The sequence below is a fragment of the Melospiza melodia genome, chromosome 12, assembly GCF_035770615.1.
Source record: "Melospiza melodia melodia isolate bMelMel2 chromosome 12, bMelMel2.pri, whole genome shotgun sequence".
In the NCBI taxonomy this organism is placed as follows: Eukaryota; Metazoa; Chordata; class Aves; order Passeriformes; family Passerellidae; genus Melospiza; species Melospiza melodia.
In genome coordinates, this window is record NC_086205.1 from 16470738 (window position 1) to 16610378 (window position 139641).

The 139641-nt window shown below is 48.4% G+C and overlaps 6 protein-coding genes across 10 annotated transcripts; 5 read left to right on the forward strand and 1 right to left on the reverse strand.

Moving 5' to 3' along the window:
- The first annotated feature begins 568 nt into the window (after window positions 1-568).
- On the forward strand, window positions 569-55042 carry ATP13A3 (ATPase 13A3). Of its 3 annotated transcripts, XM_063166994.1 has the most exons (34): window positions 569-607; window positions 1802-1855; window positions 20226-20319; window positions 22044-22217; window positions 22738-22908; window positions 23226-23296; window positions 26445-26525; window positions 26788-26857; window positions 27662-27796; window positions 28593-28665; window positions 29436-29567; window positions 30551-30730; window positions 32433-32590; window positions 33247-33435; window positions 34325-34386; window positions 34961-35111; window positions 35199-35315; window positions 36265-36282; window positions 36374-36527; window positions 36612-36732; window positions 37901-38025; window positions 38894-39072; window positions 39529-39651; window positions 39735-39814; window positions 40494-40536; window positions 40634-40743; window positions 41566-41662; window positions 42546-42618; window positions 43393-43570; window positions 44230-44417; window positions 44850-44938; window positions 45133-45213; window positions 48928-49017; window positions 50474-55042. In XM_063166994.1, the coding sequence occupies exons 3-34, from the start codon at window positions 20269-20271 to the stop codon at window positions 50669-50671; spliced, it is 3762 nt and encodes a 1253-aa protein (XP_063023064.1). In that variant the 5' UTR covers window positions 569-607; window positions 1802-1855; window positions 20226-20268; the 3' UTR covers window positions 50672-55042. The 3 variants fall into 3 exon arrangements, with proteins under 3 accessions (XP_063023064.1, XP_063023062.1, XP_063023063.1); XM_063166992.1 differs by lacking the exons at window positions 569-607; window positions 1802-1855 and adding an exon at window positions 15660-15679; XM_063166993.1 differs by lacking the exons at window positions 569-607; window positions 1802-1855; window positions 48928-49017 and adding an exon at window positions 15660-15679.
- A 147-nt stretch (window positions 55043-55189) lies between these two features.
- On the forward strand, window positions 55190-61615 carry GP5 (glycoprotein V platelet). 3 transcript variants are annotated; one of them, XM_063166995.1, is made up of 2 exons: window positions 55190-56281; window positions 58673-61615. In XM_063166995.1, the coding sequence occupies exon 2, from the start codon at window positions 58699-58701 to the stop codon at window positions 60613-60615; it is 1917 nt and encodes a 638-aa protein (XP_063023065.1). In that variant the 5' UTR covers window positions 55190-56281; window positions 58673-58698; the 3' UTR covers window positions 60616-61615. The 3 variants fall into 3 exon arrangements, with proteins under 3 accessions (XP_063023065.1, XP_063023068.1, XP_063023066.1); XM_063166998.1 differs by having other exon boundaries at window positions 58897-61615; XM_063166996.1 differs by having other exon boundaries at window positions 55190-55721.
- Window positions 61616-67517: 5902 nt separating this feature from the next.
- Window positions 67518-73423, forward strand: LOC134423706 (leucine-rich repeat-containing protein 15-like). Its single transcript, XM_063166999.1, has 3 exons — window positions 67518-67657; window positions 68410-68647; window positions 70181-73423. Exon 3 carries the CDS (start codon window positions 70186-70188, stop codon window positions 71932-71934), a length of 1749 nt encoding a protein of 582 aa, XP_063023069.1. The 5' UTR covers window positions 67518-67657; window positions 68410-68647; window positions 70181-70185; the 3' UTR covers window positions 71935-73423.
- Window positions 73424-73871: 448 nt separating this feature from the next.
- LOC134423443 (carboxypeptidase N subunit 2-like) lies at window positions 73872-78138 on the forward strand. The gene is made up of 2 exons (XM_063166414.1): window positions 73872-74571; window positions 75455-78138. The coding sequence occupies exons 1-2, from the start codon at window positions 74557-74559 to the stop codon at window positions 77078-77080; spliced, it is 1641 nt and encodes a 546-aa protein (XP_063022484.1). The 5' UTR covers window positions 73872-74556; the 3' UTR covers window positions 77081-78138.
- A 51-nt stretch (window positions 78139-78189) lies between these two features.
- LOC134423444 (vasorin-like) lies at window positions 78190-83195 on the forward strand. Its single transcript, XM_063166416.1, has 2 exons — window positions 78190-79028; window positions 80512-83195. Exons 1-2 carry the CDS (start codon window positions 78985-78987, stop codon window positions 83168-83170), a joined length of 2703 nt encoding a protein of 900 aa, XP_063022486.1. The 5' UTR covers window positions 78190-78984; the 3' UTR covers window positions 83171-83195.
- Window positions 83196-112831: 29636 nt separating this feature from the next.
- Window positions 112832-114834, reverse strand: HES1 (hes family bHLH transcription factor 1). The gene is made up of 4 exons (XM_063166417.1): window positions 114642-114834; window positions 114457-114552; window positions 114288-114375; window positions 112832-113558 (listed from the first exon to the last, which is right to left on the reverse strand). The coding sequence occupies exons 1-4, from the start codon at window positions 114747-114749 to the stop codon at window positions 113074-113076; spliced, it is 777 nt and encodes a 258-aa protein (XP_063022487.1). The 5' UTR covers window positions 114750-114834; the 3' UTR covers window positions 112832-113073.
- Window positions 114835-139641: the final 24807 nt, after the last annotated feature.

Sequence of the window (139641 nt, forward strand, 5' to 3'; positions counted from 1 at the left end):
CCACATCCACGTCCCCCCATATCCATGTCCCCCCATATCCATGTCCCACATCCATGTCCCCCCATATCCATGTCCCCCCATATCCATGTCCCACATCCATGTCCCCCCACATCCATGTCCCCCCATATCCATGTCCCCCCATATCCATATCCCCCCATATCCATGTCCCCCCATATCCATGTCCCACATCCATGTCCCCCCATATCCATGTCCCCCCATATCCATGTCCCACATCCATGTCCCCCCATATCCATGTCCCCCCATATCCATATCCCCCCATAACCACGTCTCCGCACCCGTCTCCCCACGTGCTCCCTTGCCCCGCCCACTGCACCGCCCCTCCCACCGATGCCCCGCCCCCCGGGCCCCGCGCGACACCCTCTCTTCCGGCGCCGAGCGGCGCTGGCGCGTGCCGCGCCGCCGTCACTTCCGTGCCCGCCCCGCCCCGCCCCGCTCAGCGCGCCCGGCGCGTGCAGCCGGTTGGCGGCCGATCCGCTCGCGCCTCGCGAGGCAGCCGCGCGCGGCGGGCGGGGTGGGGGGGGGAGCGCCGGTCCCGCGCCGGTCCCGCGCCCGCCCCGCCGGCGATGGGGCTGCGCTGAGGCCGCCGGTGAGTGGGGCCGTGGGACCGCGGGCGCGGCACGGCACGGCCCGGCAAGTGAGGGAGGGTCCGCGGGCCTCCGGTGACGCCCGCAATCTCCGCCGTGCCGGGCGCGGCACGGCCGCCCGTAGCGTCCTTCAGCCGCTACGCCCGCTGCTCCGGCCGCGGCAGTCCCCACGGCCCGCGGGCCGGCCCGGCGCGGGCGCGGGGGGTTGTGGCGGGGCCGGTGCCGTGGAGCGGGGCCCGGGGCCGGGGCGCGCGGGGCCGGGAGCGCGGGGCCCGGCGTGTGGCGGCCGCCGGTGTCCAGACACGTGCGGCGCCGGCCCGGAGGCCAGGCCGCCCTCCGCCTTGCCCAGGGGCCAGCCCGGGCTGTCGGGGCCCCTCGGGCAGCTCTCCCGTGCCGCTCCGTCCGCCCTCTCAGCCCGGCCCGCGGCTCTGCCGGCGGCCCCGGTTCCCGAAGAGCGCGCGTTCCGCCGCCCGGGCACACGTCAGCGTGTTCTGCAGTGGCGGGGTCGGTGGCGAGTGCTGCTGGTCGAGTACCAAAGAGAAACTTTCGCAGCTCGAGATGAGGACTCAATGCGTCTCATCCTTTTTTCAGCACATGAGTCAGTGCATGCTGCTGCTGCTGCCAGAGGTTCCAGAGCACGGTCCCTCAGCTGAGCCGTGGAGCCGGGGATCCCGCACTGCCAGCACCTCTGACAGCCACTGCGCCATCCCTGAGGGCAGGCCTGTTTGTGCCTGTGCAGGGATAAACAGCTGCTAGGTGAATTAAACACTGAGAACCTTCACAGAATTGATACTGAAGGTGAAGATTAACTTGAGTATCGACAGCACTGGCTCTGAAAGCCTGCTGCTACTGCCATCAGTGCTCTGGCTTGCCCGCTGGGATCAGTGCATCCCTGCAGGTGCTGCAGTTGGAAGAGACATTTGGAGCCCCTCAGGGAGCTGAGGTAGCATTGCCTCCAGCAGTGGGAGATGTTAACTCTCAACTGTTCTAACATGAGTGCTGATAGTTGTCTGGCCACGCTGGCTGGCTGCTTCCTCCTCTGAGGTTGCTGAGTTAGAATTCGTTAATGTGTTTTCTTTTTCGTTGCAGTTTGCACTCACTGCAATTGTATGGTGTTTTCTTAGCAGGGGCAATCAAGATTATGTTTCATTTAGCCTATTCATTACTCTAACTGTTTTTTGTTTTTTTTTTTGTAGGTGACTCAGCTGTTGTATGTAGGAGATTTGTCCACACACTGGCTCTTCAGACAGGTTAGCCATATTTTTCAGCCATCAATTCCAACATGTTTGAAAGAATTCCTATTTTTACCTTGTCTTAACTTTTTGTACACCGTTACATCCTGTAGAATATTGATTTTCATGATCTTGTGAGAAGCAGGTTTTTTGGCATTATTTAAATTTACTCTGTTGTGGTCCTTACTCTGTAAGTGTGGTCCTCATAAACTTAATGTCCCTGTATCAGTGTCATGAGTGACAGCAGTGTATCTTTATTGCACATCTACTGAGGAAATGTTTGTCTTGGTGTTTGGCATGACTATGTACTGCTGCTTTTGTTAGCTGCTTTTTCTGGTTAATTACAAGTACAGTTTCACAAAGTTTAAAGAAAGTATGCTGTGTAAACTTTGACCTGTACAATTGACTTGGAAATTGTTTGGTACTGATCTAACCCTCCTGACTTCTAAGAAGCATATCATTAACATGATTTAGTGAAACAAAAATGTCATCTCCTGTTGGTGTAGTCACCTGTGGGAAAGAGCACTGGCTTCTGGCTACATGGAGTGTTCCAGTGTGAGCACCTAGGTCAGCTGTGAAAAACTGGTGTGCTCCAAGGTTATCAGTTTTTAAAGTGCTTCAGAAAATGAGCAAGAGACATTTTTTGTTAACTGGTTTTGACTAAGGCTGGCTGTCTGTGACTCAGGGAGGTGTGAGCAGTTCTGCAGACTCCAGCAGAGCTGCTGGGCAGCAGCTGCTGCTTTCCCAAACAGCTCCCAGGAGCAGTGGGGCTGTTCCAAGCAAGCTTGGTGTCTTTCTGTAGTGCTGTCTAGACTTTGAGCTTGTTTTGCTCTCCCCACTTAATTTTTTGGTAGTTGTCTTCTAGGATCAGGCATCTGTTCCTGTATTTGTTTTTCATTTGCTGCTGGTCTGTGGAGGACCTGATGGCATTGGGAGGCACTAATTCATGCCTAACCTGGAGAGGTCCCAGCTGCCTGGTCAGGAAGCTGCAGTGCCTCCAGGGGAGCGTGGGGGCTGCCTAGCAGGAAGGGAAGTTGCATCATGAGGTCTGAGTGATTGAGAAACTTTGTGATTCAGTCCTCTTCTGCTCCTCTGCCATGTGACAGGCATGGCACAGCAGACAAGCTGTTTTGCTGTGTTCCTAATAAATTATTTAAAAAGAAGGAAATAAATTTCTGTGTTGACATGGAACCCTAAGATTATATTTTCTCATTTGCCTTAAAGAGGTAGTATCCTATTGTTTTCTGTGTGGAGTATAAAACAACCAACAGGACATTGATTTTCTGTGAGATGAAGACAAATTCAATTTATTCTGTGGAAGTAAAATACCTTTATATTGTAAAAGCCAGGTCCAAGTGGAGTGTCCAGGTCATAGAGGAAATCAGTAATAGAGCTGGGAGCTGACATGGAAAGGTCAGGTTTTCATCAAGCATTTTGACCATTGCACCCTTGTTCCTTATTCTGGAAACATTCAGATAGCGTTTGCTTTATTTCTGTAAACAGCAGAAATCTGCAGCAGGGGATTACTTTGTCTTAGCTTGTCCCAGGTCTGGTGTAGGAATGATTACTTCTCTTGTGATAAATGTCTCTATTGAGTGCTGTGCTCAGGCATCTTCAACTGCAGAGCAGGGACCAGAGTTGTAACACCTTCCTTATTTAGTGTCTGTGTGGTAGGCACATGATGGATGCCAGCATCATAAAGTCAGCCCAGGACACAACCTGATGGCAGCTGGCATGGAGAGAAGATGTGTCATTCTTTTATTGTCTTGTCCTTTAGTTTAATCTTCTAAAGCTCTTGAGTTTTGGAAATTAGAAAAAAAGGGTTTCCTGAGACTGAATTTACTCAGTGCCCAAACCTTATCAATGGAATGTGAACATAAGTGTTCTGCCATTCCTGGCTCATGTTCAGGCTCATCTCTTCAATGTCTGCAAGAACTGCCTTGGAGAAAGAGCTTGGATTTAAGTGCAGGCTTTTTTGGTCTCCACAGCTTGGCATCTCCTATGGTCAAACCTGCTGTGGGTCTGGAGTGGTGCTGTTGTGCAGATAAGTAATTTTTGTGGGCTTTCAGTGGTGAAAAACCTGCCAACATTCTGACTAGTGCTTGGATATGCTTTTGATTAGCATGAGAAAGTTCATACAAGACAAATCCTAGTTCAAAAATCTTAATTTTACAAGAAGACATTGAAAAAAGTGTTTTAAATAACAGTAATGCTAAAATGTTTCCCTTTCACTGTTACACAATGAGCTAAAAATAGTTTTCATTCATAAAAAAGCTGCTTCCTTTGTTAAAATAGCAGAGAACAAAAGTTCATTTTGTAGTAAACTGTAGCTGTGTTATAGCTCCAAATGTGACACCTTTATTCCTGATTGAAATAAGACTGTAAACTTTAATTTTTGGTAGCTGAAAAGCAGGCTTAAATAAAAAAAGGATGGGTGTTCACAATTTCTGTTCAGGAGCTATGGATGTGATCTGCACAGAAAGCTGAAGTTTTATGTCTTGCAGCTCCTTTTCTAAAATGCATAATTTCTGCACCATCTTTGTGGAGCACTGTGCAGGGGTTGGGATTTTCATTTTTTCATTGTGTGTTTTTCATTTCAAAGAATTTGGCCCTTTTTTAAATGGTTCTGCTTTATTAGAATTGTGTCATTGCATTGTTCATCTTAAAACATCTCTTTGGATGTGGTAGTAGAACTGGTGGCAAGTCCATTATTTTTTAGTTGGATTGAGATTTTTTATGTGGTATTTAAGACTAAAAGATCATCCTTCAAAATCAAAATACACAACTCTCTTTTTTTGACCTTTAGCAAAGTTAGATGGCAGAGATATTTTCAGTTTAGAGGGTACATGCAGTAACAAAAATGGCAGCTCCTTCAGATTTTATTCTAGCTAGAAGATGTCAAAATGGAAGGTGATAAATGGCAATGGCTGTGAAATCACAGCTGATTCTTTTAAAGGATAGGAGAACAGAGTAATGAGAAGGGTTTTGAGAAACATGAGTAAGCAGCTTAACTGGCTTGGGGTGAAGGAAGAAAATATCTGTAGAATGTGAAATTGAGTCACATTGTGAAGAACATCTGAAAAAGGTAAGTAGGGGCAGATATCACAAAGGGTGCAATGCAAATGGAATGGCAAGTAGCAAGAGACATAAAAGTCTCAAGCTACCTGTGAAAGTATCTTAGTAGTAGTAAGATTGGGAAATGCTGACTTGATTTGGTGGGGAGAGCACAGGCTGCAGGAGCTGCAGAACATCTGAAGGGTTTAGTGCCTATTTTGCTTGTCTTTCACATAGTGTCATGCAGGTGCTCAATCTTGTGAATATTTGTGACAAAGTAATATTTTACACTAGATCATACTTCCACTGGATGTTTGTGTCAGCTGGCCCTGATAAGTTTCACTGTACAATTCTTAAAACTGCTCAAAAATATTATGTAGGACTACTCAGCAGTACTAGAAGGCTGGCAAAGGATGAGTCTTCAGACAGTTACAAAGGAGAAGAGCTGAGGAAGGTGAGTTACAGTCTGACAGTTCAGTTTGTCCCAGTTTTTTCCATCAGTTGAGATTAATAAGCAAACATTCTGTTTTCAAGTGCTTGGAAGATACAGCAGCATGAACTGATTTGTGGGAAAGGTGATTGTGTCTGGAGTCTTGATACCTTTTTACTGCAGAGCAGAAGGCTCAGTGCCTATAGCAGAAGCAGTGGAGGTTTAGTCTCCTGAACTGATTGATTGATAAAGGTTTTCCTCATTTTAATGGCCTCATAAGTAAATGGAGGCATGATCTGGGGGCAGATGATCCTATCTGGAGAACTGTAATTAACAATTCTGTGTTAAAATGAGAAGTTATGTTGAAGGATTCTGTCCTGGGTCCTGGCCTTTAATGAAAATATTAGTCAGCTGGCTGATTAAATGTGCTTATTAAATTCTCAGGGACTGTGTTGGAGGACATGATGAGAGTTCAAAATAACCTGAAAAAAATCACACAACATTCAGTAGGGACAAATGCAGGTAGTGCACTTAGGCAGGAATTGCCAGCTGTTGAAATGCAGGGTGAACAATAACTGGTTAGCTACTAGAAAAGGGACCTGGGGGTGTACTGGATCACAAGCTGAACATGAGTCAGTGTCATGCTGTTTTGCAGAAAAGGCAAATATCTCACTGGGATGTTTTAACAGGAGTATTGTCTGAGAGATGTAAAGTTTGATTCCATTGGCTTTATTTGCTGTTGATGTACAGTCTGTGCAGACAGCATCTGTTTTGGGTGCCAAGATTCAAGAAGAATTTGGACCACTTGGAAGGAGTTCAGAGTAGAGAAATGAGAGTAATCAGAGTTTGAGGAAGCAACTTCATAAATGTGGAAGAAAATCCAAGTTATTTTGGCAAGAGATGAGGAGTTTAGGGGGAATGTAAGAGATTTCAAGTATTTAAAAGGTTTGTAAGAAGGAAATGCTATTTTCAGTGACCATGATGGGCACATTGAAGTGGGATTAACTTTCATCAGAGAAAACACCAATTAAGTTTTCAACATTTCTCACAGTAAATGTAGAACTTTAAGAAGTCTTTACTTGTGGCATGAAGAACAAGTTTGTGTTCTTATAATGTTATGATCTTATAATGTTTCTCATCCATAGTTAAAAGGTCCACCTTTGGCTTTGAGGATCTCTTTGCAGTTCCCATACTGTGGTAAATTCACCACTGCAGGGTTCCTCACTAAGTGAGGATGGACACATTGCAAAGTGGAATGTCCAGCTGTGAGTTCAGCCATGCTATTTTATATATCATTGTTTTTATGCACTGTTATCATCATTTTTGATTGTTTGCAGTAGTCTGTGTGGCAAAACAAAGGATCCAGATAATCCTTCTATTTCAGCAATTGATTTATAATGTAACTGCAATGTGTGAGAACACTTCAATTAATCCTGTGCATTTTGCTGCCATATCATGTCTCCAAATCATTGAAGAAAAGTACAGTTACCCTCATGAACTCTGCCCTTAAGATCTGCTATGATGTTTCACATCAACAATAGCAAGAGCTTGTTTTCTGGAGGCTGCATTTAGTGCAGCAGCAGATAGCAGTAGCTGAAAGGTCAATGACAGGGATAATGGTTGGCCTCTGGTGGGGAGATTGTACAGTTGAGTTGCATTACCTGCCCGACTTTACCTTTACCCTGTAATATTTACTGAACTGTTTAACTTTTGGGTGCAGATTAATTTCCTGAAAAGCCCTATTACTTGGCTAGAGATTTTTTTTCTCTGGGGGAGAGTAGTTTTTCTTACCTCTGTTTCTCAAACAGGGATCTATTTTTATCATACAGGCATGGAGGGTTCTTAACATATCTGCTGTTGTCACCAAGTTGTGAGAGCTGGATCCAACGTGCAGTGAATTCTGAGGGTTGTTCCACTGGCTTGAGTGGCCTTTGGCTGAGGGTGCTGCTGTCAGAGAGTGGTGCCTCTGTCACTAGAGCAGTACTCCAGATCTGACAAGCCAGCAAAATGTTCTTTTCAGACCAACTGGTAATTCAAATGGAAACATAAAAGGGCTGTTAAATGTGCAGTCTTGCAGAGTGCATTCTTTAGATTAACCCTGTCTTCAGTTCAGCCATTTAGTGAGGACCTCAAAACCTTAAGTAGTGCTTTGAGAGAGGGTCCTGACATTATTTTCCTGCATCATAGCCATGCTTTATTGCTAGAGGCAGCCTACTAAGCCTTAATGCTGGCAATATTGAAGACTTGTGTTTGGTATAATGGTGTTGAGTCCAGTTCAGACAGCCAGAGTTTAAATGCCAGCAGTGTATGGGTGGAACACAGCTTCTGCTGTGTTAAAGTTGTACTGTTGCGATGGCCTTCAACTGCTTGGGTGAGATCAACCTGTGGTGGAGGGCTTGTGTCTGGAGCAGAGGCAGATGTAATGTGTCTGAGTGAACTGGAGCACTTGGAAAACCATTGTTGTGCAGTCTGAGTAGGTTGAAAGTCTACTTGTGCTCCTAACTTCTTAATTTTCCTTAGTTCATCTACAAATTTGAATTTTTGATAGCAATATAATTTGCATTTGTTTATGAACTTGTCTTCTCTAGCAGAAATAACTTCAGTAATGAACAGGCAAAAATAAGAACACACAAATTTCACGACACAAATTGCATGCCTTTTGTAGGGTGAGAGCACAATGGAAAATAACTTAGGGTCTTGTCACCCTGACAGAGTCCTTACTCAGTAGTGTGCAGATGGATCTGTCCTTATAGCACTCTTCCTTCTGCCACCCTTTCCATTACCCAGCAAAATCCCTTCCCCAGAGTGATACAGGTTTTTTAAGTGGGGAGACTGTTGGCATGATTGCATTCTGAGCATGTGTTATGGAGGACTTGTATGCCTTAAGCTGGCACTGCCATGCTGGTAGCATTTGTAACCCCAGTTCTTACCCTGTGGTCATTTCAGTACTGACTGTCTGGTGTCAGAAATAGTGGCTGTCTCTGCTGGAGATGCTGTTGCACATAAGTCCATTGCTGGAACAGGTCATAGAAGTCCTTGGGACTGGTTTCAGAGCAGAGTATATTGAATTAATGCAGTCTGCCCCTTGCATTTAGAACAAAGGTGTAGTCTCAGTTTCCTGAGAGTCCTCCTCTGCTGGCATAAATGTCAATATAGTATCTTAAATGCCAGAATTGTCTGTGTGGCTGAAGTCTGATAACACTTGTCTGTACCATGGATGGGTGTGGTGGCAGAACTTGTGCAGCCTTGTAGTCGAGTCAGTATTGCTGGTTGGTGAGGTACTGTCAACAGAACAGTGTATTGGATTGAGAATATTTTGGTGTGCACTCTCAGAAAATACTTTTTGTTGGCCTAGCTTAATGGAAGTAGTTCACCTTTTGTGAAGGTCACTTATTTTGGAGGCTAATTTTTGGTAGTGCAGACATTGTGCTATGTGCAGACAGTTTGCTAAGTTTATGGGACAGTATCTTATGGTGAATCATCTGTGTGGCATTTTGCTCTATCCTCCCATCTTACCTTTGCTGGATGTCTGAAGAGTGTGTTTTGTATCTGTGTGTCCCTCTATCAGAGAACATCCTCATTCTTTGATTACTAATCTTGATTTTAGCTAGGTTAACATTTTTCAATTTTGAAAGTGTGGTAGTATATACAGCTATGAAAAAGAGCTTGGTACCTGTAACATCAGCCTGAAAGATAGTAAAAACATAGTAACTGGTGATTGATTCCTCTCTTAGTGTCCCAAAGAAAGGAGATATGTTAGAGCTTTAGTCTTTTTCAAACATTTTTGATTATTTTGCTTCTATTCAGATAAAGTAGTTTGGCAGTTTGCTTTTCCAAATGCTGTAGGCAAGGAGAAACCAGGGTGCATGTTCATAAAGCTAATAGATTGAGGGTCGGAATAAGGGCAAAATGAATCCTCTGTGAATTTAGGAGTTCTTTGCAGGATGATGGCAAACATAAAATGTACCACAAAATAATTTCTAAAACCCCAGGAAAAATGCACTTAGTAATAAATAAGATGATTGGGTATTTGGCTCATGAAACTCTTGAACTGCAAGTCCCTGGGACTGGAGATGGTGCACTGGGGAGCATCATTATGTCACTCTCTCTGTGCTGTCTCCTTGACTGCAGGGGAAATGCACATTTAATCTGACCTTTCTGGCCCATTGTTTGTTGCTCTATTAGCCTTTCTGTTCTTCCATGCCACTGATACAGAGTATGGAGTTAAATGCCCCAGTAGCTTTAGTAGAAGTGAAATTGTGGCAGTCCTCAGTGGTACTTTAGGAAGCTGACCTCTGTTTTTACCTAACATTTATGAAAAAGCAAGGCTGAAGGGGAAAGCTGGGTCAAGCATCTCGACTAGAGCTGTCTGGGAAGAGGCTGCTTCTGAATATTTGGCTAGACAGTGGTGATATTTCAGTTAGTGAGGTCAATGCTTGAGGAAAAAGCACTCCTTGATACACTTCATGTACTTGAAACATTTCAGTCTTGCTCAAGGAAACTTTCCTCCTCAGGGGGGAGAACATGGATACAGTTACACCTCTTAATTCCATAATAACAATGTTAATAGCTAGGAAAGAAAGAAAAGTTCTAAAAAAGGTATTTCAAACAGAGATTAAAATGTTGCTCTAGGCACGATATGTTAAAGCAGAATTTCTCCTTTAAGATAAATGTGCAGGATAAAAGTTAACTATAAATGGATTGATAAGCAAAAGCTATTACTTATAGTAGAAGTAATATTCAAGACCTTTGCTGATGGTCATTAGGACTGAGAAGATTGCAGCAGTTGAAGGGATATCTCTTGTCAGATTTTTGCAGTCTGTTTCCCTTATACAGGAGGGGTCTCCCACTGCTGATGCTGTGGAAGTCATTCCCAAGGGGCGCAGAAGCACTGAATAGTGTCATTTAAACAGAGCTATTTAAGGCAGTGATGAAATGTATTGTAGTAGGATGTGGGGAGTTAATTTAATTTCATGGATTGTAGAAGCCCTGCTCTGAAATACAACTGTTTACTAAATCTCTGAAGCTCTTCTGAGTTTGTAGGACTGTTCTGAATGACTGGCACATAGTAGCTAGGTGGATGTGGGCCAGGGTTTACATTGCAGGCATGGAGTTAAATGTTACAGTCCTGTATGTCTGTTCTCTTCTTGTCTTTGTCAAACTTCTTTTCATGGAAACAGAGTGTGCAACTTTTCCCCCTTGATTTTTCTTCTTGCCTCATATGGTAGTTGTGAGTGTAAATTAATCAATTTCAGGAGTTAAACTGTCAGGTTCTGTAAATTCCCGTGCATAAAAAATTGTCCTGTACAGCAGTTCAATCTTGTGATGAAACTAATTTGCAGATTTTTGTGTTAATTATTTCAATTACTGTAATTTGAGATCAAAACAAATAAATTGTCATATGTGATGTCTTTTAAATTGAACCTATACAGTCTTTTAACATTAATATTTAGTGTTGTTATATGATATTTAGAGTTTTAACAGTATCTGTCATGCACAGTATTTCTATCGACTGACAAGTTTGCACACAAGAGCTTTTTCCTTGAAGTGTTTCTGATCTAAGTTAAGTGACTGTATCAGATACACTGTGGTACATTCAAACTTTGTGTCAATTTATTATGACTAGTTTAAAAAATTGTGCTTTCAGTAAACAGTAGCACCCACTGGTTTAATGTATACATTTTCTTACAGAATACATTTTTAGAAAATAGTACAATTTGGTGTATAATTAGTACAATCTGTTATTCAGGAATATATTCTTGTGTTGTGTACTTTTAGTAGTTACATAGTTGAACTTTGGAATATCTAAGTTTTGCATTTTGGCTTCAGGAAATTGAAGAAATACTGCTGCTTTGTCTGAGAATGCTTTGCTGAAAGCAGTGAAAGGTATTAAGTCATAATTAGGATGGGAAGGGATGATGTGAAAGCCAATTGCTTGCTTACAATGAGTGTGACTGCTGTAGTCATAGCTGTGTGCCACTATATGTGCTTCTGAGGAGGCAAAAGTTAAATGTCTGAACTTCTGAGGAAAGTTCATCTCTTGATTAGTCTAGTGGTGCTTGATGATCTCCTTGCAGACAAAGAGAAATTTGATTCAAATGTTCTTATGTTAACCTCAAAAATATTTTCCAAGAATTTAAGAGGAAGAGGAAAAAAAGTCATTGCCTCCTTTTATTGAGCATCCATACTACAAAAGCAAATATATCCCAGGAAGCAGATACTCTACATTGCACAATGAGGCCGCAGCCACACAGGAAAGGTTGGGCTCTTGGCACAGCCCCTGAGGGGAAATGCTTCCTTGAAAGGACCCATTGTTGCTGGGTCTGGGTCTTCAGACTCCCAGTTCTCCACTGGAGTGGCTGCCCCTCTCTTGGTGCTGGGATGGGGCATCTTTGCCATCCCCATTATCGAACCAGAATAGTCTTGGGTATTTAATCACATAGAAGGGCTGAGTAAAGTTCACACCTCATGTGGGAAAAAAACATTTCTTTGGAAGCAGCCTCAGTGCTCAGCTTAAAGGCTCATGCTGGGTGTAATGGCACCATGCCTTACACAAGATACTTGGAACAGTTGAATTTTCTCTTCCAAGAACAAACAAAACATACTCTGTGAATTCTAACCCAAATGTCTGGTATACTCTTCCAAGAGACAAAAGAACTAATAAGCATCCAGAATAAATGTAGGCTTGGTTGGATTCCCTGACTATGGGACAAGTCTTCTTTCTCTCATGTCAGTTAGGTAAGAGGTCCAGAAATCTGAAAAGAAATGGGTAAAGACTCTGTTTCTACGAGCCTGAGAGTGGGAACAAGCTTTGGGTGATTGTGAGTTTTGGTGCTTGGTTTCCAGTTGAAATTTTTCATTAATGTGAATAGCTGCTGCTTGAAGTAAGATAAATGAGATGGTGGGAAAGTCAGGTGATAAAATGCTTGACTAATTGTCCGTGAGATGACCAACAGCTTTCCTCAATTCTCTTCCAACATATCTTCTTCATTGCTCCTATATTAATAACTAATTTCTAAGTGATCTGAAAATAATGATCTGAAGACTGGTTACAAAGTAAGTTTTGAGTGTAGTATTGGCTATAGTACTTTGTTATCATGATGAATTGACATACTGAGTTTATTGTTAGATGTAGAATTATCTTTCCTTAATGTAGCCCTTACTCTACTATAAACATTGCAATTGCTCTTACAGCCTGCAAAAAGTATACTTTACAAAGAATACACTCTACAAATGTAAATACAATTTTGGTTTGGTGATTGTTGGATACAATGGTCTTCCTTAAGCCTAAACACAGAAACAAAAGCTTGTATTATAACAGAAAGCCTAAGATGGGAAGTGATAAAATAGGTATTGAGTGGAGGGCTTTGTTAAAATTTAGCTCGTGTACTTGTAAAATTTCCATGTATTCATTAAACTATTATGTCATTCTTATTGTTAGAGCTTGGTTAGTTGACTAAAGTGTTAAGCTTTGTTTGTAGTACAAATTATAACCTTAACTCCTTTCAAAATGCAGTTGAAGGATTTTTGATCTTCTATAGTTATTTTAGTTTGTATGTCTTACCCAAGCATCTGTTGTACATTATGTGGATAAGTTGGTATTTAAGGGTTCAGCTGCAAGGTATGCAGAGCTGTAAACTGCATCAGCTCCCATTTCTGTAAGGTGCATTTCTTCTGTGAGGCTGCCTCTCAAGCAGAGCTGTCTTGTGTTTGTAAACCACATGCTTGTAAAAATACAGATATATTCAAATAATACTGAATGCTTTACAAGTGCATTACGTGTGTAAGCTCATGGTAATGCATATTGAAGCAAAAGTCATAACCTTTTAAAATCACAAAAATGTGATAGCCCCAGGCCTTTGAGTGGGATGAGTTTTGTGTTTTGGGGACAGGCAAAGAGGCTCTCTCATGTGGGATCAGGCTTGCCAGGTGCTGTAAGATGTCTCTGGCATTGTGCTGCTGCTCAGACATGGATCCTTCCAAGTCCAGGGTGTGGCAAAGTCCATCTGGCACACACCATGGCTCCTGTCCTGGCTACCTGCAACAGTGAGGCAGAATCAGAGAAGCAGAAATGTAGAGTGCAGGTACACCTGTGTACAGAAGCTCCTTGGAGACTGAGAATACAAAAAGAACAACTCAGAAACTCTTTCCTTAAAGGATGCACAGAGACTAATGATGGATCCTGATTCCAGACTGTTCGGTGATAAGAGGTCATGAGGTGCATTTTAGCAGGACTTTCTTATAGCTGTTTGAATAGATTTCAAGATCTTTAATTGCAAATGTATTAAAGTGTCCTTCTTTCATTCTCAGTGGCTGCAGATTCTGCCTGTCTTGTTTCAAAAGCTGCCAGTGGAGAAATTTTAGGAAATAATGTATTATTTTTATAGATGCTAAAGTAGGATATCTTATGTAAAAGAGAAGGACTGGAAAGTAAATACAGGACTTACGTCCAAGACACGGTGGGCAGAAATCTTGATTCCATCCCTTGCAAGCTGGAAATGTTGTGTCCAAATTTGCTTTTTTGGTGATTGATTTTTAGCATGTGCAGCATATTATGAAATATGTTTTGAGAAGAACGTCCTTGTAAGCATTTTATAATCTTTTTTCTTAGCCTTGTGTCAAGGAAAATATTTGTTTCCTCATGGCAAGGAAAATGAATGGCCATCACTTTCTCCTAATGGTCAACTGTCGCCCAGGCTGAGTTTTCATCTTTCCTGAGAAGTCAGATGTCTTTTCAGATGAAATATTTTCTTAGAAGATACATTCATTCCTCTTCCTGGCCCCTTACAGTTTGAGCATTTCTTCAGTTTTTATTTCATTACTGCTGTATGGCAGTGATTGAGCATTAGCTGGTGTTTTGTGTATGTGTAGCAATTCTTTTACCTCCATTTTGGGCCCATTGCCTGAATCCCAAAAACTTTCACTACAATGTTTGGGAAAAATGGACTTTTTGGTAAATTATCTCAGTGTGTGTGAATCTCATGGTACTGGAACAAGAATAAGCCCTAGTGGTAAACATTGCCTTTGTAAGGTCTATTCCCTTGTAGAATTGTTTTCTTCTTGGAGTAAATTGCTAAAAGTATGACTCTAAAGTGCAGAATTTTTGAATTTCTGAGTTACTAAATAATGTTTGGCTTTCAAGTTGCAAAAAACCTCCTTTTTTTCCCCTTGTGTTTTGGCAGCTAGTTGGGATACAGTTCAAGATGATGACTTTCAAGGTGTTTCTTATTCAGAAATATGAAAGGCTTTTCATGACATTGAGCTATTTAGAAACTTAATTTTTAATAACAGAGGTGTAAGGTGGCTCTTAGTGGAGGATGTACATGTAGTAAATAAGTTCTGAAAGAGGAGTATTAGTCCTTTAGTAGCCTGTTTGGACCTAGGAGAGCACAGCGAGTCACTTACTAGGACAGTAGCTCGGATGTCAGGAATGGGAATTGTGTTTGATTGTTTTCTAGACAGGTCAGTCAGGTTTTTTTGTTATTAATTTTCTTCCTCTGTTAGTTTACTTTGTTTGATTTATTTATTGAGAGTAATTACGTAGGGTGCTGAGGAAGATTTACTTGTATTAATCTTTGCACAGAGGTGAATTTGAAGTTTGACTTCTCATGTGTCTCTTGCTTTTATTGTCTGCCTTGCTACATCTCTTGGTTTGCCTTTTGTATTCTTAGCAAAGCAGAGCTGGTTGAGCCTTGCCTTGTACAGAAAACGACCTTGTTTCTGTGATGTTCAGGTAGTGACAAAGTTCACTTTCTTAGCTTTACAGCACTCAGTCTCTAAAGGTCGTCTGCTCTGGTGTGTGTGATTGCTTCATTATGCTGTGTGCTAAAGTGCAAAATGCTGAGAGTGAGAAACCCGTGCGTTTCTGCCCCGCTGCCTTTAGTCCTCAACATGAACGTTGTTGTCTTCACTCCCGGGGCTGTAAATACAAGGAAGGGTTTGGTCAGGAGCATAGATGCTTTTGGCTGGGCAGATAGTATCAGGGCTTGTGCACAGCCCTGCGAGTGTCTGCAGGCTCCCGGGGAGGCATTTGTTGTTTGAATAGAAGGAGCTGGACCGGGCGGCCGATGCCTGGAAGCGCAGCCTCCGCGCCAGCCCGGCCACAGTCTTGCAATTGTTCGGCCACTCTGGAGGGAAGAGGAAAAAAAAAAGCATTCCAAGCAGTGCCAAATTTTCTTTGATATGTTAATCTTTTGATAACAGTTTGAAAAGCCCTTGGAGACTTTTTTTAGATTTTAGACAAAATAGTTCATTTGTCAGGACTTCCCTTGTAGATAGGGTCTCCGTTATTAAGAACTGCCTCGCTAACTCATGGTAACAAAAGCAAGTGCAGAGGACAGCTGCTGGACTGCTCATTGGTAAGAGAAACTATTAGTTATCACAGGACTTTTTACAAAAATCTGAAAATAATAAAGTAGGGAGCATTTAAAATACAAATGTGGAAGTTTACTCATGTATTTTAAGAAGACAGATGATAAGACCATAAGCAAAATTAATAACTCCATAATTTTTTTATAGGTATCCATACATGGATTTTATTAAAAACTTCAGCTTTAAAAAATAAATTTTAATTTGAGAAATTGGGAGTGTAAATTACCCTGTGGTTGCAGGAGTTACCAAAAGTTTCTTCTTTTGGAGCTGTAATTTGTCCAGACTTTAAAAATTTTCTCTTGAAGCTATGAAACTGCCACTTATATTGAAAAACTGAAAGAATAAACAACGTGTTTATTATTTGTTTATTATATGGCAACAACATGTGTATTATTTAGTTTTTAAGGATTGTGGAATTGAGACAAATGTTGAAGGCAACAGAGCGAAGATTGTCTTTGCTTTCCACCCCAAACATCAAACTCCAAGGGTAAAATTTGCACTGAAGTAGTTTACTAATTATGCCAGCTGTTAGAAAACTACCTTGAGGTAAGCCAGTAGTCCTTTGAATGTGTGGCTTGCAGAAATCTTCAGGTGTACTGATGGAGACTTGCTGTGGTGCTTTTAGAACAATTTCCTTAATAAACACTCCATAACTTCACTTGCACCTCTTATACTGTTGCTACAAATGTTTGTTACTTTCAAATATTTTGGTACAATTACTTGTTATTCTGGTTTAGTCAGGATAGATGGACAAATATGGAGTGGTGTAGTAATTGAGAAAAAGTGCAGCATTTTCTTCATTGTGAGGGATGCATGTAGTTTTAAGCTCTGTACACTGCTGTAATTTCTTTAGTGATCCAATTTGTGATTTCTTTTAGCTCCAAAATAAGTATCTTATTCAGACTTAAGTATCAACTTAGGTCTGAGGCTGCAGGTGCTGCTGTCCTGCTCACAGCTGCATACTCTTCAGGACAGTTACAAATTAGAAATGCTGTTCAACTTAATTTTTATATACTGTGTTTTGCAGAGTTGGAGATTTACTGTTTAAGCTTGTGACTCAAATGCATGCTCTTAGAAGTACTTAGAGTTCAGACACTGTTCAGCTGATCTCTAGGCCATTTGTTAAATTTATACCTACATTGTTACACAATGTTGCAAGAGATTTCATTCTCTGAATCTCAGTGGCAAGCTGCCTTTTCTTTACAGACCTTTTTGATATTTCCTACTACTCTGGCTCTAGAATGTGCTTAGCTATACAGTAGCAATGCAATAAGTAAATATTGAGTGGAGTGATAGTAACTTTCAGCATTTCCATTGGTTGTAAGTCTTCTTTCTTGAAAAGGTTGCTATTTTCAATTTGTTAAAAGGGCAGAGGATTTCTCTGGCTATTCACTCCTGGGCCAGAGAGAGGCTGAGTGGCAGCCTGTAATGTGCATCAGAGCGCATTATATTTGGCTGTTCCCATGTTCATGTTGCTTATTGCAAGTAGATTTCCACCTCACTTCAATTTGAGTACTAGTAAAATGTCATACTCTCTTACTCGGTCTGGAAAGACCAAGGTTTATATTTAAATCTTTAATTAAAAGTTTAACTTTTAATGTTTAATTCCATCGTGTTGTAGAAGGAAGGAAGTAAAACTCAAATGCAGATTGCTAAAGTCTCTCTGAATTGGTAAGGTTTTTTCAGTCTGTCCCAGCAGCCTGAAGTCACCCAAGGAGGCAGCACCATGTAGTGGTGTTCAGCTCCAGCTTTCAGCAGGACATGGGACACAAACCACAGAACTTACCCATCTGAACTCGTGGCGACATGCTTGGGCTGATGGTGTGCCAGAAGAGATATGATAGGAGAGAGAGTGCAGTTCTTTCTTGTGGAATAGGAATCATTTTCATGACCCATCAACGAAGAAAATATTTCTGTAATGCTTTTTAAGTTTAGAAATTTGAATTGGACTTTAATATGGAAAATTACCAGCAGTATGTGCCATGTTGAGAGCATGTGTTAGTTGAAGGTTGTTCAGTAAATGAGTCTGTATAAAATAATGCAGATGGAGCTAATGATGCGAGTCAGAAATAGCCTCCTAATTCTCCTCATGTATTCCCTGTCTGATTCTACCCAGCTGTTCAAAGAGCTTACTGAATCACAGGAATTATTGCTAGTGCTGAGATTTCCTTTCATGCTTTTTCAGACCCACAACTTGATGTTCCTTCCCATTGCCTAAATGAAGGCAATTGCACTTCTCTCTCACACTGCCGTGGTGTCCCATAAGGTCCCATACTGGCCAAATGGAAATCTCAGTTGAGATCCATTGATCTGAAAGCTATTTGCATTTATTTTTCTGCCTGGTGCTTTCCTGTATCAAGTTCTTTCTTGATATGTCCATCAAGGTTGGAGAGTTGCCTGCAGGACCCTTTTTGATGTTACTGTACATCACAGCAGGGAAGTGTGTGCTGGTTTAAGAGCAGAGTAGCTCAAGTATGCTTAACCTAATAATTCTTTCCTGGACCTGTGAACTCTATTAGGAGTATAATTCTGTAAATACACAGAACATTTTCTGACTGCATGACTTCTTGGTTGAAAATGTGATTTGTATGGTGTACATAAAGTTGTTTGATGTAATTAATTCAAAGATTGTCCTCAGGAGCTTTCTTAGCAGTCCTGTGTAGATTTAGGACAGATTTTAACTGGTTCTATGTATATCTTATCTTTCCCAGGATAGAAAGCTCCTTAGTTAAGAAAGTGGCAATTTAAATGAAAGTGTGGTTTAGAACTTTAATGACTTGTGTGGCTTAATTTCCAAGTAAATCTGCAGTAAAATTATAGCGTAGCAATAGAAAATTTTCAGCTTAACAAGACAAGGAAAGTGTGAGCTGATGTTCCAATCCAATGTTGGCAAGTTCTCTCCATTCAGAACAAAATGAAAACTGTATCAATTTATGAAGTACTGAGCTTCTCACCTGAGACTCAGCTTTGTGCTGTGATGCAGTTCTCTCCTTTGTGTGTTTCTTCTACTAGGACCTTATTCAGCAGTGGGAATAGATTTCTGAGGAGATCCAGTTTTGGGTAGCAAAAGAAACCTTTGCTGTTGGGTTCCTGCTTCATTGATTGGGTTAAGTGGGAAGGAGATGGTGGGTGGCAGAAAGCACGAGTGGCTGTGATGCTGTAGATAAGCTGCAGGAGATGGGAGGAGGGACCCTTTGAAGCTGGCATTGCTGGTGGATGTGAGTGCACGGATCCAGGGGCTGGCTTTGAGAGCATCTGACTTGTAGTCTGGAGATTTGGTTTGTGAAAATGTTGGGGAGTTAATGGCAGAGAAATTGGTAGTGATTGTACTAATTAACATTACTTATTAATAATATGTACTCATTAATAATAACAGCCTGAAAAAGGACAATTAGAGTAGCTACTTGTGCTGTGACTTAATACTTGAGGATTGGTTAGAAGCTGTGGTAGTAAGTGTCTTCTGAGAGATTTATGTATGTGCAGTAAATATAATTGAAAGCTGTACCATGTCAGTGCAGAGAATTATAATTAATCTATGTCTTGGCAGGTGAGCACTGGCTGTTTAGTGATTTTAATTGTGGTAGTTTTTTGTTCCTGTGCATTAATTATAAATTGTATACAATTAAAATATACAGGGGTGCCCAAATGAGGTTAGATGCAGTTTGATTTTCAAAAATTTGGTGGTTTGACATGGTAGTTTTGATTTTTCTTGCTTATGCAATGAGGAAAGTTCTGATAAGCCTCACTGTATTTAGCCTTAGTTTGTAGCTCTCCCCTTTTGGAGTAGGGATCTGTATGCACTGCATCCATCTTGTAGACAGTGCCATATTTTTTTCATGCCTTTTCTTATTCATGAAAATTGTGATCGTAATCTGTCCTCAAAGCACCTCTCAAGATTAGCAACTGTGAGAGATTTTGATGCAAATTGAGTAGGAGAGGAATTGGAAAGAAGGGGAAAGACTGACCAAAAAGCATGTCTTGATTTAGAAATAATGAACTGGGGACTAAATGTTTTTGAGCAAGTATTTATTCTGCTCAGATGAGAAGTGTAGATCTCAGGGGTACTGTGTCTTTCTTCTTGAAGGATAGCCTGACTTGTGAAAGCATCTGATTGGAGCTATTACATATAGAGTGATACAAATGTCTAATACTAACCTACTTCTTTTAACCTTTTTTTTTTTTTTTCTAAATTTACATTTCCATCATGAAGCTTGTAGAATGTACCAAAAACTGCTTGCTGCATGTAGAATGTAGCTGAGTAAAATTGGTACAAGCTGCTTCTTCCTCTTTTAATGCCTGGTGTTTATGCAGTATTTCACTTGTATTTATCTGATGTTCCATCATAAAGTTTTATAGAACTCCTTAGATAGTTACTTCTAGAAACTAGTAACAGTGCAAATTGAAGATAAATATTAACTTTTGGTCAGTGTTGTGTTTTATATATGAACTTACCGAAAGTATCTTGAAACAACATAAAACTTAGGTGTCAAATCAGTAATGTTGTTTTCATTTTTAATTCTTGTCTTGTTGAAGGTCTTCCATATCTCAAGTTGAGAAGTTTCATATCATACTAAACATGGAGAAAGAAGAAAAGAAATATGTCAATAAAGCAGAGGAAGATGAGATGGTAATGAATTCTGTTAATTGTTTTTTTTTTACTATAGAAGAAACACATTTTCAGGGTTTTCTGCTTAAAGGGGGCATATTGCATTGGTAAGTGGATTGTCTCTGTTTAAATCAATTTAGCAATTTTATGAGATTATCCTTGGCAATATTTTTTGGTCTTAAGAAATTAGTCTTTGGATAGGAAAGGTTTTTATTAAGGTCAGTAGTCCAATAGATGACACATTTTGGTGCTTAACATTTCCACTTTTACAGATGAAAATTGAAACAAAGTGAGTTGTGTTTTGTTTTTTTTTTTTATTATTACCAGTATTTTGTTGTTCTTTGGTTAGTTGGGGTTTCTTCTGTCCAAGTCCTGGAGATTTTTTGTTGTATTTTAAAACAGGTTAATGCTTCATAATGTGATTCAAAGCAGGAAGCTTTGACAGGAAAGTACTAGCAGCTACTCTTTCAATTTCTGGCTCACTTGGGGTTCACAGGAATTTTTCTAGTCCATTTGGTATATATAGGGATTTTTGTTTCCAAAAATGATAGGTTTCTGTGACTGTTCTGTTTCCTTGTCCACACTGCAAGGAAAAGTAGTTCTTCACTAGATAGCTCTAATACAGAAAGTAAGTAAATGCATCTTAGAACAGGAGATGCTTATGGCCTGATCACTAAAGTTATATTTTTTATTTTAGGAAATGATTTTATTTTCTCCTGAAAAGAAGAATTTTTCTCACCATCTTTCACTCACTTATTTTTATTGCTGAAGAGAAAATAGGCTTTACTTTTGCTTTTTGTCATCAGAGAAGGTGATAAACCAAACTTTTGAAAAGCATTTTCTTAGGAAAGGAGTTTAAACAATTTCTAACACTGTTTAATGAAAAGTTGAAAAAAAAATCCCAGAAGTTCATGTCAGTATGAACAATGGGTGGGACTCAATGGGAAACTGCATTACCGTTTTACAGCAGGAAATATAATCTAATGATGTAATGTGAAACTCAGGAATGTAAAACAGTGTCCAGTAAATCACTAAATCATTTTCTGTTCCTGGCTGTCATCAAGTTAACTTGGTGCTTGCACACTGAATACTTGGGGGTTTTTTCATGGGAAAAGGATTTTTCTAACTGGTGCAAGTTACAGTACCTTAGAGTGTAGCCTGGAGTTTGTAAAGTAGTGTTTCTTGTTAAATAGCAGGCAAACTAAGCAAAATTCTCTACTAGAAAGTGATGTTTGATACATTTAGGGGCTTTTTTAGAATGTATAAAATTCAGCCTGCGGTAGTAATTCAAAACTGAATGCTAGCTAATTAAGTGCTATGTCATAAAATCAGCATTTGACAAAACCACACACTTCTTAAATGTTCAGTTGACTTGTGCTGTGTCATGGTCAAAAATGTAGTTGTTCACTGAGAGTTAAGGCAGGTTGTGTTGCAGCCTCAGTCCTTAGGGAGCAGTGCAGAGAGGAGAGTCTTGCAACGAAATGTTTTACACAGTGTGGATGATCTGCCTCTGTCAGGCTTTTATTGATGTTTATATTTCTGACTAAGCAAAACAGTGTTCCTTTTTGCTTCCACTCCACCATGTATTAAATGTTCCAAATCTTTCCTTCCCCCAGAAAAGAAAAAAGAGGAAATGGCTTTGAAATTTGATTTGCTTTAAATACTGCACATTATGAAAAATTAATGTTGACATCTCAGGCACAGTAATTAAGAGAGTCATCATTACTTGTTTTACTGCCATGCAGGAGATCTATGGCTATGATCTGTGTCGCTGGAAGCTGGTGCTGGTTACTGTGGGAGTGATCTGTTCTGGTGGATTTCTTCTCCTCCTCCTCTACTGGATGCCCCAGTGGCGTGTGAAAGCGACGTGCAGAAGGGCTGCTCTGAAGGACTGCCAGGTGGTTCTGCTGAGAACGACTGTAAGTGTGCAGGGGATGTGCTTCTCCCTGTTTGCAGCTCCTTCTGGCTGCTGGAGTGCAGCAGTCCCTGCCTGCAGTGTAGACATGACTGTGCCTTACAGCAGTGCAGAACAGTGCTCCTGGGGAATGACTGTGTGGGAAGGCTGGCAGCTGTTTGCAGTGGGCATTCCGAGTAGTCAGTCTGTCTTGCAGTTTAATCAAATGCAGCAATGGTGTTGTCATCAGCAGTTACAGAGCAAATACCTTGTTCCTATAAGCTGAAACATGGTTTCCCCTCCCTTGTTCAGGAAAGGTAACATTTGTTGAAGTAAGGTGTAACTGCTGACCCAAGTGCAAAAATGTGCTTTTAGAATTGTGGAGAGAAAATTATTCCTAAGGTAGCTGATGTTAACATGAAGCTATGTTCTGCAATTCTGTATGGACTCTGCTAATCTATGATCTGTGATTTTGCTACAGCTGTTTTAGTAAAATGCCGTTCAAATGCTCTTTCAGCTAACTCATTTTCCCTCCTCTTTTTAAGGATGAATTCAAGATATGGTTTTGTGCAAAGGTCCGCATTATGCCTTCCTTGGGAGCCAATCCTTTACAGAATCCTAACCCCATTGTGCACAAGGTTTCAAATGGCCATGCTGTTCATTTCTCTGAATCTGCTGCAGAAGAGAATAAAAACGATTCGAGAAAACATTTGCCTGTAAGTAAACTTGCAATACTGTGCTACTGTGCTGGCTGATTCTCAGATACTATTGAGAATAAACACACACAGTCCAGTACATGTGAGCTGCTGCTTTTGTTTAAAAGGCTAACTCATTTTTGAGTGGAACAGAAATCTCCTCAATAACCTGTTACTGAAAATTGTGGAAAGCTTGAAAGATTATGTTGAAAGAAAAGTATTCATTTTTCAGTGAAGCTTTTCTAAATTCAGTTTCTGTCACCTCTCAGAACAAAGCCAGTCAGAAGAGATGTGTTAAGTGGTACCAGTTTGACATCTATGTTTTTTTGCCCTTACAGATTCGTTACTTCACACATCACAGTGTGAAGTATTTTTGGAATGATTCAGTTCAAAGTTTTGATGTTGTACGGTAAGAACACTTTTTTCTTATGTGTTGTGCTTCAAACTGTATTTAAAAAAAATAAAATAGCATGCCTAAGAACATGCTGAAAATTGGTGTTATTTTCTGACCAGCTGTTTTAGCTCATTTAGTCTTTGTTTGAACCATAGTGAAGGCAGGAGAATTTGGAAGGAAGGTGTTTGTTTAATCTGCCTTTATCACGTGTGATTTGTGTAGGGTGACAGCTGCATGCTTCTGCAGGCTTTTTTGCCTGTTCTTGGAGTTACTTCAGAATCAGAGCACCTGTTCGTAGACAGTAGTCCTTCTATAAACACTGAAAAACTTTGATTATGATGGAATAATTTAGTTTTTTGTGTTGCTGAGCTAGACCCAAAAGGAGTATCTAGGAAGAGGAGGAATTCACCAAATACCTTTTTTGCTCATGTTTGTGTATGTCTGTTTCTATGTTTTAGTGCAGTTGGGCTGGATCTGAGCCATCTCTTGTTACTCTTTAGTAACAAAAACAGGTCTATTGCACTGATAAAAAATGTCTTTTAGTGTGCAGCACTAGCTTGTGATGCACTGTATTTTCTTTTATCCAGCAACACTGTTGCATGATGTTAGGGTTGAAGAAGAAAGTTTTTCTTTCTTTGATAAGGCCATCTCATAGTGCCATAAGTTAAATGAGCACAGGCTTCTCCATTTTTGGCAACTGCCCATTGAAACAATAAATTCAGATCACCAATAAAATCTGTTTTAAGCCTGAATTAGTAGTGTTCACTGCATTGAACCACCATGTGGAGATGGGTTTTTTTCCCAAAAAGATGTGTGCAAATAATATGGAAAATTATCAGCAATGAAAACAATTTCTTTAAATTGCTGTAACACAAGCAGTTACAAAACTGAGCAGTCCTCATCTGGGAGGGTGGAAATGTCTCAGTTCTCAGGAGTAAGTAATTAAATGTTTTGTATGCATTTTTTGTGTTAAGTCTCCCATGAAATACAGTCATGCAGGTAGTGGCAGTCATCATTTTGCATTGCAGGCTCCTGTTTTCATGCCTACAGTGCCCCTAATGTAAACTGTTCAAAGGGAATGGTTCCCACAGATGAGATTAAGAAACTGTACTTGTATGTTAAAAACAGGTATTGGAAAAAAATCATATGACCCCATGTGTTTAGAAAAAAATGTTGTTCCTTAGCATTAAAGCAGTGACTTGAAACTTGGCATTTGTGGCTCTTTGACTGTGCCTTTTGATGTTCTTGTGATAACTCAGCCAATTTATAAGCCCTGGAAAAATCTCAGATATGCCTGTGAAGTTATGGGAGCATTTATTCAATCACATTCTTGCTGATAAGCCAAACTTTACTTTGTTTGATGTATTAGCCATGACTGAGCCTGGCCACTTGTTTAGTCAGGTACAGTAGCTGAGCTGGACATGATTCTTTAGCTATTGAATAATAAAGAGGAGAAAGAAGTGGATCTGAGACATACTGGATACTGTTAGAGCACTAAGTCACTTTTCCACAAGGTCAGATAAAATTCCAGTTTGTTACAACTTTCCTCTAAAGTATATGGTTGTGTAGTGAAGTACTAGATACCATGTGCAAAATAATATCTGAGCTTGTGAATGATAAAATTCTGAAAAGAAGTCTTGAAAAATTTGTCCTTCTCTAAGATACGTCTTGTTGTTCTGCCCTTCAGTTTATATGCATAAACCAAAAATTGATATTACCTAATAATATGGTAGAACATCAAGTTAATATTTATAAAGAGAGAATCTGTGAGACAGAGGTCTGTATAGTAAAAGCCTTAAAGCAGGCAGCACGTTTGTAGTTGTGATCTAAGCACAACCCTGCATCATGAGGAGCATTCACTGTGGGCTGCAGTTAATCCAGCACTCAGAGACAGAACAGTTTGATCACATCATGAAAGGCTTAACACAACACAGAAGGGGGGGCAAATTAAGATTTCTTGGGCAACTAATTCAGTTATGAGAGCTTGAGTTTCATATCATTGTTCTTTTTATATTACCATAATATTAAGATCACTGTTTTAAACACAGGAAATGCAAGTGTAATTGTTCTTGGACTAAGTCAGACTTGGTCACATAGCCAAAGAGGATGCAACTCTGACCTTGGATGTCTGTTTTGTTTTAGCTACTGTCAACTGAATTTCTGAGTGGGTTGATGAGTGCTTTTTATAATAAACTCTGCACACAGGGATTTTAGTGCCCTGGGAATTCAGTCTGTAGCAGTAGTGTAAAAAGCAGAGAACATTGGGCTAGAAGCTCTGTCCTTGCATGGACATGGCACACATAGGTATGCATATTTGCATATAGAGCACTTAAATTTAGGCACTTTCCTTAACTCCACTATTACATTTCTTTTCCTACAGAAAAAGAAAAGTTGTTCATGGTAGAGTGGGAGGAAAGACACAGCTATTAACAGAGTTTTGTGTATTTTTAAATTTAAAATAGTGTTATTAAAATCCTTGAACTTAAAAAGGTTTTGAGAAACCTGGTAAACCCAGGGCCAGGTTAACACATAATTTTCATCTTCTGTTCTTGTACAAGCAGTTGGTGGAAATGTGATCCTAGGCTTTGCAGTAGTGAGGATATGTAAAGCTTTCCCTGTGTTCTAGAGAATGGAAGTAATTGTTACAAAATATGCACAAATGTAGGATGCATTTGTCCTCATTATGGATAACACTGTGATAGTAAGATGCTGTAAAATAGCTGTGGTATAGATTTATTTAATGAATTGATTAATAATTATTTCTAAAAAAATTATATTACTAGTTAGAGCCAAATGAAGATAATTTGAATAAATATTGATTCACATTGATTTCATATAATGTTTTATAAAACTTGCTCACGTTTTAGAAGCCTTTGAATACTAGTTATGCTAGTATTGTACTTCATTTTTGAAGTGTCTCCATTTTGATTGGAATAGGTGTGACTGTCCTACAGAGTAAGATATATCAAGAAGATTGCTTTTAATGTGTCACTGGTATCTGCAGTTGTGACAAAACCAGCTAAGAATACATTTGTCCATAGATCTTGTTGTTTTATAAAATGGTGTATACCTCGTGGCAAAGACCTAGCTCTTTTGAGTCACTGAAGACTTAATTTTAAATATCAGATTTTTTAAATAACTCATTGACTTTTCCTTTATTTAGAGGCCTAGATGAATCTACCTTCTGCTCTGCAATTCATAATGAACACAGCACAGGACTGACAAAGGGAATGCATGATTACAGGTAATATTGCAGTAGTACTTGAGGGAAGAGTTGTCGGTGTTTCATTACCTGTGCTCAGAGTGTTAAAAAGCCCAGAAGACAATTGAGTGATCAGTGTCTGATTTATTTTTTTTTAAATGAGACCTTCATACAGGTTGAAATATGGGAGCATCTGCTTGCTTATCAATTAATCTTCTGGCAATCTGTGTCTAAAATAAAAGCCTCAATAAGACTCCTAAAAAATCTTAACTTTTTTTTTTTTGTATTTTTCTTTTTAATACAGAAAAGCATTCTATGGAGTAAATGAAATTGCTGTGAAAGTGCCTTCCATTTTTAAGCTTCTGGTTAAGGAGGTAAAATCTTTTCTGTAACAAATCAAAGTAAAAAGGTATATAATTGAAAGTTGTTTCATGTGCAATGACTATTGACTATTGACTGTTGGAAACCTTCCCCTAGAGCCCAACTTTCTAAAACAAAATGGTATGGACAATTTTTTTGAGCTCTCCAGCTCTCCTTAGAGCTAAAGATGCCTCAGCTATAAGCTCTCCAGAGTTCACAGGCCTGGTGCCTTAGTAAGGACATTAGAAAACATATCAGAATTCTTTGAAAGGGTCAGCATCTTATTTATTTTTTGTAGTTAATTTAAAACATAAAATGACTTATGTTCTCCATGAGAAGGCCAGGGATGATATATTACAGCATATTTATTTTAATGAACAAATGGAATGTAGTATTGTTGGATTTGTTTCGTTTTCCTTGTATCAGGTGGATTTGAATAACTGCTTTGTTATTTTGTGTTGTAATAATGAACAGTAGAACTTCTGAACAAAGAAAGTCTCCAACCTGATCTAACAGAGTAAGAACTTGAGGTATCAGGGCATTTATTAAAAATAAATAGAAAATAACATTTTAGGGGAAAATAACATTAGGGGAAAATGTATCAGTCTTTGAAGTCTGTATTTGTGTACGTTTGAGTGAGAACTGTGCTTTTGAGGGGCTGAGGAGGTAGTAAAAGAAAGGATCATTTTGGCAAATCAAAAAGTATGTATGAAGAACTGAAATTGTCTTCTCCCTGGAGAAGGATAATTTCAGCTTTGTTTTGATGGAGAACCCATGTGACCTTTTGGTGTAACTTGAATGTTCTGTCACTCTTCTAGGTTCTCAACCCTTTTTACATTTTCCAGTTGTTCAGTGTGATATTATGGATCACTGATGAGTATCACTACTATGCATTAGCAATTGTGATTATGTCTGTAATATCCATTGTTAGCTCACTCTACACCATTAGAAAGGTAAGTTCAAGGAAAATGGATGCATCTTTTTGGCTTTTTACTCATTGCCTTATTTTTGTTATGAAATTGCCTACAAATCTTTTAAGAATTTTTCAGAGTTGTACAGATAGAATATTGCTATGCATTTTCTCTCTTTGAGCTGAAAGAATTTGGATTTATAGTTTTATTTGAGACCTTTGCAGCCTTTCCACGCTGATGAATTAATAGGTTGGCCTCAGACAACAGAAACACTCCCTTGCTTAAATAAAACCCAACACAAGTTTATGGACCAAGTTTTATTGACAGTAGTGGATTCCATCTTGTATTGTTTCCTTGTTTGAAAAGGCCCTGCAGAACTGAGCCCCAGTGAAGCATATAGATTGTTAAACTGGTGATTCAGTTTGCTTTGTAGACTTAGCTGATGGGAATCAAAGTAGTAATTATCCTTAAATTGCAATCTCTGAATTCAGGCCAGGGACAAAAACACCCCAAACAACTTGTACCTTAATTCAAGTTCATACAACTACAACTACTGCAGCTGTTACTTTTGTAAATGACCAAATGATTTTATAAGATTTTTACAGGACAGTGTATGTTTGCTTCCAGAATGCTGTTAAAATAGGAGTCTGTACAGGTTGATGTGCTCAAACTTTATTTGCCCATAAGTTTTCTAAACTATGTTCAAGAGAATGTTTTGAGTAGCATTTTGTTGTTAAAGAATGTTAGAGAATCTCATCACTTCTACTGTAGAATGTGCATTTTTTAGAAGAAGACAAGCTGTGCTTTTGAATAATGATTTTTTTTCTCCCCTTTGCAGCAATATGTTATGTTACATGACATGGTAGCAGCTCACAGCATTGTAAGGGTTTCTGTCTGCAGAGGAAACCAAGGTAAATTTCACAGGTGGCTTGGAAGGTTGAATTTAAATTGCTCATGAAGTGTGACTGTAAAGTGGGTCTGCATCTGTTCTTTCTTTAATCAGCTGGAAATGCTTGCATTCCTTAGCAAAATTGCATGTGAAAAGAAGGTTAAAGTGGAATTTAGATAGGGTAATGTGTTCAGGGTTAACCTTCTAGATGCAATTTTCAGTGAGTATCAGGTTTGTTCTAGATTAGGTGCTTGTTCTATTGCTCTTTCTCATTTTCTATCATTCCACTTATGTAATAGTCATTCTGGTTTCTTTCCTAATTTAAAGATGTGCATGTGTTGGGTCTCCATTACAATTTATTACCCAACAAAGGCTGCAAGATAATTTCTGAACTTCCCCTCATTTGGATATCACAGCAGTTAAAGGTGTGGTATCCAAAAGGTGTGATGCATGAGTTTGTTTTTAAGACATACATTGGTGTTGGATTCATGTCTTTATACTGAAGTTAAACTGTAGCTAATCATTAATATCTTTTTATAAGCTCAATTCCTTTCATTTGTCATGATGCACTCTATCCATGTGCTCTGGAGTTTAATCTGTGGTGGAATTGGGGTTTATCAATGGCCTTTTCTTTATATTTTTAAAATCTCTTCATGCCATTAATTAAATCAAGTTGTACATTTTATTCATAGTTGTATTTGTCACCACCTGGATCTTGAGTGTGAGGATCTTTATCAGGTTTTATAGGTGGTGGCTCTTTTCAAGTAAACTTGTTTGTGTTCTAATACTCAGAAATAGAAGAAATCCTTTCCACTGACCTCGTGCCTGGAGATACCATGTTGATTCCATCCAACGGGACGATTATGCCGTGTGATGCAGTGCTGCTCAGTGGTACTTGCATTGTAAATGAAAGTATGCTAACAGGTAAAGAAATTTGATACACAGTGCTGCAGGGCTAAAGGTATTAGCTTATACCTGTGTGCATGCTTACTTGCAGTATGTTTTAGCAAAACTGAATATGTTTATTTTGTTTGAAATGTGTACGTTCTTACAATTACACATGTTCTGAGGCACTTAGGTACTTGTGTCAAGCTACCTAATACTGCTTGGAAACTCCAAAAATGAATGGATGTTTCTTGTTAAAAAATTTTCTTCTTGATAGTTTGTCTTCCTGCCTCTTAACTTGATGTACTCAGTGCAGATCAGAAGGCTGTTTCTTCAGAAATATTTTTCCCAAACTTTTAGCTTCTTCCAAAAATGAAGTAGTGAGTAGAATGTTCTACTGTATTTAAAACCACAAATTATTATCTCAAATTGTGCCTGCATACTCTGAAATCAGATGTCTGATGTATTTAAAGGACAGCTTCAGTGACTAGGATGGACTTTTTGTTATTCCTAGGATAATCTGTCCAAACTGACAGCCTTTAGGAAATTTTAGTTCAGAGATTGTATATTCTATCGTGTTCAGTTTTTCTGAATATACTTGATCCTCTTGCTGTTGCTAGCAACTGATAAAAATTGTTTGCTCCCCTAGCTTGAGTGCACTTGGTCACCAAAGGAGCTGAGAATAATTTTCTTCAGCTTCTAGCTTTTCTGAGTAAAGATGGGGGTGATGATTTTCAGCGAGAGAAGGAAGCTTGTCCTGTTTTTTATTCTAATGAACTGTGTTTTATATCACTGTCATTTGAAGTAAAGGGCATAGAAGCTCTATAACGAAGTTAAAGGACTATAAGGAGTTAAATATCATTTGGGTAAGGTGAGAGACTACCTAATATGCTAAAAGGAAGATGACTTCCATAAGTCTGCCTGTGCTGCTGAAGTGAAATTATATTATTCTACTTGTAGTTGTGAATGAAAAAAAAGTCTTTTCTTTTCTGATCTTGCTTAGAGACTTTCTTTCCTTTAAGGTGAAAGTGTTCCTGTCACAAAGATCAATCTGCCAAATCCTTCAGAGTATCCAAAAGCAGTGGGAGATGAGATCTACAGTCCCGAGGTGCACAAGCGGCACACGCTGTTCTGTGGGACCAATGTCATCCAGACCCGCTTCTACACTGGGGAGTTGGTCAAAGCTCTGGTGGTGAGGACAGGTACTGATGGTTGCCTTTATCCCTTGTTAATGTACTACTCCTTTCTGTAGGTGTGTGTCAACTGGCTGATACTGCTAAACTTGGTAAAGGAATGTACCCCAAATAGCTTGATAAAAGTCTTAAAACTGATAAAACTAGAGGATGGTCTGAAGATTAACAGTTGGCAAGGAAAAAAGTTTTTAGCATCAATTTAAAACTTATTTGAATGTGTTTTCTTGTCCTTTAGAGATTTCTTTGTAGTGTGTTGGTTGAACTGCATGTGCCTCTTGGAGAAGGTTTGGCTGGATAGTGGGGAGCAGCTGATTGGATGGGTAGTGGGGAACAGCTGCTTTTAGCAGAGTCATTCACAATGCCAAATGTTTTTCCTTACCTATAGTTATTTCAAAGTGCATAGCATTTACTTAAAAAATTAGTTTGATCTATCTACACAAATGCTAATCCATCTGTTAGAGATCTGGTGTTAAATGTCTATGAAAACCAATTGCACAAGCTAGTATAATTGTGGGATTCTGCTTTACAAAGATTATCTTAACAAAATTACCACAAAATAAATTAATGCAAGCTATAATCCAAGGTACAATAAAACAAGTTAGAAGAAATTGGCCTGCATTAACTAGACTGCTACTTAAAGCAAGATTTCCAACTAATAACTTCATCCTAATTAGCTGTTTCTTACTCTGGTGTATTCTTTTCACCTTCTATTAGTCTGCTGTAGCAGTAAAAGTTCTGATTTTTTGTTTTATTCTCTTTCTTGAGGCTTTTATTAGTCTTTTCTTTCAGATAGATATTTTCCTTCTGTTGAACACATCTGCCCTTTAATAATATATATCTGAACTTGTTTTGTTTCTTAAATCAATTTCATGTGCCCGGCAGGTGTGCATGTACAGCAGGGTGAGCCCAAACAGCAACAGAAATGAACTGCTGAAGGCAATGCCCTGAGCAAGGGCTCAGCCTTTGCTGTGGTGGCTTGCACACTGAAAAGCTGTCAGGGAGCTGTCACTAATGCCAGAAGAGCTGGCATTGACATTGAGGTTGTAATAATAGACTTTGAAGTGTAAGCAGATGAAAAATGTTTTGGGCACACAAAATTGGGCATTAATGTTGGCCTCTTTAAACGTCGAGGCAAAAGTTCAAGGAGCGCCTTGGGATATCTGTTGGTTGTTCAACTGAGACCTTCAGAGGTTAGTCTTCTAGTTAATTGTCAAAATGCCATCAGGAGGTGCCCTTCTCAGAAGATGACGCCCTGCACTGCAGTTTTTTCTGAGTTTTTCATTCCGGCTCTCAAAGGAACTTAAGTAGACCTGCCATTTAAGTATTTGATGTTGGACTCTGAATATCCTAATTTTCTTTTCTGCAAGGTCTGGCTTAATTAGACAATAAATATACCCACTAGCTCTGCACTGTGAGGGACAAAATGCAGTACAGCAAACTCTGCCATGCCAAACCATGTGAGGATTTGCTGCTGCTGCAGAGGAGGGGTTTGTTTGCATCAGCTGCATGTCCTTGGCGTAGGAGAGAAGCCCTTAGTATGATGTGCATATATAAGCACCTTAATTACAGTATTGCAAAACATCTGCTGTGGATATTGAGAAACAGCTGTAATGAAATTAGTAGCTTAAGGGTTTTATTGAGGTTTTTAATGTATTTTAATAGCTTTGCTTTTGTTTGTATTTTTAAGAACTTACTCCTTTTTTATTTCTAGGCTTTAGTACTGCTAAAGGACAGCTTGTTCGTTCCATACTGTATCCAAAGCCAACTGATTTTAAGCTCTACAGAGATGCCTATTTGTTTCTCCTGTCTCTGGTGGTGGTAGCAGGCTTTGGATTTCTTTACACAATTGTCAATAGCATCTTAAATGAGGTATGTTTCCATTTCTGCTCCAGAACTGCCTTACTTTAGAAAAGTGGTGACCATGACTTCCATCACACTTCAGATGATGAGAAACTATTTGATTTAAAGTGAAAATTTTCTTGTTCTATTTTATATCAATGAAATGAGACAAGGTTACTGAGTCTGAAATTCAGCACAGAAGCAGAAGTTTAATATCTTACAGAGAAATTTGAGTTTTCCTTGGTTTCTCTTGACCCAATTACTAGATTTTTATCTTTGTTATATGTAACTATCTGACTTATAGTTGGAAGAAATAGGATACAGCCCATCTAAACATGCTGCAGGCAAAAAAGTCCTTATCAAGGAATAAACTGATAACTGTTAAGTTTTTTGGTTTGTTTTATTTATTTTTTCTCTCAAAAAATTTTGCATTATTCAGCTTATGTTTTAAAGTAATACATTGCCAGGGAGAAAAGTGCAAATTTGAAGTTATGGGTTGTGGATAATTTATGACTGGATTATTGTGGTTGCTGATGGTAGGTGAAGATTATGCTAAATTTCTGGGCAATCCAGAACACACTGTACTGGGGAAAACAACGTGTGGCTTTTGCTCTTGGTAGCACATCAGTGGGATGGTGAATGTGTAAGCAGTGAATGCTGCTCGTTAACTCTGACCTCTGCTGCAGGTTCCAGCTCGTACCATCATCATCGAGTCCCTTGACATTATCACCATCACGGTGCCTCCAGCACTCCCTGCTGCTATGACTGCTGGCATCGTTTATGCACAAAGAAGGTTGAAAAAAATTGGCATCTTCTGCATCAGCCCACAAAGGATAAATATTTGTGGCCAGCTGAATCTTGTGTGTTTTGATAAGGTTAGGTGAATTTTGAAACCTTGCTACCTGAAGGAGCATTGTCTTAGAAAGGGAGTTTGTATAGATAAAAAGGGAAAACTCATTATTTTTCATATAAGTTAGATGATTTGTGATCTGGTAGCTTCCAGGTATTCAGTGTTTACCATCTGCCAATTCTCCTAATTTAATCTGCTCTAAGAAGTTGTTGTAATTGAGCTGCTTTCTTATCTCAAAACTCCCAGCTTACTACTGGCACCTCAGAAATGTGAGAGTTAAGGCTTACTAAGGACTTTATTTAGCACACAAGCTTCTGAAAAACTCAGGTGTGAAGTCAGACTTGTTCTCATTTTCATTAATATCAATGAAAAGCTAAGTGAGTGTATTTTGTTATTATTTGTTAAACAAACATGAATGAAAGACAGTAATGCTGCTAGCCAGAATTCTTTGCTTTTGGCTATTTCCTAGATAAAATTTATTTTCCTCTTTTGATTTTATCTCAAATAATAAGTATAATACTAACTGTATTATTTCAAATGTAAGTACATTTCAGTTACTCTTTTAACTATATAAGATAGTACTAATGGTTTAGTGCCCATATTCCAGTGTCCTTAGTCTCTGAATATTGAGATGATGTGCTATCAGCTTTGGATTTTAAAGGTCTATTTCATTTGTCCTGTCTCCAGTGAGGAGCATGACTGCTTTGAATGTTTTTGAAAGTTATTTACCAGGTTTGGAACTTAATTACTAGCAAAAAGCAAGGGGAGATACTGTATTTTCTGTCCTGAAGTCTTGCTTTGTATGTGAAAACAAAAGAAAATTTTCTTAAATAGCTGCTAATTTTTGCTTTGCTGGAAGATAGTTTGTTTCTGAAGGCTTTTTCTACATGCCATGCCCTTGGTCTCTTTTGCAGACTGGCACACTTACTGAGGATGGCTTGGATCTTTGGGGAATTCAGCGGGTGGAAAATGCTCGGTAAGGATGAGCTCGGGGCTGATAGCAAACATGATACTCATGTTGTACTGTAACAGCTTCAGCAGAATAGAATAGAAAATTCAGTGTGAGCTCATGTATGTTTACATTTTTGTAATGTGCTGTAGGAATGCCACTTGAACTGTGGCTTAGGTCTAGTGGAAGTTTAAACTCCACAGCCAAGCTGAGGCAGAATTTTATTTGTTAGTCTGAGATCTCATCATGGTCATACTGCAAAACAATTGCATATTTCTTTAATCCTGTCCTCCTAAGCAATGACTTTTTGGGCTGCTAAAATGAATTACCTTAGCTAATTAAGTACTAAGTGATAAGAGGGCTTTGTATGAGAGATCAAACTAGACAAGGAAGGAATGAACACTGAGTGTTTGAAGGAGGAAAAAGTTGTGATAGTTTCTGAAGATTCCAGCCCAGTCTTAATTTGTTTTCCGTGATGTGTGAAAACACAAGTGAAGGGACTTGTGCAGTCAATTTTCTTCTGTTAATCTAAACAAACCTTTTGAAGTAGCTCATAATAAATAATTATAGTGCTAAGTATATTATTACTTCATTGTTTCAGTTTCCTTTTGCCGGAAGAGAGGGCTTGCAGTGAGAGCTTGCTGAAGTCAGAGTTTGTTGCTTGCATGGCAACTTGTCATTCCCTTACAAAAATTGAAGGGGTGCTTTCTGGGGATCCACTTGATTTGAAGATGTTTGAAGCAATAGGATGGGTAAGTGCCTTTTGTCTCCTGAATATTGGATTATGAGCAAGTCCAAGTTAATGAATGTATAAATTAGTTGACTCTTTTTTAATACAGATTTTAGAAGAAGCAACTGAAGAGGAAACAGCCCTTCATAATAGAATCATGCCAACAGTGGTTCGACCTTCAAAACAACTTTCCCCAGAATCCAAGCAAGCAACAGATCAAGAAATGGTATAAAAACTCAAAACAATTGATATGAGTTAAAGAAACACATTTTACTATATGATAAAATTGAAATTGGTCAGAACTGTGAGGGTTTTGATGGCAAGGATACAACAAACCTTTACAACATTTAAAAATGTTTAAACCATTGTTGAAGGTAGTGATTCAGTATATGCCCATTGCAAGGTGAGCAAAGTGAGTGTCAGCATTATTGCCTTTACTGATTAGTTAAAAAGTACAGTAATGCTTTTTGAGCTTATGCCTTTTAATATTTGTATGTTACCAAATTCTTGTTTTAATGAAATGCTTAGGTGTGCTCACCTTGCAGTTTCAGTTAAGACAATAATTTGTTAATGTCACTAAGTGCTGAGTAAAAAAACAAAATGTACTTAGCAAATGTTTCTTCTAGCTGTATTTTGAAGTATTTTTAAATATTTCACAAAGGGAAATTTTAAGCATGTGAGTGTATATCCAGATTATCACAGAGTAGGACAGTGGGAGGGTGTAACAAGTCCGTACATTTGTATGAGTTGTATTTTGTAGTAGATAGAACTGCCTTTTGTTCAGGGTTCAGTGTACGTGCACAGCAGTAATTTCTGTGCAGTAGTTGATATCTGAACATTCTTGCAACTTAGTGCATTATTTTTTGGAGGAATATACTTAATAATAATGTGGCCTCATTCTGAAACACCATAGTACTTTAGTCATTTACAAAGGCTAAACAGTTTGGATGTGAAAGGTCTTGGTAATTCTAATCAAGCAATCAAGCTCTACAGTTCTACTGTGTCTCACTTAAAGTAAAGGATACTAAACAGATGCAGTATATTTATATTCAGCTTTTATGAAATCCATTGAAAATACAGTATGACTTCATACGGATTCGTGTTGAAATAATTTGTAGCTGAAGAAATACTCAAAATTGATATTTAGAGTGACTGTATATTTTTTTGTTTTTCAGGAGTTGTTTGAGCTGTCGGTAAGTATACTTTTTCATTTGGCACATACCTATTTTTCTGAAGATGCATGTGGATGTAACCCTTTTGTTCCTTCCTTCCTGTCTGGCACAGACTGGGTATGAAATTGGAATCGTGCGCCAGTTTCCATTTTCCTCAGTGTTGCAGCGCATGTGTGTCATAGCCAGGGTTCTAGGGGAAAAGAGAATGGATGCTTACATGAAAGGTGCCCCAGAGGTGATTGCCAGCTTGTGTAAGCAGGAAACAGGTAAAGGAGCAAATTTTTCTATTTCTTCTATAGCTCAGCTGAAATATGAATATTTTAATAACCCAAAACTTGATTTTTCTAAAGTTCCTGTTGACTTTGAGCGTGTCCTGGAAGACTACACTAAGCAGGGCTTCCGAGTTATTGCTCTTGCTCACAGAAAACTGGAGTCTAAGCTTACATGGCACAAAGTCCAGACTATTAGCAGGTAAGACTGGCTTCACTTTATTAATAAGTAACAGATTTTAAAAGCTGCATGCTTTGAATTAATATGTAATGTGTATTTTTGTTTACATCAATTACTACTCTTCTTTAGCTTTTTTTGTCTTGGCATACATAGTTCTGTACATCCTTTAGTTGTGCCCTGGACACACAAGATAAGGAATTTTTTTTCTGCAATGAAGTGAATTCAGAGGATGAGCTTTAAGCTGGAAATGAACTGGAATATCATTTTTATGGTGTCTAATTTACATTATTGTGACAGAAAACCTCGTCTGATTTCTTTACTTGCACATACTTATATCATCTATGTTTATTAAGGATAATGGCTAGTGATGGAAATCCTATACATGTTTGATGTAGTTTCTTTGTCTCCTAAAGGCAGCATGTCCATTTTCTCGTTGCAGAGGTTTGAAAAGTAGAAAGGTTTCTTCCTTCAAGTAGTAGAACCTCCTGTGAAATATTTTTCAGCTGGGCCTAGTTTTGTGGATAATGTCATCTTTCCCACAGTGCTTGAATGTGTAGTACAGCTATGAAAATGCCAACTTTGACTGTGTTCTTTTGTATCAGCCCTGTGTGCAAGGTGAACATTTAGCAAAGCAATGAGTTTTCCAGTTTCCGGTGTGAAAGTCTACAATAGCAGTAGAATACCCAAGACCTGTAAATACACTGACTTTTTAATGTAAACCAAAGGGAGTTAATTTCTCTGCCGAATTAGCTAGTGCCTATTAATCTTACATGCCTTTGTAAGAATGTGGTAGCTTTTATCTTAAGGTTCAGCTAAATTGGAAAAGAAATGTGTGCTCTAAACATATCTTAATATTTGGTTTGTGAATGCAGTTAGTTTCAGAGCAGGTTTTCTAGCTGTAACCTATTAGAGACTGTAATTTCCTTTAGAAAGCATTCTCATGGAAAAAACTGAAAATTGTGCTTGAGAGGAAACAACACTTTCTCATACTGGTTTTCAAATAAAACAAGGGAAATAAGTATAAGTTATTGTGATTATATCTTTCACACCACTTTTTATAAAGCGAATTACTTCATGGTTAAAAATACACATTCCTCTTTACTTTGATAAGCAGAAAATCAGGCTTTTAGAGCTGCATCTAATAATTGTAAATCTTAAAATCTTCTCTTCCTTGTCTCTTTTTCATCAGAGATGCTATTGAAAGCAACATGGATTTTATGGGGTTAATTATAATGCAAAACAAGTTAAAGCAAGAAACCCCTGCTGTACTTGAAGATTTGCATAAAGCCAACATTCGCACTGTCATGGTTACAGGTTAGCATGTAAACATTGATACTCAAAGATCCATCTCTTTCTTGTTTTAACTATGTGTATTAGTGTCAGTGGGTTTACACTGTGTTTATAGCAACAGGGACCCTGTTTAGAAACTTGTGAAAATATTCAGACTCCATTTTTTTTGTTTTTGGGTGCAAGTTGCTTTGGTAAGTCAGAGAAAACAGAAGAGGCTTTAATTCCACTTTGTAGTTTCTTCTCCCTAAGTATAAGCTACTTGATACTGAATTGGAGGATGAAAATCCTTAAAAGTCTTCCAAATCAGGCTAAGTGGAAGTCCTAGTCTGATTTTATGACTGAACTTACTTTGAGCAGGAGGTTGGACTGGATGTCCTGATGTTCCCTACCATTTTGATTTATACTATGAGAAGTCACTTTGTGTTGGATTTTTTCTGAGAGAATGACTTAGGTGCTTGTAAGCATTTTAGATGTCTGTGCTCAGTATTTTTTATACGATATGTGTTTGCTTTTTAAATCACAGGTGTTGTGATTTTGGAATGTTTTGCTAAGCTAACAATACAGCTTTGTGTTTGCATGTTCTGTGACTGTAAAAAGCAGTATTTTAAATGGCTGCCTGTTTTCTGCCTGATTTTCCATATACACTAAGATTTGGTCAATAAGAGATCTTTATAGCTCCAAGCAGCAAACAAAATTTGTAGAGGAGGGGGTTTACCTGGGGGTTTCAGTGTTGTCTGTAGGTTTGGTTTTTTCTGAGGTTGGCACTGGTATGTGGGGCAGTCCTTGTCATAGTTCTGTGCAGGCTTTGTTAGCTTTTTTCTTACAGGGAATATCAGCAGATTATCTTGATGTTTTTCTGACTGAAACCCTTTAAAATGCTATTGTTTAACAGGGGATAATATGTTAACTGCTATCTCTGTGGCCAGAGACTGTGGAATGATTCTACCTCAGGATAAGGTCATTATTGCTGAAGCACTACCTCCAAAGGATGGGCAGGCTGCCAGGATCAACTGGCATTATGCAGATACCCTCGCAAAATGCACTAGTTCATCACCAGCCATAAACTCAGAGGTAATATGAATTATATTATTACATTCTATCACACATGTTAGAATGTAAGCTGTTAGTTTTACAGTCCTTTTTATGTTATTCTATTAAATAGTAAATCAGCTGTTAAGTGTCAGTAAAGCATTGATATACTGGTTAACTTTCAGATCTTCAAATACCACAGACTAATAAAGCAGCTGGGGGAGGTAGTTTTTCAACTGTGATATGACATTTGACATTTCACTTGACAGGGGTTTTTTTCCCCAACATTTCAATATGTCAAAACTTCTCTAGCTGCTTGTAGTTGAAACATTAAACTACATTTTCTTAGTAATATGTACGTGTGTATGAGTTGTTGTTTTTTTTTTCAAATTACCTTCTTATAAACCTAGTCATCTCTAGGAATACCCCTCTGAGTATTAGCTTGAAATGGCAAGGTGTCTGTGTATATCCATTACAGTATTAAACTACTTTTGATAGGATATTCCAGTTAAATTGGTCCATGAAAGCCTTGAGGATCTCCAGATGACAAAATACCATTTTGCAATGAATGGGAAGTCATTTGCAGTGATTTTGGAGCATTTTCAGGACCTGGTACCCAAGGTGAGCATTTCCCTTGAGTCTGGGCACTTTGAGTGGTGAGGAGCCTTTGCCCTGTGAGCATTAAGAACTCTCCTGTCTTGCAGCTCGTGCTACACGGCACTGTGTTTGCTCGCATGGCACCTGATCAGAAAACTCAGCTGGTGGAAGCTTTACAAAATGTAGAGTAAGTATTTGCTTAAGCATAGAAAGCAAGAGGGTTCAATGTGTTTGGTTTGATAGGAGACAAAAATTATGCGTGCTCCTAGCTGTTTTGCCTAAAGAAAAATGCTGGGCTGAGAGAACTCCTTGTGTTGATAGATCAGCCTATTAGCTGATCTAATAGAATGAGAGGAGAGTAGTACCATCTGCTGGCTAGTTGGGAAAGTTTCAGACTTTTAATGAGGTTTTAAACGAGGAATAAGTGCATCAAGTGACTGGCATATTTTATAAATGCAGTTGCTTGGTTTATGAAACAAGCCCATCAAATGTCTTCTGTGTTTTACAGAAGTATTATCAGGATAACTTCTGTTTACGTTGGTCAGTATGTGACTGTTGGTGTCAGGCCTTGCAGCTTTACAAAATATTACAGAAGTGTCATTGCCTTAGAGCAAAGATTCTTTAGACCACATTGGGATGATAGAGAGTTAATTAACCATTATTGCTTTGATTGACCTGTCATTGTCATGTTACTTTTCTACTTCCTTATATGTATCACAGCAACAGTAATTGATTTCAGCATTAATGATCACCCATTGTTATGCAAACCCTGAATTACTGAAATATAGAAGTAATTAATGAAATAAGCTAAATGGACCATGGTTGGAGAATGATCCAGAATGCTGATATCTGTTTTGCTTTTGTAGTTACTATGTGGGCATGTGTGGAGATGGAGCAAATGACTGTGGGGTAAGTATATTTTTATTTTCCATACAGAACCATTCAGTTAAATGGTACAGCTGAAGGCAAGTTCTAAAATGGTCTCTATTTCAATGTTACCTGGCAGGCACTGAAGAGGGCACATGGTGGTATATCTCTGTCTGAACTTGAGGCTTCTGTGGCATCACCATTCACTTCCAGGACACCCAGTATTTCCTGTGTGCCAAAGCTGATCAGGTAATGCCACTGACCGTGGACTTTAAATGTGTCTGTGTAACTCATCTTGCATGCTCTATTTTAGTATATATTTGATGCTGCAGGAAACCAGTGTGAATTACAGAATACATACATTTTAGTGGTTCTTTTTCTTTACCAAAGGTACTCAGTGCAAAACCCTGCCATAGCATGATTTACTATTTTGTTGTAAAATCCTTTGTCCGTGAAAAGTTTAATTTTTCAAAGCATGACCGAACTTCTACGCATTAGTCTTTAATTTTGTCTTAGTCACTTTGCTAGTTTCCATAAAGGCTGTGTGTAATTGCAAAGATAATTGCTCTGCACCATACAAAGTAGAAGGCAAATTCTCTAAATAGGGTTTGACCAATTTGTTGACTCTAGAATTGGAAATTAGGTAATGATTTTGGATAATGGTCAGCCAAAGAAGAATCTAGGGGTCTGTGGGGAAATAATGAAGTAATGCATTATCAGAAACATTTCTGAAGTCAGCAGCTCTGTGGCTGACTGTGTTTATTCAGTCCATGCAGTAAACTAATGCTTCATAGATGCTTGTGTAAAAAGACATTAATTTAAAAACCTCTGGTGAAAACCACATGAAGTCCAAAGAGGACTGGTTAGGTGGTGGCTGAGTTCAGAAGACAGACCCACAATTTGATGTTGGGGGAAGTGTACCATTCTGACTCCTGTTTCTCTCATATCTGTAGCCTCGTGTCCCTCAAAGGGTTTGCTGGTGTGTCTAATTGCAGCTAGCAATTTGGTAGGCAGAACTGAACTGCTTGCACAGAAAGCTTTGTAGTTACATGATTCCATCTGTTTTGACAGGGAAGGCCGTGCTGCTTTAGTAACTTCCTTCTGTGTGTTCAAATTCATGGCATTATACAGCATCATCCAGTACATCACTGTTACTCTGCTGTATTCTGTAAGTATTCTGTCAATACCTATGCAGTGTCAGCATCATTCAGAGATTTGAAAGTTGATAGATATTGAATACAAATTATTGCAAGTCCCTTTGAATACAATGTATGCATTCAAAAATACATTTAGATTGAAAGTGTTGTTAGTATTTGGGGGTTTTTTACATATTAACTGTACAAAATACATGGTAGTATCTGTTTAGAAAAGGCAATAACCAATGACTGAGAAAAGAAAGTCTCTACAGTAGGAAGACCAAATAAGCATATATACAAAGCAAAAATACAGGTTTCAGTTCTTTTAAAAATTTTCAGCATTTTGAAATAGCCTAACTTATTTTAAAGGGCAATGCATTCATTTTATGTTAGAATTTAAAGAAACTGGAAGTACTGATTTGGCTGGGTGGGGGGGAAGCAAAATGGAATGTTTCCTGTTAATATGGTTGGTTTCACAATAGTGGCATGTGGTAGAAATCCTGTATTTTAATTTGTATTCTGAGAAGGTAAAGATGCAGAGTTTTAAGGGACTTTTGAGGTGGAAATTTTCACAGCTGTATGAGTACATAGTAAGGCTATGGTGTTTAAAGAGCTGTAGGCCTAAGCTGTTATTGCATTGATATGTAAGATTCAATAATATCATTTTGATTACAAACCAGTTTCAATTACAAATAGCTTGTCCATCTTAAAAAGGTTGTTTCATACTGTGATACTTCAGGTATTATTCTGTGAATTGTAGAGTATTCAGGACTCCTGCAGGTAAAGGAGGCCAGTTTGACAGGACACTCTCTTGTTTATAGAGGGAAATTCAAAGAATTAATGTGTAAAATTGTCAGTATAAACTTTTTGGGTGGTGTGAAGAAATTACCAATCTTTCATTTGTTGTTTCTCCAGATCCTGAGCAATTTGGGAGATTTCCAGTTTCTCTTCATTGATTTGGCAATCATTTTGGTGGTTGTCTTCACTAGTAAGTACTGTACTGAATTACCATTGTGGCTTCTGTGAACCACTTTTTGCTTGGTCAGATTTTCTTTAATATCTAATTACATGTGGTTTTGAGAAAACACTGTGACATACAGTGAAGATATTATTACTATTACATCTATGCATTAAGAAACCCAAACCACAATCTTGAAATTTGTGAAATGTCCTAAAACAAGAAGCAGGTTGTGGGCATGACCTCAGGGAACTAAGTCTTCACAGGACAGGGAGTCGGTTTTGGAATCAAAACAGGAGTCATTGTAAAATATCATCTTGCTCAAATGTTTTGATTCCTTGCATTCTTATTTTGAACTTCTGTCCACAAAATGTTACACACAAAGTATTGCTGGTGAAACGTTTGATTTCACATACATGCCTAGCATTCAATTCACTGGCTAACAGTAGAATTCCATTGTCAAATTTAATAAAAACATCTTAATTGAAGCAATGGCAGTCCAAAAGTGAGGAGGGAAGCTGTAAGTCCTTGCAGACAAAGGGAATTTGGCCAGACACTGCTAATTCCGTAAGTCTGATGGCTGCTTCTGTCCCCTGCTATGCTGTGCTGCTGGGGAACCAGCCTGTAGAAGGCACTATGGTGTTGTTCTATGGTTTTTTCAAAGTGGTTTCACATTTGCAGTTCTGGACTAAATTTTAAAGTGATGTCATGAGCAAGCCATTCTAATCCCATAGAATGTGAACAGGATAACTCTTGAAAACCATAATGATGCAATGTGTCATTTGTTTTTTGTTCTCTCTGCAGTGAGTCTGAACCCTGCTTGGACAGAGCTTGTTGCACGAAGGCCTCCATCAGGTCTTATCTCAGGTCCACTTCTGTGTTCCGTGTTGTCTCAGATCATCATCTGCCTTGCTTTCCAGACCTTGGGGTTCTTCTGGGTCAAACAGCAGTCCTGGTACGAGCCTTGGACACCAGACTCTGAGTAAGTGTTTCAGTGGCTCTGTGCAGGATACAGTAGTGATTGGAAAGCTAAAGGCAGTAATGCTCTCTTCTTTCTTGACCACTGCCCCCACCGTGGGGACTTTGAAAATTGCAGCTTGTTAGTTTGCTGATTTTCTGTGAAAAAAATATATGGGAGCTACCCAGTGGCTGAAAAACAAAATTGGGTCAGAGTCAGATGGCTTGGTGTAATGACTCTTCAGCTTTGAGACAGTTGAGGTAGAAATTTTGAAATTTATGGTTCTATCTATTCTATCTCTTTCATATTATAAAGCTTTGCTTTCCTGTTAGAGTTACAGTAAATCAAATTAATATTTTTGAAAATAAAGAGGTGTTTTAATTTTATTTTTTTAGATTGCAGTATTTCCTTACCTGTCTGTTAAGTCTGTCTACAATGATAGTTTTAAAACAGTTTATGTAGAAAATTTACAAACTGGCAGCATAAAAGAACTTGAAGCTTTGAATTCACAAAAATTGCCACCTCCCTGCCACAGTTTTGAGTTACTTCTTACTACCTGTAATATGTTCTCAAGTTAAGCTTTTTTACTACTGTAGCAATTTGTTCTGTCATTGCTTTTGTAAATAAATGGGCCCTATTTGCCTCTTCTCCATAACTTAGTGTTCAATGTTTTTGTGTTGCAGTGCATGTAATGTGTTGGACGCCCAGAACACCAGCTCTGCACACCATGGGAATGAGACTGTTCATGATGAACATTACATTAAAAATTATGAAAACACAACTTTGTTTTTTATATCCAGCTTTCAGTACCTCATAGTGGCAATTGTCTTTTCTAAAGGAAAGCCTTTTAGACAACCATGCTACAAAAATTGTAAGTCCTTTCTTAGTATATACAGTTCCAAATAAAATTCCCAAGTTACTGTGCCCTTGTTAACAATTCTGTTGTGCCACTTCAGAAGCAATAGTGTTGCTAGCAGATCATAGTGGAGTTATCCTCTAATCTAATCACAGCTGGAAATAAAGAAATACTAAACTGTAAGGAGAAATTTGTGTTAATAGTTGCTTAATTAGTAGACATGTATGTGTCTGTATATTTCAAGTCCACAAGTGAGCCAGTGAGGAGGAGTCAGGCCTTCTCTTTATGGCTATCAGCACAACTAGTATTGCTCCAATACTGGAGGGGGTTTAGGGGGAAAAGAGAAGTTGTTTCCAGGCAGTGATAAACACATGATACATATTAAAACTGTCTAAAACTTTCAATTGTGAGATGGTCCAATTAAAATATTCTTTTCTTCTTTTGCAGTTCTGTTTGTTTTATCTGTTATAGTTCTTTATGTCTTCATATTTTTCATCATGTTGCATCCTGTTGAAGCTATCGACGAATTTCTGGAGGTGAGAGTCAGCCCATCTCAGGTGTGTCAGCTTCCTCAGGAAACTGGTGGGCTGCCTTTGGGACAAGCATGAGCCCTGCAGACCTTTAGCTTCACATCACTGGCTGGGGAAGGGAGAATTTATAATGCTGAGTGTTTTGGATGTGTGTTTACTTCACATGTGTGTTTCTAATCTCTGGTAACTTGTTTCCACAGCTTGTGTGTGTGCCACCGGAGTGGCGCCTAAGAATTGTCATCATTGTTATTCTAAATGCACTTGTGTCTGTGCTGACAGAGGTAAGAAAACCACAGGGAAAAATACTTCTCTTTTAAGTGCTTCTTTTTGCAGGGTGCATGTTTGTCTTTTATTTAGATCACTCTTCACAACATGCCAGTATGAGTGGCTACTGTTTTCTTGTTAAGTGTGTATTTCTACAAATGTCCTTGTAAGCTAGATTTAAGGTGTCAAGACTTTGTGTCTAAAGTATAATTTTAAAATCTTTTTTATTAAAAAATTGGGGCAGGGAGAAAGTCAAAAGACTTAATAATTCAACTATTTCGTATTAAAATACTCCATTTTTATTTTGTGTTTTATTTTCTGTTTTATTTTCTGTTACTTCAGAATAACAACATACAAGAGAGCTATCTAAAATCCTTAGGGGAGCCCCCCTTCCTTCATTTGGATCGTACACATAGCTTATTGTTCAAAATTATGCAGGTCTGTGTAATGCAGGTCTGTCTGATATGATCAAAGCCCAGAAGTAGAGATGTTCATGCCAATCAGCTTTTGCCATCACTGAGCTTGTCTGAAGTCAATCATTCTGGATGTTGACCTCTTCTGCTATAATTCCAGAGTTAATGTATGCAGAAACATGCCCTACCTTTCATCCAGGTGCCTTGTTTTTGTTTCCAAGAATCAAAGTTGGACAAATAAATCTTCCAGAAGAAATCTGTATTCAGTCAGTTATTTATTCCTATGGTTAGTTTTTCTCCATGTGTGATTTCCATCCTGAATATGTTTGGGTTTTGGTTGCAGTCATGAGTCACTTTTTTTCCTGCAAGATGAAAAGACCTTCCAGCATTATTTAGTGCACACTGCAATTATCTGTTTTTACTGTGTAACATTTTCTACAGCTTCTAATCATTATTTCCATTACAATGTGAGGGATTGCTACCAATGTAATCAGTATAATACTTCCTTGGATCATATAATTTTGGTCTTCAAAGAGTACTGCAGCATTAATATTCTGTCCAATTGACATGTTTTTTTCCCTTTATTAGTGACCTAGTAAAAATTAACTCAAAGGTGTTTTTTTAGATACTTGAATCAAAATTACCAAGGTGTTTTGTGTTTAAAATGTTGTTCCAAATAGAATTTGCAAAATATGCTCTTATGTTGCTGCCTATTGGAACATGGTTTTGTGTTTTCACATGGCAGGCAACAACTTTTCCAAAACGTGTCAGTAGATACTAATTTTCTTGGCCTCTTGTCTTGTTGTTAACAAGTTTATCCAAAGCTCCTGTGCCTTTCTTACATTGTCCTGTATGTACTCTAGCTCTTCCTCTGATGATTTTTCTTTATGGTCTTGAATTCTTTCATTTTTCTGTAGTAGTGAATGCTTAATAGTTTGGGCTTTTCTGGCTTTCTTTTATTTGTGAAAAGTCAAATTTTATGTATTTTGCTGTCTTTACCACTGAAAAAAACCCAGCTACTCTGAAGCTTCAGAATCATGGCTCTTTTTGTCTTCTGATAAAATTAAAACAAACCTCCTAGACAGAAATATTTTTTCCAATTCAGTTTCAATTTTCAGTCCAGTGATAAAGATTACTGAGGGAAATACATTTACCATCTATCTGCTTGAAAATTCCTTTGTTCTGCAGGTGATCCTGTAACTTCTATAGAATCTGGTGCTGTTTCTGTTCTGGATGTGTAAGGGCTCCAGTAGGAAGTCTGTGCAGTGTGCCAATCCATGTATCAGCACGTGGCTCTGAGGACAAATGGTTCTCCTCTGGTTTAAATATGTGTTCATCAGGTTCCACTTCTGGGCCTTGTTGGTTGTCACATCAGCCTGAAAACTTGTGAATTTCTACTAAACATCACCTAAGCACTAGAATTACCTGCAGACTGTGTTCTTTCACCCACTATTTCAAACCTCACCCCACTCTTTTTCCTATGGAGGTTTGAGTTAGCATCTTTGTGCACGTCAGTCATTTAACTTCCATTACCAAAACTGCAGGGGTGATTTGACACATTTCTTCTAAACAGCCTTCCCTATTTATCTTGTTGCCTATACTTTGGTAATAAAATAGAAGTACCTACTTCTTTGCACTAATTGTGTGGGCTGTTATGCTCTCTCTTAAACCAAGTTTCTCCCACTTTGCAAGTATAAGTTGAATGCTTTGTTTTGGCAGATGAGTTGTTTTACTGTTCAGCAGGTGTCCCAACAGAACTGTTGTGTAGCAATCCTCAAATCCCAAACCTTGTTTTAGAATATACACTTCACCTTCCATAACTGATACCCACCTCTTGAACTGCATTTGCTCAATTCCAGCAGTGTTATTCTACACTCTCTAAAGCTTTGTCATGTGGTGCCAGCTCCCTGGGTCCAGTGTGCTGTGTAGAAATCCCAGGCTGTTTCTTTCCTTCACTTCAAGTATAGCTCATTGTCTTTCTCTCTTTGTGTGCCTGGTTGGATTTTCTGCTCCCTCCACTTTTCACTACAGACCTGTGCCACAGGTCACATTCTGAGTATCTGGGAGAGGCCACTGGTGGCAGCTCCTTCCATCTTTTAACAAGGTACCCTGTATTTCACCTGGAGTTTGTTCTGCTGAGAGCTATCCCTCAGTAATGCCTCTTTAAGTGTCTCACAATTATGAGATACATGAGGATGGGATCTTCCTTAGTCACACTTGCCAGTGTGACACTTTTGTGTCACGCTATGATCATATGTAGTTTTGTCATTGCTTCTACAACAGGAGTAATTTCTGACTGTGGTTGTTTTCTGTTTGTTTTCTGAAATGCCGTGAAAAGCTTTTGCTCCTTCCATGTGGGTGCCAGACTAGGATCGCAAAGCATGCAGATTCCTTCTACCATATGATAGAAAATATTGCACAACAAAGGCAGATCCTAGCAGCTGTTCCTCCTCACCCCTGATGCCTGGTATAGACATGCTTAAACCAGACTGGCTTCAAAAATGAACATCTAACAAGCTGAAGATTTGTTGGCTGATGCTTTATAAAAGCACTGTCAAATTGTGGTACATTACAAAATCATAAGCATTATAAAAATCTGTTACCAAAGTCTGACTAATCAGCTCCCCATTTTCAGTGGCAGCAGTTAGTCAAATGTTAGAAATGGAATCTGTCCAAGGATCAGAGTTGTAGGCTCGAGGCCATGGAAGCTACAGGTTCATACCTGTGTTGTCAGATTGGCTCAAAGCTCCTGAGTCCGCCCATGCAGCTGTATGAGGATAACCAGATGTGCTCAACATACTGTTCAAATTCTGCCCTCTTTTAAAACCATGGAATTACACATACCATTGTGTGTATTTCCTTTATTCCTGCTGGTGGCCCAGCTTTACCACCCCACTGCTACTTTTCTGAGAATGTCACTAGTTTAGAACAGACTATGTAAAAAGGATAACTCCAAGATGGTTTATGGGGAAACTGCTCTAAGCACTCATGTCTTCATGTGGTGCTTTCACAGGTTTTTAGAGTATTGAAACACATGTGTATTTATGTTTTTTACCCATAGAGATGGATGCAGATTTGGTCATTGTTGCTGTTGATTTTAGAGTACCTGTTCATATTCTTAAATTTTGTGTGAGCACTTTAAGAATGGAAATGTTTATCACAAAAGTACCAACAAAAGTAGCATAAACGCTCCATTTTGCTCACCACTGAATTAGTTATGGCTAACCCACTGTTTCAGGTTTTATTTGTAATGTGCACACTAACAACAATTGATCATTAGTTTCTTTAACTCTTCCCACTCACTGTAATGTCTCACAGAATGTCCTCCTTGATATGATCCTTTGGAAGGTTGTGTTCAATCGAGACAAACAAGGAGAATCTCGCCTCACCATACCCCAGCCGCCTCAGGTTGGAGACGAGTATTTTGCTGTCCTCATTTCAGTGCATGTGGATTAATTTGGTTTTGTCTCTTATCTATAAGTGTCTGTTGCCTTATCTTTAGCTTAAGTCTGCCTAAATTAGATTTCATTAAAAGCAAAGGCTTCTGGGTTCATATTTTTTTCTGTATTGGCACTTAAAGAGTTTAGTGAGTGTGTGTGCAAGAACGGTGAAACAAACCTAGAGTATTGCTTTAAGACTTTTCTCACTTCATTTTTAGTTTCCACATTAGCAAATTTTTTGGTGTCACAAGTTAGTACACTTGGACTGGGAACATCTTGATTTGCTTAGAAGCAATTAAAATAAATTATTTGGTTTAGAGTTCTGGGCCCTTGTCTGAGAGCAGTAATTTTCAGCATGTACAAATGAAACAAAACAAGATGGCAAATGAAAATACACTATTACTGCTTCAGATGGTTTAGGACACTGAAAGGTTTTTCAGGTGACCATGAATTTTGCTCTGGTCTGCCCCTTCTGCATGAAGGAAATCTATGTGAATTCCATAAAAACAGCTCTACTTTAAGCCTGTTGCGTTATTACTTTTGGCCGATTATACATTTGTGCTTGCTAGAATTACAGTGGTTTATTTCTCAGCACTAAATTTTATTAAATATATTCACTTCAGATTTACATTTGTCCTTTTGAGGCTGTTGTAGAACAAATTGTCTTGTGGTCACTGAAGAATGGAAACTGTGCTCAAGGCTCACATTTGTTTCAGTTCACCAATTGACAGACATTTAGAGCACGATGAAAACTATAGAATATATTACTATTAAAATGTCAGCCCTGTAGACTATAGGTGGTCTCTGAGACATGAGAGGGATTCATTCTCAAGAATGAGGAATGGTGTTTCTCCTCCCCAGCTAATTTAATTGCATGCTTTTAAGACTGGGAGAGGAAACATAGGAAGGAAGTCTTAAGTTTAGTAATTTGTGTCCTTTTTAATAGCTATTAATACCTGCAGTATTTAGATTTCACCATCAAGTTCAATTCTGCTACTTTTGTCTGACTGGCTGCCTTCAGTTGAACAATTCACGACTTAAAAAGTGTTTTGGGATTTTAGGAATTTTTCTAGACCAGGCTTTTATTCTCCAACAGTACAATAATTTATTGTTCCCTGTTCTATCTGTAATTATTGAAATTACTATAGAATATGCATAAAAACTGTTGGTGGTCTTAGATTTATGATAATGTGAAATAGTTGTCTTAATAATGTTTTGTCTTAATAATGTTTTTTGAATGTCATTACTACCATAGTATAGAAGACACAACAGAAGAGTTTCTGTACCACAGGTCCAATCCAATGTGATAATGAAATAGTAAATTAAAGACTGAAATAAGTTTTTCTTCTAGTGATTTACTGTATTGTTACTGACTTTTGTTTTTGTTATGGTAATCCAATTTCCAAATTTGTTCACTTCTGCAGGAGGCTGGGGACCGCTGTGGAGTCTGTTTCCTTTCTTCCCTGTTTGGGTGTAGAGAGAAGACACCAAAAGCCAAGTATATGCACCTAGCTCAGGAACTGCTGGTTGATCCAGAATGGCCACCAAAACCCAGGACAACAACAGAAGCAAAAGTACCATCCCAAGAAAATGGTTCATATCAAATCATCACTGTAACGTAGCAGTGGATCCTGGTGGCATGTATCTTTAGTAGTATTCAGAAGAATGTAATTTTAAGGCTTTATTTGAAACTGCAGTGTGCTAAATGTCAAATTCTAATGCAGATATTTCCAACTGTTTTGTCTCTCTGAATACAAAATTCAGAGCCAGGTGTCCTATGGCTATACATTTTAAAAATGTAAGTTACCTTAGGCAGAACAAAAATTGTGTTTCCTTCACCTTCTTTCAGATTTCATTGTTCCTAAATGAGATGCATTTGAAGGTTTAAACTGCAGGGCAGTTAAAACAGGTTCACATTATTTGCCTGGAGTACTTTAATAGTTGTTCTAATCTGCTTATCTGGGCATGTGTTCATGTAAACCCTATGATGTGATGGTTTCATGGCTGTACTAGAGATGCATAATAACCTTGTCATGGTTTGGGGGTTTTTTGTGTCTGTCTTTTTGGTTGGTTGGGGTTATTTTGTTTGTTTAGTTGGTCTTTATTTGACTGATGAAAAGTTTTGTGCCTCAGAACGGTTCTAAAGTTTGTGTGTGTACCTCTTAAATTTGTCCCTATTAGTAAGGAGTGTTTCCAGGTGTAATGTTTGGGTTCTAAGTTCAATTCTTTAGTCTGCCGCAGCAGGAATTGGGAATGCTGTAGAAGCAATATGCTCTGTCCTTAAGAAATAAGCACATTGCTTTCATGTGGATTCTTGGCTTCTCTTCTAGCTAACCACAGAAAAGGCTTAGGTGGCCTCCAGGGGAGGAGCCATTTGGCTACACTCTAAAGTTTTTGGAGAAAGAAGGATGGAGAATCTAAACACTTTTTTCTATGTCATGTTTTATTACATGTAGCTATGCATTTCTCCATAAACCTTGCTTTTTCCAGCAGAAGGGTTGAATTTTCCCTTTGTGGACCATGTTTTATTTGTAAATCTAAAGATAATTTTCCTATATACCTTGAAGTAGTAAGGCCAGAGTTACTGCTGCAAGGGATATGGGAGTGGAGGGAGGTATTGTCACATGCCCACGTGTGGGGTTTGTGCACGTGGAGAGCACAGGCATTTCAGAGGCTGCAGTGTCTTCAGCGCTACATGTAGCTGTACAAAACAAAATTAAGAGAAAATTGAGCTAAAGCCTGTCTTGCTACAGAACTATAAGGCTTATGCAGATTTTATTTATTAAAAAAAAAAAAAAGATAAAAAAGATAAAAGCTAGTATCACCACTAATGCTGCTTAAGCACTAGGGGTAGCCATACATCATTTTGCCATGAGGCAGTATCAGAAGACAAGACCACTAGAAAAATAGGTCTACAAAGAAGTAGAGGCAGACAGCACTTTGACTTGCAAGGCTTAAAACTTTTTTGTTTTATTTTTGTTGTTTTTTTTAAACTACAAATTACTTATCTGGAAACCATTGTCAACTTTGTAAATGTTTGGAAAAGTCTTCCTTAGTGTCTTTGGGAAGATGATCAATAATAAGTCTTGATCAGTCTATTTTTGACCAGAGGCAACTAACTGGTCCAGATACCTCCAAGCTTTGGGAGGAGATCTGGGGTCTGAAGAAGTCATGATTCTGTAGAGATCCTTTAGAGAAGGAAGTGGGGTCCTTAAGAGTAGTTGTGGAATGAGGGCCCCAGGTGCACTGGCTGGCTGGGATTGTTTTGAAGTGTGTATATTCTGATGATGGAATTTGAGGTTTTGATGTTAGGGATTTTTTTCTTTTTTCCTTTTTTTTCTTTTTTTTTTTTTTTTTTTTCTGGGTTGTCTTGTTTTGTTTTCTTCTTTTAAATTCCTGTGGAGACAATTCCATTCCAGCCTTGTTTAAATAAGCAGAATTTTTCAGATCAGGCCTAATTCCCTTGTGCTGTTCTGTAGGACAGTATGGACAGTGTGCCCTGCTGCTCATAGAATCATTAAGGTTGGAAAAGACCTCCAAAATCATCAACCATTAACCATGTTAATGTCAATCATGTTGTGGTTTCTGCAGTGTTGAATATACTGTGCCAACAGGGAATTTAAAAGTGGTGCTAAATGGTTTGGAAGACCTTTTCCTAGAACTGGGTTGTTGAAGTTATTGCTCCTCCTAAATAGTATGCATATGGGTGTACTATCTTCCAGTCCAGCTGTCAACTCTTTTCCTGATTTCTGTTGTTGTTGTTGTTGTTTGTTTTGAGGAGTGGAGGAGGGGGAAAAGGGGAAGTGGTTTTCTTAGCATTCATTCAACAGAGCAATGTTCTTTATTGTCCTGGCTTCATAAGGTCATAAACATGAACAACATTGGTGGCTTTTAAAGGGTCTGCAAACATTGGATACATTAATTAGTCATGAACCTGAGTCGGGTGGCTAATTTCTGCCGATGTTGATTTTACAAAATCTTTGTAGCATGGAATAACTGATGAAGAATAATTCTTAGCTGCGAAAGTAGTATTCAAATCTAAACAAAAATAATATTTTAGTTGAAAAATATTGTGAAGCTATGCATCTTGGACCTGGGAGCTGTGACTTATCCTTAAACACATAAGCTTCTGCTTTCCATTTCACTGACCATTTTAGATTTGCTGTTTCATGAGAACTGCAAGGAAATATTTGTGTCTTTCCCTTTTATATGCTTTTGCTTAATACTTTCCTAGACTGATAATTTTTCTTGGCTTGTTTTGTTTCTGAAGCTAGTTTTTCAGTCTTATTCTAGTTTATTAGACTTACCTAGAAAGTGAGGAGGAAAACAGCTCTTTAAGGTGGGCTTGTCTTCAGAGAACATTCTAGGGAACTGTTACTAAAACAGAAATTGCCAAGTGTCTCCACTTAACTGAGTGACTAATGGCTCATGAGCGAGTAAACTTGAATGTTTTGCAAATGGGAGCTCGTTTCCTCCAGGTCTGCGTTCAGGGTTGGTAAATGTTCCTGAGGTTGCATGCTTGAGCTCTGACGCTTAGTCAGGAATAATAAATCAACTTTTCTGAGAATCCATCTTGTTATTGCAAGTTCAGCCACAAAATAAGCTTTTGCATTTTCTGCAATTATTGGGATTTATGCCTTCCTGCCCAAGAGCTGAATTTGACCACCTATAATTTTTCTCATTTTGAGCAGTTTAGTTTTTCTGGTTTTCAGAAATGCAGCAAACTAGATCTGCACTAGTGTATTCAGTTTCTGTTTTGAAGTAAGATGAAATTCATTTTGTAGTGAAAAAAAATCTTTTTCAGTGTTCATCTTGGAAATCTAAATTCAGGTGAACAGACCAAGTTAGTGAGCTCCACTAGATACTGGGTAGACATTTTCTTCCTGCTGTATATTTTGGCCTTATGTTGAGGAGTTTGATTTATTATTAAATTATTTGTGTATGCAGACTTCAATCTGTACGTATTTTATTTTGATGTATTAGGATTTGTAAATATTACTGATTTTTAAATATTATTTATGCACATACTTAAAGGACTGGTCTATCCAGAAAAGCAGTTGCTAAATAATAAATGTTACTTTTTAGAAATAAATTACAAGATCATGAAATTGTATATCCCTCAGGGTTATTTTTAAAGTTTTTTTCCTTCCTTTCCCTTCAGATTCAATTAGCAGTAACTCTAGTTTCATATATTATAGAAATAAATCTACTGTAAAAAGAAAATGCTGCAAATAATGCTTGAATAGAAGCAGCTGAAAAAACCCACAGAACTGACTGTCCATATTCATCATAACTTTCAATTGGAAACTCTTACTGTTGCACTTTTTAAAAAGTTGTTGGATTTTTAATTCTATTTATTTTTTTCTTTCTTCATGAAGGTTGTGCTGAACAGTCATCCCAAATTGGGTAAATAATCCTGTACTGTATATGTATATATGCAGTATAATACTAAGCAGATGTGGAGTCCTTTTTATGCTGCAAATTTTTAATGCTTATGTTGGTCATCACAAAATGAGAGAGCTCAAGTCCTGTTGGATTTCTCCCATGAAATTCTGAATTGTAAACTTAGGGTTTTGTATGTCTAAGGGAAAGCTGTGGGTTTTTGACAATTTTTAGAGTCTTGAATATGTTGATTTTATATACAGTAAAGCTTCAGGTTTTTAAAACTATTTTCAACAAACTGCAGCTTGTTTAATAATTATGTGAACCAGAAACTACTTAGTTTGCCATTAATTCCTCGAGCCTAACACAGATTAAAATGTTCATCATTACAGCACTCTCTAGAAGCTCAGCTTCCTTTTATTTTTAAATCTGAAATGATACTACATCTTTGTATTTAAAATATGTATTGCTGCTCTAGAATGGTACCCTGTTGTCAAGAGGCATACATAAATAACTGTACAATAGAATTGTAAATAGACTTGTAAATCATTTTTGTGACTGAAGCTCTTTGAAAATAAAATTAAAATGAATGGATATTTTAACTCTTCTCATTAGTTTCATGAAATTGTTTTAATTATTCTTTCTAGAATTAGGTGCAAAGCTTGTTGAAGAACACAGGCTTACTCCCTCTGATGTCATGGATGTGTTGTTCAGTGCCTCTGTTTCTGCAGATGGGGTGGGAGTGTTCTGCAGGGGATCACACTGACTGCAGCTTCTCCTGGTGGCTTAGGAGAGCCATTCTAAAGCCTTGTACGTGTGATAGCAGCTTGTTTCCACCTTTGGTTATTCACATGTTCCTTCTGTTTGGACATGTGGGAGGCATGATCTGAGCTGTCACCATTGTCACGGTCATCTTCAGCAAAATCATGTGGAAATGAAGACATCTTTCTGTCCTGTGGCTCACCTTCCATTGAAACAGTCATTGGCAGAGCACATTATTTTAAACTTGAAGACAAGATACTTAAGCAATCTTTTTACTTAATAACAAAAACTGAATCTTTCAATTTCGAGCTTCTATTTTTACAACTTAGCTTTTCTCTTTCAGAATCTTACAGGTTTTAGGTTTTGTTGGCATGCCACTCCAGAAGACTTTGAGGAAAAACAGAAACTAAATGTGTCAACCTTGGAATGCTTAGCCAAAGTATTAAGTAAAAAGTCCCTTCATTCCTTACTGAAATTGCTTTGACTCCAATCCTGCAAGAAATTGAAAGTCAGAGCAGCTTTGTCAAGGTAGGAGCACTTAGTTTAAAGTGGATGTATCCACTCCTTCAAAACCTATTTAGCAGACTGGTGACAAATTTGAAATTTCTGATCACATCTCACATTGAAATGCAGATTTCTGACTTCACTCAGATTTGCTTTGGTTTGGCTGAAGCACATACCCCAATATCACTGCCAAAGAAGCCACAAGTGGGTTTTCTGCTGTTGGGTGTGTGACTTAAAACTTTCTCATTTTATGTGAGTAGTTTCAAGCCCTACTTTTGGAGTTACATACAACCTGTGGAAGTTGGTCGTTTGAACAATTATAAGCAAAAATCTGCTCTGAAGCTTCAAATATTGTTTGGCCTTTGGCCTGTCTCATTAACTGGACAAATACGGGTGAAAGTGTTATCTGGAGGATGCCTTTTGCTGTTTTACTTCCCATTTAAAGTGCAGTGTCATGGTGAAGCCTGATTGCCTGCTCTCCTCCTAGTAAGTTCCTTTTAAAAGCAGATAAGTTTCTAAGGTACAGCTCAAAATTTCTTTGTCATGCTTGTGTGAGTTTAGGAACTTGCAAGACAGTAAAAGAGGTAAGCACCGCTGTAAGCAATACATGTGCTTAGTGTTCTGTAAGTTCAAAACTGATTTGAGACTTCTGATATAGTAACAGCATTAATGTATTGCCTCTGGCATCCTTTTGTAGTCTTGAGAAATACTGGGGTGGTGGGGAAGGGGGGCTGAAAGGGAAATAGGCTGTAGAGCAGGCTTTGGTAAGTGACCAGCCAGGCTGGTGCCTTTTCTGGAATGCCAGGTGTCTCATGTGAGGGTGTGAGAGAATTTTAAGGCATGGGAATGTATCATTATTGTGGGTTTTACTGTATTCTGTACTGTTAAAATCTTTATTTATTTTTTTTAATACTGTTAGCAGCTCTAGGTGTTTGAGACCCATAGGCTTTTCCAGTTCTTGTGACAGCACTTACAGCCTTCATATCTTGCAAAGAATTTCTACCATTTTGCTGTTTGTCAAAACTAGTGCTTTCTAGCATTTCTGAGCACCTGCTTGTCTTCTTGTATACTCTCTTGCTATAACACCAGGAAAACAGTCATCATGAACCTACAGGCTGGTGTTAGTCTGTTTCTGATTTTACAGAGTGGCCTGTAGTCATACCTTCCAAGGGACCTGCATTTGCAGTTTCTAGCATAACAAGCTGGGTTTTTATTATCCATTTGGTTCAAGTCAGGACTTGAAACAGAAAATTCTTAATGTGTTTCTGAATGGAGGGTTCTGCTTGTGGGGATACGTAGGATCAGAGATGGACTGAGTTACAAATTCATTGAAGTAAAAGCATCACTGGCTTACGACAAAGTTTTGGGGTAGGGAGGATTACTAGGAGGGTGAGATTCTCTGAAAGATTCTTGTTTGACACGTGAAAGACCTTGAGAAGAGTGGAATCTCGTGCTATTTTTTGGTGATGCCTATGTCTCATTCAATGAGTTGTGAAAAGCCCACTGAGATCTTGTTTTGTGGGACTGTGTTGCTGGTTGTTGATAGCCCTAAATGCCACGTCCTTCCCTTCCTGAGGGAGAGTTAGATATTGTACCAGACTTCAGTACTCTGAAGCTGAATAAAATTGGAATTTTTTTAAGGCACTCCCTTTTGCTCTTCTGGCTTTTTTTTTTTAATGCAGTAGCTGGTTTGGACATGCAGCTGTTTTGGGTTTCTCTTTCAGTGAAGGGAGTTGAACCCAACAGTATATCTGTGGGGTTGGTGTGGGACAGCTTCATCCTTGCCCCTGAAAAAGAGCATGTGGGGATGGAGCCTTCCTCTCCCCCATGTTCCTGGTGCAGAGGGCTGGTGTTGTGTCAGCTATCCCAGTCACATCTGTGGAAGTTTTGCAGCTATTCCAGTGGTCCCAGCTGCTGCTTATTCTGCTGCTCAGCCAGGTGCTTGAAATCCAGGTTTCTGATACACTTGGACTTGTTGATTTCATTGAGGAAGTATTTCTGTGGGTTTCTGTTTGACTTGCTCTTTTAAATATTACCATTTATACCTACAATGATTGCTTTCCTGTTTGGAAATGTATGCAATTTTCCAACTTTGTGGTGTGTTTCATGCAGATGTGCCTTTATTGCGACAACTTCCCATCTAATTTCGTGCACTTCTTTCCTCTCATTTTACTGAACTTCCAGTTCCACTGCTGATAGCTTGGTATTGTGTTAAGCTGTTGAAATGAGGCTTGGTGGTTGTCAGAGGTTCACTACTGTCCTGTGCCATATGGGGTCTTCTGTGTTATTTCAGGCTGTGTCAAAAATAGCCTGTTCCTTCTTGTGTGTTCCTGGGCTGTTCCAAGAAGCCACCACTTGAAAATGCTGAGACAGGATTTAACTGGACAGTGCTGTTTTGCTTTTCACCACTTAAAGTACAGGACAACCTTTTTACCTCCATTGTCTATTTTTGCAGGCTGAACTTTATTTTTTAACCTCTGATAACTTACAATGAAAAACACAGTGAGTGCAGGACCTTTTGATAATTTTTGAAAATATTTTTGGCATGTAATTTAGTATAATACACTAAACCTTGTCTAGTGGAAGATGTCCCTGTCAGATGGAAAGAGATGATCCTTAAGGTCCCTTCCAACCCAAACCCTTCTGTAATCCTGTAATGCTTTTCTGTTTAAATAAATATGACTTTTGACTACTTAAGTGTTTCATCATGATTTTTGTATACTTTTATTATAGCTAATTGGTACAAATACAAACAAGAAGTACTTGAGTTACAAAAATTAATTTACCTGTACTTCTCAGTGTAAGCTGAGTACTTCAGAAATATTGGCAGTCAACAATAAAAGAGATTTTGAAATTTGCTTTCAAGGCACGAGAAATTTGCACACATATGCAGGTTTATGATATAATCACACATCTTTGTGAGCTGCTAAGTTACCTATGATCAAATCCTGATTCTCTCTTATCTCTTGTAACAGCTAATGTTTCTGGCACTTCAACAAGGATGTTGGTGTTTCGTTTGTCAGTGATGATCAAGCTTTTCTTCCAGTTGGATGCATCTATTTGTCCTGAGAAGTGTGACTGCTCTTCAAAAAATGCAATTTATTGCTCTGGCCCCCACATAAAAGACCTGGAATTGTTAAATCTGCCTTGCAACATGACAGAAATTCACATAACAAATGCTAACATATCGTACTTGCAGGATGTTTTTGCTAGGATGGAGGAACTGCAGCATCTCATCCTGTCTTCAAACAACATCGCTCTGGTTTCACCAATGGCTTTTAAAGGCTTGGGAAGGCTAAAAGTCCTCAAACTGCTGGATAATAAGCTGGTTGAACTTCCACCAGAAGTATTTGATGACATGATGCAGCTTCAGCAATTGATCATTGAAAGTAACAGGTTGAATTCTATTGAGGAAAATCTGTTTGACAAACTGGCTGGTTTGCAGGAGCTTTACTTGAACAAAAACCAACTAACAGCACTTCCCAGTAGTGTGATGAAGAAACTCACTAAACTCAGAGTACTGAACTTATCAAGAAATTACTTAGCAGCACTGCCTAGAAATATATTTAGTGCATTAGCCAGGCTTGAGAGGCTGATGCTGTATATTAATAGACTGTCTTCAATAGAGTCTGGTGTGTTTGCTAGCCTGAAGGAGCTGCAGGAGCTTTTCCTGCATTCCAATAATATCCATTCCATTGCCCCTGATGCATTTCATTGTCTTCGCAAACTAAGAACGCTGACACTCTCCAGGAACAGGCTTCAGGTTTTGCCTTCTGGGCTTTTTTTGCACTTGCACAACCTGTCTAAACTGACCTTGTACAGGAACCCACTGAAGTCTCTTCCAGAAGTGCTGTTTGGAGAGATGAGGCATCTTGGTAGCCTATGGCTGTATCACACAAAGCTCTCAACAATACCAGATTTTGTGTTCAGTAACTTGACAAATTTAGAGCTTCTTGTGCTGAGTTTTAACCCAGAGCTTACGGTTCTTCCTAGGAATGTATTCAGTGGCCTGAATGAACTACGGGGCCTTTCTCTCCATACAAGTAATATTTCCAGTTTGCCAGAGGGAATCTTTCTGAGCCTTCAGAAACTGCAGAACATTTCCCTGTTTGATACAAGGCTTGAGGTTCTTCCTAGAAACCTCTTTCATAATCTCAAGCACCTCCAGAAAGTTTACCTGAATAGTACTAACCTGCAGTCTCTTCCTGCAGACTTCTTTACTGCTTTACCTGAGCTGGAAGAAGTTGTCCTTGACGACAACCCTTGGAAATGTGATTGCCAAATTCTTGGCTTCCGAGAATGGCTCCAGAAGAGCACAGCAATAGTTAAAAACGTGCCATCTCTGATGTGCCACAGCCCACTGGCACTGCAGAATATTTCTCTTGTGTCTCTAAGCATCGATGACCTGGAGTGCCTGCCAACCACAGCTATGACCTATCAGGCGTTCAGCTCAACTTTGACATCTCCTGTGACGGAGCACTTCACATCATCTCAGGAGACTGCTGGAACAGTGCTGTCTGACATGGAAATCACCAGCACACCCACATCCATTCCTCCTGCAACTCCAAGTTTTACCTACTCCCATGTTGAAGATGTTGGACAACCTGGGCTACACTTCTCAGATGTTCCAGTCCAAACTTCTCCCAGCATCATAGCACGAACCAGCAGTGTTAGAGGGACAGATTTAACTACTCTTGTTTGGTGGGATGAGTTTCCAGCCCACAGCAGTGCTAAACCCTATTTTAATATCAGAGTTAGTTATTGCCAGCTACTCTTGTGTGTTCACAGTTTGATCTTAACACTCCAGACTGTAGTCATTGTGCTCAGTCTGTATGTGATGGGTAACACCAGGCAACTCTTGCTCTCCAGAAATATTCCTGCTCAGCCTGTAGTTCTGATAAGAATATCAAGAAGATAGAGAAATCTACCCCAAGAAAGAACTGGAAGTGTTGCTTTGGATGTTTTTTGAACATTTGAGCAGTTAATACTTGATTACAGATCTTCATAGCAAAGACCATAAAGACCTTGTCTGTATAACATAATGGAAATGAGTTTTATGCACCTTGCAGCATTTGCCAAGAGTGGCTGTAATCACTGTAAATTGCTACAGCACTTAGTGCATGAACCCAGAGGGCAAGATGGAAGTACTGTGGTCACCTCCACATGTGTGCTCTGGGTTTCCTGCCTTGGAGTGCTGCCCTGTCCTCTGCCAGAGGCTGCTGCCTGCTGGGTGTTCACTGCTCAGATGGAATGCCATCAATGGAGGAGCTCTTACATAAGAACATGGCTTCAGCTGTGCTTTAGACATCGCCCAAAGAACTCCAATAATATTATTTCCTCTACTGCCTGCCATCTTTTGTCTCCTTACTGAGAAAAAAAAAAAATAGTGGTTTTGGGAGGAGATGCTGGGAAGGACCTTTAAACAATGGGGATGTGTGCAGAATGGCGTGGTGAAGTGTCTTAACTTCTGCTTTCTGTCCTCAGCCCCTTCCCAGGACGTGGTATGAGGAAGGGATACCAATCAAAGCTAACAGCAGAGGAAGATGCTGAGCTAGGAAGTATAATCATGATGTATTTTATTGTTTGATTGGAGGTTTTCTGGAAAGTTTGTAAAGTTTCTACAACTCTGAATTTTAAGTAAACACTTTCATCCTTAAACTTTGGCCAGTGGTCTGAAAAAACAAGGAGTTCCTGGCTGCATGATGCAGGGAATCCTGAAACCAGAGTGCCAGGAGGATGCCCAGGACTGAGAGGGGGCTCCACAGGCATGAATTTGTTTGAGAGCTGATCCTGACTGAGCTGGGAGAGAAAAGAATGGTCTATCCTGGGCTTGGCCAGCAAAACAGCAGCATGCAGCTGAGGGGCAGGGAGCCTGCCTGAACTGAGGGCCACAAAGTGTCAACTCCATTTTGAAATTGGCTGGGGAACATATACAACTTCAACTTGGAGTGTCCAGTCACATTTTCAGTCTCACTATTTTTTACCTTATTACATCCTGCTATTCCCTGACTTCCAGTCCTTTCAAGTGTTGATGTGCAAAGGCAACTACTAGGCAATAGTGTGGGTTGTGGTCTTTATACTAACATTTTATTAGTATTTTGAATGGTATGAATGTTTTAGTTCATAGACTGGTGGCTGTCAGACTGCCTGTGCTTTAGTAGCTCTTGGATTTAACTATCAGCTTTTATCTACATTATGGGACTTTGTTTGCTCTTAAAAGCTCTGATGTGCTTAAAAACCTCTGGGTGTGGATCCCTGGCTTCTTGGGCCAGAGAGCCTCTACTCTAGGAGTAATTTTGTAACCTTAGTGACTTTCTCAATATTAGGGACTTTACTGGATGGCCTTTAAATGCATAACAGATTTGAGGTGAAGAAAACTTGCATTTCCTGCAGGTTGGTTATGGTTGGTTCCCTGCTGTGCGTTACTATAGGCATGAAGAATAAACTGTAACTTCTTTGTTTCAGGGTGCTCTGCTGCTGGGCCTAAATTCCTCTTTGAAAAGAGAGAATGTGCTTCTATAGTGTTAAATGATCATTGTCTTGCTGGTGAGATTTAACAAAATTTGGCAAACCAGGCTAAATGGGAGTTGGAGCTATCTCTAAAGAAGCAGAAACACAAGTCACTGCAAGTGGTGCAAAGCAAGCTGTGACTGGAATCACAAACAGATGCTCCAGAATATTTACTGCAATATGATTGAGAGAAGCACAAAACCAGCAGTGAGCTTTCTCAGTGGTTGTTCTGGGTGGTTGCATGTAGTATTTAAGAAGAGAGAGTTGTTGCAAATTTAGTTTCTTGGTTGGACAGCTGTAATAACCCCTCGGTGCTGTGCCAGCTCCAGCGCTGTCACACGGTGCCACGCAGGCAGCTGCTCGCAGCAGGCAGGTCAGGATATCAGGGCTAGTGAGGAAATTCTGTCTTTGACTTCTACAAACCATGCTGGGGATCTTCACCTCAGTGAAGGAAGTGTGCTCTGGGTGCTTGGATGCACAGTGTCTGATTTGTGAGGAAAAGCCCCTGTTTGCCCATGGTGTGGGTACGACACTTTGCTGCCCACCCCAGGGCAGCACCAGCTGTGCCTCTGTGAGCCCTCTCTGGCTGCCCTGGCCCCGCAGAGCCCCAGCTGGGCCCCCACGCTGCTCCTTGGCTCCGGCTGCAGCCGCTGAGCTCCAGCTCTGGCACGTGGGGGCTCTGGCACAGAGCTGTGCACAGGCAAGGCTAGGACAGGATGATTCCTCCTCACATGCTGTCATCGGGCTTTCCCCACGCCTGAGCCAGACGGGGGAAGTGAAGTCATCAGACAACAAAAGGCTGCAGCAATGAGTGCCTGGGGTGGTTTACTAACTTTCCTCTGAGGTGTACTTGTTTTGAGCTGCCTCTGATTCATTGTTTCTTGCACAGTGAAGCTCAGCCCTTCCTGAAAAATTCCCTGGCCTGAGAAACCCAAGGATATCCTTGTGCATACCCCATTTCTGTTTTTCCTGGAGAAGGGTTAGTTTTCCAGGTCAGCACGATGCAGCTGTGGCCGGAGGAAGGCAGCAGGCTGGTCCCTCAAAGCACTGTTCCCTTGTGTGCAAGGATTCTCTCAGTCCCTGCAGCCCACACTTGCATCATCTACTGCCCAGCCTTTGCCACCAGGCTGGAAGGGAACACAGGCTGGAGGTAAGAAACTGGAGGTACCTAATCCCTGATCCAGTGGGTCCCTGATACTGGGGAAGAGGTGAATGCAAAGAACATGCATTACAGTGGCTGAAGGGGTTGGTTCTGCTCTCTTGGCTCCAGATGGGGGTGCAGAGTCATGGTTAACAGCCCTGCACGTTATCCAGACCTCCAGGTCAAGGACCTGCTTCCAGGACCACATCCTGGCTGGGAGTGCTTGGGTACCTCCCCACCAGGCCATCTGTGCCAGCCCAGTCACAGCTTGCTCCATCCCTTCGAGTGCTTGCTGCTGTAGCAGTTGCTCCTGCTCTCTCTGTTGAGGAAATCCCGGAGCAGTGGGAGCTCTGACCTACCCTGTGCCAAGCCATGGGACTATTCATTGTGTTTCCAGCTTGATGTCACCACAAATGCCATTCTCCTTTGCTTGTTGGGATTTGAATCCAGAGTCCCCAAAGCACAAGTTGCTGAGGGTGGAAATGAATGAACTGCTGCCACAAACACTGGCAGCTCTGCCTGTTTCACAGCCACTGCAGCAAGCATTTCCAGCACACACATCCTTTCCTGGTGTCCCTGGTGTCCTGGTCCTTTCCATCCCACACCTCTGCCTCCTGAGAGCAGGAACTGCAGCAGGGCCCTTGTCACTCCTTGCAGAGGGCAGTGAGCTTGGGCAGCTGCAGTTCAGTCCTCCAATGCACAGCAGCAAAATCAGAGCCTGCACCTCAGATCTTCCCTGTCCTGATGTCAAAGAGAAGTAGGGTGATGGCAGATGTGCTTGGAGCAGGCCCCAGCAGTGGCTCAGGAGTGATGCAGCTGCTGGCTGTGAGGCAGGAGCCCTGGGAGCCTCTGCCTGACATTATGGAGCATTGGCTGTGTCTCCTCCAGGCCTCCAACCAGCAGAGCTGGCCCAGGGCTGCTGATTTGGCAGCTCTGATATCTGAGCATTTCCTAGTGATGTCAGAAGAGCTGGGAGGGGACGCAGCCCAAGGCACGTTCCCAATGGACAAGGCATGAGAGTTTACAAACTCACGGTGAGCAGAGGGCCTGAATCTCCTGCTTTGTCCCAGCTAGGGAGTGGCAAACGAGGGAGGTGTTATGCCTCCATTTTTGTAGCCAAAATCTGGGTTTATACTCACTTGTGGGTGGATAAGTCCTGGGATAGTCTCTTACTTGGGCCAAGGGGGGTGGGTCCCAGTTCATGACAGGCTGGGAGCTTCTGTTCCAGCAGCACCCAGACCCATCCACCACTGGGCTCAGCAATTGCTGCTGTAGGACTGGCATGCCAGACTTCCTGCTGTGCCTTTGTGTCTCTCTGCACGGAAAAAGCTCAGGGCAGAGAGCCAGTGATGGCTGGCAGCAGCTCTGCAGTCTGCTGTGCACTCCTCTGCTGGCTTCTCCTGGGAAGAAACGAGGCCCCTTTCCCCTTTCCTGTGCTGGGGAGAGGTCCCTGGGCCACTTCATGGTGCCAGAGGTAGCTTTACAGAGATGGAGCTGATCCAGGGAACATTTCTCAGCGTATGAGCCCCTGCCATCGCCTCCCCCTCTCCCAGGACAAGCTCTTTCCGCTCCGGATTATCCCTGCGGGCGGAGCTGGCCGGGCCCCGCATTCCTTCCAGCCTAGCGCTGCCGGAGCCGGGGCCAAGCCCCGCTGCTGCTGCTATCGCTCGGGCCGGGGCGGCTCTGCTGCTGGGGCCAACCCCACTGGAGCCTGAGATCCTAAACGCCGTTTTCCTGGAGCTCCAGGAGGGTTGTGGTGGGCCTGGGGCTGGTGCTGGAATGGAGGTCAGCCTGATGGCCATCCCTGCTAAGCAAAGCTGCTGCTGCTCCCTCCCAGAGTTCCATAAGCACTTTCCCAGGGAAGGCAGGCACGGCCCCGTCCCTTGGGACCGATGATGGCAGAGCAGCGAGGCAGCCCTGGCCCTGCATTCCGCAGGCAGGGTGGGAAAATGTCCCTAGGGCTGGATCACTGGCCCTATGGAGGAGCTCTCTCATTTGAGCTCCTCAAAGGATTGGGGGGGCCCGTGGTGAGGCAGGGGCTGCTGCTGCTTCTCTAAGGGTGGAGGTGGCCCCAGCACCAGCCCCTGAGGGACTAATGTCCCTTCCTTCACCCCTCAGCTGTGGTGTGAGCCTGTGGGTCCTGCTGCAGGGCTCAGGCCCAGCGGTGTCCCCTGTGCTGGAACAGGGTGAGCACTCCCTCTGTGGCCCCAGCCCAGCCCTCCATCCTCCTCCTCCTCCCCTTCAGCAGAGTTTGGCCTGGGGCCAGCTGTGTGCACCGGGGGCCACCGGGCTGGGGGTTCACGGCAGGGTGGGCACTGGGTAACTGGGGGGTCCCAGCACTGCCCTGCAGGCCATGGGCACGGCTCGCCCTGCCCAGGGTGCCAGTTCAAGCAGGAGTGGAGGTGAGCAGGAGCAGGGGCTTTCAGGGGGAGCTGTGTCTGCATGGCGTGGGTGAGCACGCTCAGCTGCTTGGCAGATGAACAATGTGCTCTCCCAGCCAAGCCCACAATGCTAATTTTAGCGATTACATGAGTTTTTCCAAGCAGTCTCGAGTCCCTTGGTGATTCAGAGCCACTCAGCTTTGCTGCATCCGCCACCCTGGCCGTGGGGATGTGCTGGAGATGTGCCAGCATGGACAGACAGACACGGGACTGTCCTGCTGTCCTGTAGCAAGGCAGGCAGCTCCAGCAATAAGTGACACTGCTGTTCTGGGGCTCCATTGTTTCCTTGAAGGTGCAGGGATACAACAGTGTTTCCACACTGTCCAAGGCTTGGTCAGGGGGGCTGCAGCCTCTGCCTGGTGCAGCTGGAGCTGGGACAGGTCCACCAGGCAATGCTGAACCTGGAGCTTTCCTGCAGCATGAGACCCACTCCATCCAGCACTGTGTGAGTTCCTGGCTATGTGGAACAGCCTCTCCCTGCAAAATGCTCATCTCCCCCTCAATCACATCCGTTTGCTGTCTCAGGAGCTGCCTCTCCCCTCTAAATGTGTGGGATGAGTCTGTGCTGCTGTCCCAAGCTGTCACACCCTCTGTTCCTCTCCCTTGTAAGTAGCCTCGGGCAGCCCCTCCGTGTGCTCACCTCTGGGAGTGGCTGCAGAAGCAGCTCACGGGCGTGTGCCGTTTGTTACTCAGCCCTGCTTTATTTTTAGCCACGTCTTGCAAACAATCATCTTTTCCGGCTGGAAGCCAGAAGCAGTTTCCTGAGGCCTGGGTAGAGGCAGGCAGCATTTTGTCAGGGCAGTTACCTGCACTCCTCTGAAACTTTGCATGGTGGTAGGGACCATATTCTGATGACCCCCCAGTTGGGGCAGGGTGTTTGAGATACCCATCACTGCATCATTGCTTGGAAGGAGGCAACTCCAACATTCCTGGGATGATCTGGGCTGGGGCAGTGGTTTATTGGAAGTGCTGAGGTTTGGTTTCTGTGTTGCCTGGCCAAAAAGCTGTGAGCTTCTGGATGAGTCAGAGTGGGCAGAAGCCCAGCAGCACTGGCAGCGGGCAGACAGAGCCATGATAAGGCTGTGATAAGGCTGTGAGAGCCCAGCTCTTGTGTCAGGGCTGCAGGGAGCTCCCAAGCCCTGTGCCTGACCTTCAGCTGCAGTGCTGTCACAGAAACGGGGAGATTGTTTTGGGAAGTGTGGTTCTGGGAAACTGCTGTGTCACTAGAGTGTGAACTAGAGCACTTGGTGGGTGGTGTTTTCAAAATGCCCATTCTCTGTGCCCAAACGCCTGGGTGTTGCCCCAGAGCAGGTAGGAACATGGCCAGGGCTGGTTTCACCCACTTTCCAGCCAGAGGGGTCTGTGGCCATCCAGCATGTCCTGTGGCAGATGGCCTCTCATGCGATGTGACATCATGGTGGCCGTGTCCTCCAGCTGAGGTCCCACTCCCTGCCATGTTCCCACGATCCCTGTCTCCTTCCTTTGAGACTGTCTGGGAGCTCTGCTCTCCATCCCTGCAGTTTGTGTTTGTCCCCTCTCTGTCCCCTCCGCTGCCCTGCAGGCTCCCACCGCTCACAGCATGACACATTTCCTCCCTTCCCCGGCAGCAGCCCCAGCTGTTCCCGTCCTGAGCAGCTCCTCGGTGCCACCGGAACCTCAGCAGAGGTTGCTGCAACGGCGGAGGCACGGGTGGGGTGGGGTGAGAGGGGATTAGAGGCAGGCAGGGAAGTTCCAGCTGCCCTTGCATAGCAAGGGACTGCAGTGTCTCTCCAGGAAGCCCAAAGGGGCCACGTGCACTGACTCTCCTCACCTCCTTCCTCCCGAATATCCGTTCCCGGCAGCGGCTGGACCGGGACTGCCTGGAGGAGGTGGGCGAGGTGGGGGGACCTGGGCTGGGTGACGGGACCCAAGGGCACCCCAGTGCACCCCTGTGTGCTGGAGGGGCAGGGAGGGCTGGCAGCAGGTGCCCCTGAACAAGCTGATGGATGCTTTCCAAACACCCCTGGGTACCAGGCTCATCACCTGTGTGTCAGGACTGCTGAGGGGGCAGAGCAGGGGCAGCCATTGGGAGACAGCTTGCTCTGGGGTTCCAGGGATGCCTGCAGTGGGGGTTCCTCGGTGCCAAGGTGTTCCTCATGGCTTGTGGGCAATGCTCTGGCTTACTGAGGGTTCTCTGAAGCAGCCTGACCCACACAGCTGCTGACCCTGGCACAGTTCTTGCTTCCTGGCAGTGCTGGTTGTGGTGCCCACAGGACAGAGCCCACAGTGGGTGCTTGTGGGTTTGTGGCCCCTTGGCATCTGTGGCTGTGGGGGGAATGACAGCTGTGACCTGGGCAGGGTCTCTGTGCCAGGGTTCTGCCTGTACTGGCCCTGGGCTTACAGGAGCCATGGATGGGGAAACAAGAGCTGTGCCTGTGCCAAGGAAGTGCCATGGAGCAGCCCTGGTGTGGACTCCTGCCAGGGAAGGACAGGGTTGTGCCCAGGGGTCTGGCTTTGCATGTCTGCCCCCATGGGTCAGTGGCTGTGTCCCACAGGGGGACTCTGAGGGCCAAGCCACTGCCTGGGCACTGGCTGACATGAGCAGCATGTTCACAGGGCCCTCTATTTGTCTTCTTACAAGAGCACTGGGGTTCAGGAGGGGGAAACCCAAAAGTGATCCTTGAAGTGCGTGCTCTGCTGAGGAAACAGGAGTTGGAAGCAGCTCTGCTCCAGCGCTTTCCCTAACCCCGCCACTGCCCCTGTGCTGATTCATTGATTTGGACGGGTTTTATTCTGGGAGGGGAAGAATGAACCACACTCTGCTCTCCTGCCAGCACGGGGCTGTGCTCGCTCGCTGCTCGTGGCTGCAGGACACTCGGGTAAGTCTCCTTCTCCTGCTGTCCCTCTGAGTGGACACGGATTCCAGGGACTGCCAGGGCAGCTCTGAGGGGTGGTGGTGGAGTGGTGGGATCTGCACGTTCAGCACCTTTTCATTTGATGGAGATGTTTATCTTGCAAGGGTTCTCCGAAAAACTGAGACCACTTGGATGCTATGGGAGCTGAAAGAGTTTCATAGGCAATGTATCCTAGACAATGATCAAGAGAGAAAATTAAACAGCAAAGTACTGTTTTGGGGGGGCTGATGTTAGGAACAGTGGGATGCTGAGGGGCTGAGCAGCAGAGAATGTTCAGCCTCGTGGTCTGTAAGTTTTTATCCCTAGAAGAAAAAGAGATATCAATTGTTTCCAGCTGCTTTTCCTGAAGGTTGTTCCAGTGTGTGTGCTCTCAGTGCTGCCTTACCAGGGAGTGACATGAGCAGAGCTTTTGATGTGTTGAACTTTGGGGAAGTTTATAAATGTCTTGCTATAAACATAGCTGTTCTTGGATGTAGATTGTTTCCATATGGGAAACACAAACCATGCTGGCTTGTGGAGGGCTCCTCCCTCCCTGCCTGAGAGCAAGAGTGTTCCCTGTGGGGAGGGCAGGGCTGTGCCCCCATACCCTGGGTGCCAGCTGGGGCACTGTGGCCAGACCCCTGTGCTGCCTGAATTGCCTGTCTGGCTGAGCCGTGCTCAGAGCAGGAGCTGCAAGTTTTCTCCCTCCCTTGTGCCACATGAAGCTGTTAATGGGGGGCTGCTCCATGCCAGCCTGGCACAAGGCTGCTGCTTTGATCTAGGGAGGGAGAAAGCTCACAGCCCAGAGGAGAGAGGAGACGGTGTCCATGGTATCTGTGCTCAGGGGTAATGGAGAGCTTTGCTGGGCACCACCCCTGGGACCAGCCTGCAGGCACGTGCCCACATCAGACACCCCACTCATGGCAAAAACAGGCCAGGCTGAGACCTCCTGCTAGGGATGGGGGAACAGGGCCAGCCTGTACCCAGCCTGGGTCCTGCAGGACTGGACTAAAGGGCTAAAGCATCCCTATAGACTGCTCTTGGATTTGCAACAGGACCTCAGAGCTCAGAGGGTGCTGGGGGCACTGGGCCAATGCTGGGACCAGCTACAGGTGCCATGAGCCAGCTCTGGTGAAGGTCTGGGCTCTTTGGTGGTGCTGGGAGGCCAGTGCTGCTGGCAGCAGCTCACCACACTCTGTAAAACAGGAAACCACACTCCTGGCTGCTAGAAGAGCCCAGAGAGCTGGGACGCCAGGGATGCCACTAATAGCTGTGGTATGGCAGCCAGGCACTGTGGCCTCCAGCTCTGTCTTGCTCTGAGCTCCTGCTTGGGCTGAGTCAAGCTTTGCCTGCCCCAAGCCTTCCTTGTCCACCCTTTACTGCCTCGTTGCCATGCTGGGAGCAGGATGGCTACAGCCTCGGTGGCTTTTCCAGGAGGAAAACAGCACCCATCCCTTGCAGTGACTCTGGAGCTGGGAACCCCCAGGGTTGAACCCCCCTCCTTTGTTTTTTCTGCAGGCCCAATGGAGCAGGGAGGCTGGCAGCGGTGGCTGCTGCTGCTGGTGGGCATCCAGCTGGCCAGCAGCCAGTGCCCAGAGCAGTGCCAGTGTGTCCGCAGTGCCCAGGTGGAGTGCTTTGGTGCCGACATCAGCACGGTGCCCAGCCCCATCCCTGCCAACGCCATGACCCTGCAGATCATCAACACGCGCATCGCCGAGCTGGGCGACGCCGCCTTCGGCAACGCCTCCCTGCTCATCGGGCTGCGCGTGGAGAAGAACCTCCTGTCTCGCATCAGCCCCGGGGCCTTCCAGAACCTGCCCGACCTGCGCTACCTCAGCCTGGCCAGCAACAAGCTGCAGGAGCTCCCTGTGCAGGTCTTTGAGCCTCTGGACAAGCTGGAGTCTCTGCTCCTCTCCAGCAACCAGATCCTCCAGGTCGAGCCTTCCCACTTCGCCCATCTGAGCAACCTCAAAGAGCTGCAGCTGCACGGGAACAACCTGAAGGAGCTGCAGGAGGGGGTGTTTGACCAGCTGACCAGCCTCACCAAGCTCAACCTGGCCAGGAACAACATCGACCGCCTGCCGCCCCGGGCCTTCGAGCGGCTGGCGCGGCTGCAGGTGCTGCGGCTCTACGAGAACCGGCTCCGGCACATCCCGGTGGGCACCTTCGATGGGCTGCCGGAGCTGCAGGAGCTGGGGCTGCACCAGAACCAGCTGGAGACGCTGTCCCCGGAGCTCTTTGTGCACAACACCAACCTGCAGAAGCTCTACCTGTCCAACAACTTCCTCACCGCTCTGCCGAGCGGCGTCTTCTTGCCCCTGCACGCTCTCGCCAAGATCACCCTGCACGTCAACCGCCTGCGGGACATCTCCCCCAGCGCCTTTGGGCCCACGCCCAACCTGCAGGAGCTCTGGCTTTACGAGAATGAGCTTTCCAGCCTCCCCACTGCCGTCTTCAGCAACCTGACCCAGCTGCAGCTCCTGGTTCTCAGCAAGAACCGGCTGCGGTCGGTGCCACCGGGGGCTTTCCAGGGCCTGGGGGAGCTGCTGGAGCTGTCGCTGCACTCCAATGCTCTGCGCCGCCTGGATGCCCGGGCACTGGAGGGGATGCCCAAGCTGCAGAACATCTCTCTGCACCACAACCAGCTGCAGGCACTGCCACGGGGCCTCTTCAGGGCCACCCCTGGGCTGCGGCACCTGCAGCTGCACTACAATGCCCTGGAGTACCTGCCTGCCGGCATCTTCTCCCCACTGACTGCCCTGAGAGAGGTGAGGCTGCACAACAACTCCTGGCGCTGTGACAAGGGCATCCTGCCCCTGCAGGGCTGGCTGGAGGAGAACCCTCACAAGGTGGGTGAGATATCCCCGCTGTGTGCCCAGCCTCCCGCCCTGCAGGGCATCCCCATCGCCGGGCTGCCACAGGACCACTTCATCGACCCCCAGCCCCCCACTGCTGCTGCTCCTCATCCCAGCACCCTGCTCCCTGCTGACACCTCTGTGGCAGCCTCAGATGATGCCTCAGCAGCAGAAGATGCCTCGATGGAGCCCCCCACGGGGCTGCCAGCCTCCCCACAGGAGGATGAGGAGGAGAAGAAAGAGGAGGAAGAGAGGGGGCAGTGGGGGCTGACACGCCTGCAGAGTGGGGTGGTGGTAGCAGTCATCGTGCTGGTGAGTGTGGCCCTGCTGGCTGCTCTGGTGGCACTGGTGGTCTATGGCTGTAGGAAGAAGAGCCACGTTGTGCTCATGAGGATGAAGGCCCCGAATGAAGCCTGAGTATCTGGCAGACCCTGAGGGCAGAGGTGCTTGTGGGGGTCAGAGGACATGACAGAGGCTCTGCATCAGCTGCCCTTGCTGACTGGGATGGGACAACATCACCGTGTGCGCTGTGTGTACCACTGTCCTTCTCTGCTTTGCTCTGTCCCTGCTCTGCAGCAGGGCTTCCCCATGGCTGCCCACTGTCCCCAGCCCTTCCTGCCTCCAGTGCAGCCTCTGTGCTCCTTCCCTGCCCGGGTCCAGCAGCTGAGGTGTGGGATGCAGAGAGGGGCCTCTCGAGCCAGGAGCCACAGCCTGGCCATGATGGTGCTTTACCCCAAATAACAGGACTTCCCCATCCTTCACCTTGCCTCATTCCCTGCAGTGCTGCCCCCTCATGCTGCCTGCTGCCCTCACCCCTGCCCAGCCCCTCTTCCCCACCTTCTGCCCCCACCATGCCTCCCGCCTTGCCCCTGCCTGGGCAGGCAGTGTGAGCCATCATGCTGGGCCCCCTTTGCCCCAGGGGAGCTGTGTGTCCTGTGCTGCTCCATCACTCACCGGTGCCTGGGCAGGGCTCCCCGCAGGGCTCCAGGCTGGCTGGCACACCCTGAGTGTCTCAGCTGCATCCCAGCTGCCCTCCCTGCCTGCAGGCAGGGCAGGCCAGAGCACAGCCAGCATCCTCTCCTGCTCCTGGCTCCTGCCTCCTTCCCTCATGCTCCTCCAGCCAGGAGAGGCAGGGACACTGTGCTGGCATCAGGGATGGGCAGGAGCAGCCCCCCAGCCCTCACTGCAACTGGTGCTGACCCTGCTGTGGCTGTGCCCCTGCCTCCGCCCCACAGGGTGCAGGGGCTTGCACTGTGAGGGTAGAGGAGTGGGACAGTGGGGGTGAAGTGTCTGCAGGGAATGGGAGAAGCTCCTGTGCTCGTGCTCCTGGACTGCTGGGGTGTGTTGGGGCTGCTTCTACTCCACCCCATTCCTGGTCCTCATTTCCTTAACACCCTCCCCCAGCTAGTGAGCCACCTGGTCCTGCTCTGCTTGACAAAGCTTCTTCATCCTCTTCTTACTCCCTTGAGTGCCCTCCTGTGTGTGCCCAGTGCCCCTGCCTGGTGGCAGCCCTTGGCCAGGGGGGATGCTGGCAGCACAGCGTGCTGGCTGCTCTGCAGTTTGCAAATGGGTGCCAGTGCCATGCCATCCCCTGTACCCAGCTGCCTTCTCCAGCCGTAGCACAACCATGGGGGATTGAGCTCAGCTCCATGTGTGCTGCAGTGGCACCGCTGCCTGAGGACTGCTGCTGTGGGACAAGGTGTGTGTTTGGTGTCCACCCTGCAGTGCTGGCTGCTCACAGCGCCTCAGCAGCCAGTGCTGGTACAAGCAGCTCCAGCCTGGTGCATGTGAGGGGCCACCCCTCTGGGCCGAGTCCTGCTTGGTAACAGGAGACTCATAGCTGTGTCACGGGGCTGTTGGGTGCTGATGTGTGACCTTCTCATTAAAGTGCCACTGTCCACTCCAAGTGCCAAGAGCTGTTTATTCACTCCTTTATGGTGGGCAGCAGGGGAATGGCCCAGCAGGGACAGGGGCTGCACTTGATTTCCACTCCTCAGAGATTTTTACAGCATTGAGGAAAAGCCTGTATGAGTTGGTGAGGCTGGGACAGGGCTGTGGGCTGTGTTTGCAGAGCCCTTGCTGGTCCCTGGACTCCAACCTGGCATGATGGACCAAGGAGGGCTAAGCCATACAACAGCATTGGGTGGGCTTTTGGTGGTAAGCTGAGACCCCAGCAAGCTTCTCCATGGAGACACTGACTGTCTCCTGCATAGTCCACTGCTGGAGTGGTGGGAGCTTGCTTGGCTCCCTTCAGAGCTGGCTGCCACTGAATTGTGTCAGCTGTGTTTTTCCATGTGTCACCATCTGCTCCATGAGTGCAGTGAAGTATCCCTCCTCCTGCCCCTCAGGGTGTCTCCATGGCTGCTGGCAGCCCAGCCTGTGCCAACACAGGCCCTTGCAATGCAGCTTTTATGGCAGTGTGGGCTGCTCCTCTGGGCAGGCTGAAACTCTTAGGGAGTTCAGCTGATCCATGGCTCCCTCGCACTCCCACTGCTGGCTGGGATGCAAAACCCCATGATGGTCCCACAGTGGTCCCCTCCCCAGAGAATCATAAGGTTGGAAAAGACCTCTAACATCATGTACAGCCTTCATCTGCCTTGCTAAGCTGCACCTGGTCTTTTTTCTCATGGCAGAGATATTTTGAGCACCATTTCCCAGTGAGATTTGATAAAATTCTGGGGCTCTCTTAGGAGGTTTCTGGAAGCAAGTATGCTGACCTTGGTGTGGGACTGGAGCCACCTGTGACAGCAGCACCCTGCCACCACCATCCCTGCCCCAGTGGATGTCCGGGGCCAGAACCCCATTTCCTTGCCAGGATGCTCACAGGCAGCTGCCTCTGGCCTCACCTCCAGTCCCCTGGAGGCTGGGTTATTTTTCAGAGTGCTCCAAGGACACGGGCTGTTGTTGCTGATAAGCAGTGAGGGCAGCTCCGCCCCAGCAGGAACAGCTTGTTCCTGGCTTCCCATCCACCCAGAAAACACTGTCCCATCCCAGCCAGCAGCATCCCGCACATCTGCCACACGTTTGGTGACCGACCCCATGATGCCACACTTGGTAAGTGGTGCCCACACTGCTTGGGTAGTTTGGGGGCCTGGGATGGGTGGGACCCTCTGTTGGCTCTGTGAGCACAAGCAAGAGGGAGGGAAGGAATGCCAAGGCCAGTGCTGCTCTCAAGTGCCAGTGTAAGTCCAGAGGAGCTCCACTGATGCGGGGTGTCTGTAGGTGGGCCTTGCTCTGGGGTGGGCAATGTCCCCCATCACGAAGCAGCACTGCAATGTATCCCAGCTAGGGAGGAACTGGCAGAGGTCTGGGGGCCACCACCTCAAAAAGTGCTTCTGTGGGCTGGGAATAGGCATTTGGTCAGGCTGAATATCCCTCCAGCAGGTTGATGCTGCTCTGATTCCCTGTGGAAAAAGAAAACTAGAAATACAAGTGGTGGGGCCCACAGCTACTGCCACTGAGCTGAGAGCAGCCCTGCAGGGCTGTCCCCATCACCCAGTGTGCACAGCACAGCCCTGTGTTTCACAGATTCTCCTGCCCTAGAACCTGGCTTTGTGCCTGTAGAGACATCTGATGAGGGTATAGGTTTCCCCCAAGACTTCCAGGGACCTACACAGGTCCCACCTCAGCAGCTGCTCTGCAGGATGTGGCTGCTCACCGCCTCTGGTGAGGGTGGCATCACCCTGGCTGTCACAGGGTGGGCTGGGGCACAGATAAAAACCCTGGGGAGACAGCTGGGAGGGAAATGCTTCCCATTCCTGCAAGGGGAGTGCTGAGGAGGTGCTGGCAGCAGGGGCTGGAGTGATCCCCATGGCCAGGGCAGCTGCCTATGCTGGTGGTGTCTCAGAGCTTGATCCTGCATTTCTGGCTGCAGAAGCCCTTTCCCCAGCAGTGCCTGCCTATGGGTGCATGGGGTAAGGCTTGGTTCCTTCTCCAGTGCAGGCTGCTGATCTACGTGCTGCTGGGGCTGGGGTCCCTGCTGGTGGGGGCACTGTCCCCATCCTGCCCCCCTGCCTGCCAGTGCTATGACACCTCCAAAGTCTTCTGCTCAAACGAAAGGATACGGGAGATCCCGGAGGGCCTGCCAGGAAGTGCCAGCCACCTCTTCTTCGTGGAGACAGCTCTGAGCAGCATCCGCAGCGGGCACTTGGGCTCCAGCACCACGCTCACCAAGCTGGTCTTCATCAATAACAACATCCAGGAGCTGCAGCCTGGTGCCTTTCAGGGGCTGCCCAGCCTCACTGAGCTGGAGGTGTCAGGCAACCCCTTGCCAGCTGTCAGCCCTGGGACACTGGCAGGGCTGACCAGCCTCAGCAAGCTCTCCCTCAGAGCCAACACCATCCGCACCCTGCAGCCGGGGCTCTTCACTGCCTCTTGCCGCCTGCAGGACCTGAGCTTGGCAGGGAACAGGATCGAGGCACTGCCCCCTGGCATCTTCCGCCCACTCCGGCGGCTCCAGGCCCTGGACCTGTCACAGAATTCTCTGCCCGAGCTGCCAGATGGGCTGCTGGCCCCACTTGTCGCCCTTCGTGTCCTCAAGCTCAGTGACAACCTATTGGCACGGCTGCCTCCTGGTGCTTTCAGGGCACTTGGCCAGCTCACCGAGCTCCACCTGGATGGCAACCAGCTGGACGAGCTGCCCTCGGGCATCTTCTCCAGGCTGGGGGCGCTGCGGCGGCTGCAGCTGCAGCACAATGCCCTGGGCAGCCTGGCCCCCGACATCTTCACGGGTCTCCTCAACCTCACTGTCCTCAGCCTGGAGGGCAACAACCTGGCCACCGTGCCTGCCCTGCTGTTCGCTGGCACCCCTGGCCTCCTCCACCTCTCGCTGGCTCGCAACCGGCTGGAGACACTGCCCCAGGAGCTCTTTGCGAACCTGTCAGTGCTGGAAATCCTGGAGCTCTCACACAATGCCATAGATCACCTGCCCACTGGGGCTTTCCAGGGTCTGGAAGGGCTGACAGAGCTCCAGCTGAGCCACAACAACCTCTCCAGCCTGCCGGCGGGGCTGCTGGCCAGGCTGCCCCTCCTCACGGCCCTGGTGCTGGACCACAACCGCCTGGCCCGGCTGCCCGCGGGGCTCTTCGATGCCAACGATGAGCTGGTGCGTGTGGGGCTGGCTGGCAACCCCTGGCTCTGCGACTGCCACCTCTCCTACCTCCTGCACTGGCTCCAGAGCTTTGCTGAGCCCCTTACCCACGGCCAAGCCTTCTGTGCCAACCCGGCTGCTCTCCAGGGCCGGTCCCTGCTGGAGGTTTCCCGCGGGCAGCTGCAGTGCCCGGGAGCACACGGCGTGCCCCCGGAGGAGGGCTGGGACACAGATGCTCCGGGGCAGTGCACCTACCGCGACCCCGAGGGCACGGTGAGCGTGGCCTGCAATGCCACATCGTGCCAGGAGCTCAGCCTGCGCCTCCCTCCTCCCGGGCCGGAGCGGGGCCTGGGGGCGGCCTACCGGCGGGCCTGGCTGCTGCGCTCCCGCTGCGGCACGCTGCAGGTCAGCGTCCTTGTCACAGCACAGAGAGGGAGCGAGGTCACACCACCAGCTCCCCCCGCCGTGCCCTAAGGCCTGGGCAGGCGTTTGCTTCTGCTCTGGCAGCCCCTGCACCAGCCTGGGAAGCAGACAGCTCTCCGTCTCGCTCTGCTACCGCTGCCATGGTCCCCAGCTGTCCCCGAGCTCTCCACAACAGCTGGCCTGGGGCTATTTAACCTCTCAGCTATGTGTTTCCTGTGTATTTCAAATGTAATTAAAATGTATCTATTATTTCTGTGTACTAGTTCCCATGGCAGAGAGAGGAATCATTCTGTTCCTCCCATCACTGTCCGCGTGTCTGGGAGAGACAGCAAAGGCCTATGTGGTACATTGGGATCTTGCCAGGAGCTGCATGGTGGGGCATAGTGCAGGTGCCTGGGGGTGAGTAGGTGCCACTGGCATTCTCATGGTGCGATCGTGTCTGCCTGCTGCAGCCACCTCCCCTTGGCACTGCAGAGGGAAGAGAGCTGCAGCCTGGCAAAACCTGAGGGCACGGATTTGTGCTGTCCAAGGGAGGTGTGGGTGAGGGCTGCTGATTGCCCGGCAAGGGGCATGAGCTGCCTGCCTGCAGGGTGAGCTCCGGCCCAGGTGAGCATAGGCAGGTCCCACTCCTACCATCTCAGGGCTTGATGTACAGCCTTGCAGCCTGAACATGGAAAGTGGCAACTTTCACATAAACTTTGCTGTGAGGGTGAGTGGAACAGGTTGCCCAGTGAGGTCGTAGAGTCTCCTTCTCTGAATATACTAAAAAGCCAAGTGAACAGAGCTATGGGTACCCAGGGAACCCTACTTCAGCAGGGTGGTTGGACTAGATGGCTTCCACTGGTCCCTTCCAACCTCTCCCATCTTGGGATTCTCACTCTGACCTGTGGAGACCTGGCACAAAGTCCCAGCAGTGCTGCCCATCCGGGGGTGACAGGTAAGGCGTGTGCTCCCCTGGGAGAGCGAGGTGGGTGTAGTAAGTGCACAGGTGTCTGTGTGTGTGTCCGTGTGAGAGTGTCCCTGTGTCTGTGCGTGTCAGGGCCGGCCTGTCCGTGTGTGTCTGCCCGTGCCCGCGGTGTCAGCGAGTGTCCCGTGTCTGTCTGTCCGAGTCTGGCGGTGCTGCGGCACCATCTCGTGGCCATCGGGACCGGGCTCCGCAGGCAGAGCCGGCGGTGGGGAGACCCGGTGGTGACATGGATGGATACGACGCTGGAAAAGGGTAAGGCTCTTAAAAATGTGCAGTAGTTTGTTTTTGAATTTGCCAAGAAAAATGCAATGAACCCCAGCAAGCAGAAGCTGAGCTTTTATAGAAGCAGGTGAAAATGGAAGAAGTTTAAATGCAATTGTTGCAATTACCCATTGGGAAGCAATGGATATCCTGGCAGTTTGCCTCAAAATGAGCATCCCACAGGATGCCCAGCACTAGCCTGGAGCACACAGCACTGGGGTCAGCAAGGTGGAGCTGTGGGGCTGAGCACAGAGCCCGCGTGTTTTTGTATCTGTCGAGCCGCAAATGTTTCACTGTTTATAAGCGTTAAAAAATGGGTTCAGAACCGCACTTTTAGCTACATAAGGCAAATGCTGAGGAATGAAACAGCTGTCTGTTGTGTCGATGGAGGTGGTGTTTGTGAAACTGGTGAGTTATCCTGCTGGAGATACAGGACCACAGAGACCATGGCTGCAAACAGGCTGGCCTGGAGATCTTCAGCTTTCCCTGGATGTGACCAGTCGAGTGGTGCCAGCAGATAACGCCTGGGGAGTACGTGACTGCGTCGCCTCCAAGGGGTTTCTGCCGTGGCCTCTTGCACTGGGGGCACAGCTCCCTGGCCGTCCCTTATCTCCCCACACAGACTGGTGTCCTGACCTCACGTGAAACTGAGCCCCGTGCCTGGGACGTGGATAAAGAGCTGGCCAGGTGATGAGACCCCCATCCGGTGTCCTCACTCCTCCATGGCATGGCTCGCCCCGTGGCTGAACTCGTTTGCAAGTGCTCAGCCAAGTAAGTGATGCAAAATGCTTCTTTTGTGCTCTCTAAAATGTGCTGGGAGGGGCGGTGTGGAGGGCTGTTGGTGTTTCCTTGCAGCAAGGAGCGGGGGAGGCTTCAGTGCCATGAGCTGGGACCATCTCTCCATGACTCTGCCTGGCTGGAGTAGGGGACAAGCATGGGACCGCAGTGAGGGTTTTAAAAGGGTTTTGTGGTTCAAAACTGCCAATTTTCATCCCCACACCCTCAGATGTTTCTACATTTCACCCAGTGCACTGCCCCTGCATCAGAAGTGAAGCAGGCACTTCTAGAGCCACAGCCCCGGCTCTTCCACTTGTCTCCCTGGGGAGAGGATGGGCAGGGAGCAGCAGTGGCTGAGCCCTGGGGGCAGCCTGCACAACCAGTGTCACCTCCCATCCATTTATCTTCAAACCCAATGGCTTTCAGTCTCCTGTATTTGCTGATGTCTCTATGTTCTTTTAAAAAATAACTTTTCATAGAAGATTTACCCTCCCAGAATAAGTTTTTTTGCATGGCCAGCTTTGATGGTCACCCAAGAAGAAACTCGTACCTCTTTTACCTGCTCCCACCCAGGGCTGTGAATTAAAAGTTGGAAATATGGTGCCAGTGAGGTGCTCATGGCAGTTAAACCCCAGTTAATGTGTTAGCTGAGTGTTTCCAAATGTTTCCATGGAAGAAGTGGGCTCTACTAGTAGGTGTGCATCAGTGATTTAACTTTCTACCTGCAAGGTCAGAGCCCCAAATGTTGGGTGTTAAATAGTTCATCTGTGGACATTCCAAGGTTTTAATGAGCCTTGCTGTAAAGCTTGGATGCTGTTCTCACATTAACTATTTCTGTCTGTCAGAGCTGCATGACCAAGGCCAAAATATGGTACAATTAGCAAGAATCCTGAAAAAGAGGTGCTTAGAAACCATGTTTTAAATCAGCCCCTTGAACTAAGAGAAGCAGAAATGAAATAGCAAGTCTGCCCAGCACAGTGTGTTAATTCTAAGCACACGAGGTCCTGTGGTCTTGGCTGGCTCCTGGGAGCCCTGCTGATCCCTCATTAGCAAGTGCAGGGCTGACTGCTTCTGTTGTTGCATGAATGGGCTGCTGCCCTGTGACTAACTGGACCCGCTGGGGCAGCACTAATGGCAGCAGCACTTTGCCTTCTTCACCCAGGCAGGCTGAGCCTGCAGTTCAAACACGTGAGAAGGGCCAGAGAACAGACTGTCCAGCCCTTGTCCCTCCTGCAGCATCTCCCAGGGCAAGCTATGAGCTGGCTTGCCTTCCCTCTCCATCCCTTGGTACCAGCAGCAGTGAACTCGTGTAAATGCAGTGAATGTTTGCTTGTCCAGTCTCTCTTTCTCATGAAATGAATCATGGTATGTGAATAGAAGAGTCCTGAGAGCTGAACAAGCATGATACCACAGTTCATGAACTGTGGACAGAGATTTATTGCTCTTCATAACTGATTTTTGAAACTTTTTTTTCCAGAACAATGTACCAGCATTTCCTTTTCCTTTTCCTCTTGTCCTTCAATCCCCATAAATGCCAAGATCAAATCCCGGGTGAAGATCCATATGAAATGCCCAAAGACTATCAGGAGGTCTACAGAGGGACAAAAAATGATGTCAAAGAGATCCCAAAGATTGCAAAGCCCTTTGTTTCTGAGATGATCTTTGTGCAAACCAGCATCACTTCTATAAGTAAAGGTGCCTTCAGGTACATGCCCAACCTGACCAAGATTTTGTTCATTGGCAACAAGATCAAGACTGTTGAACCTGGAGCCTTTGATAATTTGGACAAGTTGAGGGACTTGGACATCTCTGGTGCCTCATTAGAGAAACTATCTGTGGGCACTTTCCAAAACCTCCCAAGTTTACAGAGGCTGGAGCTGAGAGACAGCCAGCTCAGATCCATCCCCAAAGGCCTGTTTGATGGGCTGGAAAGTTTGGGGGAGCTCTCCCTGCACATCAATGCAATCCCTTCTCTTCCAGAAGGCATTTTTGATTCTCTTGTCAATCTAACTTTTTTGGACCTGTCTAGAAACAGGATCACAGCTCTTCCTGTGAATGCCTTTAGCAAACTCACCCAGCTGCAAGTCCTCCGGCTGTATGAGAACGAGTTGCAGGAGCTCCCAGAGGGACTGCTAGACAGTCAGCTGGAGCTGCTGGAGCTCAGCCTCCAGAGGAACAGGCTCAGGGCACTGCCACCCATGCTTCTGAGGAGCCTGCCTCACCTGGAGAAACTCTTCTTGGACAACAACCTCATCAAGGTTCTCCCACCTCAGAGCTTTTTTGGTTTAAACAAACTGAAGTTGCTGACTCTGGGCTCAAACCATATTATGGAGCTCCCCTCCTGCCTTTTTGACATCATGCCACACTTGAGGGAGCTGGATCTGGGCAGGAACAGTTTGGCCACACTTCCAGAGGGCATCTTTGTCAACCTCACATCCCTTGGCAAACTCATCTTGTCCCACAACCAGCTCTCAGCCCTGCCAAGAGGGGTCTTCACTGGGCTCAGCAAGCTCTCAGACCTCCAGCTGGATACAAATCAGCTCTCTGCTCTGGATGAAGAGGTCTTTGCTTCTCTCCCAAATCTGAAAACCCTCAATCTTCGAAAGAACCAGCTGGAGAGTATTCCTCAAGGGCTCCTAGACCCTCTGAAGAAGCTCAGCTCAGTGTATCTGAGTGGTAACCCCTGGAAATGTGACTGTAACCTCTGCTACCTGCACCGCTGGATCCTAGGCAACAGGGAGAAGGTCAAATTGTCCACCCAAGTCTCCTGCAAGAGCCCACCCCATCTGGCAGGGCAAGAAGTAACATTGCTGAGGGACGAACACCTGATTTGCCCAGGTACTCTGCCATTTAACTCCACACCATCACAAAGGACATCAACATTCCTGTCACGTGGAGCCGTGTCCACAGCAGCTCCAACCATGATGTCACTGGCATCCTTTCCCATCAGGACACTGCCAACCACTCTTCCACCTGTGGTCACCTCTGCTGTATTGGCAACCGTGCCCATGGAGGCTGCCTTCACCACTCTGTCACCAGCCAAGCCATCTGAAGTCTTTGTCACCATCCCAACACCAGCTGTGCTGCAGAAGGCCTTCAGCACCAGCCCATCAACAACCAATAAGCCCAAGACCTCCACCACCACACCATCAACAGCCAGTGTGCCAAAGTCCTCCATCAGCACCCCATCACCAGCCATGCTGCCAAAGGCCTCCATCACCAAGCCGTCAACAACCACTGTGCCCAGGTCCTTCATCACCACACCATCACCAAAAGCCTTCATCACCACCTCATCACCACCTGTGCTGCCAGACACCTCCATTACCACCTCATCACCCACTGTGCTGCCAAAGGCCTCCACTGTCACACCATCATCATCAGCTGAGGTGCCCAAGGTTTCCGTCACCAGCCCATCATCAGCTGTTTCAACTTCAGCCTTGGTAAGGCTACAGACTCCTGGGGCCACCCACCCAGAACCTGTGCCACCCACTCCAGCTTCTGCTTCTGCACAGGTGCCAACAAGCTCACTGGCAGCCACCACCAGACAGGAGCCTCCTGCTCTCTCAGTGCCCAGGGAGAGGCCAGCCACCATCCCACAGGGAACATCCACAACACCCCTTGTCTCAGCTCCCTCTGTGGCTCTCTGGCCATTCCCCAGGACTGCTGCTCTGGGCACAGTCCCGCTGGCCTCCCATTCACCATCACACCATGCTCCTGCACCAGGCAGGGACTGGGGCTATTCCACCCCCTGTGACTCGTCCACAGCTGGTGCCCAGCCCACCCCCACTGCTCCCCAGCAGGCTCCTGCCCCAGCAGGCACCGTCCTGCTTCCAACACCTCCCATCCCCGCACTATCAGACAGCACCAGCCCCTCTCCAGCCTCTGCACCCCTGACCCCCAGCAGTCATCATGCCTGGGGCCTGTCCCTGTGGACCAGCCCATGGCAGTGCCAGGTGTCCCTGGCCTTGGGGCTGGCCATGCTGGCATTGCAGGCTGCCTGCACGCTGCTGGGAGGGGTGGTCGCCTTCCTTCTCCACCAGGACACCCGCCGACCCCCCGGGCCACCCGTGAGGCTGCTGAGCCTTCAGGGTCTGGCTGCTCCGGGGACCCCTGAGCCAGCCCCGGTGCCACCTTGAGCTTTGCTGCCCTGTATGAGCTGGGTAGTGCCAGCTGTCCTCCCTTGGGGTTTGCAGCCGTGCTGGCCGCAGGGTGCGCTACCCCTGGGATGGGGGGTCCTAGGGCGATCCCAGTGCAGGGGGTCCCAGCAGCCAGGCTGTTGTGGGATGACTCCTGGCGATGCTGGGAGCCTACAAGCCCAATCTCGGTGTCCCTGCCTGGCGGCGCTTCTGCCGAGGGACACTAGATGGCATCCCGACACAGGCAGTGGCTGCCACCGCCTGCCGCGGCCCCCGGAGCGCCGGAGCCTCCGCAGCCGCCGGCCGGGCCCCCGCGGTCAGTCAGGAGCCGTGGAGGGTCAGGAGCCCCACCCGGATTCCTCCCATCCCTGGAAGGTGCTTGCGGTCCTTGGAGGAAGATATCACGAGGCTTCCTGCCCCGCACCGCGTCTTGTTCCCTGTGCCACGTTACAGGATGTGTCAGTGTCTGTACCACCGTCACACACAGACCTCTTCCCCTCTCCCTTTCCTCCTCCCTGATATTAAAGCTTCCTCTCTATGTCTGATGGGCTGGTGAGAAGACTGCTTTCATCCTGGGGCTTTTCTCTTCCTGACCTGTTGCTTGCTGGAGTGTGGAGCCCCCAGTCAGTGCTGGGGTAGGAGCAGGGCTGACCCTCCACAGGCAGTGGCACTGTGAGACAATAGATTAGCTTTTCTTCCCACTCTTAAATCCCATGTCCTCCAAACCCCCTTTGTGGTGCTGCCTGCCCAGCCCCTCTGGAAGACTGATATTTCAGCATGGCTGGCATGTGCTTCTTTACCATGACCTCACCTGGTGCTGAGCCCTGGCTGCAGGATAGGAACAGCTCTCTTGGGAAACTTGGCAGGAAGGGTTGGTAAGAGCCTTCGCCTCTGCAGTCATGGGCTCCTGCCAGGCCTAGAGAAGTGCCAAACTTAAACAAAAGTGGCTGTTCCTCTGTGGTTTCTGCCATCACAGAAAGTGTTGAAACCTTTCCTGGGAAGCTTTATTCCAGGAGAATTTGAGCTGATGAACACAGGGGTTGTTCCCTTGATTTGGGTCTTTAAGTACCTTTTTTTTTGCTCTAGGTTCAGCATTGATTTTGCCCTGTGCAAGGTAAGCTGCTCCCAAATTTGATCACAGTTTCTACAGGGTTCAACTCCTTGCCATTGCTGCTGGCACCTGCTCCATCTTGTCCTGCCTTTGGGTGGCCTTCCCCAGTTGTGTGGCATGGGGGCTACCTGGCTTGGGAGTCCCAGGGAAAGAGTATCTGAAAAGCAATAGTCTGGACATGTGCTTCACAAAGAAAAGTGGGAAAGCAACTCAGAAACTTTGTGGCCAGTGAGCCCTGAGCACCCCAGTTCCCCTGCAAGGCCAGGGGAGGGGGAAGGGGCTTTGTGCTGGAGTGCATGCCTGCAGCTATGCATTAGGGACCTGGATATACATCCTTGCTAAGAACCTGTGCAGTGTTACAGGCCCTTCAGCTGCTCCTTGAAGTGCTGCTGACGGCTGTGAAATACAGGAGGCGAGCGGGGCAGCACATCTGGGCGGGATGGAGCGAGCGGCTCCGGGGCCGGGGCTGGCACAGCAGGTAATGAGATACAGATGAGGGGGAGGGAGTGTTTTTCCTGGCAATCCAGATGGACTCAGCTTAATACTTGATTTAGAGGGTTTGAAAGCGGGGCCTGGCTGCTGGGGAACAGACCCCGAGCACTTCCCGAGGTGATGAGGGGGGGTCTCTGCTGGCTTTTCAGATATTTAATGGCCCAGCGCAGTCTAAACAGGGAAGTACTTCGGGGTGAGATTAGCACAACATAATCACATCTTAAAAGGTCTTCAGAGACACAAGGCACGTCCGCTCTCATATTAATTACTGGTTATTAATAAAGCTGGGGTCAGGCACGAGGTGTTGGCTCTGGAGCATGCTGGGTCCCTCTTTGCAGGGAGGTGCTGTATCCAAAAGCAGCACAAGGCCCTGCAGCCTCCACCTGTGCCCATCCGGCTCTGGAGGCCAAATGGCCAACATTCCTACAGCTGCTCTTAAAACTAATTTGCCCCATAATACCCCAAAAGGGCCATATCTTTCTAAGTGCCCAGAACACCTCTAAGTGCTTCAGAGTGCTGTAAAATAATAACAGCCAAGGGTGTTCTCAGCACGGGAATTTGCTGCTATGATCGATTTGTAATTTGCAATGAAAACACAGCGTGCGTGTTCCCGGGGCCAGGCTGGTGCAGCTGGCTCACAGAGAAGACTCAGCTCCCTCCACTACTTCAGGACCAGTCCTTGGAGGGTTATAGATGGGCTGGGCTGGGAGGAATTAGCAGCTGTTCCCATTTGCCCCTGTTGAGGCCAACAGTGTACTCCAGGAGGGAAGGAGCTTAGAGGGATGCAGGGTGTCCTGGGGGCGATGTGCCTGAGCAGCCTGTAGGGCAACTCAGGCTTGGGTTTGCTGCTTGCTGAGCAAGAGCAGGGGGATCTGCACCAGGGGGATCAGTGTTTGCTGCTTCAGGGCTGCAGCTCACTGCAATGAAGGTGTGTGGCTGGGGCAGGGCTGTGGAGTGCAGGGTACCCAGCACAGCCTCTCCCCTCTGCTGTTGGCAGCCCAGGCATTCCTTTTGCAGCATGCCACTGCACTGGGAAGTGCCTGATAGTTTTTAATCTCTGAATTTCCCTGGTTTCCCTGAACTCAGGTAAGATTTTAGCATTCACAGCACCATGTGCTGAGGGCTGCTCAGGATTGCCCATGTACTGAACAAGACATCACCTCGCTTTGCTCTTCCTCTGCTAGCTGCTCCTTGCACAGCATGCTCCTGGTTCTCACTTTGGGAAAAAAAAATTGAGCATCCCCATGTGGCTTCTCCATGCTGCTTGTGACACTCTCCACCTCTTCCCAGTTGCTGTGGCTGCCTGAGTCCCTCACAGCCTCAGGTGACCAACTATTAGAACCAGAGACAGGAGACCACACATGTGTGTCATTGAGTGGTGCTGGGACCAGGGGTCTCCAGCATGGCCTGGGACTCCTGCAGCTGCTGCTGGCTCTCCTCCTGCCCTGTGCAGGTGAGAAGTGGTTCCCACAGCACTGTCACTCATGCTGCAGCACTGACTGTAGCCCTCTGCATGTCAGCCCTGCCGGGAGCCAGCCATGCTGCGGGTGTGGTGCCTGTCCCTGCCACCTGCCTCAGTTCCCTTTCCTGTCCCTGGGGCACCCCATGGGCAGGAAGGGGCTCACAAGCAAAACTCTTTATTGTGGCTCATGGGAAGGGGAGGCAATGAACACCTGCATGAGGGGATTTGCACAATAACCCGCACGAGGAGCAAGCCTGGGCCTCCGGTGGGCAAGTCTCACTGCTGGCTTGTGATGAGAACCTGTCCCAGCTCGTGGCCACGCTGCCACAGCTTCCTCCCTACATGCCTGCCTCTTGTGCTGGTGCCAGACATGTGCCAAGCTGTGCTGGAGCAGTGTCTGAAAAGCTGCTGGTGGGGTTTGAGAGGCATGGGGAGTTGGCGGCTGACTTCTCTGTGTGCTGTGGGCACAGCAAGAAGGAGCTGGTTTTTCACTTGCTCCTGTAGGAGCAGAGAGATGCTGGAAATGCCACTGGAGAGGTGGGATGGGCAACATAAGACCTGCAGGTTGAGGACATGAGCTGGGGCAGCTGCCAGGCACAGGAGGCAGCTGCTGGGATCAGCCTCAGGTCTGGCTGCACAGGCTTGCACAGCACTCATCCATCCTCTGTTACAGCCAGCAGAGATGGCCTGTAGGCTAACAGTCATTGCTTGGTGTGCTGCTCGATGCTGGTGATGGTTTTGAACACCAGCACCACTCCTCTGTGGTGTTTGTCCCTCTGGATGGTTTGTCCCTCTCTCCATCCTTCCCATTCAGCATCCCTCTCCACAGCCACTCACAGTACCCATTCAGCCATGCAAGGAGCCCTGTGAGACATATGGGGCAAGAGCTGAATGGGGACATTCCTGCATTTGCTTTGCCCTTGGCATCTCCCTGCCCTACTGCAGCAGGGGCTGGCTTCCCCAGGGGCAGGTGGGGCAGCAAGAGGACACAGATTAGGGACTAGGCTCAAGGAGATGGGGGCTGACACCCCTGGCATTCTCATCCTGTCTGCCTCCTGCCTTGGGCTGTCCAGGCTTTTATCCAGAGTTTGGGCAGGGCATGGGAGCAAGGGCAAGAAAAACAAGCTGGTGCATCCTCCCTTGGGCAGTGAGAGAGCCCGGAGGGGCGGAAGTTCCTGTTTGTTTAAGGTGCAAACAAGTGCTGTTAATCTGCTGCCTGTTTGTATTTCTTTAGAGCCCCTGAGTGTGGGGGGAGCGGAGATGGGGTCTCCCCTTTGTGCGGGGGCAGGGTCAGGCTATTGGAAGTGGAGGTGAGAAAACACAGAGGGGCAGCTGGAACCTGCTTTGGGAGGGAAAGATTTTTTTTGGCTATTTATGATAATTAGTGGGAAACGTTCCTCAAGCGTTTCAGATGATTCTGTAATGAAGTTGGGTCGAATGTTTCCGCTTTGTTCCCCTGGAACCATTAAAAATCCCCCTTCTTTGACTGCCTTAATGCAGTGCTGAAAAGGCACAATGGCATAAAAGTGGCTCTGGGCAGGGCGGCACGCCTCCCACCCCGCCAGATAGAGCCCTTCAGAGCCCAGATTTTCTCGGTTATAAACCCCAGCACTTGTCATGTTCATGCAGAAGCTGCTGTGGATCCTGTGCCCAGGGCTCCTTCATGTCCCTAATGCTGGTCAGGGTGTGTGAGCACCACTGAGCTTGGTGTGCTCAGGGGAAGCAATGGCCAGCACAAACACAGCAGAGTGACAAAGGGCAGGAACAGCCAGAGATGCCACCACTCCACTGTTACAGAAAAGTTACTTCCTGCTGTGTTTGTGCTGGGAATTTGCTGGAATGAAATGTTGCACTGGGAGAGGACCAGTCTTTATCCAGGGCAAAATGGGGGGTCCATCCCAAAGGAAAATCCTTCTGGTTCTAGGCCAGATCCTGCCCTGCCTTCTGGGCCAGGCAGCACCCAGGCACCAGAGCAGAGCAAGGGGCCTGAAATCCAGCCAGGACCCTCCAGGTGAATCATTAGCAGTCTGCAAGAGCTGGCTCAGTCTCCTCTTGCTTTTAGCAGGGGAAGGCCTTTCCAGCATATGTGATGAAAAGAAAATCCACCTGCCTGATCTCACACATCCATCAGCACTATTTCCCCAGGGATGATGTGTAAAGCTAATGAGAGCTCTCCTGCTAAAGCTGTGATAAAAAGAGAAAATGGCAAGAGCTTTTAGCATACTGGTGGGGGCTGAATGTGATGGATTTTGGCCTCCCCATCAATATTCTCGTGTGGACTCCAGTCAAGTTCAGTGTCCTGGGCTGAGCACAGGGCTGCAGCAGGCAGGGGGGAGCTGCTCCCCTCCTGCTCCACCTTTGGCTGGGCAAGGGCAGCTGGGGAGTGCTTGGGCACCCAGTGTGGGCACCCAGCATTGGCACAGTCCTGCAGCAGGAGGGAGCCATGCCTGCTGGCCAGGCACCTTCCCTCCCCAGTCACAGGCAGTGATTGCTAACTCAGACCATATCTCCCTTAATGCCCACCCTCTGCCTCGTGGCTGGAGCCAGCACACCCCACTAAGATACTAAATCATCCAGTTGTGGAGCAGAGGTTAAGGACTAGGAGCACACCTCCCCAGTGCCTGCCTCATCCCTCTGCCTTGCCTGCCCCTGCCATAATCAAGCAGTCATATCAGTCCCTTCACTCCTTTCAACGGGGGAAAATTTGCAAACAAATTCCTGCCAGCAGGACTTTTGAGCTCTCCTGCATGGTGGGATAAAGATACCTGTCACCTCTGCCCTGTCCCCAACACCAGCTCCTGCTGGGAGCACGGCTGGGGAGCTCCATGCAGGGCTGGTGACTCCAGCAGTGTGGGAATGGGCTGGGAGGGCTCTCAGGAAGAGCAGAAGGGCTTTAGTTTTCCTGGAGATAATGCATGGCCCGCAGTGATGGGGTGACACAATGAGCCCTGCTGTGAATTAGCTGGATCCTTACCTCGGGTTTCTGTTACGGCAGGTCCTGAAGCACCACTTGAATTATGATGCCTTTGCCAGTTCCCATGTCTGTAGCGCCAACCTTTTCTGTGGAAAAATCTCAAGATGCACAGTGAAGTTTCTGTGGGAGCTGAGGCAGAGGTACTGGCACTGAGATGAGTATTTGGATGGTGTGTGTCTGCAGGCAAGGGTAACGGGTCCTGGGCTAATTGCAGAGTGTTGGGTTTGGAGATGGGGATTTCAGTGCAGGTTGCTGCCTGCACCACGCTTTAAACCTCCACACACAAATGGCTCTCTTGGCACAGTTTGCAGTGGGAAAGCAGCTATCCTGGTGTATAGGAGTGATGATATGAAACCTGATGGAATGTGGCAAGCCCGTGGCTTCCTGAGCACACGGCAGCTGCGGCCAAGACCCTGGCAGGCGTGTTTGGTGGAGCAGGTACCTCTGGTACCACCCTGCCAGCACATCTCCACCCCTTCCCTCCGTCCCCCCGCCAGCGATTGCCTCCCAATGAATTATTGACATGAGTTCCCGGCAGCGGCTGCAGACAAAGGCTCAGGTACGGGCGGCAGCGTGCTCCTGACCTTTCCCAGCGCCGCACAAACGGCGGCAGCAGCACGGGGCGGGCGCACAAAGGCGCTGCGCCGGCCCGAGCGCTGACCCCGCTGTGCCACAGCTACCTGCTGCTCGGCCACAATGGCCCCGCGGGCCCCGCCGGCCTGCCGGGCCCGGGAAAAAGGGCCCGAGATAATAATGAGCCTGACTACCACTGCTCTCTTCAGAGAACTGAGTCAACTCCTTGGGAAGAAAGGGGGAAAAAAAAAAAAAAAAAAGAAGCGGAAAAAAAAAAAAGAAAAACCCTCTTGGATAATAAAGAAGTAACAAATGAAGACTGAAAGCCTATAGAAGGCGTCTTAACCCAGTGAAGAAAAAAAATGTCAACATCTGTGGAGCTGTCTGCAAAAACAGACCAAACCCCTAATGAATACCCTCTAGAAAAGACATTCACTCGAGGAAAGGCAAAAGGCTACATTTTTCTATGGAGGTATAAAGATTTTGATGAATCTGCCCTTTCCCTTTCCAGTGCAGTTGAACCAAGCGCTAATGTTCATCTTCAGCTGTATTAAAGAGTGTGGAGGGGGGCAGAGGGGGGAAGAGTCTTGATCTGAAAGCTTATGGGGAGGGTGGATTTAGGGAGCCTGGATAGACGTCTGAGCACTAAAGCAAGGAAGAAAAGCAACAGGCATTAGAGAAAATACTGTTTAACAAGAGTTTCCTTAGTCAACCCATTTGAGAAGAGATTGGTGCACCATAAACGTAATCCTCTTAGTGCTGACTTAAACGTGTTTGTACAAAACAGGGAAATATAATATGAATGTAATAGTCTCGTTTGCTAAAATGCTTAATAAAAAGACAAAAGTCCTTTATTTTGATCTTCAGATCCGGTGTGGGCTTGGGGCACAGCAGATGTTTTCTCAGAAATCTGTTTGAAAAAAAAAGAAAGAAATAGAGAATATGGTTGTGTCCCGGCTGGCTGTGTCACACGGCACCTCTGCAGCTCCCTGGGTTGGTCTCTGGAGAAGGCAGCCCCTGCCTGAGGAGCCCACAGGCTCTCCAGAGTGCAAGGGGAACCACTGGGGCTTGAACCTAAAAACACTTGGTGGGGAGCGTTTGGTAAGGCAGGTTTCAGGTGAGGGGACACAGGCAAATTTCTTTGCTGTGTCCAGAAGCTTTGTTGGGGTAAACAGAGCTAAGGAGTAGTCCCCAAATGGAAATGTTGCAGAAAAAGTCAGACTCAGACCCAGCCAGAGCTGTTGTGGAGGGACCATAGCAGTTGTCCTCAGGTGCATCCCACCTTGTGCTATCGATGCAGCAGGAAAACCAATGGTGGAGTTGTTGTAATCACCATCCTATCATCTACATTAATCACAGATGAATTTGAAAGATGTGAACAAAATGTTTCATGTTTTTTCTCCTTTTTTTTTTTTTTTTTGTTCTAATAATCACAGACAATGCTAAACTGAAATGGCAATATTTGGGTTTGACTTTGCTTGATAAACATCTATTTAACATTAGCCAGTACAACTGTACAGCATCAACACTAACTGAAAGCCAGAAAGCAGTAACATATTGTGTTTTCCTCAGTAATTCCCACACAGATATCATCTTGCCCCAGGAAATTATGGTTCGCTCTTGGACCAGCCTGGGTGTGTGCTTGGTGGTACAGGACTTGGGTCAAATCTTGAACCAATGCCAGGGTTTGTGCCACAGGTTTTGGTCATGCCACAATGCCCACATGATGCCTGGAGATGAAAGGGTGAGATGGGGACAGGGCTGCTTGCTTTCTGCTGCAGCAAATGTCAGCACAAACTAGGTAAAGCTTGTTTCCTGAGGAAAATTTCCACTCTAATAAGAAAAGAAATGCCCTGTCTATTTTGGAAGCACATCAGATGTTTTCTGGTATGGTCCGCAATGTGTACAGCGAATGCAAGGCATTTTCTGTGGAGACCAGATACTTTCCACAATAACAACATATTTTTGTTTAAAAAAAATCATCTGTTCTCCCAATTAAGAAGAAAGAAAAAAGGCTTTGAAAGCAGATAATTTCTGCCTGCCAGGGTCCTGTGCTTGGACTCTGCAGCAGTGAGCAGGGATGGAGCACAGCGTGGAGGGGAGCCTGGGAGTGGGAGGGCCAGGTGTGTTGGTACCTGGTGTGTTGGTACCTGTGCCTGGCTGGCTCCTGTCAGTGGGTATGTGCAGAGGTTTGATGTCGTGGGGTTCAGGTCCCTGGCACCAACCATCACCCCCTTTGTCACTTGTCACCGGGGGGGAGTACGACAGGTTCTGTTTTTCCCACCAGGCACCTGCTTGGGAAGTTCTGCCACGGCCACCAAGACAGGTGGCAGCTCCAGGGAGAAAAGAGGGGCCAGGCTAGTGGGACCATGCCCATAATGGTGTTCATTCAGGTCTGTGCAGCCAGATGTGATGGCTGGTAAGCTCTGGTGCTGCTCTTGAAAAATCAGTCCTGGTTTAGGCGTGAACTGGTGAAAAAAGACTTAAACCTGGTTTAGCTGTGAACTGGTGAAAAAAGACTTAAACTAACTGACCTGCTGCCTGCAGAGCATGGATCCATTTTTGATATTGGGAAAATAGGAGATGTGTTAATTGTATCTATCTATCACTTTTTTTTTTTTTTTTTTAGAGGCTGCTTCCGTGGCTAAGGGAAAATGAAACATGAGTGGCTTTTCCACAGGGCAAGGAAGCTCTTGGTGCTCAGGGCTGCTCCTTGGGGCAACAGTGCCCTTGCTCTGCTCCAGGGAGCAAACCCCATGTGTCACATCTTCCCAGGAGCCACAGGAGGCAGAGGAAGTGCTGGAGCAAGGCAGAGCAAAGTCCATCAAAACAGAGCCAAGGAGCCAGCAGTCACTCGCTGTTTCCCGGTCACCCCTTGCACCCTGAACCTGCCAGGGGGAGGGCAGGGTGTGCAGCCCCATGTCCGGGAGCAGGGGGCCGAGCCCGGCCCGTCGGGGCTGGGGCAGATAAATGCCAAGGGCTGAAAAGCACAGCAGCCCTGGGGGCAGGGGCGGCATATCCTTGGTGCCGCCCCCTGCTTCCTCCCACGTCTGCTTTGTTTCTCTCTCTATTATCCCGCTGGTGACAGCAGAGCCTCCAAACTCTGTTTCCTTCCGGCACACCTGGTTCCCGAGCCCCATGTGCTAAAGGCACATCTCTTCACCAGCAACGTCGTTACTGTAACGGGAACAACGCGGTTTACAGCCCAATAAACCCCGGGTCCTTCTGTGCAGGCTCCCCTTACGCGATGCTAATGCTTACAAGATGTGCAGCGCTGCGGGACGGCCCCGGGAGCCAACGCCCAGCGACCGCCTCGTGTTTTACACGGCTCCGCAGCCGCAGCCTTCGCTAATGGATCCCAGGGACGAGCCCGCTGCTCTCGGCAGCCCCGCGGCCGCAAGCGCCCATGGTGGCTCTGTCCTGCCCGGAATGGTCACCCCGGCAGAGCCACCCTCGGTACCCGCTGTCACCCGCAGCTCGGGGGTGCCGGGGATGTTTATAACCCACAGTCGGACACATCTCGGGGGTGCTGGGGATGTTTGTAACCCACAGTCGGACACATCTCGGGGGTGCTGGGGATGTTTGTAACCCAGGATCGGACACAGTTCAGGGGTGCTAGGGATGTTTGTAACCCAGAGCTGGACACAGCTCGGGGCGCTGGGGATGTTTGTAACCCAGGGCCGGACACAGTTCGGGGATCCCGGGGATGTTTATAACCCAGGATCGGACACAGTTCGGGGATCCCGGGGATGTTTATAACCCAGGATCGGACACAGTTCGGGGATCCCGGGGATGTTTGTAACCCAGCGCCGGCCGCGGCTCGGCGGGATGCCCGGGCACCGGGGGAAGCGCGGCATTGTCTCGCAGCGGCGTTGTGATCACACACTGCGTCTAACGTGATTTACATCCCATATTCGACCTCTGGCGACTTCAAAGCCTGGGCGAGAGGGGGATTAAGTGGAGGAGCTGGGGCCAGGGGAGCTGGGGAGTGGGGGCCTGGCTCACCTTTGAGCTCCCGTCATCCCCTCCCCGTGTGGACCCGGGATAATCATCTCCCTTTGTGCTGCCGGGGAAAGCCGGGGTGCAAACACAGGAACCTTGTCAATATTGGTTTTTGAGAAGACTTTTTTTCTATTCTCCCATGTCTGGAGTTTTTGTACCCAAATCCCTCCAGGGCTTCCCAGTCTTCCCCTGGGAAATCGTGATCCCAGGGGTCCCTGCTAACACCAGCCATTGATTGAAATTTCACACCCACCTGTTTGCACACAAGATTTAATTTGGTTGATTCTTCATGCCCTTTTCCTGCTTAATCGTCAACCTATTGACCTTAATATTAAAAGGGGCTAAGGGCGAGGGAGAGAGACACTACATTTCTGTAAAGGAACAAAAGCTGCCAGAGAATAAAGTAGGCACAGCCAGCCCTGAGCTAATGAGTCCCCACCACACGCAGGAGCAGGAAGCCCTGTGTGCTGCCCTGGGCTGGTGCCGTGCTCCTGTGTGACAGGACATGTCTCACTGACCATCCCTTTGCTCACTGCCCTTTACAGGACCCACAAGTTTGATTCATGAGGGATGGGAGACCACTCTGGCTGAGCTTGGGCACCTACCAGCCTGCTGGGGCTGCTTTCCCCCTGCACTTGTGTAGGGTTGCACATGTGCATTCTGCACATTGCAGAATGGTCTTGCTGAAATGTTTCCTGTTCGGTGGAAGATGCCATAGGATGGGGAAACTTGGCTCCAGCAATACAGCCAAAGGAGCAGCAGTGGACACAGGTCAGGAGTATCCTGCATACCTGCACAGAGTGTGCTGGTCCTGCCTTATCTGGGTTCTGTGGTGTGACTCCAAAACACACATCAAAGCAGCCTCGTGCCACAGCCTGCCCCCAGGGTAATGCTGCCCCCAAGCCCTGCTCCAGACCCGGCCCTGCGAGCTGGGGCTGGACCAGCAGCCCAGCTGTGCATCCCGTCCTGCAGCATGTGTCTGTCCCAGTGCAGTGGCCAGGCAGCCTCCCTGCTCTCAGGCTGCTCCCACGCTTGCTCTTCCTCAGAGCACAGGCAGGGGAAGGGCAGGAGAAAAGACTCTGGGAGCCCATAGAAGTTGGAGTGAGGGAAACACAGCCTTTCACAGCTCGGTGGAATCAGGGGTGGGACTGTCCTTTCCCGCTGGCTGGACGGACAGGATGCACAGAGACCCGTGGGATGCTGGGCTGTGCTGGGAATCCGGGGGCAGCAGGAGGGGCTGGGTGCACCAGCTAAGGCAGAACACAGCCCCACATGTGGTTGTGCACACCCATGGGGACCAGCACCAGCTGCTCCTTGCCAGAGGCATGTGTGCAGGCCAGAGGTGGGACTCCAAGCAGCAATTTTGGATGGGAAATATCAGCCAGCCCAGACCCTGGAGGGCTCTGGCCACTTTCCACACATTCCCCTCTTTCATGGGGTAGAGTTTTTGGCGGTTTCTGCACTTGCAGATAATCTGCCTGCTGGAAAACCAAAAAGGAAAAGGAGGACTATTTTTTACCCGGCTCTGCCGTGGCTGATGTGAAACCGGAGCTGTGTGGGAGCGGGCGGGCGTGTGGCTGTGCTCACACGTGTGTGCGGTGAGCTGCCTGTCCCAGGCCTGGCTGGGGCCGTGCTGGGGGAGCCTGTGGGTGCGGATGCATGTGTGCCTTCCCCAGGGGACTGCCTTGGGCTGCAGAGTGCGGTCGTGTTTATTTAATATCTGACGTCCCTTCTGTCTTCAGCGCTGACATCCATTAACGAGTGTCTGAGCACTCATTGCTCAGACAATGAGCAATGGAGCCCAGATGTTCCCTGGCGGTGGCCTCCCTTCCTTCACCAGTGTTATGTGGGTGATAAAAAAATCCAAGGGGGATTTTTTGGCCAATGTTGTTCCAGGGCCATTCCAGGAGCACGTGGGGGGCTTGCATGTCACTTAACCCAGCGGGGATGCCCACACACAGGCAGCTCCTGGCCCAGCCCCTCTGAAGCGGGAGCTGGGCACAAGCAGCATGGGTGTCAGGGTGTCAGGGAGCAGGGGCTGTGCAAAGTGCAGGAGGTGAAAGCAACTGGCAGCTGGGCTGATCTCCAGAGCCTCCCCGAGCACCTCCCTGCCCCAACTGCAGCAAAAGGCTTCTGCTGGCTGTGCCCGGCTGCCACGCTGCTGGCATGCTCCCCTGCCAACCAGAGATTAACACTGCAGCCTGTCACTTCAGAAATACCCTCACCCATGAAACAGGAGACAGACACGGCCTTATCAGAGAGCCACAGCGCTGCTGGGGCCCACACACACCCAGCTGAGCACTGCGCTCTGGCTTCTGAGGCTGCACAGGCACTCTGGGTACCCCCAGGATTTGTCCTGAAGAGGTGGAGCAGGGTCAGTGAATACTCCTGACTGGTTTGTGAGGGCTGAAATGGCTGGGCTGGGCACAGGAATGCAGAGTCCTCTCTGTGTTTTCTGCCATGAGTAGGACATGTCACCAAGGGAGATGCTCAGGCAGCATGTGGGGGGTAGCCCGACTTCTTGCCCTGCCAGGGGCTTAGTTTGCACCCAGTGCTAATGATTAGACATTATTCTTTAGTTGGGGATGGATAATTAGAACAAATGGTACTAGAGACTAATGTGTGGGATGGTGTTATTTTTAGAAATTGTGTCTGTCGTGGTGGCATCACTTCCTAAGGGGACGCGCGTGACAGGGAGCACAACCAGCAGATCGGCCTGACCAGCAAATAACCCCTTGCACGGTTTCCATATTGCCTTTTTAAACAGGAAGGGAACATGATACAAACGCTATGCGAATTATGATCTGAAAAGTTTTCCTGGCAGGTTGTCACATGAGTTGTTAGTGTCATTCTTTGACATGCACACTCAAAGCCTTTCTGCACCAGTGCCTTAACCCTCTCACCCCTCAAGAGGGCTGCCAGGTTGGAGCTTTTCTTCCCTGCCTTTTGGATCTTGCCCTTTTCTTAGGTACTCGAGATGTGATTTCACACCAGTTCCTGAGCAAGAGCTCCCCATCTGCTTAATCTTGGGTGCAGCTCGAGGGGCTGGTGAGCCAGGCCAGGCAGGGAGACATCATGCTCACCCTGGGGCTGCCAGGCTGGGAAGCGGCCAAACAATTCCTCCTGTGCATCACCACTGCCCTGCCCCAGAGCATCGTCAGCCCCTGAAACCTTGCCCAGCCCAAGCCAGGAGCGTGTGGGGCCCACTTGAGCCAGCAGGGCCGTGTGTGTGGGCGGAGGTCCCTGCCTGCGCGTGTCCTCATCTCCTTCTGGGCCGCCTTGGCCGCGCTCTGTGCAGAGCCCAGCTGCACTCTGGCCAGGGAACATCCGCTGTGGAAACCTGGGAGGAGCTGACAATCCCCAAAGATTGGCTGCACACCCAGCCAAGCAAGAGCTGCTGGCTTCCAGCCTAATTCATTGCAAATGTGCTTCCATGTGGTTCCAATCTGGAGCCCCTGCTCCCCCCGTGCTGCCCCCCGGGTTCGGCAGGGGCCGGGAGCAGCCGCGCAGGGCAGAGCCGGGACAGCCCAGGGCTGGCCTGGGCACACAGCAGCCTCCTGGGCTCCCTGGCCCCAGGATGTGTCCCCCAGCCAGCTCCCTCCTGGGAGTCACAGGGAACCTCCACCAGGCTGTGAGAGAAGTTCACAGAAAATTCTTGCTGGGGACACAATGTCTGGAATGCTCCTCACTCGCCTGCAGCCCATGGAGGGACTAACATCACTGGTTTGCCCTTAGCCCAGCCCCAGGCATCATCTTCCCACCGGGATTTGATTTTCCTCTGCCAAAGGGCTTTTGGCAGGCGGCACTGGGCTGGCAGCCAGCAGTGCCCAGCATCCTAATTTAGCCTCCTCTTCACCCTGCCCAGCTGTCCTTCTGTCGTTATGGCTGTGGCTGCCCCCTCGCTGTCCTTGGGCACAGGTGGGCTCTGTGGGCACACAGCCCTGTCCTGCCAGGGCTTGGGGCAGTAGAGATAAGCTGAGCCCTGCTGGCTGCTGCCAGGGCTGACCCCTGTCCCTGCTCTATCCTGGCTTTGCTGTGCTGTGCCCATCAGCCCTTGGGACAGCCAGGGACACGGTGTCACCCTGTGCACCCCTTCCACGATGGCTGCAGCAGAGATGTCCCAGGGCAGCGATGGGCTCCTGAGCCCCCCTGCTCCTGCAGTTCCTTGCTGTACTTGTTTTCCCCAGGAACGTCTCCCACAGGAGCAGGGCAGCTCTCTCAGCTCTCTCAGCCCCTCGGCACAGGTGTTGTGGGGACTCAGGACCAGGGAGATCCCAGCAGACACCCTGGTGCACCGTCCCAGCGCCAGCATTGCAAGCCAGGTCTTCTCCTTGCCCAATGCATGCAACATATATTCACTTCAGATCTTCTCCCTGAGGGTCCTTCCTTATCTTCTGGGGTCCTTGCCTATGTCCGGCAATACCCCTTCAGTGCTGCCAAGAAACTTTAAGCTCAATTTAAAATGACTCAAACATCCTCTCCCCACCAGCTTGTGCATTTGAAAGGAGATTGCATCAAAGCTTCGAAATAGTCATTAAAAAAATTGCTCATTAATCAAAGTTGTGGGCCTTCTCCTCTTCTGTGTTTATCGCTGAACTAAAAATGCCTGGCACAAGGCTAACCCTCAGAGCATTGAAATAAAATGGCATAAAATGAGTTCAGCTCTCCTCAGGTTTCAGGAGAAGCGGGGTGAAGCATGTGGGGGAGTGAGCAGGGCTGGGGCCAGCACCTGGAATAACATTTTTGGTGTTGGTGCAGGAGAGGAAAAGGAAATGAGCAGTCAAAGAGCTGGGAGCAGCACGGTGGTGGCCGGGCAGGCTGGGCTGTGATGGGCATGGCATCCCCCCTCAGCAAACTGAGACCCCCTGCAGGCAGTGCTGTGCCGTGCTGTGCCGTGCTGTGCCGTGCCGTGCCGTGCTGTGCCGTACTGTGCTGAGCTGTGCTGTGCCGTGCTGTGCCGTGCTGTGCTGAGCTGCGCTGAGCTGTGCTGTGCTGAGCTGTGCTGTGCTGTGCTGTGCTGTGCTGAGCTGAACTGAGCTGTGCTGTGCCGTGCTGTGCTGTGCTGTGCTGTGCTGAGCTGCGCTGAGCTGTGCTGTGCTGTGCCGTGCTGTGCTGAGCTGAACTGAGCTGTGCTGTGCTGTGCCGTGCTGTGCTGTGCTGAGCTGTGCTGTGCTGTGCTGAGCTGCGCTGAGCTGTGCTGTGCTGTGCCGTGCTGTGCTGAGCTGAACTGAGCTGTGCTGTGCCGTGCTGTGCTGTGCCGTGCTGTGCTGTGCCGTGCTGTGCTGAGCTGTGCCGTGCTGAGCTGTGCCGTGCTGTGCTGTGCCGTGCTGTGCTGTGCCGTGCTGAGCTGTGCTGTGCTGAGCTGAGCTGTGCTGTGCCGTGCTGTGCTGTGCCGTGCTGTGCTGTGCTGTGCTGAGCTGAGCTGTGCTGTGCCGTGCTGTGCTGTGCCGTGCTGTGCTGTGCTGTGCTGTGCTGTGCCGTGCTGAGCTGTGCCGTGCTGAGCTGAGCTGTGCTGTGCTGAGCTGTGCTGTGCTGTGCTGTGCTGAGCTGTGCTGTGCTGTGCTGTGCTGTGCTGTGCTGTGCTGTGCCGTGCTGAGCTGTGCCGTGCTGAGCTGAGCTGTGCTGAGCTGAGCTGTGCTGTGCTGTGCTGTGCTGTGCTGTGCTGTGCTGTGCCGTGCTGTGCTGAGCTGTGCTGTGCTGTGCTGTGCTGCCTCGGGGTGCTGCACTGCTGCCAGGGCTGTGTGGCCCTCAGGGCAGTCTGCAGGGCCCAGAGCACTGCCAAGAGTCACTCGGACATGTCGCTGTGGTGGAGCACATGAGGAGATGGGGTTGTTCTGCCTCCAGCCATCGGGGTGGGTCCAGGTGCCAATGAAGGGGAAATCTCCCTGCCAGTGCTTTTGGGCCCTGGGAAATTAGCATCTCAGCTGAAATACAGCAGCAGGGAGGACTGGGGAGGCTGTAGGACAGGGGTGATCACTGCCAAGGCTTTTGCCACTTGCTGTCACAGCAAGGCGATGCTGGGATGGGCTTGGGTGGACCTTGCAGAGCACGGGGTACATGGGAAGCTCCAAATCTACACAGTTGGATGCCTTCCCTCCACAAAAAGCCAAGCTAATCTCGTTGATGGGGCTCAGGGCTGCCATCAGCCTTGCAGGGCAGCATTGGGGTCTGCATTGGGGCAGTGGGTGAGAGCTGATGCCTGATGTCCTGCAAAGTGTTCAGCCCTTGCTACTCTGGAGCTGCTGTGCTGGAGTGCTGCTGCCCTGGTGCAGCCAGGCATTGTGCTTGTCTTTTTAAGATCAGAAAGGTTTTTGGGCTGACACTAGCTCTGGTACGCAGAGGAAAGTGTACAGCAGGGTAATTAAAGTGTAAGAGCGAGGCTGGGTTTGCCTTTAATGGCTTGCAGCTGCAAATATTTTTGTCTTCCCAAGTCCACTTGTAAGCTGTCTAGCTGTATTTCTCATCCTGGCCAATTAGATTCCCATGTGTGCTGCAGAAGTGGAAATATAGAAAGTGAATAATCCTCCAATTCTGCTCTTTGCTGCAGAGGCCTTTGAACCTCTGGCTGCCGGGGCTCCCTTCCACCCCAGCCCCATCACCACTCTGGCCACTCCTCTCCACACCAGTCCTGGCTCCCCTCTTTGCAATCAAATTTCAGCAAATCTGCTTTGGGCATCACCATGATTCATCTTCAAGCTTTTCTGATCAAAGCTACAGGCTGTTTCTCCTCCCTCCCCACCCCCTTTTTGCCAAGCTTTACAGCAATTTTCCCTTTTGGATGCTGGTTTTCTGCCAAAAGTTCCACTCTAAAATCAAAAGGGGCAGTCCATTAATACCGGGCAGCTGTAACAAGTACACTATTGTGTTGTCTCTTCCAAGGTACGCAGGATTTTTAATAAACTGTGGGGTGTGGAGAGCTGGTTGCCTGCAAGAAAGGGGAGGCAAAGGAGGAGGAAGAGGGAGCTGGCAGAAACTGCAGTACCATAATGCAGCCCAGAGGTGCAGAGCCCACGGTGCTTGGTGCTGTGTGGTGGTGGGAACAGTGCAGGAGGCACTCGGCAGGCTCCCGGCTCTCTTCCAGCACCAGGATCAGGTATCGGTCGGGAAGCACTGCTCCCTTTGATCTCTGTGGGCTGACCAGGCCCTGTGCCAGCACCCACGCTGTGGAAACAGGCGGCCTGCCCTGGCTGCCCTGTGCTGGAGCCACGGCTGCCGGGGCGGCTCACTCCAGGGCACCCACGCACCAGCTGGGAGGCTGCTGGGGAGATTTGATGAGTGCAGCGGGGTACAAACCTGAAACAGACCCTCATTCAGTCAGGTTTGGGTCTCTGGGAAACATCCGTGTTATTCTCAGCCCAGCTGGGGAAGGGCTCCAAGACCTTCCCTGTCTCATTCCCCACGGGGGACATCAACCAGCAGCCAGTGGGGCCACATGCAAACTGCCTTGTCCAGTCAGGAGGTGTGAATGATGCCCCTCGAGCTCCCAGCAGCCATAGCCAAGCTGCTGGAGACAGGTGGGCAGAGCAAAGCCCAGACAGGGCTGCCACAGCAGCACCACTTTCTGCAAATCCCTGGAGATCCTGCCCTCTGCTCCTGTGGGGAGCACCCTATGGCAGGGGGCTGAGGGCAGGGAGGCAGGTTCCTGCACCAGAGTTTGGGAGCAGCGGGGCAGAGGGGCTGACACTGTGGGCTCACCACTGCAAGTCAAGGTGAGGCCGGGCTGGGAGCAGATGGGACCTGCTCTGCTGGTGAAAGAGCGTTTCTGCTATTTATGCTAAGCGGTGGGAATGCTTCTCAAGCATTTCGGATGGCTCTGTAATGAGGCCGGCCTAAATATGCCAGCATTGTTTGTGCTGGACAATTAAAATCTCCCCCTTGCCACATGAACGGGGTCTCTGGTGGCGGAAGGGCCCGGGAAGGCGCGGGCGAGGGCAGCCACAAAGCCCGCCTTTTGTTCCGTGCTCCTTTGAACCCGCTCAAAGCCCCCGTTTCAAGGGGTGGCTTTTGTTTCCTTTTCAGCGGGCCTGAACCCAGAGCCGCCTGTTGTTTAGCAACACAGAAATGTGACCTTAATTGACTCTGCTCTCGGGTGCACTGTGTAAATCACTTCTGGCACCCAGGGGAGTGCGTGACGTGCCCTCCTCGCTCCCCAGTGCCAGTACACCCGGGCGCATCCTCCCTCCGGCCGCTCCTGGTCGCTGGCAGAGTGGAACCCAGCTCTGCGCATCATGCCCATATTGCAAGCTGACGGAGGAGTAGGATGGGAAATGGGGCTGGGAATACTCCTATCTCCATGGCAAAGGGTTTCCCATTTTCACAGGAGCGCTGATAAAACTGTTTCTCTCTGTTCTTCAAACTCTCTTTGCAACCCAGTGCCTCCTGCTTGTGTTTATGGTCCAGCTGGGCTGGCGAGCCTCTTCACCTACCTTCCCTGGGACTCACCGGGTTAAAGCTTATTGCAAGATAAATTAAAAGATGATGATGATGAAAATGATTAAGCGATGAAAAGGTAACAACTCCTCCTGTGAACCTCTGACACACACTTAGCCAGACGACCTATTTGTAGGATACCAGGGGGCTGATACATTAACAGATATAATTTGCGGTCTCCCGAGGAGAGGTTAAGGACTGGGAGCACGGCTCCCTGGGAGCTGCCCCGTCTCTCCACCTCGCCTGCCCTGGCCTTAATCAAGCGATCATCTCAGCCCGTGCCTCGCTGGCCCCCTCTCTTCTTTCAATGGGGGAAAATTTGCAGACAAATTCCTGCCAGCAGGATGTGTGAGCTCTCCTGCGTGGTGGGATAAAGATACCTGTCACCTCCACCCGGCCCCGCCGCCGGCTCATGCTGGGAGCGCCGCTCAAGGAGCACCATGCTGATACCCTTATTTGATTACGCCTCTTCATGCCTTCCTCTGAGCGGGAAGAGCTATTCAACAGCGGCACTGCTGCGCTCCCAGCACGGGCTGGCCCCGCTGCTGGCCTTTTGTTAGCCCCGCTGGCAGCACGCCGGGCATCGGGGCTGCACACAGGGTCCCCACGCCACCGCCAGGGCCACGGCTCTTCCCAGGGCTTTGCAACAAGGCCTTGGCCAGGCTGTCGGTTTTTAACTAGAAAAATTGCAAAAATGAGGGGATAATAGGACTTAAATAGAAATATGAATGGCTTCATGAGATAAGGGCTCTGTTCTTCCTGCTTCACCATGCTTTTGGCATGACGGAGATGGGGCTGCTCAGTACCTGTTATCTACATCCACTGGGAGATGCCAGGGGCACATTACCAGGATCTGCTCTGGGTGCTGCTTGTTTCTGGGTGATCCAGCTCCTCTGTGGCCTCAGGAGCTTTTGGTCAGGTTTGTGATCTTGCAGAGAGGGGATTAATTGTTCGTCTGCTCAGGAGTTGGAAGATCGGCATCTGGAGATCCCCTGGGCACCAAGAGCTGCAATCTCAATGGAAACACCATTTTTCAGATTCCCTGGCCAGAACCATGCACCCCATGTCTACCCTACCCACTCCTCCTGAGCAGTGCCACATGTTCTCTGCTGTGTCCCAAGGACCAGCAGTGACCACCTCACTAGATGAGATGTGCCCTCTGTAGCCCAAGCAGAGGGGACCCAACGCTGTCCCAGCTCTGAGCCTTTCTGCCATCTCCAGAATTTTCTTGTAGCTTATGTTTAAGTAAAATATGTCGCTCCAGGTGACACTGAGGTGTGAGCTCCCAGCCAGCCCCACAGCAACCTGGGGAGGGCAGCTTGTGTTCCTGCCTCCCCTTCAGGAGTTAATCACTTGGACTGCTGGAAATGTGGAGCAATTGGCCCTTGTTTTGCCTTTCCCTGCTAGATTAAAGAGCTCTTAAGTACCTGGTTCGTTATTTCTGCCAGGATACTTTCAAACCAAGGTCCTTGTGACTGTAATCAAGCCACCTCTTGATCTTCTTCCTGATAAACTGAGCAGGCTGAGTGTCCTGTCTGCCTCCATCGGAAACGTCCTCAGTCCTTGTCTCGCTCTCCTGGGGTTTCTCTGCAGGCTCTCCAGCCTGGGCACAGCCTGCTTGGCGATGGCTTCAAGTGTGTCAGGATTGGACTTGTTGGTGCAAAGCTACTCTCCTGTCAGCTCCTCCAAAACAGCCCTTAATTCTTGCAAAGCCAGAGGTGGAAGGAACAAACAAGCAAAAGGCTGCACAAACCTCCCTGCCTGCACAGCTGCAAATCCCCCCACGAAGCCTGAAGACTTTGGGCATCTGCCCCTTTTCCCCTTCCCCACACCAAAGTTTACTCAGCACAATCCCCTCTAAAATCTCCCTTCAGTGAGTTCTGCTCTGTGGGGCAGGAGGAAGGCTCTGCTGCGATGAGCATGGCTGGGGCTCAGCATCTCAGGAAGTGAGGGACCTCTCCAAGCTGTCAGGGAGGGAACCAGTGAAGGCCAGCCCTCACCCAGGTATCACATCCACCCCATGATCCTCAACACCAGCTCCAGGCTCTCAGAGAGCCCCAATGGCTCTGGAGCCAATTGCTGTCTGTTTCTTCACCTTAGAAGCTGATGGGCCTACACATGGCTGGCTGGAGAGAGGTGACCTGGGTGAGCAGTGCAGCAAGGATGACATCTGGGACCTTGCATACAAGGTGTCACCTGCAGGAGCCCAGTCCCCTGAGCCACACTGCAAGCAGTGCCTGTGGTCTTTGGCAGGTCCACAGTCACTGTGCAGAGAAGTGCCAAATGGGCCAAATCACCATTTGCGTTTGTACAGATAAAAATGAGTCTGGTACTTAATTAAAGTAATCTTCAGTATCTTGCTTTTGACTGAAATAGCCTGCAATACCTATTGCAGGTGTTATGCAGAGTGGGGCACCTCCTGCCCTGCAGGGAGCATCTCCCAGTCCCTGGTGCCGAGCTGGCCTGCCACCCTGTGCGCACTTACTGCCCCGGCCAAAAAGTGGCATTTGCAGGGCTCAGGTCACTGCCCCCAGCACAGGAGCTCTCGCCTGAGCCCCAGCAGCACGTCCTGCCACCGGCACCTCCTGAAAGGGACCTTCCGCTGCAGCCCCAGCCCTTTGTCCACAGGGATAATTGGAGGGAGAAGTGAACGGGGCTGTAATGAATTCTGCAGCTATTCAACAGGGCCGGGAGGCAGAAAGCTCCCAGCTCCTGACAAAGTGCTGAGGCTGCTACTTCCATTCTGTGTCCAGAGGGGAGGTCTCTGGAGGGCAGCTCACTATTGAGGAGGCTCTGGGGTTGAAACAACACCCGGTATCTGAAGTTTTACTCTTTCTGTGCAAACGTGCTCTGACGTGGCTGTGCACAGGATCCTTCCCTGCTTGAGGCTTGGCAGGGCTGCAGCTGTTGGCACTTCCCAGCACACACAGTGAGGTGTCAGGGTGTCCCCATCACGGTGTTCTGCTGACACCAGCCTCAACTCTGCTGCCCTTCTCCCCAGGCTGCCCTCATGGGCTCTGCTTGGCCAAGTATCCATTCACTCATCTCTGGGGTCCCCTGCAAAACTTCCTCAGCCACAGTGATTCCAGAGACCAATACCTGTGCCACCCTAGCACCTAACAGCACACACACAGCTCCCCCAGACCCCTGCCAAGGGCTAGATTGCCCTCTTCCTATATTTTTGGGCAGGATGGAGCAGCTCTGGAGGGAGTATCCAGTTTGGGGGTGGATGGAAAATCTGTGTTCCTCTTTCCAGGCATCCTGAGGCTGTGAGGGCTGGAGGGCGAAGTGTCTGTGTGGTCCCTCCCGCGCAGGCAGAGCCCCGCCGAGGGCAGCTCCTCTCCCACACGCTCCCGCCGGTAGCTGGCCGTCTGCAGACATCTTGCATCACTTTGCTCAGCCCTGCTGCAGCTGCAGCCGAGCTCGTGCTGGGCTCTCACACTCAGGGTGGGGTTCCCCATTCTCCAGAGCCTCCTGGCAGTATCTGGCTGGAGGCAGGAACACTGTCAGGAGCAGTCCCCTGCAATGCTGGGCCGGCTCTGGTGCAGAACCTGGGTCCGTGGTGCCTGAGCCCTTGGGGAAAGCTTTCTGTCAGTTTGCCCGGGCTGCAGAGGGAAAATCTGGAAGCCTGTGCAGGGGTTGGCCTCCTGGACATGAAGGCTGGAGGGGATGAGGGAGTGCCCAGCTGCCTCCCTGGTGCAGACAGACAGCGAGCCTGTGTCACAGGGCAGTCCCCACAGACTGTGCTGCCCTTTCATGAGATGCATCGTCCTATTTTACATCCAGATGCTCTTGAAGCAAATGCATAAGTAACCCCCTTCTCCTTCTTGCCCATTGGGATGACACAGTTTCAGACCTTGGAAGGGGTTTTAGCTCTTTTGTCTCTGGCCCCGTAAACCAGGTGAGCGTGCAATCAGCAAACTGCTGGCAATTACAGCCATCACAAATTTCTGCATCAGTGCCATAAACAAGTGGGAGGGGGAACCCAGAGTACAGCACCCTGAAGAGCAAGAGAAGACAAACAGGACTATGTTCCAAGGTTTAGAGCAGGCTGCAGGCATCCCTAGGACCCAGTGCTGTTTTTCCCAGCACATGGTGCTCTCATAACACCTTTGCTCAGCGGAACTTACCAGGCTGTCTCAAGCCTCAAGGAAAGCCCTCGTGACCTTCCTGGGAAATTACTCCAGCAAGCAATAAACTGGCTTGTGTTTACCTTGAGAGGGGTGTCTCGTCAGGCTTTAACACAAGAGGGACAGCTCTGAGCTGTGAAATGTGGCTGACACCAGAGCCATGGCTGGAGCAACCCACAACCACCACCACATGCATGGGATCAGCTGGGTCTGAGCCTCCCCTGTGAAAGATGGGAGGCCATGGACAGTCCATCCTGTCAGACCTTTTCCTGTCCTTTTTCACATGGGTGAAGGTTAACCAGCTGCAGCGACAGTGTGCTTCTCCAGACTGGCAAACAGTGAGTGATAAGAGAGCCCCTCACCCTATGCAAGATCAGCAGTGGGGGCGAGGATGGGGGAAGAGGGAGTGGTGACTGTGCTGTGGGCTGACCCAGCCTGGGAGGAGCTTCCCAAGAGGTTATCTGTGACCCTCGTGCTCACCGTGACACTGGCTGAGCAAGCACAATGCAGCTCTCAGCCATGCCCCTCTCCCCTTTGCCTGGCTTTGGGCTCCCATGCTGCAGCCCTCATCCATTACTTCAGCTGTGGGTGGCCATTGTGGTCCAGCTCCTCACCCCTTTGAGGAGACATGACCCCACTCAGCCTGTGCCCAGCACCAGAGCCACTCTCAAGCCCAAAGAGGCAGCACTGCAGCCAGGGGCTGCCTGCCCACAGGCTCTGCCTGCAGCCTGCCCGCACGCAGCTGAGCCCAGTGGGGAAGGCAGGGAGCGCCAGCCCTGGCTGTGAGCACAAACATCTGCTTGGAGCCTGCTCAGAAACACCAGCCCAGGCTGTCCAGCTGCCAGCCTCTCTGTTTTGAAGCACAATAAAAGCTGAAGGGTGGCTGAAAAGAAATGCCCCGTGGGAAGTGCAGAGCTCTGTACTGTGGGACACAGCAGCACTGATCCCACAGTGAGGAGTGAGGCGTGGCTGCAGGGAGCAAGGAAGTATCCATCAGGCCTGTTGGAGTCTTTGCTGTGAGACCCTTGTGCAGCTGATGACCAATGAGAGCCCTCCCAGATGCAGAGCTAGGGATAAGTGCTCTGATTTCCCTGTCCATTCACCATGCAGGGGACTGGTCTGGTTGGAAACACTGCTTACTGGAAGCATGTGTCCTGATGCAACATTATCCCAAAGCTTCTCCTTCCCTTCCAGGCTCATCATCTCCTCCAGCACCCACTGTGATGCAGCCCTGAGGGATGTCCTGGCCCCTCTTCCTCAGCCATGCAGATCTCCAGTATTGCTTTGCATTTACATGTTGCTGTCGAAGGCCTGAGTGCAATGGGCCATTTGCTCTCCCCTGCCATAAACAGGGTTCATGTCACTGCTGGAACAAAGGCAGGTTGTCTCCCGGGTCCAGACACGAGCCTGCTGCTGATGGAGGCAGGAATGAGGCTCAGCCTGATACTGGAGATGCAAAGAAGCCAAATGCTTCCCAAGCCTGGCAGGATCAGCCTGTGTTGGTCTTGCTTTATACCTGTCATAGCATCAGTGAGGATGCTGCTGGGGCCCAGTACCACTTCCCCTGTTTGGCAGATGCCCCATGTGTGTCAGCACTGCCAAATGAGATGGGGGTTTATCTGTGCCTGGGGTGCAGCAGGGCTGTGAGGGCCAGAGCCAGGCAAGATACATAACTGAGGTTCAGCATGTGTCTGTATCCCTCTCTTGCTACAAACACTGTCCAGATTTCCAGCGTCACAGGGAGAAACACCAGCCAGATTGTTTTACGGTTTCAAGAACTCATAATGCTTTCCAAAGAACAGAGGTACAGCCCATCTTCTGCAGTGGGACAAGCTGAGGGAGCCTCCAGTCATTGCTGACAGCCCTCTTTTTAAAGGGATATTCCTGTCTGAGCATTGAGGAGCCACTCGGGGGTTCACATTCACACCACCCTGCACTTTCACTGCTGGGACCAAAGCCCCTCTGCAGTGGGTGGCTCCAGGTCACCATTGGAAAGGCTCTTGTGAGGCACCCCAGCGCACCCATATCCAGAGCAGTGTGTGCCATCCCAGCCCTGGGCAGGGAGCAGCCTCCTCCTGGCACAGCCTGGGACATGTCCCCCTTGCAGGGCAGGCATGATTGCTGTTGGTCCCAGTACCAGCACAGCTGGGTGGTGTGATGGGAGCCAACAGCCCAGCGACGGTGTGTGACCCCACCTGGGGGGAAGAACCCAGCAGAGGCCCCATTCCAGGAGCAATTTCAGGGATGAGTTTTGCCAAGGTGCTATACAACAGCAGGCTGGGGCAGACAGGCTGTGTCTCCTTAGCAGGGCTGGGAGGACACGGAGAGAGACACGGCTCTGCAGGCAGGCACAGGGTGACCCAGCCCTGGCTCCCAGCCCATGAGCCACCTCATGTCCCAGCCCTGCAGTGAGGCTGAATCCCAGCCTCTGTTCCAGCAGCACTGCCCGAGCCACACTGTTGTGCTGGCAGGCTCATTACAGCAGGTCTGCTTTTAATTAAGCAGGATGCTGCTTTTGTACAGCTGAACCCCTCGGGAGTTTGGGTACAGAGCCTTCACCCCTGTGTGCAGGGCAGCGGGCGGGGGGAGCCGGGCCAGGGGCTTTGGGAGCACGTGCTGGGGCGGTGCGTCCCAGCCACACAGGCTGTTGGCTGTGTCCCCAGGGTGACAGGGCATGGTGCAGTCTGTACCATGCCCTGTGGCGGCTGTTTGCTCTCTTGGGGCCAGAAGGCAAAGCCCAAGGCTCTTATCACGCCAGGCAGATAAGGGTTAATGCCCCAGCAGTTGTGCTGAGCTGGCTTTATTGGCAATAAACCCCTTCTGGGAGCAGCTTCCTAATCATTACAGATTGCAGGTAGCCCTGCCTCCAAGGCTGTCCTTCAGCAACAGCACCTCTGCCCTGCCCTGCCACCCCTGCCCTCCTCTTAGCAAACACACCAGGAGCAGGCCCCTCCAACCCGCACCCCTTCAGTGCCACACAGCCCCTCACAACCCTCACTGTGGTGCTGGCACAAGGGACATGTGCCCCCAGCCTGCTGCCAGTGCTCAGTGTGGATGCTCATGCAGGGCTGAGCAGGGAAACAGTCCAGAGGCTACAGCCTGTGTGGATCATATCGCTGTCCTTGGATACCTGAAAGACACTGGAATGGGGAGCTGGTACCCCTGGGGCACAGCTCTTCTTGGGCAGAGATGTCAAAAATCACTCCTGCTGCAGAGAAACGGATAAGATTGTCCCAGCCGTTCCCAGCACCAGCTGATCGCATGGCCACAAATGTTTAATAAATGGGAGTGGAGTCATTTGTCTAGGCTGATCCCCGCAGGAAGTCTGTGCTCCGCAAAACAAACCGGGCTTTTGTTTGACTTGCTTTAAGTTAAACACGTCACCCCTGTAAATCACAGGTCCCCTTCCCTGCCCCAGGGGCAGCGGCAGAGCGAAGGGGGCTGCTGGGCTGGAGGTGCTGGTGCAAGCCAGAGCCATGCGCTGGCAAGTCTGGTCCCACCACCGGGCTGTGTGTCCCAGCTGGAAGCCGTGGGGCTGGATCATCCCAGCCACCGCAGCACACACGCCCCGCTGCACGCAGCCCCCAGGCAGTTTGCAGTGCCGCTCCCGGGGGACTCTTCTCCTGGCTTCCCCAAGCCCCAGCCCAGCTGCCAGGCTGCTTTTTCACCACCCCACTCCCTGCGGGCCGGCCGCCTGGCTGCCAGCCCAAGGTCAGCGGTCGGCCGCGGGCCTTGGCAGGAGCGCGGCGCGGGTCGGGGACAGGCGGCCGGGGGCTGTGGCGGCCGGGGCCGGGCCCGGCGCGGCGTGCGGGCGGCGTGAGGCCGCGGCTGCCGCTCCCGCCGCCTGCCAGCGGGGGCCGGGCGCGCTCGTGTGCGGCGGCAGCGGCGCGCTCCCTCCCGCGCTCCCCACACCGCTGGCAGCCCGCCACCGCGCCGGGGGTTCGCTCCTTTCTCACGACCTCTCAGGTTCCTGAGCTCATCTGGGAGCTATTCATTTCCTGCCAGAAAACAGCCTTGCCTGCTAAAAAAACCACCTTGGCCGCAGAGCGGCCCAGGGCTTGGTACGAGGGCTCTCCCGGCTTAAATCATAAAGCTCCGGCTGTCTGGCTGGAATCAAAGGCAGGGCGGGCGTGGGGGGGCGCGGGGGCCTGTGCCATATGGTAGCACTTAAGAGCCAAGGAGGAAGCAAGGAGGGGCTTTTGCACCGCTCACGAGGAGTGTGGGAAAAGTTAATTGACTTTAATGACAGGTTTCCCGGGACGGCAGCAGCAGCAGATGGAAGGGAGCTGCGGGGATGGAAGGGGCAGCCGGGGCTGTAAGCTCCGCGGTGGGCGGGGGGCAAGGCAGGGTGCTGGGAAGGCAGGAAAAGCCCCCTGCACACGGACCCCCCTGCAGGTGCACAGCAGGCAGGGATTGGAGTGCTGCTCCTTCCAGCTCAGCACCCGCGGGTCTGCAAATGTACCCTAAAGGATTGTGGTAAAGTGCTGACCAACCCAAGAATGATCGTGAGAGAGAAAGACCGGCCTCCAGCACTTCCCAGGATCCTCTCCACTGGCAAACAGGGCTCAGTAAAGTGCCCAGGGAAGCCAACAGGAGCTGCATCCCATCTGGCAGCACTAAGTCCAGCCCCTTTTCCTACCCGTCCTGTACGGTCCCCATGCAGGGTCATAGCTCAGCCCTGCACCTTCCCTGGCACTCCTCCCTTACTCTTTCCTGCTCATCACACAGCATCAGTTTAAAGGCATTTGCTGCACCTGAAGGAGAATTCCCACACACAATGATCCACAGACCCACAGCCTGCATTTGTCATCCCAATTTGTCACGGGCTCAGTGAACTGGCACCAAGAGCATGGCTCTTGGGAATTGCTCTGATCCCCTTAAAGCTCACAAACTCAAGCAGATCTCTCATGTCAACAGGCTGTGGGATAGAGTAAACAGAGAAAGCTTTGGAGAAACCGGCCCAAGCATGCCGTATCTGCTTTATACTAGGCTATTTAAACTCCATTAGCAAATAGGTTCATCTTGTCTTTCACTCTGGGATCTGCTGTATGTTCTCCATTAGCCTACAGCAGAGGCTCTTTTTTCTAACATGCTTTCCAAACCAACTGTTTCAGCAGAAAAGGAAGACTCTGCTCATATGGAACAGCATTCACTCTTATAGGTGATGCATGACTGGCCTACATCAGCTCTTTACAAGCCATCCAGCAACAGGAGCTGGTCTGATGTAATTCTGAGACAAATCCTCTGAGCACTTCCCTGAACACAAGGTGGGCTCACTCCTACCCTCAGTACCTGCAGTGTAGAAAGGTGACACTCTGGCTGGTGGAAGGGAAAGAAAGCTCAGCCACTGCCTATCCCAGGCACATACCAACCCTCTTTCCAGGATGTATTTTCAGATCAGGTGAATATGTTTCTTTACCAGGAGCAAAGCTGGGGAGTCAAACCCCATCTGGTCTCACTCTCCCCAGCTTTCGTTTCCCCAGCACCTGGATACAGTCAAGCACCTGGCTGATCCAGACAAAATCCAACAAGCTTTTGCAGCAGGATTTGGACAGAAACCCCAGTGGATCCTGGCACATCTTAAAGCTGTCCGCTCTGAGTTAGGACTTGTTAAGAAGGGCCATGCAAGCTGTAACCTGAGACTGCTGCTCGCCACTATCTATGGCTCACATCTTGCCTGGAAACGGGGCATCCTCAAGTCACAGGGGTCAGCTGCAGCTCATGATTACAGAGCCCTTGCAGCCCCACATCACTCCCTTGACCACGTGTTTTCCATATAACAGCAGAGGAAATGCCCAACTCTATCAAAACCACATGCAAAGCATTAATCATCAAGCAGAGCTTGGCTGCTGCTCAGGGTCAGGAACAGCTCTATGCTTTTAAGTCCAGGTGGAGGTGGTGCCCAGCGCCTGCTGCAGCCTGTCAGCCAGGAGACAGGAGCACTCGTGTCAGGCTTGTCCTGCGGAGAGCCACTGCTTTTGTAACTCGAGAAGCTGGCAGGCACCGCTCTCTCAATCAACTGCCTGGAGTCACTTGCAATTTACACTACAGCCTGGGAAGCAGGCTCCTCCGGGTTCAGGGCAGGAGGCTCACCCGGGCAGCTCCATGTCTTGCTTTACCACACCAACTCCATCAGCCCAAGGTGCCAGAACAGAGCAGAGGTGACTCCCACGGTACATTCACCAGCTCTGCAAATACAAGTTCCTCTTAACAAGTCTGATTAATTGAGCTGCTCCCAAAGAAGCAGTAATTACATCTGCCCCAGGGCAGGGAGAGGGGCCAGGTGATTTCACAAGACAGAGGGGACAGAGGGTCTGAGTGACAGCTCCAGCCTAGCGAACAAGACAAGTCAGCCCTGGAGCAGCAAGATCCACAGGCAGCCAGGAACTGGGGTCCTTCCTATGCACACATGCCAGAGCTCAAATTTTCTCCAAAGGCCTTCCAAAATGGAAGGGAAACTTTTATTTTAAGAGCATTCAAAAAAAAAAAAAAAACCAAACAAAAAAAAAACCAAACAAAAAAAACCCCACCCAAATAACAAACCCCCAATCTTTGGTGTCACATAAGTAAAGGGAGGAAAGGAAGAAAAAAGATCTCGTGTAAAACACGAAACACTGTCAAGGGAGTGCTATGGTACAAAGGCACAATCCAATATGAACATATAATCTATGTACAGCCGTGCCAGCAGCACGGGGTGCATTGCCAAGTCCAGTCCGGTGCCCACCACCCTCACCAGGGTCTCCAGACCGAGTCGGCCGTGCCAGGTGGTGGGCCTGGCGGTGAGGCAGCAGTGGCAGCCGTGGGTGGGCCGCCATACAGAGGCAGCACAGCTCCACCAGGAGCAAAGGCAGTGCTGGGAATGAGGAAGGCAAACTGCCCATCAGAGGCCGGCAGCAGCTGGAAGCCACCGTACACCTTGGCCGCATCGGCACCCGGCTTGCAGGGCATGCCCGGGAGCGGCCCCACGCCCCCGCCTGGAGGAACCAGGGGCGGCCCAAAGGCTGCGGCCGGTGGCAACGGGGGCGGCGGGGGGGGCGCAGGGTAGTTCATGGTGTTGATCTGGGTCATGCAGCTGGCCAGGTGGCCCAGGAGCCGGGTGCGCACCTCAGTGTTGACGCCCTCGCAGGTGGAGAGGAACCGCGTCACCTCGTTCATGCACTCGCTGAAGCCGGCTCGGTACTTGCCCAGGACTGTGGGGTCTGTGCTCAGGGCAGCTGTGGGAGGAGAGAGGCACACAGCAGTCAGCAGGCTCCACAGGGAAGAGAGGTGCACAGCCCACCAGCATTGCATCCTACAGCCTCTCTGAGCTAGGAATCCAGATGGGGAAAGCAGTCCCTCTCGCAGTATGTCTTGTGTTCCCAAGCACCAGGATTTCAGACAGAGAGCACAGCCCCTCTGCTACCAAGTCCACCAGCACCAAGGACCCAGTGGGGAATAAATAAGTCCCAAGAATCTCCTTATGTCTCCATATACCAGAGACCCAGGCAGGAAACACAGTACTTCCAGTGGCTCTTGTGCCTCTCACACTCCCAAAACAGATCCATGTGCAGAGCACAGCTCTGCTAGCAGAGGGAACTCAAGCTGGGACTGCAGCCCTGCATGTGCCCTCCAGCACCAGAAACGCACAAACAACACAGTGACCTTCTCCTTATTGGGGATACTAGCACACAGCATGATACCCCTCACCACCCCCAGTAGCAGGGAATGGAGCACTGTGTCCCCCATGAAAACAGGATTCAGGTGCAGAGGCGCTGGCATCAGGAATACAGGTACAGAACACACCTCCCTCCCCTCCATCACTCCCCGGGGATACAGGTGCAGAGCCTGGTGCTCTGCTATCCTCCCCACCGAGCAGGCAGGCCGAGTGTGTGATGGTCCCAGCCCCCGGGCTGCGGGCAGCGCCACCCCAGCTCCCTCTCTCCGGTTTCCCCCTCGGGACTCACCAGTCATCTGGGCTCGCTGGAGGCTCCGCAGGTGCTTGACGGTCATCTCCAGAATGTCGGCTTTCTCCAGCTTGGAATGCCGGGAGCTCTGCGGGAACAGGCGGGGTTCAGACCAGCCCGGCAGCGCCGTTTGCCCCCGCACCCCCCACCCGGACCCCCCTGCGCTTACATCCTTCTTCAGCGCGTCCAGGATGAGCGTCTTCAGCTGCCCTAGGCTCTCGTTGATGCGCGCCCGCCGCCGCTTCTCCATGATGGGCTTGGAGGACTGCAATAGAGGCGACAGTCAGCGTCCGGCACGGCTCCGCACGGCGCTGCCCGTTCCGTCCCATCCCATCCCGTCCCGGCCGCCCTTACCTTGCGATGCTCCGCCGCCGTCTTCGGCTTGTCGGGCGTCGCATTGACGCTGGCGGGGGTGGCGGCCACCGGCGAGGCGCTGCTCTTCTCCATCAGGTCGGCCGGCATGGTGCGCCGCCGGAAAGAGGCGCAGCGGCGGCAGTGGGAGCCGGGCCGTGCCGGGCCAGGCCGTGCCGTGAGGGAGCGCTGGGGGCGGCGGCGGCGAGGCCGGCGGGGCGCGGGTGCCGCGCGCCCTTGGCCGCCCCTACTTATATAGCGCGCGCCGCACGCGCGCGGCTCGTGTGAAACGTCCCCCGCCGCCGTTCCCACACTCGCGCCCAGCCAATGGGCGCCGCCCGCACGCGGCCCCGCTCGTGGACGGCGCCCGCCCATTGGCTGCGCGCCGCGCGGCGGCCGCCGGCCAATGGCGCGGGGCGGGCGGCCGCGGTTTAACCCCTTGGGCACCGCCCGCGGCGGGGGGGGCGCGGGGAGCGCCGCGCTAATTACCGGGTTAATTGGCGCCCGTGGCAGGCGCGGCCCCGCCCGCTCCCCTCAGGGACCGCCGGCCCCGAGGCGGGCCGCGCCGTGGGGGGCCGCGGCCCTCCGGGGTGATGGCCGGGACGCGGCGGGCCGGGCCCAGCCGTGTGGCCGGAGCGGGGCTACTGTGTGCGGGGGCTGCGGCGAACCGCGGGGCGCGCCGCGGCGGCCGCGGCCTCCCACGGTGCCCGCAGCATTGCCGCGGTCACCCAGGGCAACCCAGGTCTGCCCACAGCAGACCGGCTCTCCCCCCAGGTGTCCACACGGCCGCCCGGGCAATGCCGGCGGGGCTGCCCCTGCCCCCGCAGGTGTGCCCGGGGCTGAGCAGCGCGGGGCACGGGGAACGGGGCAGGTGCGGGGTGGCACACTGGGGCGGTGGCACACTGGGGCGGTGGCACACTGGGGGGTGGCACACTGGGGCGGTGGCACCGCGGGTTCTGCTGCCCGGGCTGGCGGCGCGGGCACGGCCGCGGTAGTGCGTGCGCTGACATCGGGGACACAGCCGAAACCGCAGGGAGGGAGGTGCCTGTCCCCCGGGCCTGGCCCAGCCGCCCTGCTGCCACCTCCGGCTGGTTTGGACAGTTTGTGGGTTACTTTAAAAAAAAAAAAGTAAAAAAAAAAAAAAAAGTATTTTGCCTGGGGACTTGAATCCTTTTTTTCTCCCCTCCGCTTGACTGACTTTCTCACACTCCTATTCCCATAGTCTGCCAGCTAGGCCTGAGTCATCCTGCCAAGAACTAGACCTGGCCTATTCAAAAATGTGCTCACTCGCTCTTTCTCTGTCTCTGTCTCTCTCTCTCTCTTTTTTTTTTTTTTTGTTGAGTATACACAGTAATGTTTTTCCACCTCCTCTTGTACCTGATCTGCACCTGTACAGGGCCAATCCCACACGTATCACCCGATCTTGCCTTTTCAGAGACCGTGAGAAAAATAAAGTTCAAGAAAGAAGAGACATGTTTGCAGATCTCAGCGGTGCAAAGCCTTCGTCCCTGCAGAGGCTTGCCTGCTGAGCCTTCAGAGTTTAAAAAGAGAAAAATAAATAAAAGGGAGAGTGTCATGTTTAAAACTGCGGAAAAGTACAAATCCAGGCTTTCTTTTAGCTCCTTGATGGAGCCACAAGCCCTTTGATTAAAAAAAAAAAAAAAAAAAAAAAGAAAGAAAAAAAAAAAGCAGCCTTCAGCGTGCAAGGTTTAACTTCAGATGAAGAGTATTTGAGGTAAGTTTCAATTATCTAAGCAGCTGGACAAACTCGAGTGAGGAAAAGACCGAGACTGCACTGGGAAGTCAGTGCCTAAAAGCACTTATTTTGTGGGGAAATCGGAGACACCACATTAGCCTGAAAACTGCAGTCTGTTTTTGGAGAGCTGAGAAACTCTCCGCTGGATCAATATTTCTTCTAGTACTGATATTTGCATATATTGGTGGGGAGGAAAGTTATGGCAATTACTGAGCCGCTGTTCCCTCTCCCTCCTGCGGGGATTCGCAAAGGGCTGAGGAAACGCGGCGCTGGGCAGTCCGGTCCCTCCGGCCGGAGCGAGAACAGGCTGCAATTATGTCTGTGTTTGTGGTAGCCCAGGAGCTGCAAACCGCCCGTAATTGCCGGCAACAGGTCGGTGTCTCTGTGGGACGGGAGCGGGGCAGGCAGCAAGGGCATGCTGTCATTAGGGCTTGCCAGCCCTCGCCCGCACCTGGGAACGGCCTGGCAGAGCTCCCCGGGCTCGCTGCACAGCCTGCCGGGTGCCTGTCCCGTCTGGGCTGTGTGGGCAGAGTCTGCTTCGGCAGAGCCTTCTGAGATGCACCAGCGAGTGCTGCCCGGGCGGCGGGAGCAGCGTCACCGCCGTGTCCCTGCCGTGTCCCCGCCGTGTCCCTGCCGCACATCTCCTCCTCCGCCTGCTGCCGCTGCGAAATGCCTTCATGTGCAAGGGTTGTGATCTCCAAGCGGAAGCGCGTCTACTTGTGAATTCCCCAGGGATCAGGAGAGGAAGGGCAGGATTTGCATGGAAGGATGTCTCTGGAAGTGAAATGGCTGAGGCCAAGTTTAGGCTGGAAGGCGGTGGTGGGGAGGTTTTTAACTGCTGAGGGGGTCTGGAACTGATCCTCTGGGCATCTCTAGCCCCGCCTGCTCTTGTGAAAGGGGTGTCAAGGGGGACGTGAAACTGAGATAAGTGACTGCCCCAAGGACTGGGATGTCCCTTGTCCCACAGTCCTCCCAAAATGTTTTTGCTTTGCTCCAGCAGTCATCTTGGATTACAATTTGGGAATTGTCCAAAGCAGATTTGGGAAGAACCTTTAGACAATGCATTAGGGCTTTAGTGACTGGCAGAACATCTTGGAGGAAAAATGTGCTGGCAAGAAAATTTAGACTAGTCCTGGGCACAGGCCCGGGGGGGGAAGGAATAAAATAGGATGCTGCTGCTGGTGCAGCACACAGGAGGTGAGGAGGTGGCAGGGTTGGCTGTGCCTGCTCTTTGGTCCTTTAGGAAGCAGCCAAGATGAGCAAAATGTGCTTCAAGAGATCCAAGTGTTTTAATATCCAAAGCTAGAAGGATCCTAGGAAATGCAGAAAATAGAAACCAAGTTGCTTGTAAGAGCTGGGTTGCAAGCTGGATCCCAGAGTTGCATAGCAAGCCTTTCCTCTTTGGGTCATAGGCTGAAAACCTAGCCTGGCCACAGCTCAAAGCTGTCACCACCCTGAAGGCTGGAAAACAAGTGCTGAGTCTCAGGGACATGTCCCTGGCACAGGTGTCTCCTCTGGACAGCCCTGCACACATGCCTCTGCTCGTAGTTCCCATCCCAGAAGCTGTTGTGCAATCCATATCCAACCAGCTCCCCTGGGAGGAGTGATCTCAGAAGCTTTGGGTGCAGGTTTCAGGATTTATTTCCCCTCTATAAACGTTTGCCAGGTCTTTGGAACAAGGTCACTTTCAAACTGACTTCCTGACAAAGCTCCCTAGATGAATCAAAGCTTTCATGGACGTTGCTCCCCTACACACCAGCTCTTTGTGGTGAAGAGGGCAACCTCTGTGCAGCAGTGTCACTGCCTGGCCCCCTCCACGGCACGAGCAGCTCATTTTGAGGCAGCAGTCTGGTTTTATGGCAGGTCCTGCCCTGTTGCTCCATTGGGAACCCATTTCCCCAAGACCTGCTGAGAGCTGGGGTCCCAGCCCTGCCAGAGAAGCCTCAGGGTGGGTACTGTGTGGCAGCTGCTCCCCAGAGCTGGCCTCTTTCAGCTGTTCCCTGGCTGCTGCTGCAGAGGAGAGGCTGAAGTGTTTATCCATTTTACTCCTCACTGTGTGAGTCAGGCTGGGTGTGTTTGGGGCAGCTCTGGCCATTCTGCAGTGACACCCCCTTGCGTGGAGGGAGCATCCTGGCCTCCAGGAATTGGTGCCCTTCATTCTGTTGCTCACACTACTAGAAGAATGGTGTACACATCCCTGTGAATGGTTCAGGAAACTGTGGGATGAAGGGGCTAAAGCTTTGCTTGAGTAGCAAAGTGCCAGTCTGAGAAACTCCAGAGTCACTAAGGACAGACAATGATGAGCCATTTTCATCTCCCCAGCCCAGGCTGGAGCACAGCTCTGTGCTGAGAAAGGCTCTGGGACAAGAGCCAGGATACCTGGATCTCTTGCTAAGCTGATTCCTCTTGGCAGGCTCCTATCCTGCTGAACCAAGGAAACGCTGCTGGGGAGCTGGCGGGGAGGGCATTTTGGCAGCTGTGAAATGCCACCCATGTGGATGGGAATTCCCTTCCTGATACCCACGGCGTTACTTCAGAGGTTGCTGGTTTGGCTAGAGCGGCCACAATGTGCTAATGGGCATGAGATGGTGCAGCCCCAGCTTTCCCCTGTGTGCCTTTCCAGAGCCCCAGCTCCAGCCTGGTCCTCTGCTGGCAACCAAGGCTGGGTGTTGGCAGGCACTGCAGCTGGGAACAAGCTCTGGGAACATCCCTAAATTTCCTGTGGGGCTTGGACTGGTATCTGGCACTGCTGCTACCGGCCAGAGGCTGTGAGCTGCCTCATACCCTTCTCAGGGATGCTCTTTTCATGCAATATGCCCAGAGTTCACCAGGCCACTGGTTTGCAGTCTGCTGACCATGACAGGGCAGTCCCACTCCAGTACAACAGCCAGCATCCTTGGCAAGATACAGGAGCTCCAGGCAGAGGGACAGACAGCTGAGCCTGCATCCTTCTGAGAACCAGAAATAAATGCACAGTCACTGCCACGCTCCACAGTGGAGCAGGAGCATCTCTGCTCTCGCTCACTCCCTCTGTGGTGGGAGGTGTTGGCAGTGAGAGCCGAGTTATTTATTTATTTATTAAGATCCCACTTGTGTTGCTGCCTGAGGCTGCTGGTCTCTGTGCTGGAGCTGTGGTGCTTGCATGCTTGCAGGAAATGGAAAGACTGCAAGCCATGAAGTAGGAGTGAAAACACTGAGTTTGGCAGTGGTGGGAGGAGAGGGTATGAAGGCTCACTGGCACAGATAATGTCCCTGTCCCAAACACTGAGCAGAAGGAACCCTCCTGAGAGCCAGATGAAGGTGGGTGTGCACCAGCTGCACATCCTGAGTCCAGTCTCCAGCCGTGTTACTGCAGCACTCGTGTGCTGAGCCCTCTGTGATCCCTGACATGCTGTGGCTGCAGGAAACCCCGCAGGCTGTTCCAGAACACGGCTTTTAAGTCAGATCAGCCCAGCAGTGCGGTTTGCAGCCCAGCTGTGCACAGCTGGCTCGGCACAGCCAGAGGATGGGAAGTCGTGGGCGGGAGCGTGGCGGGGTGGGAGTCTCGCCAGCCTCTTCAGCGCAGGGAGCCTCAGAGCAGGCTGGGTGTGGCAGCCTGCCCTCAAATTCCCAGCACACAAGCCCTTTTCTGTGCCCCCTCTGCCCTCTTCCCCTGGCCCTGCTGGCACCCGCAGCCAAGGGCAGGTGGGAGCCTTGGCATGTGGCTCCCTGGGGACTCAACCTTCCCGATGGCAGGCTCATGAATCCCACAGGGCCAGCCCTTGGCCACAGTGTCTGTGCTCTTCTGCAGAGTGATCAATCATATTTTCCAACATAGTTCCTTCTCCTTGGTATTAATCAGTCCAAGAAAGCAGCCTGGACTGATCGCTGCCATTGAGCTTTCTGCTAAATTTACCAGCTGATCACCATCTCTTCTCTTCATGCCATGAATTGGCAGCAGGGAGTGTGTTGTGTAAACTTCACGTTATCCTCAAAACCCTGGCAACCGCAGTGATGCAGCAAGAAAATATTTGGAATCTTTGGGAGGTGCTGCAACAGGCAGCCCTGCCTGGCACTGGGAAGCTCTGCTGAGGGCAGGCAGGCCAGGAGTTGTGTGCCCCACCAAGGGTGGGGACAGATGTCTCAGCCTCCCTGGTCTGACCAGGTCCTGAAGCCCTTGGGACACCAGGCATTTCCCCTTGACAAACAGGATTGGTCACAACTTGCCAGCCTTCCCATTTCCATTATTCCTGTTTCCATTTAGTCAAGAAAACCCAGGATACTTCATGGTGCAGTGCTTTCCTACTGCAGAATGGCGCCTTTGCAGAGCCAGCGTCTTTCTTGATGTGTAAGTAGATGGACTCAGATAAATCCAGGGTACAATGAATCATTTGCACTTGGTGCCTGATCTCCCTGGTGTCTTTAGTTTTTAGTTTGGCAGCCTTATGGAGAGCATTAGCCTATCTCACTAATATTGAAATGTATACATAATCTGAATCCTGTAAAATCAGTATTCATTATTCAAGGTGACAACAGAGCCCAAATGAGTCCTTTAGCTATATCAAGAGTATCAGGACGATCACATGTTACTTGGATTAGCGACCTCATGCAGCCGCACGGTTTCCCCGCGTGGGCAGGGCCCGGTGCCGAGGAGCGCGGCCCGAGGCTCCGGAGCGGATCCCGCCCTGCCCGGTGCCCCGGGAGCGCCGGGAGCGCCTCCATCGCGCCAGAGCTCCGCAAGTGCAGGTGAGCTGATGGGGCGGCGTGCCAGGGGGACACAGGGACGGTGCATTTTTGTTTGTTTTTCTGCCCAGGGCAGGCAGGGGGAGGAGGGGATTTGAAATCCTCGGTTAGCACACTTTGACAGCAGCGCAGGGTGTGTGCTAGAATGGAGTGGTTTCTCCTTTATTTTTCTTTTCCTGCTTGCTGATGTGTAGCCAAAGCTCCCCATTAGCGCTTTGGCCGTTGACAGGTGTTAGCAAGGGGTGGGATTTTTGGAGAACTCCTGTGCATTTTCCATTTGCTTTGTCTGGTGCACGGCTGCATGTGCTGGTCCAGAGCTGTGTGCGTGCCCTGGTGCCAGAGATCACGCTGGAGAATCATCCTCATGTGGGCTAATGTGAGATCTCTTGCGAGCTAGTCAAGAATTGATGTGTTACTAATTGCTGTAATAGAAAATATTATCCTTTAGAGGATATTGTTGTTTTATAAACAAGGGGATAATTTACAGTTCAATTGCTTAAATCATACGTTAATTGCTATGTGTAATGAATAAATACATTTGCAAGTACATTTAATTTGCACAGTTTCCAGAAGTCTAGACATTAAGAGGCAGATCATTATTTGATAAGTAATCTGGAATGTCGTATGAAATGACATTTATTTTCACATGATGAAATGTCCTGAAATGAGATTTTGAGATCCTTGTCCTTCCTTCCTTGCAGTGAAGGGCAGTGTTGTCATCAGCTGCCTCAGAAATGTGTCCAGGCTGCCTGGGAACACAGGGGAAGGCAGGAATCCTCCAGGAGCAACACACAGTAGAATAGCAAACTTAGCTTTATGCAGATGCAAGTTTTTAATATTACAGAATGTAAAGAGAGAATATAGAGCCAAAAATGGGGGATGTCTGCAATAGCCTGGGAGGCTTCACATCAGTTCTAACTGATGGCAGGATGGCTGTGGGGCTGTGAGGAGCATAGGGAGTACCTGAGGAGGTGAGCTGGAGTATTGGTGATGAAAGGGAGGCATTAGTGCAGCTGCCTGGGCACTGGTGAGAGCTCAGCCCAGCGTGAGGATGCAAGCAGAAGCAGCAGCAAATAAACCCAGCAAAGGGGGCTTTTGCAGCCTGCTGCTGGTCATGCGTGCCCGGTGGCTGTTGCTTGCACCACGGGAGGCTGCAGGAGTCTGTGCAGGAATCTGTGCAGGAATCTGTGTCCTCTTCTCCAGGGAGTGAGGAGCTCTCCCTGCTGCTGGGGCTGGGCCTGGCTGCTGCTGCCCAGAGTAAGAGGCCCTGCAAACAGAAGGCACCTGTGCTTCAGTTGCTGATACTGAATAATCTTGGGCTACTGGTGCCCTTTCGCAGGCCCATATCTTTATTGGAGGCTGTTAAAGCCAAACCTCCCAACAGCAATAACATGACTACAAAGCATTCTAAGAATAAAGTACGTGGGAATAAGGGAGATACTGAGATCCCAGCCAATTTCAGTACAATACAAGTCTGAAGTACCTTATAAAGTTAACAAGTCAAATTTAAATGTATACAAGGCTCAGGAGCATACAGGAAACAGGATTGGCCAAACCTTCGAAGGCCCATCATTGTCTTTCAAAACGTCCACTGAAGGCTCATGCCATAAAAAAAGGTGCATTCACATGGGTGAAACAGTGATAAACCCGGTGGAGAAATGCCAGCAGCCAGAGTGGGCAGGGATGCTCCCTGCAGGGATGCTGTGGTGGCCCAGCCCCTTGTTACAGAGTGCTCTCTCTGTTGCTGCACCACAATAAAAGAGGGTTCTTCTGGTGTAAATCTGGGGAGTGTTCAGCAGGTGACTGTCTCCAAGGCATGAAGTAACCCTTGTCCCTGGCTTTATGACAGGTCATCCAGCCTCTGCAATCTTACTGCTGGAGAGGTAAAAAATTATCTCTCTTGCCTTGCCAAGCACCATCTCCATCACACTCCTGAGCAGCACAGGCTGCAGCCAGGAGTACAGCACATTGTGGTGGCTTCCCTGTCCCCTGTGATGTGAACACCCTGGATGCCACAGACAGGAGAGGACAAGGAGAGAGCTAGGAGCTTGTGCTACATGCCAAGGAGCTTGTTCCTCCTTTCTCAGAGCTGAAGACACCTGTGGGTTAGAAGAGCCTTCTGTAGGCACCTGGAGAACTGTTTGTGAAGTGTTACAATGTGAAAACTACGCCCAAAGGTCCCAAGCCTGCTCCTGTTTAGCTTCCTTGAGTACCAGATTAAGAGCCAAACCTGATCATGAAATGCCAGAGATCCAGAGTTCTTCCAGCCTGCCTGAGTGGTGTCAGTGTGGGAAGCTTACATGCCTGATCTTTCCTTCTCCTGTGTGTTATTTGTGTTTAGCAGGCTGTATTCTGCCTTCATCATGTGCCATTGTGTGTTTATACATTTTACACATCCATTTGGAAGCAAGAACCAGTGCCACAGGACTCACCAATCAGCCACGCTCTCTAGCAAAGCACCCAAGCAAGCTGCATTGCAAACCATCCAGAGACTGCAACAAAATGGCAGAAAAGTCTCAGGAAAATGCCCTGCTACAAAGACATTGGAAAATCAAGGTTGTTTCATGGCTTGTTTGTGAGCAGGAAGAAAAACCACCCTGATTTGGTGCCTCTGAAGAGGCCAGCAGAACTAGGATGCATGTTGCAGGACTTGGCGTGCAGGAATTCATGAACCATAAGGCCTTGTCAAAACTAATTTTTAAATAAAATGCAGTGTCCTAGCAAAACACATGCCTGAGACTTAAACCAAAACCAAAGTACAAAATGTGGTGTTTAAAGGCTGAGTTCCATCTCAAGTGAATGAATAGAAGCCACATGCATTCATCTGAGATCAGATTTTGGTGTGATCTGAAGTTGTGCTCATGGAGGCTGCAGTGAGAGCAGGCAGAGGAAATCTTCATCTCCTCCTACAATCCTGTACACAAGATCAGCCTTTCTGCACTTTCCAAGTGAAAAGGTTTCTGTCACCAACCCTAGGCTGCCCAGGTGTGGGATGGAGCATCCCAGGGCTGCTCAGCTGCTTGCTCCACACTGTGCAGGCAGCGGTGAGGCCACTTTCACCCAGCCTGAAAACCTGGTGCAGACTGCATCTCTCTCCCCTTGCTGCCCACTGTGGGTTTGGGACTGCGAGCTCCCAGTGACACCACTCTGTAGCAAGTGTCCTGCAAAAGAGCCAGTATTGAGGCTTAACCTTTATTAATTGCGGAGAGGAAGAAATAATGCTGGCAAAATATTGTCAAATACTTCAAATTAATGATTAATTCTAGATGGAGAGATACTGTTTGATGTGGTCTTTGCTGGTTTAAACAGGAGAAGGGTGATTCACTCTAAAGGAATTTATAAAAACACAAGTATTTGCTCATGGACAATAAATACTGGGGCAGATAAAAAGGGGGATGAAGTGTTCGGTGTTGTGATAGCAACTCTGCTAGAGAAAACTTTTGACCTTCTCACATCCTAAATCAATGCCCCCCCCGCCTTGCTTTCCTCCAGGCCTGCTCTGGAGGCTGAGGGAGCGGGGCACGTGGGAGCACACCGGGCTTGCCCTGGGCTGTGTTGCTGGCAGGTGCCCCCGGTTCCCTCCCGTTCCCACGGGGAGGACAGGGCGCCCGCCGAGGGGCACAGGGCAGCACCCGACAGCAGTTTACACAATCTGTGTACACAGCCTAATCTGTCAATTTGCCTGTTGTAAAAGGAGGCGCATAAACCTGGTGCTGGAGCTGCTGTGGTTTACAGAGCTGCTCCACCTGGGAAGCTGAGATTTACGCTGTCCACTGGCGAGCGAGGCATCCCCTCCCATCCCACCCTGTCCCCTCCCAGTGCCGCCAGGCAGGCTGGCCTGGAGGGCTGGCTGCAGGCAGCAGAGAGCCCATGAACAGCCCAGTGGGAGCGGCAGCAGAGGTGCTGTGCCTGCCCCACGGCGCCTGAGAGCCATCGGGTGGGTACCTGAGGGAGGGAGGGAGGGAGCTTGCTATCTACCTTTCCCGTGGGAATATGATGCAGCTGAGATAACCTCCAGACCTTGCTGGGACTCTGCCAGTGTCATTAAAGTGTTGACATCTGCTGATTACCCTGACATGATGCTGGTTTTATTGAGACAAGATTAGCCACTCGCACTTTGAAGGGAGGCTGGGCACACGGTTACTGGCTGTCCCCTGTCAGGAAGGCCTTCAGAGCCTTTTCCATTCTTGTCTTTTTTCTTTATGAAAATCTAACTAATTATGCCTTAAAAATAACAGCATAGGAGTGAGGGCACAGAGCAGGCAGAGCAAAGTCCCTGAGCTGGTGTCCAGCCTTTCCATGTCTGTTGTGGGCTAGGCAGCAGTGCAGGGTGGCCCTGGTCACATCACCTGTCAGTGAGGGGCTGAGGGAGCAGAGCTGATACCCACAGAGGGGCTGAGCCCCTGCCTGCAGCCATTCCCGCAGCATCACCTCGCAGGCTGTCAGCAAGCCTTTCATCACAGCCCCTTCTGACATCAGCCTTTCCAAAACACCTGAGCTCCTTGTGGTCCCTGTGCTCATAACACTTGGAAGTGACAGCAGCTTCTGGTTCCAATTAACCCAGGGGCAGTTTGGGGACTATCTGATTGCACTGCAGTGGAGGGGAGAGGAGAAAGAGCCTTTCTGGGAAGCAGCGATTGAGTGTGTGGGTGAAGAACTTCTGAAAAAAGCAGATGGTTTCTCTCTTTCCTTCCTCCTTCTTTTCCTTGTCTTTTTTTTTTTCCCCGAATTCCACGAAACAGACAACCCAACAGCACATTTTTCACCATCAAAGCTTTGCTGAAGGGAATTCTCCACTGCTATTTCATTTTTTCCTTATGTTCACAGATTGTAAAGCAAACGGCCTCTGGAGAGCAGGGAGGGCAGATCTGTCCCAGAGTGACAGCAGATGACTGGCTGACATCCTTGGGGCACAACAGGCTCTCCCTGGCAGCTGCTGGCACTGGAATCTGGGCCACAGGGATTTGCCAAGGTCCATAACCTCTGCCTTGGACACCTGCACAAGGTTAACAACTGTGAGCAGAAGCTGCAGGCAGCAGGGGAAAGCAAGCCCAGTTCCAGGGCTGGCCCCACTAAGTGATGCTGTCCTGGGAGGAGATGCACTCACAGGTCAGCAGAGGCAGGTCCCACTTGGAGCCTTCCTCCCCCAGCCTTCCCACGGTCACACCACAGCCAGATATCCCTAATATTATGTCTCTGGGAGAAACAGGCAGGGAGGAAGCTGTAATCCCGTGAAATCCCAGCCCACACTGTGCCAGTCCTTTAAATTGCTCTCACATGCAACATGTTCAATGCCTGTTGAAAGAAAGGTGGTTAAAGGAGGAGATGTAAATGGAAAATAAGCTTGAAGGGCAGATGGGGTTTGGAGAGTTCTGTCTTGTTAATCCGAGATCTGTTTTTAAGACCATTTTTAGACTTGGCAATGCAGCTGATTGCTGCCTGCTGTGGTGCCTGGCAGCACTGGTGTGCTGTGGGAAGGTGCTCTATGGAAAGGAGGAGTGAGGATTCAGCAAGGAGCTGCAGCACAGGGAGGGGCATGGCAGCCAGTTGTGCTTGGAGGGCTGGAGGATACTCTGTTGGCTCTGTTCTCCTTCCACCAGTGACTTGGACACAAAAAGGGAGCATTTTCTTGCAAGGTGTGCTTCCCCAGCCAGGAAAGTGAGATGTGGAGGCTGATGTGGGGCCAGGAGCTCCTGGCATTGGAAGGTGGCTGGACAACATGCTTGCTACACGTGCATGGCTGAGTCAGAGGAAGAAAACGTTAGAAGAGAATGGCAAAACTACTGGCAAGAAAAATGGGACTGAAATGACCACTGGGACCAAGAGGATCCAGAGCAACTCCCAGCTGGAGCAGTCACAGTCAGAAAATAACCTCATTGCTCATTGAAACATGCGCCACATGTGATAGGGTCAAGGCAGCACGGACTGGCAGGGAGAGGCATCCCTTGCCCTGTGTCTCCATCACCTCAGTCACCACTGCTCACACAGCAGCACAAGCCTGCTCCTTGCCATGGGCTGGAGGAGGAGGCACTGGAGAGGAGCAGCCAGCCCCATGGGGTTTATCACTGGCATGTGTTGTGCTTGTCACCTCTGACATCAGCTCTGTGCTTTGAAGATGTCCTTTGCCTAAGGAAAAGCTGCTTCCAGCCAAAAGGCTCCAGACCCAGGACAGTGAATGGCAGCGACCCTGGGCTAGGATGTGGGTGTGCTGAGGGGATGGTGCCACCCCACACTGTGATGCTGCTGGTAGAAATGGGCTTGTCCCACCTCCTGGGGCTCCAGAGTTGCTGACCCAAACTTGGCAGATTTTGGGTCAAAGCAGGCTATTTTTGAAGGTGCTTCACTCCACATGTCATAGGGATGCCCAGTGAAAACAGGGCTACTTCTCACTTTCTCCTTGCTGCACGCCAGGAACCATCCAGCCCCACTGAACCGAGAGTGGGGTCCGTGGGAAGGGGACGCCCGTGGGGCTCGCTGGCAGCCCGACCGAGCGCGGCGGGGCAGGAGCAGCCCAGCCCAGCCAGAGAGCTGCTGGGTTTCACACCCGGCCGGCCGCGGAGCCGCCCGCGAGGGTCAATTACCGCCATCACTTCAAGGAGTCAAACCGGCTGCCGGCAGCGCCGCGGAAAATCTTTGTTTCCCGTTTGGCTTTGTCAAAGGGAAGGAAAGAAGCGCCTGGGCATGCGGCGGGGGCTGAAAGAGCCTCTGCTCACGGAGGGCAGAAGTCAGAGGGCGGCTGGGTGCTGCGGGGGAGGAGGCTGCCCCGGGGACAGCCGCCCTGTGCTGCCAGTGCCACCGAGCAGCGCCTGGGGCTTGGGCAGCCTCCAGCACCCTTGGTCACTCAGAAAGGGCCTGTAAACAGCCCAGTGATTGTAGAGAGAAGCAAACCAGTCAATGGTGGAGACAGCCTTTAAAAGTGAACGTGAAACTTTGGTAAGTTAAAAGTAAAGTCACAATAAAAGGGATTTAGAAGTCTGTGGAAGAACAAGCAAAAGGTATTAAAACCTGAAAATAAACATATTTGCATAAATGCCAGGAGCAGGAAACCAGCCAACAAGCTGGTGCAGGTTGTGAGTGATGAACAGAGCACCCTGGGAAGGCAAAGTCTCAGCAGAAAAGCTGAGTGGTGGCTTGAGAATGCTCAGACAGTGCCTGTCACCCTGACTGCAGGGCTGTGCTAGGGGCCTGTCCCACAGCATGGGCCTGCTGGAGATGTCTTTCAACAAAATGAGGGGCTACAGGTGGCACTCATGGGGGATGAGGCAATGACAGCCCGACTGGGGGTACCCAGCTTTTCCTGGCAGCCTAGGGCAGAGCGTGGGGAAGGAAACATGAGCTGCAGCCAGAGGGGCTCAAAGGATCTCATGGGCAATTTGGGAGAGCTCATCTATAACAGATCTGGGTCAATGCAGCACTTAGGGGAGACTCAGCACCACTTTGCAGGAGGAAGCCATACCTCACAAATCAGCCAGGTCACCAAGTGTGGGGAGCAATGTGCCAGTCATGGAGCAGTGACACTTCCAAAATGTTTTGGTTCTTTTGCCTTGGCACCTCTCCAAAAGGCCTGATGCCCAGTGGACTGAAGGGACATTCTCCTTGCATGGAAAGACTACTGGTTAAAAGACTTACAGACAGCAAAAGTAAAGCTGGCTGCTGAGGGAGACCTGGCATCAAACTGGAACAGTGAAGTCATGTTAAGAATATGTCCAAAACAAGGAGGAGGAAGCCTTTGCCTTCATGAGCACTGCTCAGCTGTGAAACCCTTGGCCAAAGGCTGTAGTGGCAGCCAAAAGCACAAAGTGGGGAGAGCTGCACCCACTGATGCTGAGTCTGTCTGACACAAGTGCAAGCAGCTGAGACACAGCTCACACACACCTGAGCTCCTCTGCTCCCCCCAGTACCTACCACCTTCACTGCAATTTGGCAATTCTTGGCCTGGAAAAAGGGTGAAAGAACCAGGATACCAGACCATAAGGCTGAGCTGAGCTCACAGAGGCACTTTCTGAGATGCAAAGGGTCAGGCAGGAAGCTGTGTCTTGGTGCTTTGTTTTCCACATTTCTGCCAGGCAGAAATGCTGCCCTGCCCACCACTACCTCCACTGTGCAACACCTTCACCCCTCCCTGACTTTTATGAGCAAGGATTGACCAAGATTTCCTCTGCCACATTGACAAATACCTTGAGTCAGGAAGAAAAAGAAGCTGAACCTGTCTCTGCATTGCACACTAGCGTGATGTCATAGGCTCATGCAATCAATGGTTTTGGTTGGAAGTAACCTTGAAGAGGTTCCAACTCCCCTGCCACCAGCAGGGATGCTGCCCACTAGATCAGGTTGCTCAAAGCCCCATCCAGCTTGACCTTGGACATTTCCAGAGATAGGAAAGTGTTCTGGGTGTCTGGACAGCAGCTGCTGAGTGCACAGCCTGGAGCTCCTGCAAGGAGAGGGATGCAGCAGGACTTGTCTGTCAGGGCAACGCCTTTGGCAAAGTGAGGGGGTTTTTTGGTGCGAAGCCATTTGCTGCCTATCTGGCTGGCCAGCCCTGCTGTGAGCCTGGAGCAGTGGCAAGAGAGCTTAGCACCTTCCACAGCTCCAGACCAGAATCCAGCCCCCCAAGGTCCCTTGTGCCCGCGGCGAGCAGCCTGGCCAGCGCCCGTGCCCGGCACCCTGCCACCTGCCCGGTGCTGCCACCCCGCACGCGAGGCCGGGGGCAGGGGCTGGCCGCCAGCATCGCTCACCCTCCAGGGCGCGGGCCCGGGCTGGGATTTGTGGCGATTATGCCGGAGGAATTACAAAGGAACAGACTTTCCCACAGACGCTTCAATCGCTGCCCTGAGAAAGTGTGTGAGCTGAGGCAGGCCGCCTGCCTCACGGTGCTTTGGGGAGCGCACAGGAACAGCACACACGGTTTTTAATAATTAAGTAACTTTAATTGTCCTGGGAAAGCAGCGCTTGCCTTGGGGCACTCTGCGCAAACTCATAATTAATGTTACCAGGAGAGATTACGGGAAGGAGAACTGAGAAATGATTCACTTTTGCTTTTTAAGCCTCTCCGTGTTAAAGCTGTATTATCCCCTGGTTTAAAGCCTCATTTAGCTGTGAAGAAAGCCAGTGTGCTCACGGGGGGAGGTGGGGAGAGGCAAGCAAAGCACCCTGACAAATTACAAACAGCCGCGCCAGGCTCCGCCACCAGCCCTGGCGGGATGGGAGCCGGCAGCCGGCACAGCTGGGAGCATCCCGGGTGTGCAGAGCAGCAGCGTGCTGCAGAGCCCAGAGGAGTGAAGGATGCTCATCACCAGCCCTGCCCGAGGCTGCCATGTGTGTGTAACTCCCACGTGCACCCTCTTGCTTGAGGGCTCCAAAGGCAGCTGCCAGCACAGGAGCTGCCAGACAGTACTGGGACAAAGACTGGTCTCTCCCAGTATCCCCAGTGCACCAGAGGGCTAAATCCGGGGAAGCCTGAATTTGTCAAAGTGAGAGCTCCTCCTTGGAGTCAGAGGGTGACAAGCCCTTTGTAAATCTGATTTATTCCAAGTGAATAAAATGGGCATTTAGCACCCTAAACCTGCCATAGCCTCCTCCCAGCCCTCCAGGGACCGGTGCTTTCCTGTGGCAGCGTGTCACCACCTTAGCTGTGCGGCGAGCAGGACACACGCGGCAAGGGCTGACAAAGTCCCTGTGTTGGGACATGCCTCAAGCATGTCCCCAGATGTCTCTGAGCCCCCCAGAGCTCCAGCCCTCCTCCCTGGACAGCTGCCTGCCCCTCTGGGTCTGCTGAGCAGGGGGGGTTCATTCAGCTCAGCAGTAAGGCTGATGCTGAGCCGAGCCCCGCGGGCAGCCCCGTGGACAGGCACTGCCGGTGCTGCACAAAGAGGTGGGCAGTGAGGGAGGGATGCAAATCCTCCCCGGGGTGTGCAGCGCCTGGGATCCCTGGTGCTTGCTGGCGCGTTTCACCCACTTTAAAACCAACAACCTATTGGACTGGAGCGCCTCTTTTCTTTCTTTTTTCCTTTTCTGTTTTTTTTTTCCCTTCCGCCCAAAGCAAATCATTGGACTCACGCAGGACACAAGGTATTTTACTCTATAGAAATCCTTTTTTCAGGCAACTATGTCAAGAATGTTTTCATACTTTGGGCTGGATGGGAAAAAAAAAGGGCTTAATCCCCTGAGATGGTTATTTCTCTGAAAACAGACATGCAAATGCTGGACTTGTCAAACCTTAAAATGTTTTCTTTATTCAGGGAATTACTGCCTGCCTGCTGAGCCCGGGTAATGCTGACAGGCTAAGCCTGGGGCCTTGGCAGCAGAGCATGCAGAGTGTGGGAAAGGGCGGCTGAGGCACGCGCCAGATAAGATCATACAATAAATGATACAGCCCTCCGGAGCACACGGCCACTTTCATATGCAAACAGGCCTCCCTGTACACACACACACACACTCACACACACACACACACACACACACACACTCACACTGCCCAGGCAGGAGGCAGCACCCTCCTGCACGCCCGGGCAGACACACCTGCACACGCATGCACACGGCTGCAGGGCTGGCTGCATGCAGGGAGAGGCAGGGGGATGCAAGGCAGGTTTTGCTCAGCCCAGTGAGCATCCCAGGTGCTGGAGGAGGGGAGATCTTCCCACTGACCCAGGGTATGGCCAGGCACATTCCCCAATTGTCCTGTCATGCCTCAGTAGTTGCATTTTGGTGCTGCAGGTGACCAGGTTCTTGCTGCACTTGAGGCATAACAGGAAAGTCATAATCTAATAACTTGGTTACTTCTTTCTTCCACCTGTGGGGTAAAACCTGGAAACGGGACTCGAATGGCTTAGAAGATGACAAAGATGGTCCAAAATGTACAGGACTTTCAGTTGCATTCTTTTAGCTGCTGTGTTGTTTTGGACCTAAGTGAGGCTTTTTGGTACACATGCCTGCGAAGCATGGGGGCTTTGCAAAGCAGCCACATATTCTGCCCTCTGGCAGGGCTTCATTTCTAAAGAGAAGCAAAGAGCATGATGCCACTGATAGAAGCAGCAGGACTGATGGTGCCATGCTCCTGCTGCCCATGGAAGCAGCGCCAGCTTCCCCCAGGCATGCACAGAGCCCTCACTTGAGCCATTTTTGCTTTCTTTGCAGTGTACAAACCTGATGCAGCCGGGAGACGGGCGGGCAGGAGGCCGGCGTGAGCCTCCCTCAAGCTCTAAGTGTGGCACCTGCACATTTATTTTAATGACGTGGTGCCTGGCAGAGCCGCCGTCATGGGTCACAGTGCTGGTGGGTCACACAGCCAGCCACAGCTAATGACCCATGTGCTGGGGTGGGAACAATGGCTCTGAGCTACTGAGAGTGCAGCCAAAGCCACCGTGGGAGGGAGCTGCCACAGCAGCAGCATTTGGAGCCAAAACGGCTCCCTCGGGGGGCCAAGTGCCACCCCAGAGCAGTGCTGGCACCAGCCCAGGCCCCCTGTTGATGGCCATGGTCATCCTTTCCTGTCCCACCATGGCAGCATGTCCTGCTCTGACACCACCACCCACTGCTGCGAGGTTCTGCTGGGACATGTTTTGCAGGGTGCATCACTAAATTAATCGCAGCACAGTTCCTCCTAACCCGAGCTTAACTTTTGACATGGTTACAGTTGTATTTTTAGGGCGTGCAGGAGCCTGAGTGCGGGGGCAGGAGGCTGCTGAGCACACGAGGGGTGGCAGAATAGGTGGTCGGTGATGGATGGCTGCCCTGTGCTCCTCCAGAGCCCTGCACACTCACAAATCACAGCTCCTCACTCCTCACTGCTCTCAAGGTAGCTGGGGAAGGGGGAGAGCCACGGTGGGGGGGTCCTGGCATCCTACTCCCGGCTTAATACGGTGCATTCACACAGATAATCTGTCAAGGAAAAAATGAGCCAACAAGCTATCTATTCTTGTCTGTGCTATTTTCCCATGTCAGAAACAGGCTGGGCTGAAAAATGTAGGTTTCCCCTTTCATCTTGCCTTTCAGAGCCCCTGAACAAGATGCCTTTCTTTGCCAGCACTCGCCGAGGAGATCTTGCCTCGAAGAGCAGAAAAAGGAGCTTTCTTTTTCTTTTTTTTTTTTTTTTTTTTTTTTTTTAATATCTTTGCCCAGGCTGTGCCAGTAGCAGGGATGTAGAGTAGCTTAGCTTTTATTTTCCTCGGGAAGAGAGGGTGCTGTGCTGATCTCCTCCTTGAGCTCCCACTTTTGTTACTGTTTCCACTAAGCTGAACTAGGGGTGACAAATACTTCCCTTCCACTTTTTATTTTTAACATGAAAAGAAGTGTCTGGGAAGGCAAAAATAACATTTCCCCAGGTGGGAGGCCCCGGTGAGCGAGAGACAAGTGATGAAATGCTGCTGCATCCTCCCCTCAGCTGTGTGATGCCCACACATCAGTGCTGGGCACGCAGCAGCACCCATCCTTTCACGAGTGCCACCATCCTGCTGTGCCTGTCCCCTCCCTGGCTGGGTCCTGCAGGGATGCCTGACCCTGCTAGGCAGGCATGCTGTGGTGCAGCCTCCTCTCCCCCCATCCATTGGGTGACAGGGAGCATGAGAGGCAGGCAGAGGCACTGCACACCTCAAGTTTACAAGGTGGTGGCAATCCTTGCCCTCCTCTGGCCAGGCATCTTGGGCTCACATGCCCTTTTCATACATTTGCTTTGGTCTAATAAAAGCAAGAAATGTGTTTTTATAGGCGTTGGGGTCTGTCTTTCATTAATCACATTTCTTTGCATACTTGTTGGTTTGTTCTACTTCAGTGACTGGCAGTGGCCGCCAGCTCTCCAGCTGCGTAGGCTGTTCTGCTGGTGCTGGGGTGTGTTTGTTGATTTATGGAAGTGGTTTTCAAAAAATAATATTTGAAATGGCCAGGTAACAGCCAAGTGCAGGGAGAGGACATATCAGCAGCACTTGTATAACAGTGATCCAGCTATCTGGTTTCTTGTAAAAGAAAATAGTTTAAAGGGTCTTAGGCTGTTCTGCTTCCTTCACAATTTTGAGAATTTTGAAAATTGTGGTCTTCTTTGCTATGGTTTCCCTGACCTGGGGATCACACATGGCAAACAAACAAACCCTTTCTGAGACCCAGTTAGTGGTACCATTGAAACCTACATTTTTAATTGTTTTTTTATGTATCCTTTTGAAAGAAGAGATGGATGCTCTTCCGTCCTCCTAGCGCAGAAAAATGGAAAGTCAGGCTCTATCCCCAAAAGTTACAGGAGTCTGTCCACTCCAGTTATCAGTGCTAGAAACCTGGTCCTTACAGCCAACTTTGACACACATTCTTGCTCAACTTCTATTCCTCTCAGCTTTTCTTTGAGGTTTTGTGAAGATGATCAGAAAGAGGAGACAAAGCTCTGAAAGCAAATGCTTCTTCCCTGGAGGATGCCTAAGCAGCCCCCAGTCACTCAGTGTGTTTGGTTCCTGCCACCTGTAATGAGGACAGGGGCAGGAGCTCCTGCAGGGAGTCCTGCAGAAGAGATGGCCAAAAGCTCAGGCTGCCACAAGCTGCAGCAGCAGTGCCTGCTGAGCCTCACTGGTGCCTCACAGGGCCAGCACCCACTCCCACCAGAGAGCTGTCAGAAGGGCTGGGGATGTGCTTCTCCACCAAAATGCTTCTAAGGCAGGGCTGCTGGAAGGAAGCACAGGGAAATAGGGATCAGACAGAGCAGGCAGCTAATTAGGAGGAGCAAAAATACATAGGTAAGATAAAAGAGAATGTTTGCATTGTCTGGAATCCCCAGTCCATCCCAGGTTTGCCTCCAGCTGTTTGGTGAAAAGCCCTTTCCAGCCTTTGAGAAGGTCACGGTTAGTCTGGAATCAAAATGAGCAAGCGAAGGCGAGCAGGCAGGAAGGCATGAAACCAGCTCCTTTGACTTTGGGAGGACTGGGAAACTTGTAAATGCAATTGCTTGTGGTGGTGTAGCACTCAGATTGCCACAGCTTTTGCATGACAGTACCAAGACACCCCACCTAAGGCTGGAGCAGCTCCAGGCTCTGGAGAGAAGAACCTGTGGCCTGAATACACAAAACAGGAGTGGAAACAGGATAGAGAGGACTTTCCCACAGGCAGAGTGGGGCAGAGCTGGAGCCGCCATCGCCCCAGTTAAGGCTGGCCACTGGCTGCCTTGCCCCGGGGCAGGCTCAGGGCTCAGCTGTGTAAACCTGTGGGGACCTGGGCAAGGGCTGGATGAGCCCAAGGAATTTTTGGGAGCTCAATGTACAATGTAAGTGGGAGCCTGGCAGGGCTTTGAGATGTGACAGTAGGACAGAGACATCTGGGCAGTGTGATGTACTGCCAACTCACTCAAGTCTTTGTCCCTGCTGCCAAGCAGAGTACCTTGGGACGTGGAACACTGCGGTCCTTAAACCTTAGCCTGGGAGTCTCCCCCATGAGAGAGGAAGGGGGAGGCAGGCAAAGGCAAGGTCATCCTCAGCCTCTTCCTTCCTCCCACAAAGTTGGGCAATGGTGGAATGCAGCAGGGACCGTGACGTGCCTGTCCTTGCTTTGGGCTGCCAGAGAAAAGGGATTGAAGCCACAGGTGCTCCATGGGAATGAGCACTGCAGCCTCTGCAGGGTTGGGAAACTGATGTTATCACAAGGGAGGGTTCACCTCAGCAGAGAGGTGAGGATCAGCTCCCCCCAGCCCAGCCCCACAGCCACTGCCCCAGGCCCTGTGCCAGCTCTGCGGGATGGAGGCCCTGGTGGAGGCGGCTGGGAACCACCTGGACTGCTCCAGCAATGCCAGTCACAGCCCACTGTGAATCACCAGCCCAGCGTGCAGCCCGATGCTGCACCTGGCAGGAGCTGGCAACACCTGGGTACACTCATTTCCTGACACAAGGGCCTTTCCCTGAGCAAGGCAAGGGCTTGGAACAGTCTCCTGGCTGCAAGGCAGGGCTGGGAGCAAATGGACAGCTGAGGCCCTGGAAGATACTTGCCTGGGCCTCCTGGGAACCTGCAAAGTGCTTCTATGGGCTTGGAAACTCAGACCCCCAGCCTTGTATGGAATGAGGTTCTGAAGTCAGCACAAATTCAGAAAAAATACCCAGTGCATGTGAGGGAAAACATTGCCTGCAAAGACGGCCCGGACCCTGGGCAGCTGCTCCTCCACTGCCGTCCTAGGGAGCATGTGGGAAGACCCTTCCTTTCCCCACCAGGATCTCATCTGACACCTCTCCGGGTGCTCTGTCGGGCTGCCCCAGCACCCACGGGTGCCCTGGGACGCTGCCAACCCTCTGCACCCCTGCCTGGCTCCCAGGCAAGCCGGCCAGCCTGCCTGGGAAGCGAGCCTGCTGCTTGGCAGGAACGGCTGTGCTGCTCTCCAGGCTCCAGCGCTTCCCCCGGGCACCAGCCCTGGCCCATGCAGCCCCACCTGTGCTCGGGGGACACCGAGGGACACCAGGGGTGCCGGTGCAGCGCGGGCAGGTGCCGGTGCCGCGGGCAGGGAGCGTGGGCTGCTGGGCACGGCGCCACGGGCCGGGCAAGGCCGGGCAGACAAAGGGGAGCCAAACCCCCAGGGGAAGGCTTGGATCAGAGCCTGTCCCAGAGTGTTAAGCTGTTCGCACAAAGCTCCTTGAGCCCAGGCTGGCTCTGCCCCCTCCGCTGCCTTCTCCCTCTGCGGGCAGGGCTGGTGCCAACGTCGGAACCTGCTAATCAGTAGCTGCAGCAGCCGCAGCCTCCCTCAGGCCTCCCAGCCTCCCTTCCCTCCCTCCCGCCTTGACTGCCGGCCAAGCGCGGCCGAGCCTGCCGGCGCAGGAATGTGTGAGAGCCATGTGTCACTTCTCCAGACTGTGGGAAAGTGCTGCTCCAGTGAACTCACAGCAGCTGCCCTGCCCCAGCCCCAGCCCCGGCCCTGGCCCCGGAACAGGAGCTGGGCTGGCCGCCCTGGGACGCCGGTGCACTCCCACTCCACTCCCCTTAGCGTGGGTCCCCTGCCAGCCCCCAGCCCTGCGGGTGACAAAGAACATCTGAGCCCCCAGCGCCTGCCACAGCCACCGCGGGTGGTGAAGGAAGGGCTGCTGACCTGGTTTTCCTTTAGAAACAGTTGTTTCCCTGCACTTTTATGTTGATTTTATTTTCTTCCCTAGATGAAGGGTGTGGGGTGCTGAGAACAGGAGCAGCCACTCGGGGAGCCAGGAGCTGCTCCCATGCCGAACTCTCACCACCTGGCACTTGTACAAGGCTCTTCGTCTTCAAAGCCCTGAGCAGACAATGGCCCCTTTCAAGCTGCGTGGTGCCTGCAGCCGGCCAGAGCCCTGGCCGTGGTCAGCCCGCCTGGCATGGGCTCAGCCCTGGCTCCAGCACTGGACATGCCTGCCCTCCTCACCCAGAGAAAGCAGACTGTGCTGTGTGCTGGGGGGATGCTCCTGAACCCACATTCCTGCTGCTGGGGGAGTGCTCAGCCCCCTTCCTTTTCTCCAGCATCCTCCTTGCCCAGCACAGCCCTTTCGGGTGTTGCAGTGGCCCTCAGCACGGCATCTGCCGGAGGAGCTTGGCGCTGGAGCATCAGCATGGCCCTAGGCTCTCTGTGGAGGGGTTGGCTGCCTCTCTGCGGGAGTCCCCACTCCCGGCAGCTCTCAACGCACACAAAAGCAAGACCGAGCTGAATAGAGGGTGGGGAACAGCCTGTCCCCTTTTTCCCCCCAGCTCCCTGCCAGGGGATTAATTGCCGACCCAGGGAGCAGGAGAGCCGGGCTGGGGCTTGGCAGGAGGGCAGCAATGCAAAGCACAGTGTGTTCAATGGTTGGCTGGTGCCTCTGTGCCTGCTGCCAGCCCTCCCCAGCTTCCTCCTTGCTGTGCTGGTCCGAGCCAACCAGGCTCTACAGACAAGCACCTATTTCTGCCCTCATTTTCATCTCCTTCTCCTAGGCCTGCCATGGGCTCTCATTAAAGCTGCTTGCTGGGGACTCATTAACTTGGCAGGCTCAGTGAACCTGGGTCAATTAAAATAAAGCTCCTTAGCTTCTCTACCCTCTGCTTTTCTGCAGTGTTGCCCCACTCTCCTACTCCTGTCTACATCCTAAACGAGGTAGAACAAGGACAACAGTCCCTGACCTGCAGTGTGTCCCGTGTGTCAGTCCCAGGACCATCTACCATAGCTCCTGGCCCATGTTAGCACCAGTGATTCTTGGGGAGCACACTTGGTGAGAACCTCTTCTACAGGAAGCTGCAGCTCCCAATAGGTGGCTGAGGTATTTGTAATAAGCAGGGTAGGATGGCTACAGTCTGAAATTGTGCTACTGATATGCCCTTAGCCTCTGCTAGCACAGCTGGCTGCAGTGCTCCTTAATGTGTCCAGTGCTGACCTTGTCCCTGCAGACCCCCAAAACATCCCCCACCACGTCCCCTTAAAGTATGAGTGCTGTTCAGGAGCAGAGCCAGCTCCCCAAGCTCTGTGGTGCCCAGGACTTGTTGCTTGGCCAACCCATGCTCAGATGCCCAATTCACCTGAGAATTGATTCCACAGCTCTTGATACATTTGCACAAATGTTAAGATGGGTCCATTGTCAATGATAGCTTTAAGGGGTGAAAAGAGAGGTAGGCATACTCCTTTTTTACCGAAAAATTATCTGGATTCTCTGCAGCCAGTGGAGGGCTGGAATATATCTGATAGTGCCCTACTACTGATTTCTTAATGACTCCAGTCAGCATGTTGTGTACCTTCTGCTATTTCAGAAACTTTTTGAGAATGATGCTGACTGTCTGTTTAGAGCTATGCAAATTCAGAGGGACAGGCAGAAGCAGATCTCAGGCTTTCACCCCCTTGTAAATCTGTTGTCCAAACCCAAACAAACCAAAGCTATAATAAAATTAGCTTGGAGTCTTTCCTGGGTAGCATCTGTGCAGACTGGGAATCTGCTGCTGCCAGACAGATGATGATATTAGCGGGTACAGAATGAGGCCGCAGGGTGTGAGAGACCATGGGCCAAGCCAAACACTGGATGCAAATGCTCCCAGGCCTTGGGAAAAGCCTGACCCAGGCACTGACTGGACAGCATGGCTGGGGCTTATCTCTGCAAACCAAGGAAAGCACTGTGGCTTCCTCTGTGGACAAGCTCCAGCACAGTGAGAAAAACTGGGGCCTCAGCATCTTACTGGCACCTTCTTCACTGCCTGGCCACCACTGTGATGGCTCACATGCTTTCACATTGCAAGGGCAACGTCTGATGTGTCACCTGTACAGAGCTGTGTCCACCCTGGGAGCAGAGGCAGACCTTGACTGCCAGATTGTGCCTGCTGCTCCCCTACTTGACTGCAAGTATCCCCACACGGCCTCTCAAGTGGAGAAAATATTTGCTCTCAGCATTAGGTTTAGACCTAAAGCCCTTGCTTGAAAGCCCTTGACTTGGGACAGCTCACATGAGGAGGAACTGTGCTTGGAGGCTCGGGGTCATCAGCTTCTCCTTGCCAGAACAGAGCAAGAAAAGCAAACAGTTCCTGCAGCCCTTCTCTGGTTTGGGTTTTGTTACACTTTCCAAATGCATCAGTCAAATATTCATGAAGGATCAGCCAAAT

Coding starts and splice junctions, on each gene's coding strand:
- HES1 (XM_063166417.1), bottom strand. CDS start 114,749: ATGCCGGCCGACCTGATGGAGAAGAGCAGCGCCTCGCCGGTGGCCGCC. Junction 114,553..114,641: donor CGGCGGCGGAGCATCGCAAG/GTAAGGGCGGCC, acceptor CCTCTATTGCAG/TCCTCCAAGCCCATCATGGA. Junction 113,559..114,287: donor CCAGCGAGCCCAGATGACTG/GTGAGTCCCGAG, acceptor CTCCTCCCACAG/CTGCCCTGAGCACAGACCCC.
- GP5 (XM_063166995.1), top strand. CDS start 58,699: ATGTTGGTGTTTCGTTTGTCAGTGATGATCAAGCTTTTCTTCCAGTTG.
- LOC134423706 (XM_063166999.1), top strand. CDS start 70,186: ATGGAGCAGGGAGGCTGGCAGCGGTGGCTGCTGCTGCTGGTGGGCATC.
- ATP13A3 (XM_063166994.1), top strand. CDS start 20,269: ATGGAGAAAGAAGAAAAGAAATATGTCAATAAAGCAGAGGAAGATGAG. Junction 40,537..40,633: donor ATGGAGCAAATGACTGTGGG/GTAAGTATATTT, acceptor GTTACCTGGCAG/GCACTGAAGAGGGCACATGG. Junction 44,939..45,132: donor CTATCGACGAATTTCTGGAG/GTGAGAGTCAGC, acceptor TTGTTTCCACAG/CTTGTGTGTGTGCCACCGGA.
- LOC134423444 (XM_063166416.1), top strand. CDS start 78,985: ATGGCTCGCCCCGTGGCTGAACTCGTTTGCAAGTGCTCAGCCAA. Junction 79,029..80,511: donor GTTTGCAAGTGCTCAGCCAA/GTAAGTGATGCA, acceptor TTTTTTTTCCAG/AACAATGTACCAGCATTTCC.